General features: G+C 39.0%; 1 pseudogene; it reads left to right on the top strand.

Moving 5' to 3' along the window:
• The first annotated feature begins 10,690 nt into the window (after positions 1-10,690).
• On the top strand, positions 10,691-97,391 carry LOC149248147 (pentatricopeptide repeat-containing protein OTP51, chloroplastic pseudogene; annotated as a pseudogene).
• Positions 97,392-144,179: the final 46,788 nt, after the last annotated feature.

The raw sequence follows: 144,179 nt of genomic DNA on the forward strand, positions 1-144,179 counted from the left end.
TTTAGTTTAGGGTTTTTTACCCTAGAAGGAAACCCCTCTCTTTGTATGAGGGCATTGTATTTGAGGCTGCATAATAGATGTGTGTTTTGTGAGCGAGAAACAGAGAGGTGAGACTGTGAGAGAAAACAGAGGATATTACAGCAGATTTGCTGTAGGTTGTGTCTCTTCATTTTGCTGGATAATAGAAAGGAAGGACTGGCTGTTCGGGGTGGACGTGCCCAAACTGGGTGAACCACATATATCTGTGTCTCTCTTGTTTTATACGTTTTTTCTGTGTTTATATTTCTGCAATATTTATGTGTTCCATTGCTCCGTAATATATACTTTTATAACAACTGGTATCAGAGCCGAAGGTCTATTTGGCTGATAAACTCGCAGGAAAGAAGGGTTCCTCGTTCGAGTGGGAGAAATGACAGAAGATGGTAAGTTTAGGGTCGAGAAATTTAACGGCCAAAACTTCTCGCTATGGAAGATGCAGATGGAAGATTATTTGTATCAGAAAGATCTGTACCTACCATTGAGCGGAAAAACAAAGAAGTCGATGGCTATGACAGATGAAGAATGGAAACCTCTCGATAGAAAGGCACTCGGAACAATACAGTTGTGCCTCGCTGCGTCAGTCACCTTCAACATTTCGAAGGAAACAACAACAGAGGGTTTGATTCAGGCGTTGTCGAAACTATATGAAAAACCTCGGCCTCAAACAAGGTATTTCTTATGAAACGGTTGTTTAATATGAAGATTTTGGAAGGTGGATTTGTTGTAGATCATTTAAATGATTTTAATACAGTTACAAGTCAGTTAAGTTCTATAGGGGTAAACTTTGAAGATGAAGTTAGAGCTTTGTTATTCTTGTGCTCATTACCAGAAAATTGGAATGGTTTAGTAATGGCCATTAGTAACTCTGTCTCTGGATCTAGTACTTTAAAGTTTGATGATGTTGTCGATGCTATCCTTAGCGAGGAAATGTGATGGAAAAGCTCTGGTGAGACATCAGGTAATTCTTTGAGTGGAGAGTCTAGGGGAAGAAAAATGGAAAGAGAAAAGAGCTCAGGATATCGCAGTAAATCAAGGAAAGGCCGATCCAAGTCCAGATCGGGGATAGTGTGTTGGAAATGCAGAAAGAAAGGACACCTAAAGAAAGACTGTAGATCTCAGAAGGGAAAAGAAGGAGATGCATAGCAAGAAAAAAATCATGAAGCAAATGTGACAGGCGAGGTGTTACAAGATGCTTTGATTCTTTCTTTCGAAAATATTACTGATTCCTGGGTGGTAGATTCAGGGGCCTCATTCCATGCCACACCTGATAAGAAATACTTTCATGACTATGTTCAAGGAGATTTTGGACAAGTTCGTTTGGGTGATGATAAACCCTGTAAAATTGTTGGAATGGGTAAGGTTCTTGTAAAATAGCAGAATGGAAACTAATGGCTACTAAAGGAGGTAAGGCATGTTCCAGATCTAAAGAAAAATCTGATTTCAACAGGGCAGTTAGGCGGTGAAGGTTGTATGACAACTTTCACAGATAAAGCTTGGAAGGTCACCAAAGGAGCCCTCGTAATAGCAAAAGGCGAAAAGGTTGGCACATTGTATTTATGCAATGGTATTTCTAACTCTGTTAATGCTTTAACTTACAAAGGAGCAGACGCAGCATTATGGCATCATAGGCTTGGACACATGAGTGAAAATGGGATGAAGATTCTTCACTCAAGGAATTTGTTTCCAGGTTTGAAGAATGTTGATTTGGTCTTCTGTGAGAATTGCATTTATGGAAAACAGAAGAGAGTCAGATTTCTCAGAGTTGGGAAAGAAAAGAAGAGCAAAAAATTAGAGCTTGTGCATACAAATGTATGGGGACCTGCTCAGGTATCATCTCTCGGTGGCTCTCGTTATTATGTTACCTTTATTGATGATGCAACTAGAAAAACTTGGATTTATTGTATTAAGAATAAATCTGATGTATTTGATACTTTCAAGAAATGGAAAGCTTTGGTTGAGATTGAGACAGGAAATAAATTGAAGTGTCTTAGATCAGACAATGGAGGTGAATATTGCAGCAAAGAGTTTGATAGGTATTTTTCAGAGCATGGAATTCGAAGAGAGAAGACAGTTCCAAGAACACCACAAGAAAATGGTGTGTCAGAAAGGATGAACAGAACAATCATGGAGCGTGCAAGGTGCATGAGATTGCATGCATGATTGCCTTTACAATTTTGGGCAGATGCTGTAGATACTGTTGTTTATCTAATAAACAGAGGGCCTTCAAGTTCCTTGGATGGTGGTGTTCTAGAGGAAGCATGGACAGGTAAAAAGGTAAACTACTCCATTTTAAAGCCTTTTGGTTGTGAGGCCTTTGTCCATATTGATAAAGAAAATAGAACAAAGCTTGAGGCAAAGTCAAACAAATGTACCTTTATTAGATATGGTGTTAATGATTTTGGTTATCATTTATATGATTACGAAAATCACAAAATCATTAGGAGTAGAGATGTAATATTCAATGAAAAGGTTTTGTATAAGAATCAGTTGTAGGAAAAGAAGAAAGAAAAAGAAAACAAGGAATATGCAGTTCTTGACAAAATCACTGAAAAAGTAAAGGTGCCTGAAAATAATAATAATAAACAACCACAATAACCGCAACCACCACAACAGCAATAGGCACCCCAAACACCTAAAAATGGTGTTAGAAGATCTACTAGGATAAGTAGACCCCCTGAACGATACTCTCCTTCATTATATTATTTATTGTTGACTGATTCTGGTGAACCCGAATGTTATGAAGAAGCAATGCAGGTTGAAAGCAGGAAGAAGTGGGAGGTAGACATGGAAGAAGAGATGGACTCCTTAATGCATAACCAGACTTGGGACTTAGTCAGGTTGCCTGCAGGAAAACTACATTGAAGAATAAATGGGTTTACAGGCTGAAGGAAGAAGATGGAGGAAAACAGAGGTACAAAGCTAGACTTGTGGTGAAGGGGTTTGCACAGAAGAAAGGTATTGATTTTGATGAAATATTTTCTCTTGTTGTTAAAATGACTTCAATCATAACTATTTTAAGTCTAGTAGCAGCTGAAGATTTGCATCTTGATCAGTTAGATGTAAAGACAACCTTTCTCCATGGGGATTTGGAGGAAGAGATATATATGCAGCAGCCACAAGGATATGAGGTAAAATGGAAGGAGAAACTAGTGTGCAGGTTGAAGAAGAGCTTGTATGGCTTGAAATAGGCTCCAAGGCAGTGGTATCTAAAATTTGACAAGTTTATGTCTGAACAAGGTTATACTAGATGCCACTCTAATCATTGTGTTTATCTGAAAAAGCAAAATGATGGCAGCTATATTATATTGTTATTGTATGTAGATGACATGATTGTTGCAGGGTCTAACATGTAGGAAATAAATGTGCTCAAAAGAAAACTGGCAAATTCATTTGCAATGAAGGATTTGGGAGCTGCAAAACAAATCCTTGGTATGAGAATCACTAGAGACAGAAAAATCACAAATTAACATTGTCTCAGAATGAGTACATACAAAAGGTGTTGAAAAGATTTAATATGCACAACGCAAAACCAGTTAGTACACCTTTTTCTAGCCATTTCAAACTTAGTAAGGAAATGTGCCTAGAGACCCAAGAAGGCATTGATTATATGTCTAAAGTTCCATATGCATCAGCAGTTGGAAGCTTAATGTATGCAATGGTCTGCACAAGGCCTGATATTGCACATGCAGTGGGAGTTGTAAGCAGGTACATGAACAATCCAGGAAAGGAACATTGGATGGCAGTGAAATGGATTCTCATATATTTGAAAGGTACCACAAATCAAGCATTAAGCTTTGGTGGTGCAAACATTTCTCTACAGGGATATGTTGATGCAGATATGGTAGGTGACAAAGATAACAAGAGGAGCACTATAGGATATGTATTTACTGTTGGTGGAACAGATGTCAGTTGGGTTTCAAAAATCCAAAGTGTTGTTTCGCTTTCAACAATAGAAGCAGAGTATGCTGCTACTACAGAGGCTAGTAAAGAAATGATTTGGTTACAAAGGTTTATGGGTGAATTGGGTAAGGAGCATGATATGGGCACGTTATACAGTGATAGCCAAAGTGCCATTCATCTTGCAAAGAACTCATCATTTCATTCTAGGACTAAACACATACAGCTCAAGTACCATTTCATACGATCAGTGTTGGAAGATGGAGAGTTGAAGCTGGAAAAGATACACACTAGCCATAATCCTGCAGATATGCTAATAAAAGTTGTAACCAGGGAGAAACTAAGAATATTCTTGGTTTCAATTGATCTTCAAAGATGACGATGAAGATCAGAAACAGCCAGGTCCAAAGAGGAGTCATTGTCTAGCAAATGAAGCAGCGGTGGAGTTGCTACAATCATTCTCCAAGTGGGAGATTGTTGTGTGTGGAGCATGATTGTTTAGAGGTCTTTGTTTCAGCTGGATGTATACCCTAGGAAGTTTGTACACCCCTCCACGTGGGGGGGTGCGGGGGGGACTTGTCCCCCCCGCGAGGGTCCGGGGGGGCTGATCCCCCCCGACTGGGGGGTCCGGGGGCTAGCGGTCCCCCGGTGGGGGCTCAAGGGCAGCGTCCCCGAAGCTAAAAATAGATGTAAAATTGCCTTGTAAAAGTATAGTACTTTCTAGTCAATCTGGGCCATTCATTTTGCGGATGATCTAATGGTAGAACTTATGTTTAGTTTATCGTTTTTTGCCCTAGAAGGCAACCCCTCTCTTTGTATGAGGGCATTGTATTTGAGGCTGTGTAATAGATGTGTGTTCTGTGAGCGAGAAATAGAGAGGTGAGACTGTGAGAGAAAACAGAGGATATTACAACGGATCTGCTGTAGGTTGTGTCTCTTCATTTTGCTGGATAATAGAAAGGAAGGATTGGCTATTCGGGGTGGACGTAGCCCAAACTGGGTGAACCATGTATATCTGTGTCTCTCTTGTTTTATACGTTTTTTATTTGTTTATATTTTTGCAATATTTTATGTGTTTCATTGCTCCATAATATATAATTTTATAATAGGAGAAGCAAGGATTATTGACTGTTCTAGGACTTGTTGGGATTTTTTGTGACCTTATGGTAGAAGGTGCAAAGGCCCATGACAAGGGAGGAACATGATGAACATTGCAAATGAACGGGTCATGCTTTAGCCACATGGAGAACTGGCTAAGTGCCCGGCATGACTCATGGATAGATTGGAGGAGGGCACACACTTGAGTTACTTGGGTGGACTTCTCATGGCCGAGACCAAGAGATAGTCTTGGTGGAACCTTTAGTGGGGGGGCTATGATGGAGAGACTCATGTGATGATGATATGGTTGGGTGACCGAGTTCACTAGACCAAAGATTGCAGGCTTGGATGGGGATGACCGATTGTTGTGATGGGTCTACTTGGTTGGACAACATGGGAAACTTAGTCATGGACATCAGGCTGGAGACATGGAGCATGGCAGTCTTATGCAGGGACATTGTGCAAGAGCACTTGTAGAGGTGTCACTTATGGGCATCCAATGAGGAGTGCCAAGGTAGGGATGTTGTGTAGGTGGATTTGCTGGTGTGACATGGAGATGTTTTACTTATGAGCCGATGGAGAGGTTGTGCACTTATGTACAACAAGGCCATGGACTTGGATGGAGTTGTGAGCAGACTATGGAGCATTCCTACTGCATGGAGAGCTGAGGCATATTATAGAGACCTTTGGGCCGAGACTTGTATGCTTGATAGAGTGTTGGTTGGGGATGGCTTATGGAACTCATGATGACATGAGGTTCTGACTTTTGGAGACTTCATATATGGTGGACTTGGAGGATCCAATGCATTGAGGAGCTAAGGTCAGAGACTTTGATGCAGGATGGGGTGCATACTTTCGAGTACATGTATGGATGTGGCACATCGAGAGTCAGACTTTGATGAGAGGATCTCTTCACCTTGAGGAGATGGATGTTTTTCAGATGAATGATGATGTTGGGATAGATGCAGCTGATTTCATGTAGCACATTGACACCAAACATCATGGAAAGCATGTTGCAGATGAGATGGAGACTACTTCATGGACCTGGGCATGGTTTACACTTGTATGGAGATGGATTCTTGATCGAGTTGAGGATGTGACAGGGTGTTCTAAGAAACGATTGATGATGGCATGAGGATGTGCATTCTCATGGGTTGAGCGTGATAGTTGGATTAGCTACCCAACTAGTTCGAGCCATGAGGGAGCTCAGTGTGAAGAGATGTGTTAGCATTTGTTAAAGTATCATGGTAGCAGTTCACACGATGACAATACATGATGAGGTCGACACGATATGTTGTAGGAAGCATGTAGCTTGAGATGGAGGGGCCAGCCTTCCACGATGGGGAGCAACATGTGGAGATTGTGACAAGGTGGTTGATGATCATGGATTGAGATGATTTTCTGATGTATGACATACCGATGGGGTGTATGCCTTGGTATGGATATCTTGGTGACAGGTGGTTGCTGGGATGAGATATTATCGATGACAACAATGACTTCAGGTGGGGGAGGATGTAAGGACCTGTGGTTCGGGTCACCTTCAATGTGCGAAGGACGGGCGAGGAGCTCGTACAAAATGAGAAGTAAAACAAACCTTGGACAAGTTTATATGTGATGGGCGAGTGTTGAGGGGGTGGTCCCACGAGTTGGGCAGGCCGACCCACCTCTTGGGCGAGACATCACATGTAAACGAGTTGGCTGGGTGGATGAAATGAAGGTCAGCTAGGTGGCACAACCTGCCAGCCAAACGTATATATAGGTGGGTAGATGGTTGGACGAAGGCATCATTCGATCAACACAAGTTCGATCAAGGAGTTCTGCAGTTGCAGATGAGCCCACACAACGGGTAGAACTCGGGTGAAAAAACTCGTGCAGGAAAGTCAAGTGAAAAAATCGGGTGAGAAACTCGGGCGAAAAACTCGTGCAGGAAAATTGTGCAGGAAACTCGGGCAAAAAACTCGTGTAGGAAACTCGTGCAGAAAACTCAGGTGAGGTCGTCGGGAAGAACTTGGGCGAGGTCATTCGGGCAAAACTCGGGCGAAGTCGTTCAGGCAGAACTCGGGTGAGGTCGTCGGGTAGGAAACTTGGGCGAGGTCGTTCGGGCGGACCAGGTGAGGTCATTCGAGCGAGCCGGGTGAGGTCGTCGGGCGACCCGGGTGAAGTCGTTCGGGCGAGCCGAGTGAAGTCGTGCGGTGACCCGGGTGAGGTTGTTCAGGCGAACCAGGCAAAGTCGTGTGGCGACCCGGGTGAAGTCATGTGGCGACTTGGGTGAAGTTGTTCGGGTGAAGGCGTTCGGGCGAACTCAGGTGAGTCGTGCGAAGGTGACTCAGGTGAGTCATACGAAGGTGCAGGTGAACGTGCGAATGGGTGGCCGGGTGATAGCACGCCATGCATGCCGAAACGAAAGTTGGAACCAAAGGTCATGAATGAGAGTTGGGCAGGCGGGACTGAGTGTGGTCCACCGAACGGAGGTCAAGCAGGATAGCACGATTTGGGCACTTGTTGGATAAACGAAGAGCAAGTCTGGTGAAGACATGCAACGAGGTAAACGAAGGGTTGGTGAGTCGTGCGGCGATCCTGTGGAGGTGCCGACGAGTTGGGCAACCAAGTTTGCCGAAGTTGGAAATTTGGCTAAGTGTAAATTTAGAGTTTCCCAAGATTTAGCTTATGTTGTAAAAATTGAAGATTATATATATATATTGATATTGGGCATACTCATATTGCAGGGAGTTGCCCCTCCCTTTATACTGTTGTGCAATTATATATGTGTTAATTGTTGTTGATGATGAATATATATGGGTTTTCATCTGTATAAAGGACAAAGATAATACTTGGTAACCAAAAATAAACTGAGTATGGAATGTTAGGTGTAGTCCATGAACATAAGTATTAGTGAAAAGAAAGTGTTCGGTGGTGCCACACCTTGCTATAGTGCGGTTGGAAGATTACCGCCAGTGTAGGGGTGTGACACCAAGGGGTGGGCGGGCCACAAGGGTAGCGCGGGGTGGGCTGCGATGCCGACCCCGCGCCACCTCTGTGGCCTGCTTGGCCCCTAGGGGTGGCTAGTTGATTCTCGGAATCGCCCAGCCACCCACTGGGGGTAGGCGGGCCGCTGGGGTGGCGCGGGGTGGTGCTGCGGCGCCCACCCTGCGCCACCCCAGCAGCCTGCCCACCCCCGGAGGGTACTTGGTTGATTCCGAGAATTAACCAACCACCCCCGGGGGCCAGGCCAGCTGTCGGGGTGGCGCGGGGTGGTGTTGTGGAGCCCACCCCACGCCACCCTGGTGGCCCACCCACCCCCCAGGGGTGGCTGGTTGATTCCGAGAATCAACTAGCCACCCCTTGGGGGCAAGCGGACTACAGGGGTGGCGCGGGGTGGTGCTGCGACGCCCACCCTGCGCCACCTCGGTGGCTCTCTTTCCCCCCGGGGGTGGCTAGTTGATTCTCAGAATCAACCAGCCACACCCGGGAGTTGGGCGGGCCGCTGGGGTGGCGCGGGGTGGGCGCCGCAGCACCACCCCGCATCACCCCGACGGCCCACCCGCCCCCCAGGGGTGGCTGGTTGATTCCAAGAATCAACTAGCTAGACCTAGGGGGTGGGCAGGCCGATGGGGTGGCCCGGGGTGGGCGCTTGCCAGCCACCCCCAGGGACCAGACGGGCCGCCAGGGTAGCGCAGGGTGGGCACCGCAGTACCGTCCCGTGCCACCCCGGCAACCCGGCCACCCCCGGTGGTGAGCGGGCCACCGAGGTGGCGCGGGGTGGTGCTGCGGTGCCCACCCGCCCCCCGGGGGTGGCTGGACGATTTTGAGAATCAACCAGCCACCCTCGGGGGGCGGGCGGGCCACCGGGGTGGAGCGGGGTGTGTTTCGTAGCACCACCCCGTGCCACTCCAGTGGCCCACCTGCCCCCCAAGGGTGGCTGGGCTATTCCGGGAATCGCCCAGCCACCCCCGGGGGGTGGGCGGGCCACCGAGGTGGCGCAGTGTAAGGAACTGCGGTCCATGCGACGAGCAGGACACACATCCCATGCGAAGTTGGCGAGATGTGGTCATAACAACGAGCATGCGAAGGTAAAATGCGCATGAGGAGATGTTTGGCTGTGAGTTTATATGGTGGGGACGAGCTGGGCGAGTCACCCATAAGCCGACCGAACGATGGAGAAGTGTTGGGCGAGATGAGGAGGCGGTCCCATGAGATGGGCGGGCCGACCCACCTCACGGGCGAGCTAAACACATAGTTCTGAGGTCAGCTGCATGATGGAAGGAAGGTCAGCCGGTTAGTACGACTGCACCAGTCAACTGTATACATAGGTGGATGAGAGGTGGAGCAAAGGCATCAACGAAGCATTCGATCATCAATGAGCTCAAGCATCCACGAAGAGGTGCGAAGGAGGTGCAGGTCGAAGTGTGGAGGAGCAGGCATAGGAGGCGTAGAAACCGCAGGTTTGGATACGCGTGCCCGCCAGGCAAACCTACATGGAGGTCGCACGAAGTTTGGTGAACGGGTGAGTCGAGTGGTGGTCCCGACAGTCGAAATGAGTTTGCTAGGCAGGCCTAATGAAAGCTCGCCCACTGGGTTAATGAGTTGGAGCCGGGTCGCACGAAGATGCCCGCGGTTGGTATCACGGGTGGAGGGCCGCACAAAGGCGTGCTCGCCCACAGTTAGTGATACGAGTGGAGGGCCGCATGAAGGCGCGCCCACCCGTCGGTTGAACGGGTGAATCAGGTGGAGGGTGCACAAAGGCGCCCGCCTGACGGTGAAACGGACTCTGGTGGAAGGTTCACGAAGGCGCCTGCCCACGGTGAAACGAACTTAGGTCGAGGGTGAAACGAAGGCACCCGCCCGCGATTGAACAAGTTCGAGTGAGGCAGCACGAAGGCACCCACCCATGGTGAATGAGTTCGACTGGCTACACGAAGGTGTTGCTTGACAGTTGGACGAGTTGAAATTTGGCTAAGTGTGGATTGTGAGAGTGACCACCGTGCAAGGTGTGCACAAGGTGGGCAGCTTGTGGGCAAGACATGAATTCTGAAATTTGTCTAAGTATAAAACTTGGGGTTGCCAAGGTATACTTGTAAATTTATGAAAGTTGAAAATATATTGACATCAGGCAGACTCATATTCAAGGAGTTTCCCCTCCCTTTATACTATTGCAATTATGTTGTTTATGTATAATTGTTGTGGATAATGATTGTGTATGGGTGTTCACCAGTATAAAGGCTAATTAAAATACTTGGTGAAGAAAAATAAACTAAGTATCGAATATTAAGGTGTAGTCCATGAACATAAGTATTGGTGAAAAGAAAGTGTTTAGTGGTGCCGCACCTCGCTATAAGCAGTTGAAAGACTACCACAGGTGTAGGGGTGTGATAGTTGGTATCAGAGCAAGGTTGCTCATGTTGAAATATTGAAGTTGATTTAGGGTTGAAGAAGCATGGAAAAGTGATAGTGGAAACAGGTGAAGGAAGCTGGTTTCACATACAAGTGAGACAAGAGCTGGTTCGGTTTTGTAGGGAACTTGGTGAAGCTGTTGGATGGTCTATACTAGATTACAAAGAAGGAAGCTGTTGGCAGAAATGGCAGGTGAATCTCATGTGGTATCAGGTGAATCTAGCCATATGCAACTGAGGCTTTCATTGAAAGGATATTGGAAAGAATGGAGGAATTGGAGTCTTACTGGACTGCGAAGATGGCCGTGGTCATGAAAGATCAAGAAGCCAATGCAAAGATGAGGGAAGAACTCGATGAACTCTGGACTCAGCATGAGTACACTAATCTTAAGTGTACACAACTTGAAGATGAAGTCAAGGAGATTGGAGAAGCAAGGGACCGAGGTTTGGCAGAAATCTTGAACTTGCAAAAATCTCTTGATGAGGCAAATGATGAGATTGTGGTGTTGAAGAAGGTCATGAGACATAACTCAGGTGGAGGAGTGTCTCATGTGAAGATCAAGGAACCAGAATCTTATGATGGTACAAGAAGTGCGAAAACTCTTGGTAACTTTCTCTGGGATATGGAGCAATACTTGGAATGCTTGGGTCTATCCGATGATGAGACAAAGGTGAAAGTGGCTGCTCAATTCTTGACGAAAGATGCTAAGATGTGGTGGCGAAGGAGAATGGATCAGATTGCCAATGGTAGTGCTGATGACATAGCTTTGTGGGATGACATGAAGAAGGCTTTGCAGACCCACTTCAGTCCTCAGGATGAAACATGGGAAGCAAGGATGAAGATTAAGTTTATTAAGTAGACAAGGAACCTACAGACATATCAGTGGGAGTTTGCAAGTGCAGTTCTAGAACTTCCTGACATGGCGGAGAGGGACAAGGTGTTCAACTTCATTATTGGATTGAAGCCTTGGGCACGTAATGAAGTGAAGAGGCAGAAGATAAAGGCACATGTGGAAACTTTTGCTGCTGTGGATCGACTGGTGGAGCATTATGACGAAACTTCCGATGAGAAAAAGAAGAAGTTTGATAAGCCGAAATAGAAGAAGAAGGATGATGCTTCGGAATCGGATGAGAAGACGAAGACGAAGAAAGCCTTGAAGTTTTGGATATGTGCTGAACCACATACGGTGAAGAATTTTCCTTCAAGACCGAAAGTGGCCACTATTGCACATTCTAGTACGAAGAAAGAAGAAGCTTTTGTGGGGATGATGGAGATTCTTGGAGTTGCTACTACTACGGAAGTGGTCTCTTGGAGAGATCCTGAGAGGAACAGTTTGGAGTATGTTCAAATGAACATTGGGGGTGCTGATGTACTCACTATGGTGGATAGTGGGGCTACTCACAACTTCATGAGTGAGGATGTTGCTAGAAGGATTGGGCTGAAATTTGTACCAGTGAAGGCACAAACGAAGACAGTGACTTCTCCTCCTGATTCTGTACTTGGTGTAGCTAAAAGGGTGGACACAACATTAGGTGAGTGGACCAGGAAAGTCGACTTCACTATAGTGCAGATTGATTACTATGAAGCTGTTCCGAGGATGGAATTCTTGAAACAATATGATGTTATGATTGTTCCACATTTGAAGAAGCTGTACATTTATGATGGAAGGGAAGATGTACCCATTGGTGTTCCAACCATTGGTGTGACAAGACCTGATTGTAAACTAGTAGTGATGCAGATGGAGGATGAGAAGCACATGGATGATATGTGTAAGCGATTGTCTACTATTGAGGCAAAGCTTACCGAGTAGTCATTGGTTATCAGGACACTATCTGATAGTATCTTGGATTTGTTAAGAAGGCTAGAGGAGGTTGAGGATGATGATGACGAGGATGTTTATATGAGACCGAATGTCCATGAGGAGGATCGTGTTGCATATCTGCAAAGGATGGAGATAGAGGATCCTAATAGATGGATTAAGCTTATTAGTGAGGGTGATCCTTCAGGCTCTACTCCCTCTACATCTTCTTAGATGACATAGAATATGGGGCTCATTGTTAGCTGCTCATGGTAGTGAGTCCTTAAAATAGGTTGAGCAAGTATGACAGATGGTGCAGGAATGGTTTGGCATTAGCATCATGACATGTTGCAGATGGGATGGACTTTCCATGGACCTGAACATGGAAGATATTCTTGGTGAGTCCAGGATGTGGCAGAGTCTGAGAAAAAAACTGGTCTAGGCATAAGGATGTGCATTCTTATGGTTTGAGCATGACAATTGGACTGATCACCCGACTAGTTCGAATAATGGGGTTCCGGAAGTGTGCAGAGAGATGTTGGCATTATGTTGGAGTATCTTGACAACAATTCACATGATGGGATGACACATGATGGAGAAAGTTGTTTTACATATGTTACAGGGATGTTTGCAGTGTATGGACTGGTTGATATCATGGACCAGGGATGAGACAGTTATTTTGATGAGATGATGGTCTTGGTAGCAATATGGTTATTGGGATGGCATATTATCAAGGACGACAATGACTTCAGGTGGAGGAGGATGTAAGGACCTGCGGTCCGTGCGACGGGCAGGACACACATCCCGTGCGAAGTTGGCGAACTGCGGTCATAACGACGAGCGTGCGAAGGTAAAATGCACATGAGGAGATGTTTCGCTGTGAGTTTATACGGTGGGGACGAGCTGGGTGAGTCACCCACAAGCCGATCGAATGATGGAGGAGTGTTGGGTGAGATGAGGGGGCGGTCCCACGAGATGGGCAGGCTGACCCACCTCATGGGCGAGCTAAACACATAGTTCGGAGGTCAGCTGCATGATGGAAGGAAGGTCGGCCTATTGGGATGACCACACCTCACAATTGTATACATAGGTGGATGAGAGGTGGAGCAAAGGCATCAACAAAGCATTCGATCATCAACGAGCTCAAGCATCCATGAAGAGATGCGAAGGAGGTGCAGGTCGAAGTGTGGAGGAGCAGGCGTAGGAGGCACAGAAACCACGGGTTTGGATGTTCCCACTCGCCGGGCAGACCTACACGGAGGTTGCACGGAGTTTGGTGAACAGATGAGTCGGGTGGTGGGTCGCATGAAGGTGCCCGCCTGACGATTGAAACAAGATCGGTAGGCAGGCTGCATGAAGGTGCGCCCGTCAGGTGAACGAGTTGCAGCCAGGTCACACGAAGGAACCCGTGGTTAGTATCACGGGTGGAGGGCCACATGAAGGCATGCCCGCCCATCGGTTGAACAGGTGACTCAGGTGGAGGGTGCGCGAAGGCACCCACCCAACGATGAAACGAACTCGGGTGGAGGGTGCATGAAGGCACCCATCCGCGGTGAAACAAACTCAGGTGGAGGGTGAAACAAAGGCACCCGCCTGCGGTTGAACGAGTTTGGGTGAGGCTGCACGAAGGCGCCCACCCGTGGTGAACGAGTTTCGGTGGCTACACAAAGGTGTTGCCCAACGGTTGGATGAGTTGAAATTTGGCTAAGTGTGGATTGTGAGAGTAACCACTGTGCAAGGTGTGCACAAGGTGGGCAGCTCGTGGGCAAGACACGAAGTCTGAAATTTGTCTAAGTATAAAACTTGGGGCTACCAAGGTATACTTGTAAATTTATAATAGTTGAAAATATATTGACATAAGGCAAACTCATATTCAGGGAGTTGCCCCTCCCTTTATACTGTTGCAATTGTGTTGTTTATGTATAATTGCTATGGATAATGAATGTGTATGGGTGTTCATTAGTATAAAGGCTAATTAAAATACTTGGTGAAGAAAAATAAACTAAGTATCAAATGTTAAGGTGTAGTCCATGAACATAAGTGTTGTTGAAAAGAAAGTGTCCAATGGTGCCCCACCTCGCTATAGGTAGTTGAAAGACTACCGCAGGTGTAGGGTGTCACACCCCCAATTATTTCTTCATTAATTACCGGGGTGTAGCACCACCTAAGTAGCTAACATGTTCCATTGTTAAGTTACTTTACGAACTATGCCTTAACATTCATCTTTATTCATGAATAACATAACATTAATGTGCAGAATCCATTAACATTATAAACATCATTAAACATCCATGAAGCGGCAAAGGAACACATTCATATGCAAATAAGAATCTTTTATTATATTTGAGAAGAGTTTTACAAATGACCGGGAGCTAGGCTCCACCAGCGTTTTACCCAAGTCGGGCGCCCACCTCGTGCACACCCGCACGGTGGTCTCACCCTCCTACCATTCAACACACACGAGCTTATTGCCAAGTCAGGTGCCCACCTCGTGCACACCCACACGGTGGTCTCACCCTCCTACCATTCAGCACACACGAGCTTATTGCCAAGTCGGGCGGGCGCACCCATGCACGACTCACCACCCAACTACAACCGAACTCGTTCAACGTTTGGCAGGCAGGCGCCCACTCATGCCCTCCACCCACACCTTCAACCGAACACCAAACCATGCCAAGACTTCATGTAACCTTGCCCGGCGGGCGGGTGCATAGACCTGCGCCTCACTGCGGTTATGTTACCCCTTGCTCACACCTCTAGCTCAAATGATTGAAGTCTGAATGCGATGATCCTTTGCCAAGTCTTCACCGCGTATATATATCTTTTGGAACGGGGGTCATGCCACCCGGCTGACCCACTGTTCATGCTCCAACCGCCGCGCCTTTACAATCAAACTCCACCTTCGTGTAGGTCGGCCTGCCCATGGTGTGGGACCGCCCATCAACACTTCGTTTGTTTGTTGTTTTGCTTTGGTCGGCTTCATGGTGCAAGTTATTCAACTCGCCCATATAAACATGAAACGACCGACTTGTCCACATAATATAACGCCTCGCCCTTGGTTGCCTCATGCCTTCGCATGTTTTTGCTACTTCGCACGGTGGGTGGGCGTGCCCGGGCGACTCGCCAGCTGCAGGGCATTACATCCTCCCCCACTCAAAATCATTGTCACCCTCGACAATCCTGACCTCCTCAGTAGCTTCCTATCATACTTTTCAATCTTCTTTTTCCATCTCCAAAGTGATTCCTCTGTCTCCCAACTTTCCTCCTTCAGTGCATTCTTCCATCTGACAAGAAATTCCCATTTCATGTGGCAACCAATTCCTGTAGTTCTGAAGCTTAGAATCTTCTCCAACTCTAAATCTGGCTTGTCCACAATTCCGGCTGGTCCTCTTGGCGGTTCAACTCTCTTTGGATGTTCAGCATCAAGTCTGCATCTCTTTAGCTGACTCATGTGAAAAACTGGATGCTTCATGTGCATATGGTGTGGAAGCTCCAACTCATAAGCAACTTCGCCCACTCTCTTCTTCACTCGGAATGGTCCCTCATACTTCCATGTCAGTTTACTTGTAGTCCCCTTAGGTGGCTGAAACTACTCCCCGGTAATCCTGAGAAACACCATATCTCCCACACTGAAGTGTACATCCCATCTTCCTCTATCTGCCCATTTCTTTATTCTCCTTGCAGCTTCGTGCAACCGCAATCGTGCCAGCTCCAAGGCCTCATCCCAATCCTTCATGAACTTCTTCGCATGTGGACTCCTCAATAAACCTCCTATGACTACGGTATGCAGTGTGACTGGCATCTGTCGATTCACCAACTCAAATGGACTGTACCCCATCGCAGAACTCTTTTGAATATTGTAGCTGAACTGAGCAATATCCAAGAGTTCAAGCCAATTCTTCTGATCAGCCGTCACATAATGTCTCAAGTAATCCTCTAGCAATGTGTTGATCCTCTCAGTGTATCCATTTGTCTGCGGATGGTCACTCGAACTCATCAACAATTCTGTCCCGACTAACTTGAACAATGTGGTCCAAAATCTGCCTATAAATCGCAGATCTTGATCTGACACGATGCTTAATGGCATCCCCCAATACTTCACTATGTTCTTGAAGAACAACTCCGCAGTCCAATCAGCTCCACACGACATCTTTGTTGGAACAAAGACAACATACTTGGAAAAACGATCAACCACGACCATTATCCCATTATACCCCTAAACCTATGGCAACTCAGTGATGAAGTCCATCGAGACACTCATCCATGGTCTCTCAGGAATTGGTAAAGGCTGAAACAGACCTCCTTGCCTTTGAGTATCTGATTTTTCCTGCAGACAAATGATGCACGTATGTACATACTCCTCTATAACCTCCTGCATCTTTTCCCAAAAGAATCCTCTCTCCAACAATGCCAAAGAACGACGTTGCCTTGGGTGGCCAGCCCACGATGAGTCATGGCACTCCTTCAAAAGGTGCCTCCTGAGCCCAGATGATTTTGGAACATAGAGTCGGTTTCCAAAGAACAAGAATCCATCTTGGAGAAAGAACTTTCGTGTCTTCCCCTCCTTTATCTGCTTCACTATATTCTGTGCCTGAGTATCGATCTCAACACTTTCCTTGAGGTTATTCTACATCTCTTCTGACACCTGAACTCGACTCCTGCTCCTTTCCGCCCGGTCTTCTCCTTCCAATGTTGCAAGTTGTCCCTTCCTTCTAAGGGCATCTGCTGCCGCATTGTGTCTTCCCAGTCTATACTCGATAGTCATGTTGAATTCTGCTAAGAAGTCTTGCCAACAAGCTTGCTTTGCAAAAAGCTTCGGTTGTGATGCAAAATAACTTACTGCAACGTTGTCAGTCTTGACAACAAACGGCTTCCCAATCAAGTAATGCCTCCACACATGAAGACAGTGAATGATCGCAGTCATCTCCTTCTCATGGACCGGATACCTCCGTTCCCTATCCTACAACTTCCGACTCTCGTACGCTACTGGATGCCCATCCTGCATAAGAACCCCTCCTATGAAAAAATCTAAAGCATCTATGTGTACCTCAAATGGTCTCTCGAAATTGGGAAACTGCAATATCAGTGCTGTAACCATCCTCTTCTTCAAGTCATCAAATGCCTCTTGACATTTGTCTGTCCAACTCCATCTCTTGTCTTTCTTCAACAGGTCTATCAGTTATGATGTTACCTTGGAGTACCCCTCTACAAACTTTCGTTGGTAGTTGGTCATGCCCAAAAACACCCCCATCTCATGGACATTCTTCGGTTCAACCCAGTCCTCGATCGCCTTCACTCTGCTCGGCTCCATCCTTATATACCCTTGACCAACTATGTGTCCAAGGAACAGAATCTCGGTTTGAGTGAACACACACTTAGACTTCTTCAAGTAAAATTTATTTTCCTTCAGTGCCTCGAACACCATTGCTAAGTGCTTCTTATGATCCTCCATGTTGTCACTGTACACCACTATATCGTCCAAGTACGCTACTACAAAAAAATCCAAGTATGGTCGTAGGACATCATTCATCAAAGTGCAAAATGTAGTAGGAGCATTACACAACCCGAATGGCATAACAAGGGATTCAAAACTCCCATACCTTGTTACTATCGCGGTCTTCTTCTCGTCTCCTTCAGCTATTCGCACCTGATAATACCCATGCCTCAAGTCCAGCTTGGAAAACACTCGGGCTTTCGCAAGCTTTTCAAAGCAATCAGCAGCGAATGGCAAAGGATACTTGTTCCTTACTGTCTACTTGTTTAGTGCATGGTAATCACAGCACATCCGTAGCTCATTCGAATCCTTCTTCCGCTGGAACAATACCGGAGCTCCATAGGGGGACCTTGAAGGTCTGATGAAACCTGCATCAATTAACTCCTTTAACTGTTGTTTCAATTCCTCCAACTCAGGTCCTAACAACCGATAAGGTGCTTTAGCTGAAGGTTGCTTCCTTGGCTCAAGCTCTATGCTAGGGTCCACTGTACGCCTTGGTGGAAGCTTCTTTGGTAGCTCATCAGGCATCAAATCTGCATATTTCACCAATACCTCAGAAATCTCAGCTGGAACAGGCGTCCCCACTCCATCACCTTCGACTCCCTTGAAAATCACCGCATATGTCTCCATATTTGACTCCTTCATAGCTTTCTCCAAACTTAGTGCAGAAACGTGTTGCACCTTGACTTCCCTTCTATGCCTATGAGTGGGAAAATTCCAAGTTTGTGACTGTCTAACCAGCAACACCTCATCACAGAAGGGGGCAGAAACTGCCTTGTTGCCCTTCAAGAAATCCTTCCCCAATATCATATCAAAGTCGTTCATCTCCATTACTGTGAAGTCCAACTGACCCTTCCAATCTTTTATCTGCAAAGACACTTCGTGTGCCAAACCCGCCACTTTATCTCTAGAGTTCATCGCCTTGACTTCCACATTCAATGGGAAGATCATCACTCCAACCTCTTTTTCTAACCTTGTCGTCATGAAGTTATGAGTGGCCCCCATGTCCACCAGAGCTTGAATGGTCTTGCCATGAACCATCAAGTCTATGAAACCTAGACTGTTAATCCACGATTTCTCCATAACGTTTCCCTGCATATATATCTGTTCTCTGCTTCTGTCAAGATTCTTCAACCCTGAATCAGCTCTGATACCACCTGTCATGCCCCCAATTCTTTTTTCATTAATTGGCCGACGTGCGGCACCGCCTAAGTAGCTAACATGTTCCATTGTTAAGTTACTTTACGAACTACGCCTTAATATTCATCTTTATTCATGAATAACATAACATTAACGTGCGGAATCCATTAACATTATAAACATCATTAAACATCCATGAAGCAATAGAGGAACACATTCATATGAAAATAAGAACATTTTATTATATTTGAGAAGAGTTTTACAAATGACCGAGAGCTAGGCTCCAACGGCGTTTTACACAAATCGGGTACCCACCTCTTGCATACCCGCACAGTCGTCTCCCCCTCCTACCGTTCAGCACACACGAGCCTATTGCCAAGTCGGGCGGGCGCACCCGTGCACGAATCACCACTCGACTACAACTAAACGTGTTCAACGTTTGGCGGGCGGGCGCCCACACACGCCCTCCACCCATGCCTTCAACCAAACACCAAACCGTGCTAAGACTTCGTGTAACCTTGCTCGACGGGTGGGCGCATAGACCTATGCCTCACTGCGGTTATGTTACCCCTTGCTTGCACCTATAGGTCAAATGATTGAAGTCTGAATACGATGATCCTTTACCAAGTCTTCACCGTGTATATATATCATTTGGAACGGGGGTCGTGCCACCCGGCCGACCCACTGTTCATGCTCCAACCGCCACACCTTTACAATCAAACTACACCTTCGTGTAGGTCGCCCACCCATGGCACGAGACAACCTACCAACACTTCATTTGTTTGTTGCTTTGCTTTGGTCGGCTTCACGGTGCAAGTTATTCAACTCGCCCATATAAACATGAAACGACCAACACACTCGCATAATATAATGCCTCGCCCTTGGTCACCTCACGCCTTCGCATGTTTACACTACTTCACACGGTGGGTGGGCGCGCCCGGGCGACTCGCCAGACACAGGGCGTTACACGCGGGGTGGGGATGCTGCGCCCACCCCGCGCCACCCTAGAGGCCTGCCCGCCCCCTAGGGTGGCTGGTTGATTCTCAGAATCAACCAGCCACCCCCAGGGGTCGAGCGGTCCGCTGGTGTGGCACTGGGTGGGCACCGCAGCCCCACCTCACGGCACCCCGGCAGCCCGCCCTCCCTCAGGGGGTGGCTAGTTGATTCCGAGAATCGACCAGCCACCCCCAGGGGGCGGGCAAGCCACCGAGGTGGTGAGGGGTGAGCGTCGCAACACCCACCCTTCACCACCTCGACGACCTACCCGCCCCCTGGGGGTGGCTGGGCGATTCCAAGAATCAAACAGCCACCACCGAGGGGCAGGCAGGCCTCTAGGGTGGCGTGGGGTGGTTGCTGCAGCACCACCCCATGCCACCCTAGCGGCCCGCCTGCCTCCCGGGGGTGGCTAGTTGATTCCGAGAATCAACTAGCCACCCATGAGGGGCGCGCTGGCCGCCAAGGTGGTGAGGGGTGGGCGTCGCAACACCACCCCCCGGCGGCCCACCCGCCCCCCGAGGGTGGCTGGGTGATTCTGAGAATCAACCAGCCACCCCCGAGGGTGGGCAGGTCTCCGGGATGGCATGGGTGGTTGCTGCAGCGCCACCACCCGCCACCCTGGCAGTCCTCCCGCCCCCACGGGGTCGCTGGTTGATTCTGAGAATCAGCCAGCCACCCCCGGGGGGCGGGCGAGCCGCAGAGGTGGCGCGGGGTGGGCATCGCATCACCACCACGTGCCACCCCGGTGGCTCGCTCGGCCCCCGGGGTTGTCTAGGCGATTCCGGGAATTTCCCAGCCACCCCCGTGGGGTGGGTGAGCCTACGGGGTGGCGAGGGGTGGGCGCCGCAGCACCACCTTGCGCCACCCCTGCGGTCTGCCCGCCCCCCGGGGGTGGCTGGGCAATTCTGAGAATCAACCAACCACCCTCAGAGGGTGGGCGTGTCACCGGGGTGACGCGGGGTGGGCGTCGCAGCACCACCTCATGCCACCCCGGCGGCTCGCCCGCCCCCTGGTGGGTCTACAAGGTGGCGCAGGATGAGCGCCGCAGCACCACCAAGCGCCACCTCGACGGCCTGCCCACCCCCCGGGGTGGCTGGTTGATTCTGTTAATTCTCGAAATCAACCAGCCACCCCCGGGGGGTGGGCGGGCCACCTGTGTGGCGCAGGGTGGGCAGCACCACCTCGCACCAGCCCGTCGGCCCGTTCACCCCCGGGGGTCGCTGGTTGATTCTCGGAATCAACTAGCGACCCCTAGGGGGTGGGCGGACCACCCCGAGAATCAACCAGCGACCCCTGGGGGGCGGGCGGGCCACCGGGGTGGTGAGGGGTGCGCGCCGCAGCACCAGCCCGCGCCACCTCGGTGACCTACCTACCCCCCGGTGGTGACTAGGCGATTTTGAGAATCAACCAGCCACCCCCGGGGGATGGGCAGGCCTCAGGGGTGGCACTGGGTGGGCGCTGCACCACCACCCCCAGTGGGCGGGCGTGCTACCAGGGTGTCAAGGGGTGGGCGCCGCAGCACCACCCCGCGCCACCCCAGCGGCCTACCCCCCCGGGGGGTGGCTGGGTGATTCCTATAATTAACTAGCCACCCCCGGGGGGCGGGTGTGTCGCTGCGGTGGCACAGGGTGGGTGCTGCAGCACCACCCCACGCCACCCCAGCAGCCCACCCGCACCCTGGGGGTGGTTGGTTGATTCCAAGAATCAACCAGCCACCCCGAGGGGCCAGCAGGCCTTCGTGGTGGCACGGGGTAGGCACCGCAGCACCACCATGCACCACGCCAGCGGCCCGCCCACCCCCTGGGGTGGCTGGTTGATTCCGAGAATCAACAAGCCACCCCGGGGGGCGGGCAAGCCACAGGGGTGGCACGAGGTGGTGCTGCAACACCACCCCACGCCACCCCGATGGCCCGCCCGCCCTGCGGGTCTGGCTGGGCGATTCCGGGAATCACCCAACCACCCCAAGGGGGTGGGCGGGCTGCCTGGGTGGCATGGGGTCGGCACCGCAGCACCACCCTGCAACACTGCGGCGGCCCGCCCGCCCCTCAGGGGTGGCTGGGTGATTCCAAGAATTAACCATCCACCCCCGCGGGGCGGGCGGGCTACGAGGGTGGCACGGGGTGGGCGTTGCAATTGGACAGCCACCCCCGGGGGGCGGGCGAGCCGTTAGGGTGGCGCGGGTTGGTGCTACGGTGCCCAACCCGTGGCACCACGACGGCTCGCCCACCCCCCAGGGGTGGCTGGTGGATTCTGAGAATCAACCAGCCACTCCCGGGGGGCGAGTGGGCCACCGTTGTCATGCCTCTACACCTACGGTAGTCTTTCAATTGCTTATAGCGAGGTGCGGCACCACCGAACACTTTCTTTTCACCAATACTTATGTTCATGGACTACGCCTTAACATTCGATACTTAGTTTATTTTTCTTCACCAAGTATTTTAATTAGCCTTTATACTAATGAACACCCATACATATTCATTATCCACAATAATTATACATAAACAACAAAATTGCAATAGTATAAAGGGAGGGGACACTCCCTGAATATGAGTTTGCCCGATGTCAATATATTTTCAACTTTTATAAATTCACAAGTATACCTTGGCAACCCCAAGTTTTATACTTAGACAAATTTCAGACTTCGTGTCTTGCCCACGAGCTGGCCACCTCGTGCACACCTTGCACTGTGGTCACTCTCACAATCCATACTTAGCCAAATTTCCACTTGTCCAACCTTCGGGAAACATCTTCGTGTAGCCACCCAAACTTGTTCACCGTGGGTGGGTGCCTTCGTGCAGCCTCACCCAAACTCGTTCAACAGCGGGCAGGCACCTTCGTTTCACCCTCCACCCGAGTTCATTTCACCGCGAGCGGGTTCCTTCATGCACCCTCCACCCGAGTCTGTTTCACAGTTGGGTGGGCGACTTCGTGCACCCTCCACCCGAGTCACCCATTCAACTGATGGGTGGGCGTGCCTTCGTGCGGCCCTCCACCCGTATCACCAACGGCAGGTGCCTTCGTGCAACCCGGCTCCAACTCATTCACCTGATGGGCACGCCTTCGTGCGGCCTGCCGACCGAACTCGTTTCGACCGTCGGGCGGGTGGCTTCGTGCGACCCACCACCCGACTCACCCTTTCACCAAACTTCGTGCGACCTCTGTGTAGGTCTGCCCACTGGGCAGGCACATCTAAACCTACGATTTCTGCGCCCCTATGCCTGCTCCTCCACACTTCGACCTGCACCTCCTTCGCACCTCTTCGTGGATGCTCGAGCTCGTTGATGATCGAATGATTCATGGATGCCTTTTCTCAACCTCTCATCCACCTATGTATATGGTTGTGAGGTGTGGTCGTGCCAATCGGCCGACCTTCCTTCCATCGTGCATCCGACCTCCGAACTATGTGTTTAGTTATCCCATGAGGTGGGTCGGCCTACCCATCTCATGGGACTGCCCCCTCATCACGCCCAATACTTCTACATTGTTTGATCGGCTTGTGGGTGACTCACCCAGCTCATCCCCACCGTATAAACTCGCAGCCAAACATCTCCTCATGGGCATTTTACCTTCGCACACTCGTTGTTATGACCGCAACTTGCCAACTTTGCATGGGATATGCGTCTTGCCCGTCACACGGACCATAGGTCCTTACATCCTACTCCACCTGAAGTCATTGTCGTCCTCGACAATATGCCATCCCGGTAACCATCCTGCTACCAAGACCATCATCTCATCAAAATAACTATCTCATCCCTGGTCCATGATATCAACCAGTCCATACACTGCAAACATACCTGCAACATATGTAAAACAATTGTCTCCATCATGTGTCGTCCCATCCTATGAACTGTCATTAGATACTCCAACATAATACCAACATCTCTCTACACACTTCTGGAACCCCATGATTCAAACTAGTCGGGTGATCAGTCCAACTGTCATGCTCAAACCATAAGAATGCACATCCTTATGCCTACACCAGTCTTTTCTCAGACTCTGCCACATCCTGGACTCACCAAGAATCTCTTCCATGCTTAGGTCCATGGAAACTCCATCCCATCTACAACATGTCATGATGCTAATGCCAAACCATTCCTGCACCATCTGTCATACCTGCTCAACTTGTTTTAAGGACTCATTGCCATGAGCAGCTAACAATGAGCCCCATCTTCTATGTCATCTAAGAAGATGTAGAGGGAGTAGAGCCTGAAGGCTCACCCTCACTAATAAGCTCAATCCATCTATCAGGATCCTATATCTCCATCCTCCGTAGATATGCAATCTGATCCTCCTCATGTACATTCGGTCTCATATAAACATCCTTGTCATCATGATCCTCAACCTCCTCTAGCCTTCTTAACAAATCCAAGATACTATCAGATAGTGTCCTAATAACCAATGACTGCTCGGTAAGCTTTGCCTCAATAGTAGACAATCGCTTACACATATTATCCATTTGCTTCTCATCCTCCATCTGCATCACTGCTAGTTTACAATCAGGTCTTGTTACTCCAATGGTTGGAACACCAATGGGTACATCTTCCCTTCCATTGTAAATGTACAGCTTCTTCAAATGTGGAACAATCATAGCATCATATTTTTTCAAGAATTCCATCCCCAGCACAGCTTCATAGTCATCAATCCACACTATAGTGAAGTCGACTTTCCCGGTCCACTCACCTAGTGTTGTGTCCACCCTTTCAACTACACCAAGTATAGAATCAAGAGGAGAATTCACTATCTTCATTTGTGCCTTCACAGGTACAAATTTCAGCCCAATCCTTCTTGCAACATCCTCACTCATGAAATTGTGAGTAGCCCCACTATCCACCATAGTGAGTACATCAGCACCCACAATCTTCATCCGAACATACTCCAAACTGTTCCTCTCAGGATCTCTCCGAGAGATCACTTACGTAGCAACAGCAGCTCCAAGAATCTGCATCATCCCATAGAAGATTCTTCTTTCTTCGTATTAGACTGTGCAATAGCGTCCACTTTCGGTCTTGAAGGAAAATTCTTCACCGTATGTGGTTCAGCACATATGTTATGAAACCAGCTCAAGAAAAGATAGATCAACGCCTTAGAATTCAGCCTCTTTGAGGGGGCAACCTCCTTTACATTACATAGATGAACAATTCTTGGATGATACAAATGAAAAGACCTCCTTTCTATATATAGGAGTCTAAGGGGTCATAACATAATCAGAGCCGACATAACAATAATAATATAAGGGCATAATAATAACAATAGTGGGCTTCTATGGGGCACAATAGTAACAATATGGGCACTACATGGGTACATCGATATAATAAGTAGGTTGTACTAATAACAATAAGGGGTTACACTAGTAGTATAGGAGCATAACATGCCCCTCTCCTTCAAAAAGCGTTGTCCTCAACGCTTGAGTAGTTCTTGATGCTTTTGTATAAAATTCTTGTCCTCCCATGTGGAATCTTCAACGGGTAAGTTCTTCCACTTGATGAGATACTCTGAAATTGATCAATTTCGTAGTTGTCCAGTTCTTGTTTCTGTGACTGCTCTAGGTTCCAATATGATTTTTCCTTCCTCTTCAATTTCTGGCAATATTGTTTGAATTGGGATCTTTTGCAACTTTTGAATAAGTGGCCATACTTCTTCGTCCTTCTTCCATTCATCCCTTGCTTTGTTTATCCAATTTGGTTGGATAATAGAAATAGCACAAAATAATGCTTCCACATCCTCATCCTTGAACAGTCTTCCCATTCGGTAAAGTCGCCATTTTTTAAGTGCATGTAGTATTGCCAACATTTCCTTCTCATAAATAGCTTGCTTGAGATGTAGTAGTAAAAATACCCAATCACCTACATCAAAACATTTTTCACTACGGAGTTGATCTACCTATTGTTTTGTTTGATTTCGCATCGAAGTGGCGTTATCCTTTAAAAGTTGGAGAACTTGTTGTTGATGCTCGATGTGATATTTCACTTATTGAACCTTTTTCTTCTTGATATGTCCTTCTATCTCTAGAGTTTGAGGAGTGGTAATTTCTTCCAATCCTTTACAAGATATAGTCAGATTCATTTCTTGATGCTCGATGTGATCTTTCACTTCTTGAACATTTTTCTTCTTGATATGTCCTTCTATCTTGATAGTTTGAGGAGTGGTAATTTCGACCAATGAATTACAAGATATGGTTGGATTCATTTCTTCTTTCTCGATGTGATCTTTCACTTCTTGCATCTTTTTCTTCTTGATATGTCCTTCTATCTTGAGAGTTTGAGGAGTGGTAATTCTTGCCAATGCTTTACAAGATATGGTCTGACTCATTTCTTCTTTCTCTGGGGTGGGGTCCTAGTATATATCTTCTTCTTTTGATGTTTCTTGATCCTTTTCTTCCTCCTCTTCATATTCAATGTAAAATAATTTCTTCTTAGCACACTTATGACCTTTAGTGCATTTGCTATCACAATTGTAACAAAGCCCTTTTTCTCTTTTTTCTTCCAATTGTTGTGGTGTAACCCTTGTAGGTTGTGGAAGGCTAGGAGAAACAACACTTCCATCTTTATAGTTGTGAGGGTCTGGTTTCCATAATTTTTCTTTCCACTATGTCACAAAGCCCTTTTACTCTTTCCAATTGTTGTGGTGTTGATCTAAAGAAGGTGTTACTCTTTGTATCCTCATAATGTGCTATCATTTCCTCAGTGAAAATTGACCACGTAACAAGTTGTTTACGAGAACAAAGCCCTTCATACCATAAAAATTGATCCAGTTCTAAATATGAAGATGCAATACATACCTTTTTTAACAGTGGTACACCATGTAGATCAAAATATTGCTCCATCTGAAGTATCCAATTTACCGGATCCTTGCCATCAAACTTCCTCATCTTGCTTTTTCTTGATTTTAGGAGCTCGATCTTGAAACGATTGTAACTCTGTACTTTTGGATCTTTAAGTTTTGAAATTGCGACCTGTAGTAGCCCTCTGTGTCCTCTTTCCAATGCCACTAGTCTGATCCAAATTGGATTCTCCAAGAAAGAGTTATGCACAATCTCCCAAGATGACCTGATTATAGACCTTTCCAGAAGAGTGGACTTGTATGAAGTGCTACGTGTCACTGTTTCAACCTTTGGCACTGAAAAATATATGCAAGAAATTATAGGCCGTCATCTTTCTGTACCTTCTTACAAAATTTCAATCCGATGCTCAGAGAGAAAGTTATGACAATTTTCCCCAAGTCACTTGTTTGGAATTTAATTCAGGAGTCTTCAAAAACACCAACTTCCTCAAATCATATCTCTGCAAATATAGAAAAGGCTATGAGATTTTGACCCGAGCTTCAACACGATTTCTTCTTAAATGGGTTTTTTTTTAGCTTCCGAAACATTGCAGGAAAAAAGTTATAGTGAAAATGCCACGATGACCTGTTTGGAGCAGTGAAACCCTAGAATCCCAAAGCTCTGATACCAAATGTTATGAAACCAGCTCAAGAAAAGATATAAAAGATAGATCAACGCCTTAGAATTCAGCCTCTTCATGGGGGCAACCTCCTTTACATTACATAGATGAACAATTCTTGGATGATACAAATGAAAAGACCTCCTTTCTATATATGGGAGTCTAAGGGGTCATAACATAATCAGAGCCGACATAACAATAATAATGTAAGGGCACAATAATAACAATAGTGGGCTTCTATGGGGCACAATAGTGACAATATGGGCACTACATGGGTACATCAATATAATAAGTGGGTTGTACTAATAACAATAAGGGGTTACACTAGTAGTATAGGAGCCTAACAACATATCCAACACTTCAAGGCTTTCTTCATCTTCTTCTTCTCATTTGATTTCGAAGCATCATCTTTCTTCTTCTCTTTCGGCTTATCGAACTTCTTCTTTTTCTCATCGGAAGTTTCGTCATAATTCTCCACCAGTCGATCCACGGCAGCAAAATCTTCCTCAAGTGTCTTTATCTTCTACCTCTTCACTTCATTGCGTGCCCAAGGCAAGGTTTGTTGCCCATGGTTTCTCACAGGTAGAGGGGATCGACTACGATGAGACTTTTGCTCCTATAGCAAGGTACTCATCTATCAGATCGATGTTGGCACTATCAGCTCAGATGGGTTGGAAGATCCATTAGATGGATGTGAAGATTGTGTTCCTCAATGGGAAGATTGAGGAAGAGGTGTACATTGAGCAGCCGGAAGGTTTTGAGACCTTCAATCGTGAGTCGCATGTGTGCCGACTCAAGAGGGCTTTGTACAGGCTGAAGCAAGCACCTCGTGCTTGGTACACCAGGATCAATAGCTATTTCACCGGGTTGGGCTTCACCAAGAGTGAAGCAGATGCGAACCTTTACCACATCATGGTAGAAGGTAAGCCATTGATCATTGTTATTTATGTTGATGATTTGATATTGACAGGTGATGATCAGTTGATCAAGTCTTGCAAGGAGGACCTTGCAAGAAAGTTCGAGATGAAAGACATGGGTCTTATGCACTACTTTCTAGGCATGGAAGTGTGGCAGAAGGATGGGGAAGTGTTTGTGTCTCAAGGCAAGTATGCCAATGAGATACTCAGGAAGTTCCACATGGAGAAGTGCAAGCCCATGCAGACTCCTCTAGCTGGTAACTGGAGGAAGGAGGATGCTATTTCAGGTGAGGTAGTAGCTGCTACTATTTATTGGTAGCTTGTGGGTTCATTGATGTATCTAGTGAACACACGACCATATTTGTGCTTTGCAGTGAACTAGCTGAGTCAAGCTATGGTTCAACCTACCAAGTTGTTTTGCAAGGCAGTGAAGGATGTGCTGAGATACCTCAGAGGCACATCTCTGTATGGATTGTGGTACAGATAGACAAAGGGAGTGAAGCTTCAGGGTTTCACAGATGCTGATTGGGCAGGGAGTCCATCAAACCGGAAGAGCAATTCTAGAGGAATCTTCAACCTTGGTTCAGCTGCAGTTCTTGGTACAGTAGGAAACAGAGGCTAGTTTCACTTAGCTCAGCAAAGACTGAATACATGGCTTCCAGTCAGGCAGCATGCGAGGCCATTTGGATGCGGAAGATTCTAGTGGGATTGTTTGGTTAGATGATGGATTTGACAGTGATCTATTGCGATAATCAGAGTTGTATCAAACTCTCTGAGAATCTAGTATTTCATGACAGGTCCAAGCACATTAATATTCGGTACCATCATCTTTGAGACTGTGTGGTCAAGAGGATCATGTTGTTGTTGTATGTTTCAACCAAGGAGCAGGATGCAGATATTTTGACTAAGGCATTGTCAAAATGTAAGTTCGAGTTCCACAGAGATAGGATTGGGATGACTGATAATCCCTTTCTTGTTGAGAGGGAGTGTTGAAAATAGCAACAAGAAATGCTAAATATAGAAGTGCTAAAAATAGCATTGCTATAAATACCATTTCAAGATACATTACAATTTTACTTAGTCCCTGAACTAAAATTAAGAATGAAAATTTGAATTTGATCTTAGCAGTTGTTTGAAAAATAATTAATTAATTCATCTTGAGTTAATTAGTTGGAGAAAATCAAACATGAAGTCTATGTGAGGACATGCAATAGTTATCCCTTCGATTGAGGAATTTATCCCTTAGTTAAAGAGATAAGGATGAGTTGTAATTTGAGTTGTAATTAGTTAGCTCAGTTAACTGAGTTAAGTCTAGTTAGATTAGTTCCAACAGTTGGAGGAACTGATTGTGAGTTTAGTTAGTTAATGCATGCATGCATGTAACTGCTGCACTTCAGATAACTAAATATTCTCTCATAAATAACTCATGCATGTCAGTTCAGTCAGAGACCCAGTTGAGATCAGATGATGGGACAGTGTACTATCAGTTGCAGGAATATTCCATTAAGGATATCTCTTGCATGCAGAAGGAATTCATTCCTTGAGGATTGCGCAGTTACTTCTGAGTTTGATGAGTGTGTGATGAGGCCAATCCGCACAGGTGGTAGCATTGGACCCCAGGAGAAACTACGCAAGGAAATAGGAGGCTTGGAGGACTGAAGGAAGGCATATGTGTTGTCTATTCTGTCTATGAGCAGTGTTCAGGGATTGTACTGAGAGTTGGATAGCTTGTGAGCTAAAGCTTTGTGTAATCCAGAGATATTTCCACTTGTATGATAATACAGATAGCGGGGTTTTTAGTTGAGGCTTTTCCTAGAGTATTCATCTGTGTTCATGTGTGATTGATTTCTCATTCTCTCTTATATTTGTTCCGATTGATCTTGCTCAAATTGATTAAGCTTCCACAAGGTTTAATTGTAGAAGTAGATCTAGTATTTTGCTTTAGTATATTGCATTATCAAGTGATCTAGAGTGAGAATTTCTACACACTCCTACTAAGGTTTTAAAGAATATCACTCTAGAAGAAGCATGGAGCTCAATTAAACCAGATGTCAGTCACTTTCGAATTTTTGGAAGTGAAGCATGGGCCCATATTCCAGATGAGAAACATAAAGCTTTAGCTGCTAAGAGTGAAAAATGTATTTTTGTTGGATATTCTAAAGATGTCAAAGGACATAGACTTATTCCACTTAAATCCAAAAATGTTATCATTAGAATAGATGTAAAGTTTGCTGAAAATATATCGGCCTACGAGCCTAGTTCGGTGGATGTGCCACCTCTCTCTATCCCTTCTACTTCCGAAAATATTTCTTCTTCAGATGATGACAGCAAGGCTGACAATCCTCCCCCACCTTCTCAGGATCCTCCTTCAGCTCTTCAGCTTCCAAAATGGGTCCATGCTACTCGGGATGCAGCAGGTGTTCTTGCCGATGATCCTACAGATTAGTGACGTACACGTTCTCAGTTCGATAGAGCCTCTTCTTACTGGCTCAAGCTTCAGCGAATTATGATCCTGACACATTTGCAGAAGCTTCAGGCCATCCAGATTGGGACGTAGCTTTGAATGAAGAATTTCATTCATTATTAGCAAATGATACATGGGATCTTTTTACTCTTCCAAAGGGACAAAAACTTGTTAGATGCAAATGGGTTTACAAAACCAAGTATGGACCAGATGGAAAAGTTGATAAACATAAAGCTTGTCTTGTTGCTAAGGGTTTTTCACAAGTTGAAGGCATTTACTATACTGAAACCATCTCCTCTGTTGCCAAAATGAACTCTATCCACCTTTTTCTTTCCCTTACTGCCTCTTTCAAATGGGAAGTCCATCAGATGGGTGTTAAAGTTGCCTTCTTTCATGGGGACTTACATGAATAAATCTATATGGAACAACCTATTGGATTTATACAAACAGAATTTGGCCTTGTATGTCGGCTTAAGAAATCCATTTATGGTCTCAAGCAATCCCCTCGGGCTTGGTATGCCAAAATGGATAACTTTATTTTAGAAACTGGCTTTTCTAGGTGTCATTCTTACAATACTGTCTACACCAAGAAAGTGGGCAAGTCTCTTATCATTCTTGTTCTTTATGTTGATGATCTTATCCTTACTGGTAGTGATCCCAACCTTATAAAACATGTGAAGTCCAGCCTCCAAAAGAAGTTTGAAATGACAGACTTAGGACACTTGCATTATTTTCTTGGTCTTCAAGTCTTGCAATCCAAGGGAGGTATTTCCCTTTCCCAGCCAAATATTCCTGTGATCTTCTACACCATTTTCACATGGAAGACTGTAATCCAACCCCTTCTCCCTTTCAGTCTGGAGCCAAAATTTCAGTCACTTGTCCTTTCCCTGAAGTTGATGCTACCTTATACTGTCAACTTGTAGGAAAACTTTTGTATCTGACCCATACTCGTCTTGACCTTTCCTTTTTTGTTGGCCTTATTTCTCGGTTTATGCAAAACCCACATGAAAGTCATTGGAAAGTAGCTAAAAGAATACTTAATTATGTTCAAGGTACAGTTTAGTTTGGGATTCATTATAGTGCAGAAGCATCTCCTCTATTGGTTGGTTTCACTGATTCCGATTGGGCTGGTGACCCTGATGATCAGAAGTCTATTGCAGGTTATGTGTTCAATCTTGGTTCAGGACCTATTACATGGGCTTGCAAGAAACAAAGTTCCATTTCTCTTTCTTCATCAGAAGCAGAGTATCGTGGTACCATAGAAGCTAGTAAGCAAGCCCTGTGGCTTCATCGGATCCTGTCAGAGTTTGGCTTTCAGCAGCAGAATCCAACTACACTTTGGTGTGATAATCAAAGTTACATTCAACTATGCAAAGATCTAGTCCAACATTAGCACAGCAAACACATTGAACTACACATGCACTTCATCAGAAAGCTCATTCATGACCATGTTCTTGAAGTGCAATATTATTCAACAGATGATCAAGTTGCAGACATCTTTACAAAGGCTCTCACAGAGGCGAAGTTTACTAAACTTCGATTTATGGTTGGAGTTCAAGAAGTTGTCACCAAGCGGGGATAGGCTCTAATGGCTCCTTCCTTCTCCTATTTTGTCATATTTTTACATCCTTCAATCCTATCTTAAGTTGTTCTTAAGGGGGGATGTTAGGATATTCCAACACATAGGAAATAGTTAAGTATAACTTGGTCTAGTGTAGAGTTAGGTAAAGTGTGTTTCTTTACTATGTACTTTTGTAACTTCTAATCTGATGGTCATGATATGTTCTAGACATGAAGTGATCCGACGGTTCATTCTCTCCTCGGTATTACCAACACTTGATCCGTGTCTTAACACCCGATTGGTCCATGATCTCTATATAAAGAGCATGGAGGGTCATTTGTAGGGTAATCGTTCATGAGAGAAGCTTATCGAAATTTTCATTCTTTTATTAATAAATTGCCTGAAGTGGCCACATTGACTCAGGCCATGGACTGTTTCCCTCTTTGAGGGTTTTAACCACGTCAAGAATACTGGTGTATTTATCTATGATCTATTTGTGAGAGGTGTCCTTTGGTGTTCTGTCTGAGGAACTTACCTCGTAAATTCCTATAGTTAATGTTGAAATTTAAAGTTGTATGAGCCTTATTTGATTAAATATCAAGGAGAGAATGTTAAAATTCCTTCCATTGAGTATTTTTCTCCTGAATACCATGAAGAACTACAATAAGACATCATTCTTGATAGAAGAACAAGGACTTAAAATCGAGGGAATGTGGAGTACCTTCGTGTGGGGTTCAAAGGAACAAATCCAAGTAAAGCCAAATGGATCGAGATTGGAAAGGTGAGGTAATTGTACCCTCATCTATTTAACAACTGAAAGTGATATTTTGGGGTCCAAAAGCTTCCAACAGGGAGGAGTGATCTGGTACTCAAAAATACGCTCAAAAATGAAAGTTTTCGGATTGAAGAGAAACCTGAACTACCGCGTAGATATTGTCTTCCTAAATCCAATGCAACTTGTTTCACAGAAAACGAACGGCGTATGCTCCCGAAAATGAGTTTTGATCGATTTCCCAAATAGGTAAATTTTGGCAAAAAAATGTACAGCCTGCTTAGTCAGCAGTTCGTACAGCTGACTGGGCATGCTGACTATGCAAGGTTTACTATGATTCATTGGACCAATCACAACTTGCCACATGTCATAATGTTATGGTGTTGCATTAGAAAATTTTCATTCGATATGGTGTGTGCTGACGTGGACCAACTGGAGGCCGCCACGTGAGGCTGCCATGTGGCGCCTCAATGGCCACTTAAATTTTTTGGGGCAAATCCAAATTAACTCCACGGGAATTGAATTTATAACCTCCACCATACAAACTGCAGCCGTTACCAACAAACCACATATGCCGCTTGTTTAACGTTGGCAAAGTTATTATATTTAATGGGTAGTGGGTTTGAGTTGGGGGTGGGGACCGTGGTTAACCCCAGACCCCGGTCCATGGACCATGCATAGGGGCTAACCACAGCCCAAATTAAACGTTAACATAACCTCCACTTGTGACCACCATCATCGTGGAAGTAACCCCCATACCAAAACCACCGAACTTCAAACCTAATCACCAGACTTTAATACTCCACCCTATGTGAACGTTATTCCAAACCGTCTACCAAACCATCAGCTAACCACTCGCCTCTGAAACCGTCGATCCCTAAGCGCCCATGTGAGCATGCCCAGAAGTCATGGACTTAACTGCCAGTGGTGGGGGGCCATCCCCTGACCTTATGAAGGCTCACGTGACCAAGAGCGTGCAGATTTTGGGGGCTTATTGGCCAAACTAATGGTCCTACAATCTCACCCACCGAGTGGAAATTGAGCTAGGTTTGGAGGACTAGTTCTATGTTCGGGGCACCGCGCTGGGTTTGGGTTGAATTGTAGGGAAATTAACTACAAAATTGGGTAAAAGAGAGAAAAGCTCATAACTTTCTCAGTTTTTGGTCTTTTTGGGAACATAAAGAGGCTAAACAGGCATTTTTGACAGTTCTGAAACTAATGGAACAATTTTTAAGCCATTGGAACATTTTAAACTTATGTAACCACCATTTTTTAGCATAATGATATAGGGCAAAGCCATTGGAAGCTAGACCAGGAGACGTAGCCTAGGAGGGGTGAACTCCTTCATCACTTGTTGTGTTGTGGTTATTTTATGGTGTATTTGTCTATTGTTTTCTGTTATTTCAGAGTTTAAATTCATGATTTATGTGTATAATAATTTAACATAAAAACTCATAAAACTCAATTTTAACACTTGCAATTTATACAACCTCAAGCACATTTACATTAATATCTCATATAAATCAGTTCATCTGCTACATGCTTCACCTTGAAGATCCATCTCGAACCCACAACTAATTTGTCTGCTGGTCTTCGAACCACCTCCCAAACATTGTTCTTCACAATAGATTCGTACTACTCCACTATTGCATCAACCCATATTGGTTTCTCTATTGCTTCCTCGAAAGAGGATGGATCAGTCTCTACTAGATCAGTCATAAGAGCCATGTAGCCAATGTACCAATCTGGTGACCTTCTCTGCCTATGTTGATTTGAAGGAGCACCCACATTCTCCCTCACATCCTACACAAGTATCTCAACTTCTTTGGTTCTATTCCTACCTTCTTTGGATGGTTATACTTGAGTGGTTGTCTCCACTCTCTACTCCTCAACTTGTATTTTCTCGACAACATCCTGAGGATCCTTCTTTGAAGCTAAAATATCCTCCTCTAGTGGGATATGAAGCTCCCTCTCAAGAGAGCACTGCATGCATTTGATTTCATCAAATTTGACACCTTTTCCATATGAGTCCTATCATTCTGAGTGATAGAAAATACACATGGTAATTGTGGGGAGTTTCTGTGTAACCCACAAAAACCCCCAACTCTGTTGCCAGTTGTAACTTCTTCCTTGACTCTTTGGAGATATGGAAATAGATAGAGGCTCCAAAGATCCTCAAGTGTGACACATCCGACTTACTTCCCGAGAAAGCCTCCTTTGGTGTGGTCATGATAAGAATCTGATGCAGACTCTTGTTTTGTAAATAGACCAATGTGTTGCATGTTTCAACCCACAAGTACAGAAGTAGGGTTTGGTCGTGCAACATCGCCTGTGATGCTCCCGTAATGATTTGGTTCTTCCTCTCAGTGATCAGGTGCTCAAAATTATGCTCAAAAATCAAAGTGTTAGAATCTTGATAATCTTAACTTCAGATCGAAGAGCTCAACATTCTAAATCCAACGATGTGAACGACACGCAAATCTGAGGTCATATGTAGAAGTTAGAGCAAGTCAAAGTTCAGGCTTGACTTGGACACATGGCAGGATTGTATGACATGGAAAAAGTCCCAGCGAATGGGGAAGCGCCAAGTGGCAGGTTTCCACTTGGTCCCACATATCGCATTTCAGGGAAAAACAGAGGACGTAGGTTAAGAATAGACCCCTGGCTGCACCGATTTGCAATTGTGATATCACATATCGTAAATCGGAGGTGGACAAGTATTACAGAATCAGTCCCGACGAAGACAGGTTGCGATGCGATTTATCGCATATCGTAAATGCAGAAAATCACTGGTGTTTGCGATACGGTTCTCATAGCAATCATTGATTGTGATTTCCGATAAACTACCCAAACATGATATTTTTATATGATGCAGTTTATATCCCCGTCAGGTCCTTCGATGCCGCAGTGTGTGGGTTTTGGTCCTTGCCGATTGCGATTTCTGAACCCACTAGGAAGTATGGCTCCGGTGGCCAAATGTGGCAAATTTGGTGGATTTTAGGCCGAATTTGATGGTTAGTAGCCGGAAAAGGGGACTTTGTTGAGCAAATTGTGGGAGAACTGGGAGAGGTCATAACTTCTTCAATTCTTCTCCAAATTAGGTGCAAAAAGAGTCAATTCTAGCAATTTTCTCTATTCTGAACTCATTGAAAGATGTTTTAGAGGAATTTGAGCATTATAAACAAATTTTTGTTTTAATTTTGAGCATAATAGACAGGCCCAAGCATTGGAAGCTAGACCAAGGAGACATAGCCCAGGAGGGGTGAACTCCTCATCAAATCTTTGTGTTATGTGTTGTACTTTGATGTTCTTTGTTGTTATTTTGTTGTTGTTCAGCATATGTTTTATGTTAAATTGTTTATAACATTTACATAAGAAACTCGCATGGGAATTAGTTAATTAAGAAAAAATGTTGAATCCTTAAGCACTTGATAAGCAGAAGATAAGCATCTTGGGTTTTATTCTAAATGGGGAATTAGCACAACATTACTAATCTACTCCATTTCAGATCAAGTTGGTATTAGAGCATTGGTTTTTGCTTACTAGATTTGCTTTATGAAAGAAGGATTTAATTGTTTACAAGTTTATGTCATGCTTACAAGGTTAAAACTCACAATAGGTGAAGGAAAGCTGGTTGGAAGCTCTAAATTTGGGTCAAGGGGAAGAAGAGCAAGGTTGCCAAAATATCCAACACCAGTTTAGCCTCAAGTTGTAGTTGAGACTCCAGAGATCATGTCTCAAGAAGGAGAACCTACAAGCATGAAAGAAGATGAGAAGATCTTCATAAAGGCTTTCTTTGATATGGCAGAGATGGTGAAGGTCCTCTATGAAGAGAGGAATAGCATATTGCAAGGAGAAAGTTCCAAACCTCCCAAAGGAGAAGGCTCTTCAGGAGGAGGTAATGGAAAAGGAGGTAATGGGAATGGAGACAAACCTCCACCTTCTCCACCATATTCTTCATCTTCTTCTTCACACTCTTCTACTAATACAACCCTTACTCATACTCATCATCATTCTTCAAAAGGAAATTGTAAATCACCTTTTCTAAAACTTGATGTTAAATTTGAGTTTCCCATGTATAATGGTGAAGTGAATGCAGAGAAGCTTGATAATTGGATTCGTCAGTTGGAGGTGTATTGTAGAATTTAGAACCTTCAAGAGGATGATATCAAAATTTAGTTGGCTTCATTGAGAATGGAGGGTGCATTACTCATTTGGTGGGAAGCAAGGACTCAAGAGGAGATCAAAAAACATGGTAAGATCTCTATTACTTGGTTTGATTTCATTGCTGCTATAAAAATACAATTCTATCCTCTAGCTCATATGTAGAAAGCTATCATGAATTGGAAAATTTTCACACAGTTAAAAGGTCAAAATGTGCAAGAGTATACTCAGGAGTTTAGGAGAAGAGCTCTTATGCTAAGAGTAGACTTGCAGTCACAAGATACTTTGTTGAAATACATAGGAGGTTTGCATAACTATCTTCGACACACCATTCTTACGTTTAATCCCACGAATCTTGATGAGGTTTGTGTTCAAGCTACACACCTCGAAGCAAGAGGGAAAAATGTACAAGAATAATGTAAGAAGAAGCCATTCTAGAGTGGTGAAAATGGAAAGAAATCTAAAGGAAAGTAGAAGAAAAATGCTTTTGTTAAGAAAGAAGGGGAGAAACCTGTGTGCAAGAATTATTCCAAAGAGGGCCATGATGAAGCGCATTGCTGGAAGCTTCATCCCGAGTTAAGACCAAAGAAATTTAACAATAAAGGGAAACAAAAGACAAACGTTGTCATACAACAAGACTTGGGTTCTGACTCAGGTGATGAAACAAATATTGCAGCCACAATCACTAAAGGAAAAGCCGTGGAAAAAACAAGCAAAGAGGAAGTCGTGGCAAGCACCAACGTAGAAAATAACTCCAACAATGATTCAAATGAAGAAACCCAAATTGAGTTGTTCCATATCAGAGTTATTTCCAAACACACTAAGATTGATACGCTATTTGACAGTGGATCCTAGGAAAATTTAATATCTACAAACTTGGTCAAGAAGTTGAATCTAGAAATTGTCCCTCATCATAAACTGTATCCCTTGGGTTGGACAAACAAGGATGAAAATATTTAGGTCACAAGGAAATGTGTTTTCAGATTTGCTATTACTACCAATTTCGTTGATGAAGTTGAATTGGATGTAGTGCTGCTGGATATTTCTGGAATTGTGTTGGGAAGTCCATATCCGTATGAAAAGAAAGTCGTTTTCCATAGATTTGAGAACAAATATCATTTGTTCAAATATGGAGTGGAGTATATTGTGATATCCCATCGTAGAAAGCTTAATCTTTCTATAGAAAGTGCAGGGCAAATGAAGTGACTGGTCAATTCCAGCAAGAATCTCATGCTCCTTATGATCAAGCAGAAGAATGACTCGGAACATGAATCCTTTGCAAGTTGTGGCATGAAGCTGAAAGTTGAATTGGTTGATATGGTCAATCAATATGGAGATGTGTTTCAAGAACCAAAGATATTACCACCAAAAGGGGAATTTAGCACGAAATTAAGCTACATCAAGACTATCCATTCCTAGATATTGATATGTATCGAATGTCAATTCTGGAAAGTGTAGAAATTAAGAAACAAGTCTAGGAATTGTTAGATAAAGGTGTAATTCATCCCTCTACTTCGCCTTGTGGTTCACCAATTGTTTTGGCACCCAAGAAAGATGGAACCTGGTGCATGTGTGTAGGTTATCGAGCTTTGAATAAAATTACCATAAAGAATCGATACCCACTGCCTAGAATAGATGATTTGCTAGATCAGTTGAAGAACGCAACATATTTCACTAAATTAGACTTGAGAAGTGGATATCATCAAGTTAGAATAGATGAGGAGGATATTTGGAAGACTGCTTTTAAGACCAAATAAGGATTGTTTGAGTGGTTGGTTATGCCTTTTGTTCTTTACAACGCTCCAGCTACATTCATGAGAGTTATGAATGATGTTTTAAGATCCTTTCTTGATGAGTTTGGAATTGTCTATTTAGATGATATTTTGATATTCAGCAAATCACAAGAAGAGCATGTCAAGCATGTGAGAAAAGTGTTAGATGTCTTGAAAAAAGAACAACTATTTCTGAAGATGTCTAAATGTGAATTCGGGAAAACTTCCTTAGTGTATTTGGACCACATAGCTGTAGGAGCTACACTGAAGATTAACCCCTCTAAATTTTCAGTTATTGTAAATTGGCAAATACCCAAATCAGTCATAGAAGTAAGAGTTTTCTACGAGTAGCGTAGTACTGGAGGAAGTTCATTTCCAATTTCTCTTCCATAGCAACTCCACTACATGCTTTCACCAACATGAAGGTTGTCTTCTAGTGGGGAGGAAACAACAAAAATAATTCGATGCTTTAAAACAAAAGATCAGTTCAACCCCAATTTTAGCATTGCACAATTTGAAACAACTATTTGAAATACAAATAGATGCAAGTGACTACACCATGGGAGCAGTTCTTTTACAACATGGTATGCCCATTTCATTTTATTCTGAAATTGTTAACGGTGTTGTTATTAACTATTCTACATATGATAAAGAGCTTTACGCATTGGTGCAAAGTGTGAAGAAATGGAAACATTACTTAATGGGAAAAGAAACCATTATTCACACCGATCATCAACATTTGCAATATCTGTAATCTCAAATAAAATTGTAGCAATCAAGGCACTTTCGTTGGATGGGATTCTTACAGCAATTCCACTTGGTAATCAGGTACAAGAAAGGTATTTATAACAAAGTTGTTGAGATGCTTTCTAGACCGGTTGTTAATGTAGCAATTTTACTCAAGAATAATTCTTTTTTGCCTAAAATTTATGTTGAACAATACGCACATGATGCTGACTTTCGAGAGGCATATTCAAATTTGAGTCAAGGCCACCAAGTTGAGGAATTATACTACCATGTACATGATAATTTGTTGTATCATTTGGGAAAACTTTGTGTTCCATAGGGAGATAGGGTAAATGTCACAAGGGAAGCACATATTTCTCTTATTACTAGACATTTCGGTGTAAGTGAAATAGTGGAAAATCTTCAGAGGTATTTTGACTAGCCTCATATGCTTGAAAGTGTGCCACGTTTTATCAGAGGTTGCTCATTGTGTGCAGTCAGTAAGCCTAGTAGTAGGAAAATAGGATTATACACACCACTTCCAGTGCCTTCATGTCCATGGGAGAGTGTTTCTATGGATTTTGTAGGAGGTCTTCCTTTATCAAGAAAAGGTCATGATTATTTGTATGTAGTTGTGAATAGGTTCAACAAGATGTGCATATTAATGCCTTGTAAAAAACAAATTACCGTTGAAAAAACAACTCAACTTTTCTTTCAAAATGTATGGGTTCATTTTGGATTACCTACTTCTATCATAAGTGATTGTGATTCCATATTTGTTGGGAATTTTTGGTCAAATTTATGGAACTTGATGGAAACCAAGTTGAAGAAAAGTACATCCTTCCATCTACAAACACATGGTCAAACTGAAGTGGTTAACAGGAAAATTAATCATTTTCTAAGAGGATATTCCAACAAACATCCTAAGTTGTGGGATGAAAAATTGCATTATATTCAACATGCTTACAACCGAGCAAAACACTCTTCTACTCTAACTTCACCATTTGAGGCATCTCTTAGTTATTTGCCTAAATCTCCTTTAGATTTCATCTTTGAGAAAGATGTAGCTGTAGATGGACATAGAGACATAGACGGAGCAAAGAAATTCATTGAGCAAATTTAGTTGATTCACCAAACAGTTCAAGAACAACTAGAAAAGAGTCAAGGCAAGTATAAGGCAAGGCGTGATAAGCATCACGTGAATCATCAGTTTCAAGTAGGTGATGAAGTTTGGCTTTACATTAGTAAGGAAAGGCTTCAAGGTGAAGGTGAAAAGCTGAAACCAATCTATTATGGTCCATTTAAAATTATGGAAAAGATTGGTAATAATGTTTTCAAGCTTGATTTGTCTTCATATATGAAAATTTATTCCATTGTTAATGTTGAAAATTTGAGATTGTATGAGCCTCCTTTGATTGAAGATCAAGGAGAAAGTGTACAGATTCCATCAATTGAAGATTTTTATCCAAAATTTATTGATGAGCTTCAGCAAGACACCATACTTAACAGAAGAACGAGGTCATCGAAGAGGGGAAATGTTGATTATCTTCGAGTGGGTCTCAAAGGTACAAAATCCATCAAAGGCTAAATGGATTGAAGAGGGGAAGGTGAGGGAACAGTACCCTCATTTGTTCAATAAATGAATATAATCTTTTGGGGTCCAAAAGACTTCCAGTGGGGAGGAGTGATTAGGTGCTCAAAACTATGCTAAAAAATAAAAGTGTTAGAATCTTGATAAGCTTATCCTTAGATTGAAGAGCTCGCCATTCTGAATCCAACGATGTGAACAACACTCAAACCCGAGCTCATATGCAGAAGTTAGAGCAAGTCAAAGTTCAGGTTTGACTTGGATACGCGCCAGGATTGGATGACATGGAAAAAGTCTCAGTGAATGGGGAAATTCCAAGTGGCAGGTTGCCACTAGGTCCCACATATCGCATATCGGGGAAAAACATAGGATGCAAGTTAATAATCGGCCCCCAGCAGCACCAATTTGCGATTGCAATATCACATATCGCAAATCAAAGATGGTTGAGTATTACAAAATCGACCTCGGCGAAGACAGGTTGCGATGTGATTTATCGCATATCACAATTTCAGAAAATGGTTGATGTTTGCGATACGGTTGTGGCAGTAATTGTTGATTGCGATTTTTGATAGACTTCCCGAACGCAATATTTTATACGTTGCAGTTTATATCCCCGTCAGGGCTGTCGATGCCACAGTGTATGGGTTTTGGTCCTTTCTGATTGCGATTTCTGAACCGGTAGGGAAGTATGGCTCCAGTGGCCGAAATGTGGCAAATTTGGTGTATTTTAGGCCGACTTTGATGGTTAATGGCCAGAAAAGGGGACTTTGTTGAGCAAATTGTGGGAGAACTGGGAGAGGTCATAACTTATTTAGTTCTTATCCAAATTAGGTGCAAAAAGAGTTAATTCTAGCAGTTTTGGCTATTCTAAATTCATTGAGATAGGTTCTAGAGGCATTTGAGCATTGTAAACACACTTTTGTTGTAATTATGAGCATAATAGAGAGGCACAAGCATTGGAAGCTAGACCAAGGAGACGTAGCCTAGGAGGGGTGAACTACTCATCAAATATTTGTGTTGTGTGTTGTATTTTGATGTTCTTTTCTATTATTTTTCTATTATTCAGCATATGTTTTATGTTAAATTGTTTATAGCATTTAAATAAGAAACTCTCATGAGAATCATTTAATTAAGAAAAAATGTTGAATCCTTAAGCACTTGATAAGCAGAAGATAAGCATATTGGGTTTTATTCTAAATGGGGAATTAGCACAACATTACTTATCTACTCCATTTCAGATCACTCAGCCACTCAATTCTTCCATTGATTGTGGGGTGTTGTAAACTCTCGTTGAATGCCTTCTTTTGCACAAAAAAAAGTTAAACTCATTCGACAAGAACTCACCTCCATTATCGCTCCTCAGAGCCTTCACCTTCTTGTCTATTTCTTTCTCCACTAGTGCCTTGAACTTTAAGAACTTGGAGAAAGTCTCATCCTTCTTCCGCATGAATAAGGTCCGTCACTTCTGCGAGTAGTCATCAATAAAGATGACAAAATACTTGTGCTTGGTAGTGGAGGCTATCTACAAAGTTCCACAAACATCAGAGTGGATCCTTTCAAGGACTGTATATTCTATATTGTCCCGATCATGGAAAGTGGCTTTTGTGTACTTCCCCAAGGTACACCCTTTGCATGTGTCATGCTGCTTTAGTGCTCCTTTCAGGAGGCATGTGGCAATCTGCTACATGATCTTCAAAGTGCCATGATGCAAATGGCCAAATCTTTGATGCCAAAGTTCACCAACATTGTGGCTTTACACCTTCTCCGCCTTTGTGCTCAATGCAACACAATCCTCCACATATAGCTTGTAGAGGTTATTTACACAAACCTTGATATTCTTTGCATCTCTTGTGCCTATGTGTCTCAGGAATTTCTTTCTTTTGCTGAAGATCATACCATAGCTACAATCTTCAAAAAACATAATGAAGACAAAATTCATCTTTAGACCTAGAACAAAAATCACATCCCTGAGCCTGAGAGGGGAGCTCGACTCGCTCTGAAAGGTGATTGTACCAATCCTAGTCACATTGTACCTTCCATCGTCTCCCATCTCGATGTGCATATGGATATCCTTCTCCTCCAAATCGCTGAAAAATCGTTATTCCCCGTCATGTGGAATGAGGCACCATTGTTGAGATACCACACACTTCCCATAGATATGTTGGCCATGCATGCAATGAGAGTAAAATAAAGCTCGAACTGTGAAGCCAAAGATCCACCCACTACTCCTCTTGCGGTCTTCTTGTTTGCCTTCTTGTGTGGACACTTCGTTGCATAGTGCCTGAATTCATGACAGTGAAAACACTTGATTCTGGACAAGTCTTTCTTCTTGCCCCCTTGACTAGATTCTACTTTGGATTGGGATTTCTTGCCTTTCCCTTTCTTTTCCTTTCCATCCAAGGCACAATTATCCTCATCCTTGTCATTGGATGAAGTCTTGTCTCTGGCATTCCGCCTTATTTCTTCCTGTACCAAATCAGAACACAAGCATTCCAAATTTGGTAGTTTCTCCCTCTCGTTCACCAAATCTTGGTAGTTGTGCCAACTCTTGGGAAGACCTAGAAGGGATAGGCTTGTCAAATCATCCTTTTCTATAGTAATACCAACTTGACCAAGTTCATCACAACATTGTGTGAACCTGCTCAGGTACTGTGGAATGGTCTTGTTCCTCTACAGCTTGATATTTCGAATTTTTCCCTTGAGTGGAAACTTCCTATAGTCACTACTATTCTGGAACAAATTTGTCAACGCTTTCCACATTGCATATAGAGTCTCTTTCCCATGGACATTTGAGACAATATGGTCTCATATTCCCTCCAATATGATCCTTCTCACCTTGGAAACTCATTTCTTCCATTCAGCCAGATCCTTAGCATCATATGTTGTTGGTTTTAGAATATCATTATCAATGAAATTCCTTCAATCCATTATCCTCTAGTACTATCTCCATGCAGTCCTTCCATGCAACATAATTTGAGCTTCCCTCAAGGGCATACTCGAGCCTTAGTCCATTTAAATCCATCTTCTCAGACCTGAATAAAACCTACAACGCTGATATTCAACTTCGAATCTCCTATAATAACAAGTTTGAAATCTCTGCTCTATAATGATTCCAACTCTGATACCATGTAGAAATTAATGTGTAGATTTAAAATTGCTCATGAAATTTACTAATTCACAAGACTTAAAGCTACTCTACTAATCTGTGGATATTAATTCACCATAAAAATCAAGAATCATAAACATGCAAAAGGAAACATCACACATGCACAAAGATTTATCTAGGAGAAAGAAACTGCTCAAAACATCTTCCTATCTATATTGCATTAATCAGAGAATAGAGAAGAAATACACATGCTTGCTCAAGCCTAAGCACACTCTGCAAGTGTATAGTCTATCCCTCTGCCTGGCTCACTGACTCTGACCAACACTTAGCCAATTTTCATGCCCTCCAAGCTCCTATTTCCTTGCGTTATTCCCTTGGGAAATTGCCCCTATTTTTTTACGAATTTCACACTCTGGAATTATGCAATTCCCTTAGGTCATTATCTGACTGCATGCACCACCTGCACACATCGAATTATGCTAAAACTTATAGTACACTACCTTGGAATATACATATCAAATGGGTAACTCAAATTCTATGCATGAAACAATTATTTTGTGTTGATTTATCACTTAATTAGTTGATCACTGAGTGTGGTTGAAGTTCCACTTCCACAACTTGACTTCCACTAGTTCTTCTGACAGTTAGAACTAGTTAAACTAACAATAACTCAAATTAACTGAAATAGATTGCTACAAATTAGAAATCAATCATGCAGAACTAAACTCTAACTCCTCCAACTCGAATTTACTGACTAAATTAGGTGAGACAAGCCATGACACACAAGTTAACATCATCCAAGTTGTCTGTTGATGTGGAAATTCAAATTTTAATCTAGTTTGACCAAGGTAAAGTCAAAACTAGATTTTCTTGTTGTATTTTCAACAGTAGCCTCATGGATTAGCTCGATGAGTCAATTAGCCCATCCAAGTCATTTAATTGTGATTATTATTTTAATTATGAAAAACAATTAATCAATATGATTGCGATTATGATTAATATCATTATTTTGATGTGGAGGTTTTCACAGTTTGTCAACATATTGTGTAAATTTTTGAAGTTAAAGTGTACATTTTTTTCGAAACATGTGACGTTTTGAGTGGATACTCCACCTGTCATTAGAGATACATAAAGCTTTCAATGAAGGTAAAATTGTGCTAGATCAAGAATTTGTAAACACATTTGGACCAAATGGGTTGAGATTAAATCAGATTTGTTGGAGGACATACTATTGTAATTGATTCTAATTTCATAGGTGATTGACCCAAAATAGAATAAAATATTGGTTTTACCCTTAGATTAAGGAGTTGTCTTTAGTGCGACTTTTTGGACTTTTCGGTGCTGAAATCCGACGGAAAATTTTGAGGTGAAATATTAATTTGTGTTATTTAAACTAGTTTTTTGACTGTATATATGGATTTAGCACCCTGAGAAACCCCTAGGGCACTTTGATTGTGCAGGGATTACCCATGAAGCTTGTGATTTCTTTAAATTCCTACCGGATTTTAAATAAATTCAACCAAAAAACCCACTGTAAAAGCTTCCAAAAATTCGCACTAAAGACAACTCTTTAAATTAAAAGTCATCAAGTCAAAAACAAGTTAAATGATGTAAAATTAACAAAATTAAGGAGATTAAATTACTAAGACCAAAACAAAATTAAGATTAAAATATATGAAAGATTTGTATTGGAAAAGAATTAAGAATAAAGAGAAATATAGATATTAATTATAGATTTTGAAAAATTATATTAAATTTTTGAATTAAAGATTCGAGTATTATTTGAAAATAATTAAGAGAAAATTTGATATTAGTATAATATTAAAATTAAAGCTTAACGAATATAAGAGGATTACAACAAAATGCTTGAATGGAATCAAGAAATGAAAATACAGATCAAGGAAAATGAAACAAATAAGAGCGGCCATAATGATGGAAATGAATATTAGAAGGTTGGCTTAGAAACAATGAAAAGGAGATTTAACAATATTAAAAGGTAGGAGAAGGAAGGTGGTGGATGTGGGGTAACCATCTTAAGGCATTAGGAGTGAAGGGGCTTGGGGCTTTTATTAGTGATGTGGTGAATAATAGGTTTGTAGGATTTACTAAGTTTATATCTATTTTTGAGAATAAGATTATGGAGTTTCTTTTCAATTTTGAGTGTTTTTATAATGACTTCATAAGAGTAAAATTGAATAGAGGCCAAAATAGTGGCTTTATCAAAATAAATGAGACATGTAGAATCATAAGAGTGTTCAACAATGGACGATTTAATGATTTGATTATGAAAATTGACAGTAATATGTTCTTTAATATGTGTTGGAAATGATCTTCTAATTTGGCCTACATATGATTTTCTATAGGATCAAGGTATTTAATAAACTCTTAAGCCCAACATAGGATACATTTTTTCTTTAGGTGATTTGAATAATTATTTAAGGGTTTTAAGTGGTTTAAATAGAGTTGAAGATAAGATCAATAATTAATGATCACTTGGATATAGGGAAGAGAGACACAACTAGAGAGGAAGAAGAAGATATACTATTTTTGGATTTGAGATGAAAGTTCGTTTGAAAGGATCTATGGATTTGAGAGATATAGTACTATTGTCTACAAGAGCCTTGATTAGGTGAGGATTTTCACTTTGATTGTAAGCTTTATGTGTCCTCTATGATAGGTAGAGTGTCCACCAGAAACATTGGGCATTTCGAAAAATATACATAGATTAACTCCATAATTTTTACAACATGATAGTATGATTTAAATGTTGTGAACTTAGTTACAATAGGCTTTGTTACAATACCATGGACCAATATCATGGTTTATTAATATCAAATGTCATAACTCCATAATTCATTTCATATGTGACATTGGTTTATATGACATTTTTTAAAAATTAATGAGTTTAAGTAAAAAATGTAGAAAGAACATAGTTACTTTTAAAAGAAATCCCAATCTTTGATTTGTATCTATTATATATTAAAGAATATTTAGTAGAGGTTAAATCCGTACCATTTATCTAATAATTATTGATAATTAAATTAAAATTTTGTGCTTCAAAATAAACCTATATGTAGATATAATTTAAAAAAAATATAAAATTTTTATTTTAAAAATAAAAAACAATTATAAATATAATTAATGTTGACAAAAAAAAATTAAATCAAACTTTGAAATTTTTTATCCAAAAAAATTCCTATTTAATATTTTATAGATTATCTAAAAGAAATCTAAATTAATATATTCATAAACCAAACATTACTCACCTGGGTATTACAATTCAGTAACAATATATCCAGAATCAATCACATCCACAATAACACATGACCCAATAAATCCAAGCAACCCATATAAATATAGTTTAAAAAAAATCTGAAAATTTTATTTTGAAAATAAAAAACAATTATAAATATAATTAAGTCGACAAAAAATAAATCAAACTTTCAAATTTTTTATTAAAAAAATATTCACATAAAAAAATCTTATTTAATATTTTATAAATTATCTAAAATAAATCTAAACTAATACATTCCTAAACCAAACACATTCCTCACACACTTATTATAATTGGTCAACAATATATCCTCAATCAATCACATCCACAATAACACATGACCCAATGAATCCAAACACCTTATCTCTCCATACGGACTTGCTTTAAATGAGAGTTATCTGAAATGATACCTAATGACTTGTCTTAAATAGAAGTGGTCAGAAATGATCCCCAATGTTCATAGTTCAACGAAAGGTACGTCATTCCCTCTCATAAACCTTGACATAATGTCCCTTAAATCATGAACAATGGGGATGGTATCTGACAGCTAGTATTTAACAATGGGGATGGTATCTGACAGCTAGTATTTAATGCCAATAATAGAAAAGCCAGTGTAATGATTATGTTTTTTTTGGAAAAGTTATGAGTTATATTTTGAAAAAATCAGCAAAGATTTTGTAAATCTAAATAAAAGATGTTAAACTTCATAATTTTGGTGTAGTCTTTAGTGCGATTTTTTGGAGGTTTTTCTGGTGGGTTTTTCCGGTCAAATTTCTCTAAATTCCGGCAGCAATTTATTGAAATCGCAAGTTTGATAGGTAATTTCTGCACAATCAAAGCTTCCTAGGGATTTTTCAGGGTGCTGAATCCAGATATGCAGTTAAAAAACCATTTCAACCAATACAAATCAAGATTTAACCTCAATTTTTTCCATCAGATTCCGTCACCGGAATCTCCAAAAAGTCGCACTAAAGACAACTTACATAATTTTAGGTGCCCTACAAGTTTTTGATGGTGCTGAATCCATTTCCACCATCAAAAATATGATTCAAACACTGGTTCTACATAATTTTTTGAAATCTTTTTATCGGATTCCAATAACTTTTGGCCGTCCATAATTCTTCCCATAAACAACTCCAATAAAAAATAATATCTGACAACTTCCATTTAAAGAAAATCTGTATAGAGATATAATATCTGACAACTTCCATTTAAAGGAAATCTGTATAGAGATAAACGTTACGGCCACTGTACTGCATACTGCACTTTCTTGTAGTCTGTGATAATGGTCATACTCATGGAGCCTAGACGTAACTTCAGTGAAATCGTGAAAAAGGGGATGATATCTTACCGCTAGCATTTAAGGGAGTCTGTATACTGTAATACTTTCTCCCAGGCTCTGATTCACTGATATCTATTCTGACACCTGCCCAATCTCCTTGTCCAATGTCAATCCACAGAACCAACGTCAAAACCAATGTGCCGCATACTGTTGTCTCGCACGGACATGTATTCTGACACCTGGCCAATTTTCTCGCCGAAAGCTATTCTCGCCGAAAGCTATTCACCAGAACGTCAACGCAACGTGGTGAACAGCTTTAACTACAACTTGATATTTTTAAACGGCGGAGGAGTTGTCTGGAAAGTTACGGAAATTCCGGTTATATTTAGAGAAAATTTGGCAAAGATTTTTGTAAATCCAAGTTAGAATTATTAAACTTAAAAATTTTAGGTGTCCTGGATGTTTTTGCTGGTGCTGAATGCATTTCCACCATCAAAAACACGATTCAAATACTGACTCTACAAGATTTTTTGAAATTTTTTTGCTAAATTCCGGCCACTTTTGACAGTCCAGACCAACTCCATGTTTAAAACCCGCATATAAACGGAAACGCATGCTTCTGGATTTATGTTAAAGTTTCCACCTGCATTTCCAATGCAATAGGAAAACTAGAGTAGTTGTTGCGAAGGAGTAGGTAAGAACGTGATTTTCATATTTAGTTACTTCACCTAACGATAGTCTGACTAATTTAATATATATAAAAATATATAGATCGCTGAGAATTTTTTCGGGCATTTATGTCTAAAATGATTATTAGAAATGGCCAGATAGAGAATTGATCCTTAAAAGTTCAAAGTATTTAATAATTAAATAGTCCACTTATTTAAGCCATAATGATTTCCTTGATTAAGATATATTAAACAAGTTTTGCATACCTACTTCATAAAATAGTTTGTCGGGAAAGTGATTGCATAATGTATTTTCTTAGAATTTCAAGAATCATTTCAGTGTTTACATTTCTATTTTAAAATGGAGATTATTTAAAAATTATTAGTATATTTTAAATCATGGTTTAAAGAAAAATTTATCGTAGACACAATGATGACGGGTGGTGGTTAATTTTCTTATTCATGGTATTTTGATGAAATTTCTAAAATGGAATTGTTTTTAGTGTGATTTTTTAGATTTTTTCATGTCGGAATTTGTGGAAAAATTTGAGGTGAAATCTTGATTTGTGTTTTTTTTACTATATCTATGGATTTAATTTAGCACCTGAAAAACCCCTAGGGCATTTGGATCGTGCAAGGGTTACCCATCAAACTTTTAATTTTAATAAATCCCTGTCCAATTTCAAAAAAATTAAACCAAAAAAACTTTCAAAAATTCACATTAAAAACAACTCGTTTCCAAAATTATCATTCCTTAAATCTATCACTATATATCGACTGTGCTCTATACTAAACCCTAATACTTCCTTGTTCTTCCAATAAAGGATTTGATCCACGACAACACTCCCATAGATTGCCATGACATGTCTCCCATTATTCTTACTTGAATTAATAATATGAAAGAATGGTTTATTTTTTAATGAAAAATATAGAGTTTTTGGAGATCGATTTTAAGTATTTTTAAACACGGGTAGTTAATTGAATTAATAATTAACAATATGTAAGAATTGATTGTTTATTTTTAATGAAAAATATATAGTTTTAGGACATTGATTTTAAGTATTTTTAAACACAGGGAGTTAATTGAACTAATAATTATGAAAGAATTTTTTCTTTAATGAAAAATATAAAGTTCTTGGAGATTGATTTCTCCTATTTTTAAAGGAGAGAAGCTAATATTTTAGTTTTTAAGAAATTAATTATAATTTTTTAAGATTATTATATTTAATTATTTAAATAAATTTAGCAAACAATAAAATATTAAAATTATAACTTCTTTAAATTAGAAAACTCAAATTTATAATACAAAAATCTTTACATTATTTAAAACAAAATTTATCTCAAAATATATTTAAGACACCATCAACATCAAATAATTAAAGTGCATATTTAATATATCAAGTATTATTAATTTTACTTCACTTACGTAACTCCTCTGATATACCTTTTACATTCGGACTGAATAATTTATAAAATTATATACATACACAGAATATACATACTATTATATGCCTAATTTATAAATATTGAGCGTGGTACCATTTTATTATTTTTATTTAACGTGACTCCTATATGATTTTTTTTCAGAAGAAAAAAAACATCATATATTTATATTAAGGATATATAAAGGTCTTAGATACAATGACTGTAAGAGACTGTTGCCAACCCTTAATCATATTGCTGTATGAACAATCTATGAACAATCTACTCTTATATGATAATACTATTTGACGTCCACAAACGATGCAGTGGATTTTAATAATTTATAAAACGTTGTATACAAACCAATCATGAATGCTTCGTATCGGGATTTATAAAATAGAGAATTCAGTAATAGGAAGGAAAAAACCAAAATTAATATGGATGAAAAGGCGTGAAGATTTAAATTTTAGTTTTATGTGTTAAATTAAGTAGGAGTCAAATCTTACCTATGTCTACTTAACTTTAGTTTGTTGGAATTGTAGAGATTACTTTTGGAGGAGGGGACTTGGGTTAGGGCCTATTGCGAAAGGTAGAGACATAATTTGTCTCACGGAAACTCATGAACATGATGGTTGCAAAATTCTTGTGTTTGACGATTATTTGAAGTTAGCAATTTGGAACAAGGTAGCAGAAAATGGCAAAGGGTATGGGGGAGTACTAGTTTTAGTGAAAGAAAAAGAAGGCCGTCACATTCAGTGAATTAAAGAATATGCAAATAACCAATATTTATGGTTCAAAATATCAGAGAATGAGAATCACATAAGAATTGTAGCATGCTCGTGCTGAAAAAAAAGAATTGTAGCATGCTATTTTGCCTCTCAAGTCTCAAAAATTTACAAAAATAAGGGGCTAGACAGAAGGGATCTGTATGCAGCTTTAAATAAAGATATTGTCGCGTCCTCTCAACAGGGAGAAGTTCTTTTAGTGGGAGATTTCAATGCTAGAACAATAAATCATCAAGCTAGTATTATTTGTTGCAAAGAGAATCACAATCCTATTTGGCTCATTGAAGAGGAGAATCCCTAATGGGTGAGGTGTTTAGAAGATGTATAAATTTTGAATAATATGACACATATTCACAAAGATTATCCTGATTATACACTTATAAGCGGAACATGCATAATACATAACCTCCTCTACGTTGATCATCAATTTACAGAAGCAGAAACATTCACACGCGTACATAGAAGCATCAATCACACATATCAACATAGTATTTTCTCGGGGAAAGCATCTCGGTAAAAACCCCAACTATCTGTATATTATAGTGATTGAATCATGTAACAATACATAGTACAATACTCCTCACAAGTACTCAGTACTATCTCCACATGCTACACACAATACAGCTCAGATCTGATCTCCAAATCTCCCTCGTTGCTTGCCTGCCTCCACAGCTCAATACCTGCTCAAGAATGAATGAGAATGGTTTACCAAACTCGTATTTAACCTCCAAAGAATCACTCACACTGGGAAAGATGTGAGCAGAGGCTATAATACTTGGTATTGGCCAATTCATTGGCATAGTCAATCCCTTTGATTGTGCAAATCCTCATGCACAACTGATAGCAATCTGATCCTCTAACACCTGTCCCTGCTGAACTGAACATGCACTGACATGCAACTGAGTTAACTGATGTATTCTATAGTTGCATTATGAGTTAATAATTAGTTTAACAACTCATCATTAGTCTATTTGCAGTTAGACTAATTACAACTAGTTTAACCAAGTCAAAATGAACACAACTCCATCAACTCTACAATCAACTCCACCAAACTCAACTGATTGAGTTCTAACTAAAGCAATGCATGTAACAACTCAACTGACCCACAAAGAAAGTGTACTTCCTTCTGACAGCTGCATGTGCCACATCTGTAGCTCAAACTGAAGTGCTCCAAGAGAATAAGATCAAGTTTATAGTCCAAAGATTATTATGAGACAATAATATTTGACTTTTCTATTTTTGACAGCCAGTCTAAAAATAAAATTTGATGACTCCTGCTGTGATCACTCCTGCTGTGGTCACTCCTGTTGTGATCATCCCTGCTGTGGTCACTCCTGCTGTGATCATCCCTGCTGGGATCCAAAAATAGAACTTGCGCCATAGTTTGCCTGCGGGCCCACTTAGTGAAGGCGACTCTTTTCACTAAGCTCCATCATCTTGTTGCATTCTCAACAAGCCTTTCTTGTTGCACACTTTTCAACAGAATATGACAAAGTTACAACCATTTTGGAGAGGACTTGCTTACATTGTGTGGGGTTTTCAACTTAATTATTTGCAATGATCTAGATAGATGAAAAGGTTTGGGAACTTCACTTGCAACACATACAACAGAGCAAGTGTCATTGACTATGTGATGTGTTCACAAAGATTGATACAAAAGATAGATGAAGTTAAGATTGGAGAGCATATTTGGGACTTAAAATCATACCATAACACAATTTATATAAAATTATCATGGTTAGAAGAAATGAAGAATAGGAGGAAAACCCAATGCTCTCGACAATCACTATCAAGGAGCAAAATTCTTCTAACACAAGAAAATTGTACTATCTTCAAGACAATGTTAGAGAGATTAATTCAGAAGGAGAAAATTAGTTTCAAAGGCTTCAACGGTCATGAGTTAACAAATATAATTCAAAGTGCACTTGAGAAGTGCAAAAAAGCAAAAAAATAGGAAATTAGAATCAAATTGTTTTCCATGTAAATGTTTGGTTTAATGAGGAATGCAAAATGGCAAGGAGAACCTTGAAAAAGGCAGGCAAGGAGAAGATGAATGTAAAGTTATATAATATGATACTAAAAAGGAAAAAACATGAGTTCATGCAAACAAGGTGATAAGAGTTAATATATCTAAGCAAGAATAACCCAATTTTTTTTGGCAGGAACTTCAACCAAGGAAGAAGCAAATCGAAAATAATATTACAGCCAATCAATGGTTTGAATATGCAAGGCAAATCTCTGAGAAAGAATAAGAGGTGGAGCCTCCCCCAAGGATCAACACAACTACAAAGCTCTTCACGTTACAGGAGGTGGAGATTGGAATTAAGAAGATGAAAACAGGAAAGGAAAAGGACTTGGTTGAACTTCAAGCATCTAAAATGGGGAATGAACACTCTTGCACTGCACATCATGGAAATATTCAACAACATCATTCAATAAGGATTCCCAAGAGACTAGACAACTAGCCTAGAAATACCCCTTATTAAAAGAGGAGACATTAATAATCATTCCAACTATAGAACCATTACGATCAATCATTTGTTTGCAAAGCTTTTCAGCAACATGGTAGAAAATAAAATTAGTAAGTGGGTAGAAGTAAAAGAAAAGATGGCGAGAGGACAAGTAGGTTTTAGGCCGAAGCATTCTACAATGGATCATGGTATCACATTGAGACACAATGTTGAAAAGGTTTGGGAGGACAAAGAAGAAGTATTATGCTGCTTTGTTGGCTTCAAAAAGGAATTTGACACAGTCCCTAGAGATAAGTTGTGGCGTAGAATGGAAGAACTTGAAATTCTTTTGCATTATAGAGCCGATGTCCATAGAATTTATGAAGAGATAAAAGTCAAAATTAGAACCTCAATAGGTATTTCAGAAAGCTTTAGAAGTGACATTGGAGTCAAGCAAGGTTACCCTCTATCCCCTACTCTTTTTGGTTTATATATTGATAAACTGGAAGAGTGGCTAAATCTGCAAGGTGGAGATGGTGTTCGGTTGGGGGAATTTGTAATAAAGCTTCTTTTATATGTTGATAATCTTGTATTGATTTCTAAATTGGCCCATGGAATCCAAATGCACCTATATTCCCTTGAGCATTTTTGTAGAGCAGTGGAGATGCAAGTCAACACTAGGAAGACCAAACTAATGATTTTCTCTAATAAAAAGAAGCAGAGCCAACATATGTTCTTCTTTGAAGGCAAAATTCTTGAAGAATTAAATGAGTACAAGTACATCAAGATTGATTTCAACAAAAAACTTAATTGGGAGGACTACAAAAAGAAGAAAATATTAGGAGGGTCAAAAGAATTATATGCTCTTCAAACTAGATGTAGAGAGGCAAAGTTATGGGATTGGAAAACAATTAAAGTTCTTTTTGGACTCCTAGTTTGTCTAGTGATGCTATATGGGTATGAATTGTGGGCTAGCAGCACCCCCATCTCAAAATGGAAACAAATTGAGAAAATCCAAAAACGCTTGATCACGAGCAAGTTCAAAATAAAAAGTTTGGTAACTTATGAGATAATGTTAAGTGGAACAAGAGAAACTCCCATCGAAGCGATTTCTATGGTGCGGCCCATAAGGTACCTAAAAAGAATTGGGCAAATGGAAGTAGGTAGATGGTCTAATGTTATCGTCAATGAAGGCATGAGTGAAACAAAGAAAACATGGATGAAACAAAACTACACACAGATGCAAAAAAGGAATATGTACCTCAATGCTTGTCCCACAAATAGCAAGGAGGTAAAGAATTTTGTTATGAAGAAGTTTTGTAAATGGATATGGGGAAAAGAGTTGTGTAGAAAGAATAAGTACTACATTGAGGAATTCAACCCTACATGTGATCTACAAGGAATTCATTGGAGCTAGCATTTCGTGAAGGGAAAAGGTTCTTATTGCTCGATTAAGAACCAAATTGCATCAACTTTGGTGTGAAACAGGGTTCTGGAAAATGCCTAAAGAAGCTTGGGAAGAATGGATGTGTACATTTTGCACGTCTAGGGCAGTGGAATAAAAATTCATTTTGGAATGTGGTGCATTCAAATATATCAGAGAAAGTTATGGGAATATGTTAGCATCGGTTTCTTGGCATTGTCTTTTCAGCAAGGGGATTGTTGGAAGGTTGGGCCAGCTCATCATCAATTTGAATAAGAAAAGGATTGAATTGCAAAAGGTGGAAAACAAGGAACTAATGGTCCCATAGACTATTTAGTCTCGTGGATGTTAAAATATCATTTCATTTCATTTCAATAGAGGACCTGGGTGACAATGAAATTTGAATGGGGATTGAAAAAAATTAAAACGGGATTGTCAAGTTTTCCATTGGCGCAATTTCTAATATCTGGACAAATCAATGGCCAATGCACTATATATATGTATTGTCTGAGGCCTCTACTCGTCTTTTTTTATTATTATTTCTTGTGGGTCGTATGTCGCTGAAAGCTGATGTGCATTGATTGTTTTGCGTGAGTTTTACATGGAAATGTTAAATTTTTTGTGTTTTAGATATTTTCAATAAGATTTATGATATATAAAATTGTGATTTTAATCATTTATAAAAATAATTTAATATAAACATAGATTCAATATTTTCAAAAATTTTAAGACATTTTTATTATAATATATTATATAATTCAAAATTGTAATTCTAACATTTTTTATATATCTAAACACTCTTATTGTACTATACCATACAAATTACAAATTTCTACACAATATTAAACAAAATCTTAAAAAAAAAATTATATAGCTCAAAATTGTAATTATAACCAATCTTACCAAATTTAATAACAAATCTTACCGAATCTTAGACCAAATTAATAAAAAAAATTAAACAAATTAAACTATAATCATTTTAATTACACTACAATCCAATATTATCCATGCTCTAACTCTTCCAACTCTCTGTGATTTAATTACGTTGCAATTTGACATAATCCTGATCTTGATAATAAACTTTTCAAAATTCAAGAACTTCATAGCGAGTGTCACAATACCATTGTGTAGCATTATAGTTGCAGGCTTTTGCTTTTTTTGGTATTATATTTTTCAACTTATTTTTCTTAAAGATTTTAATGTGGTGAATTCATTTATAGATTTAAAAATGTATTTTAAATAATTAAATTTTATAACATATTATATAATTAAAATTAAATTAAATAAAAAAAATTAAGAAACTAATTAGCTGTAATAAAAAGATTTAAAAATGTATTTTAAATAATTAAATTTTATAAAATATTATATAATTAAAATTAAATTAAATAAAAAAAATTAAAAAACTAATTAGCTGTAATAAAAAGACTGTAATTATATTTTTTTTAGTCTAGAATATCATATTTTTGAGCAAAGACTGTAATTATATATTTACACCTAGTCCAATGGAGAATCATTATATGTTAAGTAGGTAACACATTGAGGATTAGTTTAGTGCTATGCCCAGTAAATTTTATCCGAAATGGAATTACTTTGCAAGACACGTACATTGAATGAATGATAAGCACAGAGTGTATTATACTTAATTCAAATGGATCTGCATTACTTACTACATTCCATTGAAGTGTGTGTTATTTTTTTTGGTTTTATTCTTTTTTTTCGGTTTATTTCGGTAAGTTATTAGTGATACCAAGTTACATAAGTTATTATTTTCTATTTTTTTAAGTCCAGTATGAAATGGGAAAAGAGACCATTGACATGGTAACAGTTTGTGAAAAAACATACGAAGTAGCAAGCAAATATTTAAAATACTAAGTAGCATGCAAATCTATGTAGCCTTGAGAGGAGCCAACTAACTATATCCATTTAGAAGGTATATTAATTAGAATCTTATTAATTTAACTATATCTATTAATTAGAAGGCTATCAACCTTAATAAGCCACTTATTATAAGAACAAAAAAAAAAGATAATAATTTCAACGCAATATAGTTTTTGCTTTTATAGTTAATTAATTGATTAAGGTCATGCTTTTTTCAGTGGGGTTTGCATTTTGCTTGCATTTCTGTCTCTGCACACGTTTCTTCTTCTACACAAAAAAAATAACTTCCTCCACACACGTTTCCTTTGCATAGGTTCCTCCACACGTGCTTCCTCTGCACGTTCCTCCGCATACACTTCCTCTGTGCAGCCACCTCCGCACACGTTTTTTCTGCACACACTTAATCGACACAACTAAACATCTCCTAGGAGTTTATAACTCTCTCTTGGAAAATAAAATAACACACTATGTTTTTGAAAAATAAAATTAGTTAGAGGTCTGAATCAGAGTTGTAGTCGCACTAGAGGCTAGGAACGAAAGCGAAAGGAATTTATTTGTTTATTTTAACGCGAATTGAGATCAATCAATGTTCTTGAGGTATGATGTGCTAGAAGGTAATTCGTCGCCCCTCATGTGCATAGTGAATTTCCATATTTATCGTATGCTTATATTTGCTAAATGTGCAGAGGTTTATATAGCTAAATATTTAATTGGTTAGTGTTTGTGTCATATTTCGGTATAGCTAAATGTTTAATTGGTTAATGTGCAGAAGTTTATATAGCTAAATGTTTAATTGGTTATATGTGCGGAGGTTTATAAACCAAATACATACTTGCTAAACATGTGGAGGTTTATATAGCCAAATGTTTAATTGGTTATATGTGCGAAGTTTTATAAACCAAACACATATTTTCTAAATGTTCTTAGGTTTATATAGCTAAACCCATATAAATCAAACACAAACACATATTTTCTAAATATGCAAGAAATTGATTGTTGGACAAAGTACCATTGCTAGAAAGTGCCCATTATTTCTTGACAATTCCTAAGAATTTCAAATGGATTACTCGCTAAACTCTTACACGATAATCGATTAAATTTCAAATATGGTGAATAGTTAAAATTTCCATTGTGCGGAGGTACAGAGTAGCCTCGTGATCCAAGTGTATATTGGTGGCCACCCACCTATTCCACTTGGACCCCTAACATTGTTTTATTCAATTTTTTAGTTTCCTTAATGGTAGCACAATTCACTATTTTTCGAGTTTTTTGGGTCCTGAACATTTTGAGGCCCTAAACGACGTTTTTAGGGAAAACAGAGAGACCAAAAATGTCTCAAATTGGCTTGCCAGTTTGTTTTTCGGCCTTCTCTTCAACATCCTCAAACCGAGGTATTATGATAGCCAAATGGATATCATATGCCAAAGTTACGACTCCAGGAAGTTGATGTACCAATTTACCCAAACGGGGCCCACAGTTTTGGCGCTTCATCTCCTAGGGTTGGGTTTTTTTTATTTTTAGGATTTTCCATTGTTTCTCAATAATAAATAGGCCTTTGAGCCTCATTGTAAAATAGTTTAGAGTATGTAGCCGCCACATCTCTTCTCAGAGATAAGCTACCATCGCCCGAGCCATCTTATTTCCATTCTGTTTGTAAGCATAGTTCAATATTTTTCTATTAATGAAATGAAGTGTTTTTCTGCTGCATCTCTATATTGATGATTATATTTGTAAATTGTTGCATTCCTATTTAAGTTTGAATCAGTGGTATTAGAGCGGTCTACTCTTTCTCTGTTTTTCTTTGCATGTCCCCAACGAGGTCAGGGTATAAGGAGTTAAGGCTCGATCTAGTTGAACCGTTGCAAGATCAGCCTCACAAAACCCAATGACCTCCCATGGCGGAAGAAAAGGAATATGAGGGGGCAGGAGATCCTTTCAAAATGTTGCTCGAGGAAGCCCTCGAATGACGAAGGGACACGATGATGGATACCTTTGTCCAGATCCTTCAATGACTACCCATAGGCGAAGCATCTTCATTTAGAAAGCACTTTGGAGGCGCTGCTCCTTTTAAGTACACGTTATCTTCGATATTCCCATATTAGAAGGCCAGATAGATGTAGACATTGTAGTTAAATGGTTAAATCTTTTGGAAGGATATTTTTCAGTTCATGAATTTTCCAATCGAGAAAAGATTACTTTTGCACTTCTCAAAGTCACCCCACACGTCAAGGACTGGTGGGAAACCTACTGTGAACAAAAGGATGAGAGTGAACCCTCACTGTTTTCAGCTGCACCCACTTGGGATTCTTTTCGAGACGCCATTAAGGAACAATATTACTCTGTCGGGAGCTATGAAGATAAATACATAAAGTGGACCACGCTATAGTAGGGAAGGGACCAAGATGTGTGAGAGTTCACAAATATTTTCCATACCCTTCGCACGAAGTTGGGTATCAAGGATACTAAGCGGAATTTGGTGCTCAAGTACCACAAATGTCTACACAAGTACATCCAGGACAAGATGGAGTTCCTGGATATTTCCTCGCTTTACATGGCGTATCGGTACGCTATCGAGATTGAACAAAAGTTTAAACAGAAGAAGCAGGAATTTGGATCCATGAATCCAAAGCAAGGAAAAGGCACCCCCAAACCACAAAAAAAAGGACCAATCCAAGGCGGGGCTACCCAGGATAGCCTGCCGAAGCCGCAATCAAAGAACAACACCATGAAGACAAAGAAAGACATGGGAAAATGGTGCGAGTTCCATAAGATTTCCATTCACAATACAAGTGAGTGTTAGGCCATGCAGTCACTGGTGGCCGAGATGAAGGCTTTTGAATCAAATGCATGTTCCAACTATGAATCAGAACCCGACAAGGGAACTGACAAAGGGAAGCAGATCATTGATGTGGATCCCAGTGCCACCATGGCCACCACCAAGTTCTAGAGGATTGAGCCTGGAGATCTAGAGGAGGGGGAATGCCTCTTACATTCACAAATGTGGGTGAAGGGTTCTCCACTGCAGTTCATTATTGACATCAAGAGCTAAAAGAACCTCATTTCAGTAGAGGTCGTGAAGCGGCTAGGCCTAAAGACTACCACACATCCACAGCCGTACACCATCGGGTGGCTTCACCAAGGACGAGATCTTCACATCATTTAGCAGTGTCACCTTCCCTACAGCATCAAGACCTTCACAAATGAGGTGTTGTGTGATGTTAATCCTCTTGAAGTTTGTGATGTATTGTTAGGAAAACCATACTTGTGGAAGCGACATGTTATATATGATTCTAGACCTCGCTCTGTGATTATTACCTTGGCCAACAAGTTGTATAGGATACTGGAGGTAGGCCCACCTACTGCCATCTCTTTGATCACTGCAAAGCAATGCAGTAAGATCATTTCCCAGACTAGGAAATTTGTTTTCCTTATGATTCGTCCTCAGTGCAAGAAGAAGGTTGTGGCCACGGCTCCCAGGCAGGGCTCTTCTGCACAACAACAACATATGGACAAGGTTGTGGAGGAGTACAAGGATATTTTCACCTCACCTACAGGGGTACCTCTGCACTGTCAGGTCAAGCACTCCATCGATCTGACCCTGGGCACGCCGCTACCCAATGGGCCAATCTATTGGTGCTTTGTTATGGAGAACGATGAGATCAGGAGGCAGATTCAGAAACTATTGCAAAAAGGGCACATCAGGCCAAGCTCATCACCTAGTGGGAGCATGATTGTATTGGTACAGAAGAAGGATGGTACCTAGAGGCTCTATATTGACTACCGAGCATTGAGTAAGATCATTGTCCAAAATAGGTACCCAATTGCGCGGATTGATGACCTTCTTGACCAACTCAAGGGGGCCAAATATTTCATCAAGATTGACTTGAAGTCAGGTTATCACCAGGTGCCTATCGAACCCTCTGATGTGTGGAGGACAAATTTCAAATCCAAGGAGGGCCTTTTCGAATGGTTGGTCATGCCATTCGGATTGACAAATGCCCCTGCAACCTTCATGAGACTAGTGGACGACATATTTCGACCCTTCACCAATGCATTTGTGTTGGTGTATTTAGATGACATCTTGATCTTCAGCCAGAGTTGGGATGAGCACCTCCAGCATATTCGACAAGTCCTTCAAACCCCGCGACAACACAAGTTGTGTGTTAACTTGGAGAAATACACCTTTGGCTTGACCCAGGTTCGATATCTGGGGTACATAATTGATGAGAAGGGTGTACATGTGGACCCATCCAAGGTACAAGTCATTCAAGATTGTCCAGCCCCAACCACTCTAACAGAGCTCTGCAACTTTTTGCAACTTCTACCATAGGTTCGTGTTGGTGTTCTCTCATATCACTTGTCCTTTAAATCAATTCACCAAGGGTGGAGCAAAAACAAAGTTTTTTTGGTATGAAACCCAACAATAAGCGTTCTCTGAGTTGAAGAATCATCTCTCTTCTGCACTAGTGCTAACATTACCAGACCTACAACAACCATTTGAGATTGAGACATATGTCTCTGAATATGCTATTGGTGCAGTTCTTACTCAGCATGGGCATCCAGTGGCTTACCATAGTGAGATACTTTCAGACATAGTCCGAAAGTACCCCAATTACGACAAAGAATGTATTCCGTTGTGCAGGCTTACTGTCAATGGAAGAATTACATTATGTGGAAGGAAAATATCATCCACATAGACCACCAACCTCTACAATTCATATAGACATGAGGGAAGTTGCAAAACAATCGTCATTAGAAATGGTCCACCTACCTGAAATAGTTCCATTTGAACATTAAGTATAAGAAGGGAAACACCAATAATGTCCCCGATTGCCTCAGTCGACCACCAGTCATGGCACTGATTACTGTGCTCGACACTTTTGGGCACGAGACATTGGGGTGGCTGCATATTTACAAGAGTGATGCAGAATTCGGCAGCACATACCAAACACTCCTGGAAGGGAAGCAAGTTCCAAATTTTCACCTTCATGATGCATTGTTGTGCCACCTGGGACACATTTGTGTTCCTTCAAGCGAGCGTGCCAAGATGATTTGGGAGGCGCACTACAGTCGGGTCGCTGGACATTTTGGAGTAGAGAAAACAATGGCGGTATTGCAGAAGTATTTTTATTGGCCAAAACTTCGTCAGGATGTTGGGGAATACATTAGATCCTGCACTACATGCATCATTTTCAAATGAACCATCAAGAAGCAGGGCCTGTATACTCCTCTACCTACTCCTAGTCGGCCTTGGGAATCTATCTCCATGGATTACATGTCAGGCCTCCCTTCTACTAAGCACATAAATGATCGTGTTTTCGTGGTTGTCGGCAGATTCTCTAACATGGCCATCATGACAACCCGCAAGAAGAGTATCACAATAGAGGCCACTGCTAGGCTCTTCTTTGAGTGAGTGCCGGTACACTTTGGGATCCCATAGTCCATTGTCTCAGATCAGGATAGCAGATTCGTGATTGAATTTTGGTTAAGTCCCTGGTCAATGTTGGATACAAAACTTATTAAGTGCATGAATTTCCATCCCCAAATTGATGACCAAACAGTTGTCAACGGGATGATCGTACACATTCTACTCATGTACAACTAGATGAACCCATGCATAAGGGATGAAAGCCTCCCCTATGTCCAGCGCAGTTACAACAAAGCTCTCCATAGCTCAACATGCCACGACCCCTTTTAGGTAGGGCTGGAATTTCAACCATTATGTCCCATTGATGTGGCCATACCATTTGCAACTACTTAGGAAGATTCGTCCCATGTCCAGTCTGAAGACGTCAGGACTAACAACTTCATTGAGTGCATTCAATACATCTGGCAGCAGGTCCATTGTATATTGGACAAAGCCAATTCTAAGTACAATCAGTGCCATGATCAGCATCGGGTGCCGCATAGTTCCAGGTGGGTGACAAAGTTTGGCTACATTTGCAGAAGGAGCACCTTGCTAGACCCCACCACAAGCTTCGCCCACTCCGATATGGGCCATACACCATCACAAAGGTTGCAGGGGACAATGTCTTCGAGCTTAGAATTCCAGTGTTCCTTGGTCTACACCCAGTGTTCAATGTAAACCACCTTTGGGCATACTTTCCACCGTTGCTGGACACATCCGATGTTGCAGAACAACTCACACCAGCAGAGCTAAACCCAGACTGCATGGAATGGGCCACCACTAATCGGATCATGGACACACAGATCAAGAACACTCGCCAGCAGAAGATCCAACTATATCGAGTTGTCAAAGCTGGCCAACTCCTTCACCAAGGCAAGTGGCTCACCAGGGACCAAGTTCAACAGAAGTTTCCCCATCTCATGGAGGCACTCAACACAATGGGGACCATTTCTTCCTAAGGGGGAGGAATGATCCAAGTGGATATTGGTGGCCACCCGCCTATTCCACTTGGACCCCCAACATTGTCTCTTTCAATTTTTGGTTTCCTTAATTGTAGCACAAATTACTATTTTTGGCAGTTTTCGGGTCCCGAACTTCCAGAGTCATTTTGAGGCCCTAAACGTCATTTTTACGGAAAACAGAGAGAATGAAAACGTCCCAAACTGGAAATTAGCAGAGTTGGAAGATATTCAAATTACTAGAATCAACAATACATGTGGAGCTAAGTTTCATACTATTGATACTTGTGATATATGCAATCTTATCATAAAACATTGACAATAATTGTCTGCTCGCTTCATTTGAACTGAATGTACAAACTCCATATCTAACAAGCATCGAGAGGGATCAAATCTATTGAGATGCAAACATTTTTTAGAGTGAAAAGAGATTTGATCCCTCTCAATGCTTATTAGATCCGAAGTTAAGATGGATCTAGGTTGGTTTAGTCACTTGAAGGATGGCCAAATTCCAAGCCCTATGGCCCATTAAACATAAAGGAAATGTATTTGTAGGAGAGGAAGTAAGGAGCTCTTAATATATGGGTCTAAACAAAATAAAAAAACTACAAATAAAACATGCATCACTCAGCATGTTGGTTGTCTACATTGTAATGGCTATCATCAAAGTAAGGAAGTCTATAGCCAATAATAATAGGATTTGATTGATTTACAAACTATTTTATTTTCTCAATTCATGAAGCCAAGATAAATGAAAAATACATCAATAAATTTGGCCTATTGCAAAAGGAAAATACATTAAAATAAGTTTCCATGGGTGTAGTCAACATAGTTTCATATTTATTGTACCATTATTCATTATTCACTTATTATCTATTTTTTCACTAGTATGAGAAAAAGAGGCCCCTTATGTTTTTTAGCTTCACACATGCCTTTGATGAAAACACCTATGATGATACTAATGTTTCCATACTTAGTAGCTATTTATTATTCAAAATTGGTCAATTGCACCCACTCTTGGATGCTCTTTCGTCATACAAATCTATCATCCCACAACTCCTCCAAACATATGGGCAACTACACATATGTATGCCAAAAAAAATATGTTCACATGTTTCAAACATAAGAAAATATATTCATTGTTGTGCCATATAGCCTTTCAAATTTATTTAATACACATCTACCTGTTTAACTTCAATGAACAATTAGCTTTGGTTAGTAATGAACAAAAACATGATGCTTATTTAAGATTGCATTGAACCATTTGAAAACTAAAATGCACATGTTCCATCTATTCATAAGGGAGCTATGTTCTATCCTTAGTTGTAAATGAACCCAAACAAACTTAGTAAATAGGATACCTTATTCAAAAATTTAAAATGCATTCAGTCAGTGATATGGAAAAGACATCTAGTTATGTCTCTTAAAAACGAGTGTAATAGTTGCAATGGTTTATCCATTACTTCCAATAGTTTTAGAATGATTGCAATGCTTTATCCATTACTTTGAATAATCAATGGTGGTTGTTTGATAGGAGCCATAGCTATTATGGATTCCATGAACTCTTTGACATCATGCACAAGGCCAACTCAAGTAATGCATAGTTTAGTGTTAGTTGGAACATAGTCTTGTATACACAATGCACGTGCCATATAATAAATTTAAGAGGAATTACTTTTATTATAAGAATATTTTTAGTTATTTGTGATTTATAAGATGAAACTGAAAGCATTTTCATCCCAATAGATGCTACTGAGAGCATCTCTCATTCATTAATTGAATACATAGCAACATGTTTAAAATCCTCTAAAATTTTCATTCCTCTTCCATACATGAATTCAACTTTTCCTCACACATTTACCAAATCATATCATTTGTCACAGTTTAGTTTGAGGTTAAAAGTGTCTTTCATGGACAATTATCATGCCATATAATAACTTTCAAACCAAAGAACATCGCTAACCTCACTTTCATCATTTTTACTTTTTTAGTTATTTGTCCTTTATTAGATACTGTTTAGAGAATTTTTCGTCATTGACATTTTAGTTATTTGTCCTTTATTAGATACGACCCATAGAATTTTTCATCCATTGAGATACTACCTAAAACATCTGTCATTCGTCAATGGATACACATAGAAACATGTTTAAACTCCTTTTCTAACATTTGCATCTTGCTTACTCGCATGTATTTAACTTATCCTTCCACACATTTTCTAGATCATTTTTCGTCTACTAATTATTCACAAAGAAACATATTTAAATTCCTTTTTAATATTTTCATTACTCTTCCTCGCATGAAAATAACCTGTTTTCTCATATATACCAATAATAATAGAAGGCTCATTTAGATGTATGGACTCCTCCTATAACTTAGATGATTTCTTTCCATTCATGGGCTAGAAAATGTTAATAGAGGAACTTATTTGCAAAATGTAAAGTTGGTATTCGAGCATTCTCATTGCAACTTCTTTAGTTCCTTTTGGATGTAACAACTTGGAATTGAGCAAAAATGTGATGCCTTTGGTGAAGAATCCTCAAGTTCTAACTAGAATATAGGTGGAAGGAAAAGGAAAACAAGGTTTGAAGCTTCAACAGTTACTTCTCTTAGTGAAATGAACATTGAGGTATGTCCTATTTTTCCTTTAAAGCTCTTGTCTAGAACTTAGAATTTTTCTATTTCTTTGTTTCATTTTCTCTCCAAGAAGATCCAAGAAATTCATATTTTGATTTTTCTTTCTTGGATTCCCTTTATATTAGAATATACCCTTTGATTTTGATTTCAAGATTTCCTAACACGATTTGGGATGTTCTCCCACGCTACTTTATGACATTTTCAATCATTTTTGTTTATCAATTTATTATTCTACTCATCATAGTTCCTGTAATACGGTTATTTTTTGAACCATATTCCTCAAAATGATCCAAGAAAGTAGAGAGGAGGGTTGTGGTGGCATTGATTAAATGGTAAGCCAATTAGATAACCCATGCTAGTAGGAGGGTGTGTAGGATTGGATATTAAATCTAATTAGATTTCTTGTAATTGCATTGGTATTTGATATCATGTTCCCATCTTGAACCTAATAAGACTTCCCTATTTCTACATCTGTAACCCTAAATATTATACAACAATATTGAATGCATGGGAAGTTGGTTGAGTAATAAAGTCAATTAGCTTTCCCTTGTGAGTCTTGGTATTTGATAGCATTTTTTATTTATTTATTTATAAACCTTGAGACCAATTCCATTTTGCTTCCATAGTTCTATATTTCTAACTCTAAATATTATATCATAATGAGACTATTTTTTTTTCACTCACACACATAAGTACGTTTGAATAAAAGTGATATTTTTTGGTTAAAGTAACCCACCTTCCTTTTTAACCCATTTTTGGAGTCAAACTAAGTTATATGGACTTGTATCAAATGTAGTTTGACATATATTTTAGTTTCCTTTCATATTAGAACACTCTTAATATATTTGTTGTTTTCCTCTTGCACATTGAATCGATAAGATAATGCCCAAAAAGTGTAGAAGCTAAAAAGGAAGATGATGATTCGAAGTCTTAAGCTAAGCAAGGAATCCACATTATGAAGCATAAACTAAGTCCACAATGATTTTAACAAAATTTCAAGCCTCTAAAGCCACCCAAAGACTACATCCATCTGAGAGCAAGGAGATGCCCAACTATTGATAACCATAAATTTGTTGAGAATAATTTTATAATTTTGTTTTCAAAACATAGGTAAAATAAGTCTTCAAATTAATTAAGTTAAAAGTTGAATGGTTGTTTCAAAACTTAGCACCTAAAGTGCATTACCTTTATAGTTGGAGAGACCACAATCCTTTCAAATACCAAGCAATGATAGATTATTACAAAATGGTAAAACAATATTGTTTAATTAGTTGATGAAAAAGATAAAGCATATCATTCTTAGCTAATGAGTACACATCTATACAGTTATTAGTCATATAATATATGTTGATGAAAACCTCAAAATTAAAGAACTTATAAGTATTTCCTCTTAACGACATGATCAAAGAGAAAAGATTAGCGAATGAATGAACCTTTTGTAGGATCTTGTTCCTACATATAACAAGACGGCTGCCTGGCAGCTAGTCCCTGCCTTGAGTGAGGGAACCGAACCTGGGGTTTGCACTAGATGCCAACAATAGATATGAGCTACTAGACTAGTGAGAGCGTTACCTAAAAGTCTATAGGTAGTAGTAGATACAACAGCAGAGACAGAGTCAGTAGGCTCATAGCCACCATCAGCAACAACGCCAACAATAGCGGAGGTTGAGATTGGAGATTGAACTCTTGTTTGATCTGTCTTTAAAGAATTTGTGAATCAATAAACATGTACGGGTTTGCCATCACAACAAGTTTCGCTTGCCCATTGAATACAAGTAACATTAAGCAATAGTAATATAAATGGGATAGAAGACCCATGAACAAACAACGGGATCAAACATGATTTAAGTCTGACTGTTAATAGCAATGAACACGTATCTCTTTGATGTTTAGTGTCGAAGGAAACAAGGGATCAAACATGCTTTAAGTATGACTATTAATAGCAACGAACACATATCTCTCTTTTATTCATGGACGAAAGGCTTGTTAAGCAAAACTAAAAAAAGAGGCCACAAATATCCACTGATCATTTGGTTTTATCAATCAATCTTTTTATTCTCATGACACAAAGACGTATACAAATGAAAAACAATCTTTTTATTCTCATGACACAAAGACGTATACAAATGAAAAACAAGAGAAGGAAAAAAAAGTGAACATATCGTGTGATATCTGGACACTTCAATATATGCAGATATACATCATCTATATCTCAAAACTTATATTTGGAGGCTCAGAACTTTTTGCTAATGCATATTCTCGACGTCATGCATGTTGTACTAGACTCGAACTTTGATGTATCTTGAACAAACCTTGACACAGCCACGTATCTCTCATGCCATCAACGCGAACCTGCATGCATACCAAATGCCTTATTCCAGATCTGGGATGCATGCATACCAAATGTCAGGATCTACGAGGCTTCTCTGTTAGGTTCTATGAACGCCAACCTGCATGCATATGCAGAAGATATTCAGAAGATAGGCATCTATTAACGGTAGCTACGGCACAATCAGTGGATGGCTTCCGGGCACCGGAAACCCCGTCTGTATGTAAGATCGTGGTGATCTGTGGCCTGATGAATGGCTATGTTCGTATATTATAGTGGTGCTAATGAATTATCATAGTACTCCAGCCAGGGTTGGAATTTGGATTCCTCTTTACCCATCATACAATTTTTTTTTACGTTTAGGTCTTTATGCTGCCCTTCAAGAAACGTTATGTTTAAAATTTTGCCCTTCCAAAGGTGATGTTTTGATAATAAATTAACGCTTCACTAATAAAGGTTCCATTAAAAACACATATCTATCATAAGAAAATAAAAAACAAATGACCATAACACATAAATGACTTATTGAATCCTGAAATTTGGTTTGAAATTATATGGAACACTCACAATAAAATCTGCATAACTCTGAAATCAAATGTCCTTGACTCAGACATGCCATAACATGATATTACTAAGGAGTTCTTATGGGACGTATAAGATGACCAACAAAGTAAAACTATGAGATGGGCTATCCTCTGCATCGTCTCCATGATCATAATCACATGGAATCAATGTGAGGGTCCACCGTGGAGAGTTTGTAGTCAAATAAGTACAATGTATAAAAAGTGTTCTAGTACTTCATAAGCTTCATGAGCCATATCTTTCAAATCTTTTAAGTGATATGTTGAGACACTCGATATCTGGTGCAAATTGTAGTAGAAGCGACACTTCCACTGTTCTATAGGTGATATTGTGACATAGGATAACTTTCATAAGTGAGTGGTGAGTCGGTGACATTGTGACAGACCTCTGGCCCAAACAATTCAATAAAGGTGGGTGGCCAATACACTCAGGGAGAGTAAGTGGGAACAAGCAAGATTGTGGTCCAAAATTATTGTGACAAGGAAGAGGTTTTGTTCTTTTAGCTATGTAGGTTCGATGATGCACTAACACACTCATGGATTGATTGTTTGATTCATTCGAGTGAGAATTTTAATGATGTTTGCATAAGAGGTAGATACATATTCGTTGGATTTCAAGGAAACTATTTGGACTTAGATTCTAATCCAACTTACCCTAATCAAATGAACGAATTGTGAGTTATTGAACGACATTCCTTCTAAGGAGTACGAAATATATATGTTTTCTTCCCCTTGTACCTTCTAGGTGACACTTATGGGAATTCAATCATATTAAGATTGAGCATCTGAAGAGATCTCATCATGAACAAAACATTTCAAACCAAGCCAAATTTGTTGTGTTGTGGGCACATATATATATATATATATATATATATATATATATATATATATATATATATATATATATATATATATATATATATGATATAAAGTCTCTATTAGACTAGATGCTTATTGATCACTTAGTTTTGTAGACATATATTTAAGGAGACTAGGTAATAACCTTTGTTGAATGGTCTCAAATCCATTTTCCTGGTTGTGTGTCCTTAGGCTTTAGGTGATTTTGTGCTAGTTGTAAGTATCGTAATTCCTACTTTAATAAAAATATGTTTCACTTTCTATCTGTGTGCATATTCAAATTCACTTGAGAGCTCTCTTCAATTGGCATGGTCCACTCACATGCACCTCAAGCTCATCAACAAGAAAGCAAATCAATGAAGGTAAAAAGGGGCCTAAATGGATTTACCCATGGAAAATTGAAATCTTGCAAAATTAATGGCACAAAAGAAAGTAGGGAAAGACCGAGAATGTGAAACCTAGGAATAAAAATACGCAACATTGTTATCTATAAGTTTATAATTTCTATTTGTAATCATTCCTAAAGTATGAAAGAGCCAAACAAAGGTCATTTCTAGAAGGTTTTGTTAAAAAAAGGTTTCCAAGTTAAGATATCTACATTATCATGTTTACAATTGAGTTCTTCAACACCATTTCTACATTTATTAATTCTAATAAATAAAAAAATAGTTTTCAGTGATGTTTTAGACTCGTTTCATTCTGATGGTATTGTACAATTAATAAATTAGGTTTTGTTTTACTTGAACCCACTTAACCTATTACAAGTATGTGTTTCAATAACACACCTTGTTGGTGATGGATTTTGTAAAACATAAACCATTAAATATACACACACTTCTTACAAATTTTTAAAAGAATTGTGTTTATAAATTGGAATTGTTGACAATTTTTTTTTTAGTTCTATGGTATGCCTTAAAATTGCTTTTGTTTGGCTAAGAGTTTGATTTCATGGAAATAGGTTAATAGGCCAAGACTAAGAGATATTTGGTAAGAGTGAAAGTCAAACTCGGACTCGGAGTAGGGTAATTCCAGGGAGTGGGGTAATTCCAGGGAGTGATTTTTCTATAATAACCATGACGAGTCAACCTGCATTATGGATAGCTGCCAATGAAACCATGATGATTCAACCTGCATTATGGATAGCTCCCAGTGATGATTGTCCCCAATGTGAATTTCACCACTGAATTATAATCATTTTTCCCAATATTTGAAAAAAAAGAGAAAAAGAAACAAAAAATATTAAAATATTATAGAAAGCAATTCACTAAATTCACTTAGTATATTTCAAGTATATTTTTAACTAAAACATCATTAAAAAACACTAAACTTTTTTAAAGAATTATATTTATCAAATTTTAATTATTTAAAATTGGAAAGATTTTTAAATATACTTAATTAATTTATACATTAAAAAAATAAAAAATATTTAATCCACACAAATCTGCAATTTCTTACAATTTCTTTAAAAGATACCATACTTAATTCCAATTCAAAAAAACTATAAAAATCTAAAATACTTAATAATAACCGAACTCTGAATAGCGGGATGGTCATGTTTCAGCGAGTCGAAACCACAATCACGGAACTTATAATGCAGAGAAATTTTAATTTCAGTGGACCATTTCTGTAAACTAAAGTCGAGGAAACTGCCCTCTAAAGCACCTGGTTTTTTTCTAAAGTTCATTTGTTGATAAGATGATTATCGATTTATTATAGTGTTCCAAGTTGAAGTGGAAAAGTGTCACTCTTGGGATATGATATTAATAACGTTTTCAAAAAAACCTTAACCGTCAAAAATACGTTCTGCATCCTTCCCAACACAACCGTCAAAAATACGTTCTGCATCCTTCCCAACACGTAAGGTCAGACGGTTATTTAAAAAAATGCAACGTATTTTACGGGTAAACTGGTCTCTGACGGGAAAAATGCCCGTCAAATTCCAACCCTGACTCCAGCAAATGAAGGTGGTTATGTATACGCTTAGATCGAGTCTGTCTTGCTCCGCCTCTATGCCACTACGTAGGGGCTATCTTTATATGCATAGAAAACACAATCGGTATCTTAGATTGATGCTTTCCCGTGCGTAATGACAGAGGCCGGATGGAAGCGGGGATCTGCACAAATCGGGGCATTGCAGACCTGTTGGATAATTCTTTACCACTGCCTTTGGAAAGGAAGTTGAAGAGGAAGAGTGTGACAGCCTTTCGTTGTTAGTGAAGAAGTCGAAAAGGCAGCCGCAGAGCCGCTAGTCGAAGAAGAAACCATCAAAAGAAACACAGTCTGTTGTTTTTGTTGCATGTGTGCAGTTCGGTGAGCCATTTAACTCCTTTCCAAAGCAAAGTAGGGTCATCAATCTTGTTGTTGCCATTTATCTCCTTTTCGAAGCAAAGTAGGGTCATCAATCTTGTTGTTGCCGCAGGAGAATTTCCTGTCCTCCTACAACCAGAAGCTCTCTGGGAAGAAGATGCAAGAAGCATGAGAATTTCCTGTCCTCCACAGAGCATATGTAAGAAGCAGATGCAAGAAACGAAGTCTCGGAGTGACATGCCGACTCTATCCACTGTATCTCATCTTCGAGAGCGTTTCTTTACCACTCCTATTGCTGAGCAAGGACAACCCATATCAGAAGCACATAATAAGAATGAAGAATAGGAAAGGGCAAACAAGAGTAGAGCTGAGGAGGATAATGAAAGACAATAGGAAGCTTACCTTCGGATACATACCAACCGAACTGAGCCTTTGGGTGCATCTTTGCTTCTACAAGTCTGCGGGGTCATCATTTCGGTCAACCGCCTATGCTGCTGGTGTGATTGTAGCATACTACAGAAGCCACAGAGAAAGGTAATTATCCTTACATTTGAATTCGTTATGTTGTTGCCGAGACATTTGAATTCGGTATCCATAGCTATTGCACAGACATTTGAATTCCGTATCCATCGCTGTTGCAGAGAAAGGTAATGGCAGCAGAGAAAGGTAATGGTAGCAGTTTCAACCATAGTTACCAAATTCGAATTCGAATACGAATTCGAATTCGATTCGATACGGAAAAAATTCGATTACCTAAAATACAATACGGGAAAAATTCGGAAGTAAAGATCTTTCAAAATTAAATTATTTTTAAATTAAAAAAAAATCTATATTCTAATATATATTTAAAAAAAATCATATTATCAAGTCCTAAATTTTAATATAAACCCTTAAAAATAAAAAAAAAATAACAACATTATTAATTAATAACTAAAACAACATAATTCTCTCGTTGTAGATTTAGTGTTTCCAGTGAAACACACTTTCAAAGAATTGATTACAGTGTAGATTTTGTTAGTCCAGATATGCATTCTACACCCCAATAGAGAGGAAGGGAGAAACACACCCCAACTTTAATTCATCGTTTCCATTTTGTTACTACTGGGGAATAGGGAAAGTATAAAATTCAAATAGAAAAAATTGGAGAATATATATTTTATAAATATTTATAGATAAGAATTTATTTTTCTTTGTTATAGGAATTTATTATTTTTAATATGCATAAACTTACTATATTTTAAAAAATAATTTATTGTTTTTTACTACTATAACTTTTTTAATATGCAATTTACTATTTATTATACTTTTTTAATATAGAAATTTCTATATATATATATATATATATATTAACAAAAAATCTTTACCAAGTTAAATAATAAATGTAATTTTTTTTAATATAAAAAATTATGTTTTAAACAACATAGAAATTTCTATTTTTAAATATTAAATTTTATACTAATATTTTTTTTATTAAATTCCATCATAATTATAATATTAGTAATATACCATTTTATTAAGTTCCATTATAATTATAATATTCTTAATATACCATTTACAGTTTATCATAATTGTAATATTCTTAACATACCATTTTACTAAATTCCATTATAACTGTAATATCTCTGACATACCATTTACAGTTTATTATAATTTTTTTCAATATAGTTTTTTTTATTTACCAAATTCCATCATTGTAACAAATTAATAAGTTTAACCTACCATTTAAAGTTTATTATAAAAAAAAAAAACTTAATATAAAAATTTTATTTAAAAAGAAAACCGTACCGAATTCCAATTTCCGAATTTGCCGCCGAATCGAATCGTACTCCCGTATTTCCGAATTTTTCTGGCCAGTACGGCTGAACTTGGTAGCTATGGTTTCAACAAAGGTAATGGTAGCAGTTTCAACAAACGAAGTCTTGCACTGACATGCAACCACTAGCACCTGTTGAACATGCACCACCTGGCAACCATGCACCACCTGAAAACTTACTAGCACCACCTGAAAACTTACTTCAACTTTGAATAGCATTCAACATACACCACCTGAAAACTTACTTCAACTTTGAATAGCATTCAACATACTTCAAATTTGAATAGAATTCAATATTTTTAAACTGCCAAACTAATGCTTACATTAGTGAAACAGATTTATGAAACATACTGAAACATATTTCAGTATGCATAATATATGCTTTTTCTTTTGGCCTCTTCGCCTGGCCAAATAAGATGGTGAAATGATATACGCTTGAAAAGTTTGGTTAAGTTTGGTTTATAAGTGATCCTATTATTAATAATAAGCAGGTGAAAAGCAAGTAATCAGTATGCATAATATACGCTTGAATTGGTGAAATGAAAATGGTGAAATGATATACGCTTGAAAAGTTTGGTTTATAAGTGATCTTATTATTAATAATAAGCAGGTGAAAAGCAAGTAATCAGTATGCATAATATACGCTTGAATTGGTGAAATGATATACTCTTGAATTGGGAAATGATATACTCTTGAATTGGGAATTGGTGAAATGATATACTCTTGAATTGGGAAATGATATACTCTTGAATTGGGAAGAGGCCAAATAAAATGGGAAGAGGCCAAATAAGATGGTGAAATGATATACGCTTGAAAAGTTTGGTTAAGTGAAATGATATACGCTTGAAAAGTTTGGTTAATTTTGGTTTATAAGTGATCAAGTTTGGTTTATAAGTGATCTTATTAACAATAAGCCTGTTAATAAGCCGTGAAAAGCAAGTCTATTGTTAATAAGCCGTGAAAAGCAAGATATACGCTTGAAAAGTTTGGTTAAGTTTGGTTTATAAGTGATCTTATTAACAATAAGCCTGTTAATAAGTAATAAGCCTGTTAATAAGCCGTGAAAAGCAAGTAATAATAAGCGATGGTGAAATGATATACGCTTGAAAAGTTTGGTTAAGTTTGGTTTATAAGTGATCGTATTAACAATAAACCTGTTAATAAGCCGTGAAAAGCAAGTAATAATAAGCGATGGTGAAATGATATACGCTTGAAAAGTTTGGTTAAGTTTGGTTTATAAGTGATCTTATTAACAATAAGCCTGTTAATAAGCCGTGAAAAGCAAGTAATAATAAGCAATTAAAGCAAGTAATAGGAAGCAAGTAAATTAATTGTTTGACATGGCGAATAGATTACTATAGTCCCATATCATTGACAGTGAAAAGCAAGTAATAATAAGCAATTAAAGCAAGTATTAATAAGCAATTAAAGCAAGTAATAATAAGCAATTAAAGCAAGTAATAATAAGTAAGTAAATTAATTGTTTGACATCGCGAATCGATTACTATAGTTACTATAGTCCCATACAATTGATACCATTAACATTGATACCATTAACAGATACCATTGATACCATTGACATTGATACCATTAACAGATCGCAGGGACTACCATTGATACCATTAACATAGATACCATTAACAGATCGCAGGGACTAATAATAAGGCAGGGATTAATAATGTATTCAAGGTTGGAAAGGTTGGAACTCAAATAAGGTATTCAAGGTTGGAACTCTCTTAGCTCTTAGGTCTTTCGTTTCGCTCGACGGATTCTATTGGATTTCTTATTTGGCATTTTGAAAAAAAGAATAGACGGCTTTTTATGTAGATAACCAGTAAAGTAGTGATGTTTGATGAGATAATTAACTATGCACAACCACTTTTAGTGCTAAGTTGAGGTAAGGCCCAAAACATCCCATAAGAGATTAATTTCATAGATTATTTGTTGTATCAAAACATTCCATAAAAGATTAATTTCATAGATTATTTGTCGTAGCAAAACATTCCATAAAAGATTAATTTCATAGATTATTTGTCGTATCAAAACATTCCATAAAAGATTAATTTCATAGATTATTTGTTGTATTATGATAATAGTTCATTTGCAAATATGGAGATTGGAACATTTTGGCAGATCTCAATGTTTTTATTTTGGTTTATTTGATTTGGTAAACAAACTTTTGTTTTAACTCTCAAATTTGTTGGATTTTAGGTATGAAAAAGGGGACACCTTTTGCACTTTCTCCAATTGAAATTATATACGTATGTTAAGTGCTTTCAATTCATTGAATTTTTACAAGAATTTTTTTGAAGAATTTCATAGATTATTTGTTGTATTATGATAATAGTTCATTTGCAAATATGGAGATTGGAACATTTTGGCAGATCTCAATGTTTTTATTTTGGTTTATTTGATTTGGTAAACAAACTTTTGTTTTAACTCTCAAATTTGTTGGGTTTTAGGTATGAAAAAGGGGACAACCTTTTGCACTTCCTCCAATTGAAATTATATAAGAATGTTAAGTGCTTTCAATTCATTGAATTTTTACAAGAATTTTTTGAAGAATTTAAATCATGAATTTATAAGATGGTATTGAGTGACAACATGAGATTTTGACTATTTCTTAATGTTTAATGGTAAAAAGGGGAAGAATTTGATTGAAATTCAAACAGCAACCTACCCACCAATCGAATACAATTAATGGAATCCATCTCATAAATTGGGAATTCATTCAAATGGGTGCTTGTCTGTTGCTGGCATTGGAAAAAAAATGTCTCGAACATTCTTGAGCGAAGTATAACTTTCAATATTGGAAGCATAATAGGGAAATAATGAAATAGTTGAATAGAAACTAAATGAAATAGGACATATTGATAATGAAAATTGCCAACTCAATATATGATTATTTGTCCAACATTAATATTGGTTAGTCACGATAACCGTTTAATTATTAGAATTTAGAGAGTTTTTGGTAAGATATTTTAAATAATTTTAGAATTTAGAAAGTTTTTGGTAAGAGATTTTAAATAATTAAATAAATAAATGTTGTAATTTTGGTCCAACCAAAAATATAATTTGCTAGTGAATACAAAGTACTCTATGGTATTAAAATTTAGATGCATACATTAGAAAGAAAAACCAAATCTACCAAATTTGTAATAGGAATTCAAAAATGAAATTTGAAAATACAAAGTAATGTATAGTATTAAAATTTAGATGCATATATTAAGAAGAAAAACCAAATCTACCAAATCTGTAATAGGAATTCAATTTTATTTTCTAATGAAATTTGAAAAAAATATTTTATTTTATCTTTACATACAAGAAATTGTGTTTTCTAATATTTCAAACTTACTCTCCAATAAAATATTAAAAAATAATAGGAATTCAACTTTATTTTCTAATGAAATTTGAAAAAAATATTTTATTTTATCTTTACATACAAAAAATTGTGTTTTCTAATATTTCAAACTTACTCTCCAATATAATATTAAAAAATAATTTTTTTTATTTTGAAATTGGTAACTCAACATATAATTATTTGTCCAACATTAATAATGGTTAGTCATTATAATTGTTTAGTTATTAGAATTTACAAAGCTTCTCGTAAGGGGTCTTTTAACATTTCAAACTTACTCTCCAATAAAATGTTAAAAAATAATTATTTTTATTTATTTTTTAAATCGGCAACTCAACATATGATTATTTGTCCTAACATTAATATTGGTTAGTCAATATAATTATTTAGTTATTAGAATTTAAAAAGCTTCTCGTAAGGGGTTTCTCATGATTGAACACATAAATGTTGTAACTTTGGTCAAACATTTTCCAATTGAAATATAATTGGTTAGTGATACAAATTAATATTAAGTATTAAAATTAGGATATATACATTAAGAAGACTTAAATTTAGATTTAAATTTTATTTTTTAATAAATTTGAAAAAATGTTTTTATTTTATTTTTATATAAAAGAAATTGTGTTTTATAATCGATATATTTCTTTAACACAAAATATTAAAAAAATTAATTCATGAGTTACATTCCAGTATCCTAATTAGGTACAATATGTTTTTAGCTACAATATGTTTCTAGCGACTTGAGCTCATGTAGACTTTTTTGACATCAATCATGGTTGATATTTATGGAGACTTCAATCCATGTAAGTGGGAAAACCAATTGTTCACAAAACCACTCTAGCTAAGATATTTTGACATCAACCATGGTTAATGAATGAATGTAAGTGCCTCAAAATACCAAAACCACGTACTTCTATGGGCCAATCATGGTTGATCAGTGAAAATAAGTGAGCACTCATGAAGTGTCCATTCCTAAAATACAGTACAGGGAAGGTGCACATAAACATACCCAACTAATGAGACAAAGTATGCAATAGTCTATCTCTTTTACATTTTTGTTGCGTTTTCTTTTTATAGTTAAAATTAGGTAATAATTTTTCTCTTAATAAAATTATATATATATATATATATATAGATATATTCATCTTTTTAAAAATTTCTTATAATATTTAGATTATACAAATTTTATAATTTAAATTTGCCATTTCAATAAATCCTTACCAAATATTAAAAAAAATTAACTAAAAATTATAATGAAAAAATTAAAACATACATAAATTATTACTTATACCTCTGGTAATTAGTGGACTATGTAGTTTGTTGAGGATTCGATACATATGCTCGATCTTTTTTTTGGTAAATTCAACCAATTTTTTTTATTGATAATCAATGTAAATACATATTACAATTGAGATGCCTTGAGATAGTTTATGGGCCAGGGCCACCATAAGAGAACTTTTGAACATCCTAAAACCAAAATTGGCTACCAATTTGTCTAAAAAATATAATAAATAATTACAAACAGTGAAGCTTAGAAGGAAGAAATGGTAGCCTAGGCAACTAACCCCCTGAAAAAAGTCATTTCCAAACAGGTTTTTGAACTTACAGTGCATATGATTAAAATGGGAAATAAAGACACACCACATAGACTCATAACAAACATAAAACATCACGAAACATGAGTCCAAATAATAGAAAATGATATAAAATTCATTCCCCCAAAATAATCACCAGATGTTTTGGAGATGAATTTCCACTAGCCATGTTTATGGGGGTAGCATTAATGATCATCTCACCATTTTGTGGTGTAGGAGAATTAGTATTCGATTCTGTAGTGATGTAATGCTCAATTTTGTTCAAGCACTTTACCATCTCGTCCATATCATACCAAATGTCCCGCATAATCCTCTTCATCTACTCCTTCCCAAAAAAGAGCTTATAGTTGTTCACCTACTTGTCACGTAACACTATATGCAACATATTGGCCATCTGTTGGTGGTCAAAATATTGAGTGTAAGAAATGTAATATTTGCTTCCTCCATTTACCTGGGTGAGGAAAATAGTTGGTTTTACGTACACACATTTCTAATTCAAAGTGATACATTTTCTCTCCAAATTATTTTTCTTCCAAGGTTCGAATCTCTTGTGGAACCTCTAGAGGCACGACATCGAAAAACTAGTAAGTGATTCCCATCCAAAGAGATGACGTTGTGTAGAGGAGGAGGCCCATGTTGAACCTCCATTGCTGCTAGGTAAGCGATGTCTGGGCACCATGCATAACCAAATTTTACTAATAAACTTCACACACAAATTATAGATCCTCCCCTTGAGGGGTGATAAGTAGGCGACTGGACAGAGACAACCCCCAAAGATCCCAATATCCATGAGAAGAAAGATAGATGATTGATAATACCCAAATGTAGACAGTATATTGATGTCATCCACGAAACAACAACATGATACTTTCTAACGAGAATAAAATCAATCCCAGTTGAATTGCACCCAAAAAGACCAGACTTCCCCAAGATTACCCAAGTTATTTCGTGTTTTGGACGAGGACTGACATTGCTAAAACCAAATAGAAAATGTGCCACTGTACCAATCCTCAATGACCAAGACTGGACAATTGAAAGATATACCAGAGGGGTCAAGGGTTTGTAAGTTAGCTGAGGGTAGTGCGACAACCAGTTTGCAAGAAGGTCCCAACGAAGTATTATGTAAAAAGTCGACAAAATACTTTTTTACCCTGTTGTGTTACCTAAATCCCTTCCCAGAACCAATATGAGAATGATCCTACAAAGGAGATACAACCAACGTGAAAAAATCTATCTTGCCACAATAACCAAACTCGAAACATGACGTCGGGGTGGTGATAGCGAAGAAAGCAGAACTTCAATACCCTTGATAATGATAAGAGACCCCGCTTGATAAAATATCAGACTGTAAGACACTATACTTAAATTCATATAGGGACGAGACCACCCTGGGTAGTGCGACAACCAGTTTGCAAGAAGGTCCCAACGAATTATTATGTAAAAAGTCGACAAAATACTTTTTAACCCTGTTGTGTTACCTAAATCCCTTTCCAGAACTAATATGAGAACGATCCTACAAAGGAGATACAACCAATGTTAAAATTTTTATCTCGCCACAATAACCAAACTCAAAACATGACGCCAGGGTGGTGATCTCGAAGAAAGCAAAACTTCAATACCCTTGATAATGATAAGAGACCCCACCTGATAAAATATCAGACTGTAAGACACTATACCCAAATTCATATGGGGACGAGACCACCCTTTACCCATGAAAGATATCAACTAGACACATGACTCAAGAGGATATAAGAAGACACATGACTCAAGAGGAAATAGAAAGACACATGACTCAAAAGGATAGAGGCTGCTTAATATAAGATGACCAAATTCTAGATAAATAATTTTTGAATATAAGTGAAAAACTTCTTGAGAAACATAACTATTATGTGTAATGCGAGAATGTTGCACATGCCCCATATACCCCTATGAATTGTGGCCCCTATGAATTGTGGTTGAATTGCACCACCCAGGAACTACATTGACTGCTCGCTGCCCTCGTACCTCATGCAAGGTGATAACCATATATTGTCTGCGTCCCTTTTCATACCCAACAGAAAATTGAAACCATACACCCACCAGGCGCTAAGTGGAAAACCTCCCTCTAGATCCGCTGTTGCTACAAACCTTATGATATGACGATTATTAATGTCAGTCGATCAATTATCAGACGAAATCCTTTTTGCAGCTAATCCCCCACATGCCTGCTCTGCTCGTCCATGCTTGTGTCGAAAAAGGTAAACAGAATGTGCAGAGGTTTGAAATGGATCTCCCTTTCCCACCACAGCAACTTAAATGCACTGATCAACATACCATGTGTTTTGCTTGATGCCTAACCTAACTCATGTCCACGATAATACCAAGTGTAGGACCTAGCACGCCTCCCTATGCCCACCTTCAGCGTGACAATCCATAATTCGTTCATGACACTCATGGCTGGTGGATTACCAGTGTTCGAAACACAATCTGTCCCTCGGGAAAACCGCTTTGCCGATATATAGGTTAGATCCTCAATCTTTCCTCAAAATTAACCTTAGAAGCGTAACTACGTGTAGAAAAACACTCACTCGTCCCTCCAACTTCAATCATTTGGAGAAGCTTTCAAATTTCTTCAAGAGTATTTAAATCAAGGTTGGATTATCGTAAAGGTCCCACCTGCATTTCTTATGCAATAGGAGAAGTAGAAGAGTAGTTGCGTCAAAGGAACAAATGAGTATTGAAGAACGTGATTCTCAATTAATGTTTAGCTTATTTGCCTCAACGAGGTCTGAGATAATACAACATAAAAGGTTATATATTTATGTTACAATTTGATATAGACATTTTTGGTATTTAGTTTGAAATTATTAATTGAAATGGTCAGATGTGTAAAAAGTTATATATTTATATTACAATTTGATATAGAGATTTTTTGTATTTAGTTTGAAATTATTAATTCAAATGGTCAGATGTGGAATTGATCATTTTGACAATATTAAACCATGTCCCTTTATTTAAACTTTATTAATATTTTTTTATTCTTATTTAATATATATTAAATAAAAAGAAAAATAAAATTAAAAAATCAATCTAGATTCATTTTAATTATGGATTTATTAAGCACTCAAAGTGATCAAATCTCTTTTCATTTTAAAGGAGATTTGCATGTTATTCTAGATCCACTAAACATATAGAGGGATCAAATCTCTTTTCACTCTAAAAGAGGTTTGCATGTCAAGAGATTTGATACTTCTAAGAGCTTAGTAGATCTCGAGTTTTGATGGATCTAAGTTGATTTAATTCCCCCTTTAAATATATTATATTCCACATAAATACCATGGATCATTTCTATTTTTATTTTTATATTATTTTAATTTTATTTAACCAAATTAAAATGTTTACATTATTTTATAACATCTCTCTTATATCAAATTGGAAAACACATCTCAACACAATAATTTTCTTTATAATAAAATTTAAAATAAATCATTATAAACTATAAAATATCATAAATAATTATGACAATTTTTTTTATAATGAAATTTAAAATGAATCATTATAAACTATAAAATATCATAAATAATTAAAAAATGTGATCCGGAGCCGACCACTTTATTAACTTATATATTTAATACATAAATTTATCATTTAAATAATGTGGCAAAAAAATCGTTGAAATTTTCTATTAATATATAAATAACATGTTCCATGATTATGGTATGGGTGATACAAAGGCAACCACTTTATTAACTTAAAAGCATTTATTACATAAATTTATCATTTAAATAATATGGCAAAGAAATAGTTAAAAATCTCTATTAATATATAGAGAACACATTCCATGATTATGATATATAAATATATAGAGAACATATTCCGTGGTTATGATATATGTGGGCTCTAATTCTAATGTTAATATAATATAATAAAAATTATTTCAATTATGAAATATTTTAATCACAATTATACAAAACTCAAATTTAAACACTTCTGCAACATTTTTTTTTAATTTTCTTATTTATTTTAACTTAAAACATTCACAAGGAGATTGTTCATCGAAGTCAACAGGTAGATCGCATTGGATTTTGACTATACGTTGGGACCATCATAGTTTCCATGTCACACGTGGTAATTGAGACCATCGATCAAATATGTTATGTTACTTTGCACCATATTCAATGATTGGAATAAATAATTTTTCGTGGGAATGCTATGCAGGAATTTTTTTTCATTGACTCAAATTCGTTTGAGTTTACAATATGCGCTGGTGTGAAATTTTACCCAATGAATTCACTCAATCTATAAAATAAGTTACTCTGCATTAACATTTATTATATTCTTTTATTGGGAAATGTTGTGGATGAAAAGCATTTCATTATCTTAAATTTTATTATATATTTATTTTAGTTTTAGATTTAACAAAGATTCAGAGGGATTAATTTAATTTGAGTGTAAAATTTAAATAAAATTTTACATTTTGAAAGATAACTTTTGATAGATCTGAAGTTAAGATGAATCTATATTAATCCTTAATAATATTACTTATATTTATATAAATTTCACATTTCCATATAAATATGGAAATATTTTTATTTTTAATTTTATTAAAATTCTATTGATACATATAATTAGATGTTTTATAATTTATCCTTTTAATGTCATATGTATATATAAATAGATAGATATACACATAACTTATATATATATATATATATATATATAAAAGAGCTGGAGGGTAAAAGGAAATTAAGATAATATAAGGAGGTGATCAACCCCACCCTTGAGAACCAGAATTATCGTTCTATTTTGACAAGCTAGAAGAAAAAGATGAATATCCCTAAGATTATAACTAATCCTCATGAGCTTCAAAGTGAAATCGGGTGGTGGTCTACTCCCAAGGCTTCCTGGGATGATAGAATTTGTCCGCTTTGCAATACTAAGAGAGTGGAGGATGAAAATTACTTTCTTTTAGATTTTCCAACCCTTACATCCAGTCTCAATTCTAATGGTCTACTCCCAAGGCTCCCTGGGATGATAGAATTTGTCCGCTTTGCGATACTAAGAGAGTGGAGGATGAAAATTACTTTCTTTTAGATTGTCCAACCCTTACATCCAGTCTCAATTCTCTAACATCGGTCACACTTCCAATCTTCTTGACTTATTAAGTCAACCCAACTATAGTGATCTTGGTGCGCTTCTTTCCCTTCTTTTTGAGGAGAGAAATAAGATCCTAAATATCATAATTAGATTCTCCTTCTTAAGGTCTAATAGACCGCATCGGCCTTAGTGGACATTCATCATCATCATCATCATCATCATCATATATATATATATATCCTTATTAGTTAAATTTAAACTTGATCTAAGTGATACCATGGGGCTTTAGATTAATGGTGAACGAGTGCTATGTTAAAGCACTCCATGTAGAAAGGTCATTAGTTCAAATCCCTGATGGTTGTTCACCACCCCTGAGAAGAAAAAAAAAATAAGTGGTTCAATTAATATTTTTGACTTGCTCAATTGCTCTAGTTGTGAAGAAATTCAAGTTTTATATCTCTTTAGGTCTTGTTTCATTTGTCTAGGGATTCGATTTTTTTTCCTGTAGGCCATTGTCAGTTTTTGTTTGTTGGTTGCTTGCATTGAAATACAAATTGAAAGTTTGAGTGTGAGCTTGTTGTTTTTCTGAATGTGACAAGCCATAATTAATTCTTTTATTTTTCAAATCCTTATTTTTGAGCTTTTGAGCACTTGTTGGTGCTCTTGCTTTGGCATTCTGAGAGTGTTTATTTTTTAGTTGTTTAGTAGATCGTTTTGTTATCTAAATTTTGAGAGTATCAAAATATCATTAAGAATGTTTTTGTTTTTTTTTTTTTTCCTTTTCCGCTTGAAAAAATAAAGAAATTATTTGCCTTTCATTGTCTAGTTTTCATCAAATTGCCAACTCAATATATGATTATTTGTCTAACATAAAGAAATTATTTGCCTTTCTTCATCTAGTTTTCATCAAATTGCCAACTCAATATATGATTATTTGTCTAACATTAATATTGGTTAGTCACGATAATTTTTTAATTATTAGAATTAAAAAGGTTTTTGGTAAGAGATTTTAAATAATTAAACAAATAAATGTTTTAATTTTGGTCCAACCAAAAATATAATTTGTTAGTGAATACAAAGTAACCTATAGTATTAAAATTTTGATGCATACATTATAAAAAAACCAAATCTACCAAATCTGTAATAGGAATTCAACTTTATTTTGTAATGAAATTTGAAAATAATATTTTATTTTATTTTATTTTTATACAAAAAAATTATTTTTTAACATTTCAAACTTACTCTCCAATAAAATGTTAAAAAATAATATTTTATTTTAAAATTGGTAACTCAACATATGATTATTTTTCCAACATTAATATTAGTTAGTCATTATAATTGTTTAGTTATTAGAATTTACAAGGCTTCTCGTAAGGGGTTTTTTAACATTTCAAACTTACTACTTTCCAATAAAATGTTAAAAATAATTATTTTATTTTGAAATTGGCAACTCAACATATGAATATTTGTCCAGCATTAATATTGGTTAGTCAATATAATTATTTAGTTATTAGAATTTAGAAAGCTTCTCATAAGGGGTTTCTCATGATTGAACACATAAATGTTGTAATTTTGGTGAAACATTTTCCAGTTGAAAATATAATTTGTTAGTGATACAAACTATATTAAGTATTAAAATTAAGATGTATACATTAAAGACTCAAATTTATAAGATTTCAATTTTATTTTCTAATAAATTTGAAAAAATATTTTTATTTTATTTTTATATAAAAGAAATTGTATTTTATAATAGATATATTTTTTTAACATAAAATATTAAAAAATTAATTCATGAGTTACATTCTAGTATCCTAACTAGATACAACATGTTTCTAGAGACTTGAGCTCATGTAGTTAGGGAAACTAATTGTTGACAAAACCACTCAAACTAAAATCTTTTGACATCAATCATGGTTGATGTTTATGGAGACTTCAATCCGTGTAAGTGGGAAAACCAATTGTTCACAAAACCACTCTAGCTAAGATCTTTTGACATCAATCATGGTTAATGAATGAATGTAAATGCCTCAAAATACCAGAACCACTTACTTCTATGGGTCAATCATGGTTGATCAGTACAAGTAACTGAGCACTCATGAAGTGTCAATTCCTAAAATATAATACAAGGAAGGTGCACATAAACATACCCAACTAATCAGATAAAGTATGACATAGTCTATCTCTTTTAAATTTTGGTTGGGTTTTCTTTTATTGTTAAAATCAGGTAATAATTTTTCTCTTAATAAAATTATATATATATATATATATATATATATATATATATATATATATATATATTCATCTTTCTAGAAATTTCTCATAATATTTAGATTATACAAATTTTATAATTTAAATTTGCCATTTCAATAAATTCTTACCAAATATTAAAGAAAATTAACTAAAAAAAATAATGAAAAAATTAAAACATATATAAATTATTACTTGTACCTCTGGTAATTAGTGGACTATGTAGTTTGCCGAGGATTCAATACATAGGTCCGATCCTTTTTTTTGGTAATTCCGACCAATTTTTTTTTTATTGATAATCAATGTAATACATATTACAATTGAGATGCCTTGAGATAGTTTATGGGCCATGGCCACCATAAGAGAACTTCTGAACGTCCCAAAACCAAAATTGGCTACCAATTTGTCCAAAAAATATAATAAATATTTACAAACAATGAAGCTTAGAAGGAAGGAATGGTAGCCTAGGTAACTAACCCCCTCAAAAAAGTCATTTACAGACAGGTTTTTGAATTTATAGTGCATATGATTACAATGGGAAATAAAGACACACCACATAGACATATAAAAAACATAAAACATCATGAAACATGAGTCCAAATAACAGAAAATGATATAAAATTCATTCCCCCAAAATAATCACTGGATGTTTTGGAGATGAATTTCTACTAGCCATGTTTGTGGGGGTAGCATTGATGATTGTCTCACCATTCTGTGGTGCAGCAGAATCAGTATTCGATTTTGTAGGGATGTAATGCTCAATTTTGTTCAAGCACTTTATCATCTCGTCCATATCATACCATATGTCCCACATAATCCTCTTCATCTCCTCTTGCTCGAAAAATAGTTGTAAGAGCCCTATCTTAGGGTCTGCTAATTTGATATTAAATGCAATAAGAGGAGATAACTTACTTACACGACTTTTAAACAAATAAAATTTTATCATTTACATTATAATCAACATAAATTAAGGTGAATATTTCATTTTAATAAACTTTACAAGAGTAGTCTATGGAGGAATACCTGTACCGGTGGCTGATGGAGATACCTTTGTCCTGCTGCTCCTGCTGAACGCTCCTCTTGACGGACCCAACCAGATTTACCTCCCAGCCAACTAGGAAATAATCCCTAGCCCAGGAAACCTCCACAGGTTCCCTAGCCCTTCGAGCCCAAGTCCAACCAGATGTAGTGTGTGTGTCCAAGATGAAAGATCCAAACCAAGATAACAATACTTCCCTCCTCTCAACAACCCAAGAAACCTCCACAGGTTCCTAAGGTCTCCAAAAACACAACAAGTCCCCCAAGCAAGACCCCCCCTTCCCTTTTTATACCCTCATTCCCTTCTTCTCCTCAACCACCTCTCATTAATGTCATTAACTTCTCATCCATCCTTACAGTTGAATTCTCTTCTCCCAAGTAAAGCTGAGAGTATATTTGGAAATGTGACATGAATATAAAATTGAGAATTTAATGGGAAAGGACCATGTCTTCTCTCAAGTAAATCTGAAAAGTACATTTGGGAATGTGAGATATATATATATATATATATATATATATATATATATATATATATATATTGATGATTAAATGGAAAGGACTATGTCTTCTCCCAAGTAAATGTGAGGGTACATTGGGGAATGTGAGATGTACTTACATGGAGAGGACCATGTCTTCACCCTAGTAAATGTGAGGGTACATTGGGGGATGTGAAATGAATATATATACTAATAATGAGTTGGAGAGGACCATGTCTTCTTCCTAGTAAATGTGAGGGTACATTGAGGAAAGTGAGAGGTACTTACATGGAGAGGACCATGTCTTCTCCCTAGTAAATGTGAGGGTACCTTGGGGAATGTGAGATGTACTTACATGGAGAAGACCATGTCTTCTCCCTAGTAAATGTGAGGGTACATTGGGGAATGTGAGATGAATACATATATTATTTGAAATAATGGAAGGAGACCATATCCTACCTAAGATTCAATTTGAGAAAGTAATTTGGGAATTTGAATAATAGAAACCATGAATTTTATATTAGACCAATATTTCTCAATATTTCCAGATAATGTAAACATTAATAAAATTTGCAGGATAAGATTTAAGTGGGGCATTACATACACCCCTCCTTCAAAAAACTTTGTCCCGAAGTTAGAATGAAAAGATACAAGGAGTTCAAAAGCATAGCAAATCAGAGAGAGTTATAGCAATAAAATTTGATAAGTCAGACAATGACATTACTTCCCATTAAGAGTCTCCAACTGATCTATATCCTCTTATCCATCCTGATCTACTTCCGTCCCCACCCTATCCATCCTTTGCTGCTTTATCAATGGCAGTGGCCATACTAACCACTAATAAAACCGACATGGTGGAAGCATCGAATATATCGACCTAATTTCCCTAGCAGGTAACTGGCAATTGTCATCACTCGTTTAGGGGAGCGTGTCCACCACTGCCCTCCCATGATTCCAAGTTTCAGAGGATACACGGTGGGAAATGCCTCCACCCCTCCTTCAGAACTAGGGTCAACGCCCTAACATGGACCACACTACAAAGTTGGTTGGACTTGTCATTGAATAATCCAATCAGGTCACCTTGCCACCTGTCATTTGCAGTTTACTCGTGTAATAAGAGTGCATATCAAGTAGACACCAAATGTAATAGAACAATGTACATTGTACCTTTCCTCGTTGGTCGTCTCGACCTTCCCTAATGGAATAGTAGATCTTGGTTATCATACAGTTCTTTCCAATCTGTAGTTTAGTTCTCATCCATGCATATATATATCCACAAAATAGATATAGATACATGATCTTAAACATCATGTTTATTAAGCCCAGTGTCCACGTGTCAATTTTTGTTGTTCATACTGGAAATAAATCTTACATCAGATAAATCATAATTTCACTAAGTCATTGATTAGATAAATCATATCTATATAAGCCTATACGATGCATCAATAACTCTGACAAGTCATGCGCTAGATAAATTGTAACCAAGTAAGTCATACATCCAACATTTCCATCATTAATACCAAATCCATCAATTGATTTTCACGTGTCCAACCAAATGTATATAATGTTCATAAATAACAACATGGAACTGCAAAATAGAACCTTAACATAGGTGGCTATCTACGTTAAAATGGGCATCATAAATGCTCATGTGACATCCTTGTGGAACCCCTCAATAACAATTAGAGTTGAAACAGATTCAACTGTCTGTCATGGAAAATAGCATTTGAACCCGGATATGCTATAAGGTGGTACCAAAACCAAAATAATGGCAAGCAACGGATTAATGCACTATCAATTCCACTAGAAGGTGCTAGTATAAGTTTTATGCATATAATTTCTTTAAAACCTTAGTGAATATAAAAGTCCCACTCTTCCAATTTGATGGTTTTTCATCTTCCAAACCCATTTAGTTAATCTTGAAAATAAAAGACTCAAAACTTCAAAAATTGTTTCCAACATGATTTTCATACTTTATTTTTTTTTTGTAAATTGAGAGAATCTCCTCTAAATGTCAAAAGGTTCAAATTTTTTATATATTTAATCATTGTTTACTAGTACCAAAATAATTTCATGATATATACTGCAGCTCACAATATGACCAGACAAATGAGAAATAATTAAATGAATGGAATAATTGCCTTTGCCCTGCTGCTATTAGTATTCCCCCTCTAGATGGCACTGCATTTCTAAAGATGCCTACTCCTTTCATAAGTGGCCAGTGACCACAAAAGTTGCGAAGAAAGTTGAGGGTCCTTTTATCCAAAACTAGAGACACATTATTTTTCATGACATTTTTATTCAACACTAGAATAAGGGTAAAAGTGTATCCTAATATTTTCACTGGTCTTTTATTGACTAAATAAGCTTCCATTCTAAAATCCCAAATTCTCTATGAATTGATCTTCTCATTTAATTTAAGATCATTAAAAATAACTATCACAGTAAGCCTTACACAAGTCCATAGTATTCAATCTATGTTTTCACTAGAAAATTCTACCCCACTAGACCATCTTTGTCAGGCCTCCATCTGTTATGCACCATGCAATAATTGTTGGCATCCTCTTTTCCTCAACCTTAGGTTACATCATGTCAGCCCATTTTTCTTTGGATTGTTTGCCTACTAGTTTTATTGTTTTTCCTTGTTACCTGTACCTATTCATTATTAACTAATTTCTTGATTACTTTCTAGATTTCTTTGTCTTAATAAACAAACAACATGACAAAGCATACTTAGTTACAAGACTAGGCTTAATATGTATGGATTAGAAGAAACCATTACATTGAATCTCACCATGCTAGATTGATGCATTCTAGCAAAAATCGATTTTTGGAGAAGTTCAATTCAATTAAGAACACTTTAACCAATTAACCATGCCTTTAAAAAAACTATCAAATGGTAAGGATAGTACTAGATCACTTAGGGAAAACTCTTGGCATGTTTTGGGCTTCGTAGTAACTCAAACCACTCTATACTATATCCCTATGTTTAAAGTAGAGGGTATTTAAATGACACGTGCTAGTCAACGGAAGTCATGAGCATTACAACCATAAACTAAATTTAGGTCTTTGTTGTGACATCCTCACTATATTGCAGATCTGGTGTCTCCATTTATAGGTTCCAAGAAGCTTAACAACCTCATCTGCTTATTTCTATAATCATTCATCTACAAAAAGCATGCAATGTTAAGATTAAAATTTGTACAAAGATAAAGCTTATAATGGTCTTGGTGGGCTTAATGGTTGAGAACATGTATTTCCTTGTAAGAGGTCATAGATTCAAATCTAGAGGGGAGTAGAGAAGGTAAACCTCCACAGACTTTAGTAGTCAAATCACCGCAAGGAGGCGGATCCCTTGTCCCAGAAACAAGGGGTCTCATAAACCAATTTCATGTCTGGCTTGGCCATGACCTAAAATTAGATTATTATTATTATTCAAAGGGAGAATCTAGCTCTGTTTGTAAAATGTATTTGACGCAAGCATAACATCAACATAGAACCAACTTGTAGTAGAAGTATGTTGAAGATATGTTTTAATATAAAGCCTCTTTCTCACTTTTGAAGCCATGAAGGTACGAGGGAAACAATCTTCAAATGTAATGACGCTGGGATAATCACAAAGGACTCCTAGCTTCTTTGGAGATGAGCCTAAGCATGTTGGGTCAACAAGTCGCGCTATATATGGGAGCCTTTAAATGTAAAGAAGCTGGAAAAACTACAAAAGACTCCCTAACTTCTTTGAAGATCGGCCTTAGATGATTGGGTCAATATAACATACCATTCACAGGAGACTCCTCAGATCCGAAGATGTTTTCAAGCCTAGGTGATATCCCCTAACTGTAGTCGTTTCAGTCTAGCCAACAAAAGACCAAATTCTTTTCATGACATGAAGACACTTGAAGATGGTTGTTTGGAGAACAACTTGAAGATAAATATAATCTTGTAAGGATATTGTCACCATGCAAGAACTGTCCAATGATGAGATTAATTAACTGGAAGACAACTGCTCCCATGGTGATGGAGGTTTGAACTAGAATTTGTCAAAAACAATCAATAAAAATCAATAATATTCAAAATTGCAAGAATGCGAGCAAGCTCCTATAGATAGTAACACTTAACAGAGTTCAGTAGAAATTGAACTACTTTTAGCTCCAGTTCCCTTAGAGAAAGAAGAACCGAGAGACTCTAGAGTCTGGAAAGCACGATTGGGCCCCAAAGAAACAATTTATTTTCTGTCATGGACTATTACTAGCAACATAGACCTGACAGCAGAAACAGAATGAAGTCCCATCCGTTAACTAGGGAGGCCAAACACTATATCAGCTAATAATGTTGCCTGGAGTAAAATGCTTGGCAATGAATCTCTACATATCCATCCAATTTGTATGTAGCTTTGGTTGTACTCAGGTTCTTTATTTAGATTTTATGGTCTATCAGGTGCATGTTTCCAAGTGCTATTTTGCATATTAAGTTTCTTCCTGCTCTAGAAAACTAGAAAATTGTTTGTGTCTGAATCCCTTTCACTAACAAGGCACACTTTATAGTCGCTACTGCAATATGATTTAATCTTAAACATAAAAGGAGGTAATGAACTATCTATATGAATGATCACTGATATCCCTCATGTCAGAAAGTTGCAAAAAGGGACTATAAAGAGGAACAAATGTGGCCCCCTGAGCTTGATAACAGGCCAAGGAAAAAGGATAGAACTGTGCTCCCACTCTAAATCTCGGCAGTTCTTCAGCAAAGGATAAGCATATTGCAGAGGGCAACGTTCCACAAAGTTACAAACTCGTGATTGGACTGCACATCAAAAGGATAAGGATATCAAAAAATGGCTCAGAAACTATAACCTGATAAGGATAAGAAGATTGCAGAGGGCAACAATCTACATATCGAGTAGAATGTACATCATCATTGTCCCTGAAGCAAAGGGTGGATCTCAGTTAAAGGCTCAGAAACAATAACCTGCAAGGATAAGCAGATGAAAGAGGGAAAGGATCTACACAGACATCAGTGTAAAGTAAATCATCAGAGGCTCTGAAGCATACGACGAAGATCAGGTAAAGGGTCCAAAACCATACACCAATACAGATCAAGCAGGCTGCAGAGAACAACACCCTACAACACCATAAGTAGAACACACATTATTGACGTTCCGGAGGCAGAGGATGGACATCAACCAAAGATTAAAATACAGTAACCTGATATTTATGCAGGTAGTCATAAACAGACACAGACCACGTAGGGAAATAAAGTCCATTGAAGAATAAGCTTCTGAATTCAGTTTGTCTAAAGTGATGCTTTCTGCAAGTTTCTGGGCCAAAAAAAAAGAAGTTTTTCCATGACCACTGTATCCATTGATGATCATAACAATTAAACCAGAACTTGCTACCACACTATACATCTTCATGAGCATGTCTGACTAATGGATATGGGTCAGACAATAGTTTTTCCACCATTAGGAAACAACATCATAGTAATTGTGACTACATCTCCATCCTATTACCAACAAGCCACAAAATTGAAACCTGTTTCTAAAACAGAGATCACAACTGATGATAAATACTATGATATGAAATTTTAATTACAAATAAACCAGCAGATACTAAAAACCATTTCACCAGTTATGGAAACGAGTTAGGCCACGATTTTTGTTTTGATTTTGAGTTAGTAAAGTTTAGGGCTCAAGACTGCTCTGTCATTTTATTCTGCCAAGTGATAGTGATCTGCACTATTGCTGATATTCTGGGTTTGAAGCACTGATCTGATGCAATGCTGTTGGCAAACACTTTACCCAGAAAGCATTGAGTCTGCAAGGCTGTAACCTTGAATTTGGGCCTCAACTAGCCAATTCAAACTATGCTCAAGATGAAAGAATCTTAACAACTTTAGGTTGCGTACAGAGAGTATGCAGATTGAAGCTGGCTATCAGATTTTCTGGGGTAAAGTGCTGCCTATTAGAGCACATTGATTTTAATGGCACAGTAGAGTAGGCACAGGGTTGTGGTGTTGGAGAAACAAGTTACCTTGGCCATTTTTACAATGGATCAACACTGTTGAATTTACAATTGATCAACATTATTGCATTTAGATACTATTTTGCGAAGAAAAGTTTGGAAGAGAAGGATTGATTCATAAAGCCATCAACTCCTTGGGCTGACATTTGGTATGCATTCATACTCATGTACATTATTGCAATTGCCATCCAAAATGAAGGAGATCTGTAATCAACCTATGCCGAAATTTCAACGCTTCGTCAAATGCATTATTTGACCAACATTTAGTTTATCATGCTAACAAAGGCTTGTATGCATGAGAACATGCTAGAAATAATCACATGCACTTGGGCAGATCAGCTTCCATTTTTATGAGAATTGGTTGAGCCACTCCAAATGCATATGGCTATGCTCCTGCGTTGGTTTGGTCACCTACCACATTAAATTTGCAGGGGGCAGACAGACTGTCTAGTGAAAATTTTGAGAACAACCCAAATTCCTCAAGAATAGAGATGCCATGCTTATCAGGATGGTTCTCATGCTTATCAAGATGGTTCTCATGATTGTGGAGACATGCTATGAGTATTGTTTATTGGGTATATTGAGGATGTTGCAAGATCAGGGAAGGTTGCTTCCAAGGAGGGGAGATGAAACTTGCTATTAAAACTGATGATGGGTTTGAAACATGTCTCATGCGTACAGAGAAGACATATTTTCAGAGGGACTGGGCCATTATCTCTAGCTTTGGAAGCATGAAAACTGGGCCCCTTGCAAAAAATTCTAAGATGAAGATGGGCACCCCTGGTTATGTATTCCAAGAATATTATGAGGCCACCTTTGCCACAAATATCCTTTATATTTAGTGGGTATGCATTGCTTTTGGGTGTACTAAGATACACAAATATAACAGTGAAGGAAACAAAGGCCCTAATTGTTCTGGGAGATGTGCATTGTGTGCTTTTCACGTTGATATATTGGCTCCTATTATATTATGCAATGGAGCTTGCTCAATCATTATCCATGTATCCAACAAAGCTAGAGCGCTCACAAACGTACAAATACTAAAACTGCATGTACCATTGGTTTACCACAGTGCACTCTTTGTTATAATATATATATTTATACTTGGATCCTGCTTAAGCCTTGAACTAAACTCATAACATACATTGCATCAAGGCAGTGGTGGTGAGGTATGTATTACTGTCCACTGATCTCTTCTACACTGTAGCATCAATTTCATTCTTGACCTCTTCTACACTATAGGATCAACCTCATTATTGACCTCGACACTATAGGATCAACTTCATTCTTTGATCTCTTCTACACTATAGGATCAACTTTGTTCTTGCCATCATCATTAAATAATTTCTCACTGAAGATTGTAGGTGTGCTCACTAGCATTCATTCTTCTCATTATGGCTTACATTGAAGCACCGGTTAAAGGTTTTGTTGATGAAGCCTGTGACATATACAATCGCATGATTCAACTTGGAGGGTATCAGCCAAGTCTCAGCTTACAAAATTCTCTTTTTAAGGCCCTATTACGTGGCATAGGAGGGACTGCGAAACATCATTTAAGACCAGCAGAAGCTGTGTTTCAGAATTTGAAAACAGCAGGGCATAGGATAAAGGAGGATATTTATGAAGGTTTAATATGGCTTCACAGCTACCAAGATTGTATAGATCATGAAAGAATAGTCTGTCTAAGAAATGAGATGAAGCAAGCAGGATTTAAGGAAAGTAGAGACTTACTTGTCTCAATACTCAGGGTCTGTTCAAGACATGCAGATGTAAATGAGGCAAAAAGAACTTGGGCAAAGTTAGTTGACACTGGTGTAGGTCTTACTTCTCAGGCTTATATGTATCAAATGGAAGTTTATGCCAAGGCTGGACAACCTATGAAGTCTTTGGAGATATTCACAAAAATGCAGGAGGAAGGAGTCTCCATGAGTGTGATTGCTTATCTGAAAATTATTGAGATAATGTCAAAAGCCCAAGAAAAAGAACATGCAGAAAATTTTATGAAGCAATTTGAGGATAGTGGTCTGAAGCCATTGCAACCATCCTATGTGGACTTGATGCAAATGTATATGTGCCTGTCTATGTATGGTGAAGTAGAATCCACATTTTCTCGATGTATGGCAAAGTGTCGACCTAATCGGGCAGCTTATGAAATATATCTTGAATCCTTGATTAAATGTGGCATGCTGGAGAGGGCTGAGGGGGTTTTTGCAGAGTTGCAAAAGGATGGTGCAATTGGTATTAAATCAAGATGTGCAACATAATGCTAGAGGGATATCTCAATGCTAGTCAAGAAGAAAGGATCAAACAATTGTATGATGAAATGTGTCATAAGAAATGTGACGTTGAGCCCACATTGATGCTACAAATAAAACCGTTGCTCAATTTGGGCGATAAAAATGTTAATAAGCGTCTTAGCTTGAAACTTGTTGCAGGGCAGCGTGAGATTTTAATTGCTATATTTTTGTCTAGTGCTAAGGTAGAATCGTACGATGAGAACAAGACTTTTGAAGTTCATTTTGAGTTCAATGAAACTTGAGGTACAGGATGTATTGAAAGCACACATATACGACACATTTTATGAATGGCTGAAACTAGTTGACCGATTAAAAATTCAAGCTGAAGACCTATCGCCTCATTTTTCTACTGTGAGTCATGGTAGTTTTCGATTTTATGCTAATAAATTTAGACGAGGGGGACATATGGTAATGCCACGACTTATACATCGGTGGCTATCTCCCCGTGTTCTAGCATACTGGTATATGTATGGTGGACGTAAGAGCACCTCTGGAGATGTTATATTTTATGCACAAAACTATAAAGTTGAAGATGTTGAATGTGTTGGGAAAGCCTTGAGAATGAAGTCAATAAATTGTGTCATAAAAAGGAAGGGAAAGCAGTTTCAGATACGATGTCAAGGTAAGGATGCAATCTGGGTTTGGGAGTTGATGGAGCCTTACATATTGGATCCATTGAAAGAGTTTTTGAAACCTAAAGCTAGAGTTATTGAAAATGGAGCAGGAAATGAAGATACTGATTTTTATTCAGAGGACGAGTTTAATGAGGGGAGTTCTGAGTCCATGAGTGATTCTGACTCTCAGGAAGGGATTAAAGAGACTGAAACAGAGTCGGAAATTTTAACACAGTAAGCACAGAGAGAATGAACCTTTTTGGCTACACAATTTAGCATCCAGATTGCATTTGCTGCAAGGACATGAGAATACTCTCTACAGTGATGAGAATCGAACATTCTGACATGAAAGAGCATGTCATTTCTTCTAGTTCATGATCAGTTAAGAATGATGGAATTCAACGATGGATGTGTGACACGAGTAGACGATCTGAATTTGCTGGATATAGAAGATTGAAGGGCTCTTAATTTATTTGTATGCCTAAAATGAGAAATTGAATGTAGATTCACAAGGCACATAGCCTCGGTTAATGATATCATCAAACACATCACGACATCTTACAACTTTGAGGTCCTTGGCCAGAATGTCTGCTAGTTTACTAGCAAGTTCAGGGTCAAATTCAAACCAATCTTGCTGGATCAGCCATTTATACACTCTGTGACCGATATTGCTTCCGCGTATTCGAAGAAGATGCATGATGATATATTTGACATCCTCCTACTAAATCCATTTCTGTTGTCGGTTGAGGATTCTGATCATGGGAGCCGTGTCATGTGCAGACAATTCCTTGTAGAGCCAGGCAATCTTCCTCCTCCAATCATCCGAAAACTCCTCCAACTCCTTCTCATCATTCCCATCTGAGCTCCCACTTAAATGGGTTTCATCATTTGTCTCCACATCGGCCCAATTCTCCTCTAGGCCAGCCGTGGCAGCCCTTGCTTTGTATAGTAGACTCTGCTTATTCACAGTTGGCTCAGCAGAAAAGCTCTGGATTTCGAGAGTGGGGCGGTGGGGTTTTTTTTTTCATTAAACAGTATCAAGGAGACTAAGGTTAAGATTGTTGTTGTTTAATAAAATAGGACTTTTCATGTTTTTGCTTTTGAACATTATGACAATTATTAAGGGATCAATAAGTTGGCCCTTTATTTCATATCTTTAATATTACATGCACTAGAATTAAAATGCTCTAATGGAGTTGCCGAGCACAAAAATTAAGATGCTCTCATGGGTAAACGCTGTTAACCACAACAGCTTAACAGTTATGAGGTCGGAGTTTCAAGCCCTCTTTCTAGCGGCATTTGGGTTTTAGTGGGTTTTGGGTCCAGATTTTGAACCAAAGCTCTGATACCATGTGTAAGAGCCCTATCTTAGGGTCTGCTAATCTGATATTAAATGCGATAAGAGGAGATAACTTACTTACTTACACGACTTTAAAACAAATAAAATTTTATCATTTACATTATAATCAACATAAATTAAGGTGAATATTTCATTTTAATAAACTTTACAAGAGTAGTCTATGGAGGAATACCTGTACCGGTGGCTGATGGAGATACCTTTGTCCTGCTGCTCCTGCTGAATGTTCCTCTTGACGGACCCAACCGGATTTACCTTCCAGCCAACTAGGAAATAATCCCTAGTCCAGGAAACTTCCAAAGGTTCCCTAGCCCTCCGAGCCCAAGTCTAACCAGATGTAGTGTGTGTGTCCAAGATGAAAGATCGAGACCAAGATAACAATACTTCCGTCCTCTCAACAACCCAAGAAACCTCCACAGGTTCCTCAGGTCTCCAAAAACACAACAAGTCCAAACAATCACAACCAACACCGCCCCCCCCCCCCCCCCAAGCAAGACCCCCCCTTCCCTTTTTATACCCTCCTTCCCTTCTTCTCCTCAACCACCTCTCATTAATGTCATTAACTTCTCATCCATCCTTACAGTTGACTTCTCTTCTCCCAAGTAAAGCTGGGAGTACATTTGGAAATGTGACATGAATATAAAATTGGGAATTTAATGGGAAAGGACCATGTCTTCTCCCAAGTAAATCTGAAAAGTACATTTGGGAATGTGAGATGAATATATATATTGATGATTAAATGGAAAGGACTATGTCTTCTCCCAAGTAAATGTGAGAGTAAATTGGGGAATGTGAGATGTAATTACATGGAGAGGACCATGTTTTCACCCTAGTAAATGTGAGGGTACATTGGGGGATGTGAAATGAATATATATATTAATAATGAGTTGGAGAGGACCATGTCTTCTCCCTAGTAAATGTGAGGGTACATTGAGGAAAGTGAGATGTACTTACACGGAGAGGACCATGTCTTCTCCGTAGTAAATGTGAGGGTACATTGGGGAATGTGAGATGTACTTACATGGAGAGGACCATGTTTTCTCCCTAGTAAATGTGAGGGTACATTGGGGAATGTGAGATGAATACATATATTATTTGAAATAATGGAAGGAGACCATATTCTACCTAAGATTTAATTTGAGAGAGTAATTTGGGAATTTGAATAATAGAAACCATGAATTTTATATTAGACCAATATTTCTCAATATTTTCAGATAATGTAAACATTAATAAAATTTGCAGGATAAGATTTAAGTGGGGCATTACAAAAGCTTATAGTTGTCCACCTACTTATCACGTAACACTATAGGCAACATATTAGGCATTTGTTGGTGGTCGGAATATTGAGTGCAAGAAATGTCATATTTTCTTCTTCCATTTACCTAGGTTAGGAACGTAGTTGGTTTTACTTACACACATTTTTAAATTCAAAGTGATACATTTTCTATCCAAATTATTTTTCTTCCAAGGTTCGAATCTCTTGTGGAACCTCTAGAGGCACGACATCGAAAAATTAGTCAGTGATTCCCATCCAAAGAGACGACGTTGTGTAGAGGAGGAGGCCCCTATTGAACCTCCCATGCCGCTAGGTAAGCGATGTCAGGGCACCATGCATAACCAAATTTTACTAATAAATTTCACACACAAATTATGGATCCTCCCCTTAAGGGGTGATAAGTAGGCAACTGGACAGAGACAACCCCCAAATATCCCAGTATCCACGGGAAGAAAGATAGATGATTGACAATACCCAAATGTTGACACTATATTGATGTCATCCATGAAACAACAACATGATACTTAGTAAAGAGAATAAAATCAATACCAGTTGAATTTCACCCAAAAAGACTAGACTGCCCCCAAGATTACCCAAGTTATTCCATGTTTCAGACGAGAACTAACATTGCTAAAACCAAATAGAAAATGTGCCACTATACCAATTCTCAGTGACCAAGACTGGACAATTGAAAGATGTACTAGAGGGGTCAAGGGTTTGTAAGTCAGTCGAGGGTAGTGTAGTGCGACAACCAGTTTGCAAGAAGGTCCCGACGAAGTATTATGTAGAACGCAGACAAAATACTTTTTTAACCTGCTGTGTTACCCGAATCCCTTCGCAGAACCAATATGGGAATGATCCTACAAAGGAGATACAACCAACGTGAAAAAATCTCTCTCACCACAATAACCAGACTCGAAACTTGACGTCAGGGTGGTGGTAGCAAGAAAGTAAAATTTCAATGCCCTTGATAATGATAAGAGACTTCGCCCGATAAAATATCAGACTGTAAGACACTATACCCAAATTCATAGAGGGACGAGACCACTCTTTACCCATGAAATATATCAACGAGACACATGACTCGAGGATATAGGAAGATACATGACTCAAAAGGACACAGGCTACTGAATATAGGATGACCAAATTCCAGATAAATAATTTTTTAATATAAGTGAAAAACTTCTTGAGAGACATAACTATTATGGGAAATGCGAGAATGTTGCGCATACCCTATATGAATTGTGGTTGAAACGCACCACCAGGAACTGCATCGACTGCTCGCCGCCCTCATACCTCATGCGAGGTGATAACCAACATTATATACTGTCTGTGTCCCTTTTCATACCCAACAGAAAATTGAAACCATACACCCACCAGGCGCTAAGTGGAAAACCTCCCTTTGAGATCCGTTGTTGCTACAAACCTTATGATATGACGATTATTAATGTCAATCGATCAATTATCAGACGAAATCCTTTTTGCAACTAATCCCCCACATGCCTGCTCGCCCATGCTTGTATTGAAAAAGGTAAACAGAATGTGCAGAGGTTTGAAATGGATACTCCCTAGTTTCCCACCACAGCGCACCACAGCGACTTAAATGCACTTATCAACATACCATGTGATTGCTTGATGCCTAACCTAACTCATGTCCACGATAATACCAAGTGTAAGACCTAGCACGCCTCCCTATACCCACCTCCAAAATCCATAATTCGTTCATGACACTCATGACTTGTGGATTACCAGTGTTCGAAACACAATCTGTCCCTTGGGAAAACCGCTTTGCCGATACATAGGTTAGATCCTCAATCTTTCCTCAAAATTAAGCTTAGAAGCGTAGCTACGTGTAGAAAAACACTCACTCGTCCCTCCAACTTCAATCATTTGGAGAAGCTTTCAAATTTCTTAAGACTATTTAAATCAAGGTTGGATTATCGTAAAGGTCCCACCTGCATTTCTTATGCAATAGGAGAAGTAGAAGGGTAGTTGCGTTAGAGGAACAAATGAGTATTGAAGAACGTGAATCTCAATTAATGTTTACCTTATTTGCCTCAACGAGATCTGAGATAATATAACATAAAAAGTTATATATTTATATTACAATTTGATATAGACATTTTTGGTATTTAGTTTGAAATTATAATTTGAAATGGTCAGATGTGTAAAAAGTTATATATTTATATACTATTTGATATAGACATTTTTGGTATTTAGTTTGAAATTATTAATTGAAGTGGTAAGATGGGGAATTGATCATTTTCAAAATATTAAATCATGTCTCCCCACTTAAACTGGGCTAATTTTATTTAACATATATTAAATAAAAAGAAAAACAAAATTAAAAAATCAATTTAGATTTATTTTAACTATAGGTTTATTCAGCATTAAGAGAGATCAAATTTCTTCTCATTTTAAAAGAGATTTGCATGTCATTCTAGATCCAATAAGCATAGAGAGTGATCAAATCTCCCGGGTGGTTGAGACGGTGCACTAATGCCCTCCCCACCTGGGTTCGATTCACGTCGGACATGATGGGTTGCCTGCACGCAACATTTGTTTGACTCATGTGGGTTGTTGTCATGCAACAGATTGTACGGTTCCCGTTGTACAGATATGTATATAATGTAATATGTGGCTTCTTCAGCGAGGATCCTTCCCCCTTTGGAAAAAAAAAATAGAGAGTCATCAAATCTCTTTTCACTCTAAAAGAGGTTTGTATGTCAAGAGATTTGATACCTCTCGAAACTTAGTAGATCTAGAATTTAGATGGATCTAAGTTGATTTAATTTCCCCTTTTAAATATATTATATTCCACATAAATACCATGAATCATTTTTATTTTTATATTATCTTAATTTTAATTGACCAAATTAAAATATTTACATTACTTTATAATATCTCTATTATATTAAAAACACCTCTCAACAAATTTTTTTTATAATAAGATTTAAAATAAATCATTATAAACGATAAATTATCATAAATAATTAAAAAAGGTGATACAGAGCCAACGACTTTATTAACTTATATATTTAATACATAAATTTATCATTTAAATAATGTGGCAAAGAAATCGTTGAAATTTTCTATTAATATATGAATAACATATTCCATGATTATGGTATGGGTGATACGAAATCAACCACTTTATTAACTTAAAAAGTCTTTAGGACATAAATTTATCATTTAAATAATATGGCAAACAAATAGTTAAAATTCTCTATTAATATATAGAGCACACATTCCATGATTATGATATATAAATATATAGAGAACATGTTCCATGATTATGATATATGTGGGGTTTAATTCTATTGTTAATATAATAAAATAAAAAGTATTTCAATTATAAAATATTTTCATTCCAATTATACAAAACTCAAATTTAAACACTTCTGCAACATTTTTTTGTTTTATATAATTTTCTTATTTATTTTAAACTTAAAACATTCACAAGGAGATTGCTCCTCGAAGTCAACAGGTAGATCGCGTTGGATTTTGACTATTCGTTGGGACCATCATAGTTTCCAGAAGGTCACACATGTTAGTTGAGACCATCGATCTAATATGTTATTTTACTTTGCACCATATTCAATGATTAGATTAAATATTTGCACCATATTCAATGATTTGATTAAATATTTTTTCGTGGGATGCTATGCAGGAATTTTTTTTCATTGTCTCAAATTCATTTGAGTTTACAATATGCGCTGGTGTGAATTTAGCCAATGAATTCACTCAATCTATAAAATATGTTACTCTGCATTAACATTTATTATATTATTTTTTGGGAAATGTTGTGGATGAAAAAAAAATCTATTACCTTAAATTTCATTATATATTTATTTTAGTTTTAGATTTAAGGAAGATTAAGAGGGATTAATTTAATTTGAGTCTAAAATTTAGATAAAAATTTACACTTTAAAAGATAATTTTTAATAAATTTGAAGTTAAAATGAATCTATATTAATCTTTAATAATATTATTTATATTTATATAAATTTCATATATATATATATTTATTTATTTATTTTTATTAAAATTTTATTGGTACATATAGTTAGATGTTTTATAATTTTTATAATTTATCTTTTTAATATCATATCTATATATAAATAGATAGATACACATATATATATAAGAGTTGGAGGGTAAAAGGAAAATAAGATATTATAAGGAGGTGATCAATCCCACCCTTGAGAACTAGAATTATCTTTCTGTTTTGACAAGCTAGAAGAAAAAGATCAACATCGCTAAGATTAGAACTAATTCTCATGAGCTTCAAAATGAAACGGGCGGTGGTCTACTCCCAAGACTCCGTGGGATGATAGAATTTGTCCGCTTTGCGATACTAATAGAGTGGAGGATGAAAATCACTTTCTTTGAGATTGTTCAACCCTTACATCTGCTCTCCATTCTCTAACATTTGTCACACTTCCAATCTTCTTGACTTATTAAGTTAGCCCAACTATAGTGATCTTGGTGCGCTTCTTTCCCTTCCTTTTGAGCAGAGAAATAAGATCCTAAAATATTACAACTAGATTCTCCTTCTTAAAGTCTGATAGATCGCATCGGCCTTAGTGGATGTTAATCATCATCATCATTATATATATATATATATATATATATATATATATATATATATATATATATATATATATATATATATATATATATATAATTTTTATGTGCTTATTAATTAGATTTACACTTGATCTAAGGGATACCATGGTTAGTATTTTTGACCTGCTCAATTGCTCTAGTTGTGAAGAAATACAAGTTGTATAGCTCTTTAGGTCTTGTTTCATTTGTATAGGGTTTGGATTGTTTTTCCTGTAGGCCATTGTAGGTTTTTGTTTGTTGGTTTCTTGCATTGAGGTACAAATTGAAAGTTTGAGTCTAAGCTTGTTGTTTTTCTGAATGTGACAAGCCATAATTAATTCTTTTATTTTTCAGAGTCTTATTTTTGATCTTTTGAGCACTTGTTGGTGCTCTTGCTTTGGCATTTTGAGAGTGTTTATTTTTTAGTTGTTTAGTAGATCGGTTTGTTATGTTAATTTTGAGAGTATGAAAATATCATTAAGAGTGTTTGTGAGGTTTTTGTTTGTCGCTTGAAAAAAAAATAAAATTATTTGCCTTTCCTTATCTAGTTTTCAACAAATTGGAAATGAAGTTACACTTCTCATTTAGTTTGCATTTTGGATTGGTATTGAGTCTCTTTACACACCATCTTAGTTCCAATTTATACCCTTGAGTAATCAGCAATCTAAAAAATAAAGCATTAATTAAATCAATTAGAATTTTTGGTTATATTACACCAACATCAACCTAAGGGTGTAGAGCCTTGAAGTAGGTTGGAGATAACACTCTTCAAGGTTAGAAAACTGAAACTAGCCTCACTAATGAGTGTAAATCCATTTTCACGTTAAATGCTTGTTGGAAAGCTCCTCTCACATAGGAGTTAAGCATGTGGTTGCATTGGGAAGCCATGGAGTGGCATCCCCACTCTGAAGTTATTGGTGTTTGTTGAATTGTGTGTGTTACAAGGGATCTTTTTTAGAGTTGTACGACTCATTTTGAGTAATCGTTCAGGAAGTTTTAGACTTAGTTACATTGCCTACATGTATGGTTCTAGTCACATGTGTTCTGTTGATCGTTTGGTTTTGAAGTGGTGAACATAGTGGCTTATCGTTTAGAGCTCTTATATAGGTGATTGTGAGTGGGAAGTGACCAGAATACTTGATGCAAAAGTCAATCACCGTATATGTGCTCTTGGAGGGTGAAACTCAACTCCATTGAGGTCACTTACATAAGTAAAGGTTAGTACAACAAGGTTGGGTAATTACTCAAGTCCTTCGTTAGTCCAAGGTTCTTAGGGGATTGATCACCTCAAGCATCTTGGATTTTAGGAGGTACCTTAGTTGGTTTTCTTGTTAGATCTGTTAGGGATTTTATAATGTGTTCTGTTTGTTCTAAGTCTAGTTGGCCATAAAAGCATATTAAAATTCATTAATTAAACAATCATATATTGATCTAGATTTAAACGCGAACACAATAAATTACAGATATAACCATAAATGCAGAGATGTAGTAGAAATAACACTTCATTTAATTATTAAAAAAAAAATGAAGTATGGTTACAAACATAATGGAAATAAGGCTAGCTCGGGCGATGGTAGCTTATCTCTGAGAAGAGATGTGGTGGCTACATGCCTTTGAACTGAGTTACAATGAGGCTCAAGGGCATTTTTATTATTGAACAATAAGAGAAAACCCTAAACAACCAAAACCCTAACTCGAGGAGATGTAACACCGAGAGTTTATGGGCCTCGTTGGGGTTAGTTGGGTAGCCAACTTCCCGGGGTCGTAACTTGGTCATATTATATTCGTTTGACGCGTGTGATACCTCGTTGGAAATATCTCTCCGAGGAATACAACTAAAAATGTGGTTGCCATTATAATTTCCAAACAATTTTGCCAAAAAGACATTGTTTAGGGCCTAAAAACAGCTCTTGAAGTTTAGGACCCGAAAAACTGCTAAAAATAGTGAATTGTGCTACAATCAAGGAAATTGAAAAAATAAAAGAGGCAGTGGTGGGGGTCTAAATGGAAAAGGAGGGTGGCCACCAACATCCACCTGGATCATTCCCCCCCCCTTAGGAAGAAAAGGTCCCCATTGCATTGAGTTCCTCCATGAGATGGGGAAACTTCAGTTGAACTTGGTCCTCATGAGTTGTTCTGCAATGTCTGACGTGTCAAGTAATGGTGGGAAGCATGGGCGAAGGCGGTCCACATTAAACCCTGGGTGCAAGCCAAGGAATGGGGGAATGCTATGCTCCAAAGATTTGTTTCCCACAGCCTTGGTAATGGTGTAAGGAATATATTAGAGTGGTTTGAGCTTCTGATGGGCTCTTGTAAGACGTTATTTCTAAAAATGCAACCAGACTTTGTTGCCCATTGGAAACTTGTGTGGCACCCGATGTTGATCATGTCGCTGCTTGTACTTGGGATTTTTCACAATGGAACAGTGATATATTGTCCCGTTGGGTAGAGGTGCTCCGGGAGTCAGATTGAACGAATGCTTGACCTGAGAGTGCAACTGTACCCCTGTGGGCGAGGATAAGATGTCCCTGTATTCTTTCATGACCGTATCCACCTACTTCTGTTGCGTGGAGGAACCCTTCTTGGGGGTCATGGATATGGCTACGATCTTCCCCTTACTGTGAGATCGAACCAGAAAGAAAATAAATTTCCTAGTCTGGGAGATGATCTTACTGCATTTTTTGGCAGAGATCAAAGAGGTGGTGGTGGTGGGGCTACCTCTGGTATCCTGTATAACATATTACCCAAAGAAATAATCATAGAGCGAGGTCTAGACTCATATACATCATGTAACTTACACAAGTATGGTTGTCCTAATAATAAATCACAAACATCGAGAGGAGCAACATCACACAATACCTCATCTATGAAGGGCTTGATGCTTTAGGGAAGGCGACATTGTTGGCAGACTTGGAGATCACGTGCTTAGTGAAGCCACCTGATGTTGTACGGCTGCGGGTGTGGTATGGTTAGTAGGCCTAGCCGCTTCATGAACTCTGCTGAAATGAGGTTATTTTGGCTGCCATTGTCAACAATGACTTACAATGGCGAACCCTTCACCCACATTTGTGAGTGGAAAAGATGCTCCCCCTCCTCTGGATCTTTGGGCTCATTCTTCGGGATCTTGGTGGTGGCAACAGTGGCGCTAGGCTCCGCATCAATAATCTTCTTCCCTTTGTCATTCCTCTTGTTAGGTTTTGACTTAGGGTGAGAACATGCATCTGATTCTGAAACCTTCAACTCGGCCACCAACGACTACTTGGTTCGATACTCACCTGTGTTGTGAGTGGGGTTCTTATGGAACTCACACCACTTTCATGTGTCCTTCTTTGACTTTGTGGTGGTGTTCTTTTCTTGCAACTTCGACATGTTGTCTTGGGTCAGCTTGCCTTGGCTTTTTGCTTTGTTCTTTGGATTCGCAGATTGCAAGTCTCGCTTCTTTTGTTTAAATTTCTACTCGATCTTGACAGCGTATTGGTATGTCATGCTAAGCAAGGAGAAGTCCAGGAACTCCATCTTGTCCTGGATGTACCTATGTAAGCAGCCATGGTATTTGAGTACCAAATGCCTCTCAGAATCCTTGATACCCTACTTTGTGCGAACAGTATGAAAAATATTTGTAAACTTCGGCACATCTTGGTCCCTTCCCTGCCGCAGCATGGTCAACTTTATGTATTTATCCTCATAGCTTTTGACTGGGTAGTACTTCTCCTTAATGGCATTAGGGAATGAATTCCAAGTGGGTGAAACTGAAAACAATTAGGTCGTACTTTCATCCTTCTGCTCACAATGGGTTTTCCACTAGTCCTTGACGTGGGGGTTGATGAGCCCCAATTTTTGGTACAATTTGGGCTCATTTGGCCTACTTGCTCTGCTCAAACCATTCATTTTTTATTGCTTATGCATTCATTTCTTGGTTTATTCGTGTTGTTTGTAGGAAGAAGGGTAGGCATTCTATCTACGTGACTAATACATGATGATTTCAGGTTTTGGCATTAAAAGGGAGAAAAGACCACGAAAAAGGGGACAAGGAGACAATGAGGTGGCACTGCTGGTTTTTAGGAGAGGATGTCCACGGTCTTGGGGACCTTCCTCGTAATTCCCACCATAGCTCCGAGCTCCAATCCATCTCCCCACCGAGCTTAGAGGCAGCCAACTGTTCTACAGGAACAGCAGTTATAACTGTTCTACAGGAACAGCAGTTATAACTGTCCTACAGGATCAGCAGTTTAACCTTCAGTTGGACAGCCGAGCTCCACAAATCAAGGACACCTGTTGGATGATCATTTTGCATAAATACTGAGGTCGTAGCCTTGGATAGGGGTTTTTTGAACTTTTTTATTGCTCTTGTAATTTGGAAGTACGAGCTACAGCTCGGTGTTTGTTCTTTTTGTAAGCCAGTTTTGGCATGACATCAGACTTTCGTTTATGAATAAAGGCAGGTAGATTTTGATCTCATTCTGAGTTTCTAAGGGAGCTATAGCTCTCAGGTTAGGGCCCAACCTGAGAGCAATAGATCTCCTCCGCGTTGTAATGTTAATTGCATTTCGTTCCAGCACTTTGAGTTTTTACTTTAACATGCAATTCGAATTTACAGTCTGTTAATTTAGTCTTTTTCATGAGCTTAGATAGGATTAGTTTATGGTGAATTTGCTTTCAGTTGCTTAGATTCGATAGGAGGATAGTTATAATTTATTGGAGCTCCAGAAAAAGGTTGTTAAAGCTCACTGCCATCTCTGTTAGGGATTGGGGTGCAGTCCATAACCAACCACCAAAAAGAAACGCAGTTCTTCTCACTTCCATGCAAGCTGCAACATAGACATTTTCGTTGAAGATCCATCCATGCACTTTTGATATTGAACCATACTTCTACATTTCACTTCCATGCACGAGTTTCATTTCTTGGTTTTCCATTGCTGCTCATAGGTTTCATGGTACAGTTATCATAGGTTAATGAATTCTCGCTTTTGGTACATAAGTCATTTGTTTCATTTACGCTGCTCCATATCATTCCACTTCCTTCTTCTTCTTCTTGATCTCTCCTCAAGTCACCCACTCGGCCTCTGTCCAGCTCATTTACCCTTCAACTCATCCATTAATCACTTAGCTCCATCTATTTAAACTTTTGTTGATCCCATACTTCCAGCCATCAACCCACTGCATGCACTCTTCCTCCATCTGATTTCTCTGCTCCTGAGCCATCACCAGCTCCATCTCCATCTCACCTATCCTCCCACACCACTCCAACACTTCACCATCTCTCAAAACTTCCACGGTCAAACATCCTGTAGAATTGCACAGACTTCCTGTAGAAATCCCTGAGTTTCCTGTAGGATCCCCTGCAGACTTCCTGTAGAAGCCTGCAAACTCGGTTGCTGAGCATCCGAACGTGGTAGACTTCTGTGGACTGATGCTAGAGACCCTCTGGGACCTCCCCTAGCCATCCTGACCTTGCCCATGCTTTCCTTCCATTCCAACCGCTCCTGCACAACCAAACCCTAATCAAAAGCATCATCACAATAAATCCAACCACTTAATGAAAAAATACAAAAACATGTCTTTTCAGATGCAAGTAGCTTAGATGCATGTATTTCAGCTCACTACAAGTAATGGCATTAGTGGTAGTAGTTTCATTCATAGTTTTGCATTGTAAGGGTCTAGCTAGTCAAATTAGGGTTTACTAGGGTTTTCATGCTTTATTGGCTTTCAGTTTCTTTCTGCAATTAGACTAGTCTCCTTTGAGTTAGCTTTCGTCCATCATTCATAAAGCTTCTTCTGTGAGCATATAGAAGTTGGCTTGAGCCCTAGCGGACTTGTGCCAGCTGACCAAGTGACAGCTGCGACAAGAGCTAGTACTTGTGCATACAACACCGTCGCTTCCAAGTTTGTACGAACTACCGGGTTGATAAAATTAGAGATAGGAAGCTCCAGGAGTTGTAGCATTATTGCTACAATACTGGAGCCCACCATCTTTTTGGCGCCGTTGCCGGGGAAGCGTCAGAGTATTAGTAATTGTTGCTTTTCTTCTACCTCCTTACTCTTGCCTTCTGCTAAGTAGTTTACTTCATTTCCATTCTGCAAAAGTAGCATAGACATTTCCTGCTTTCATAGATTAGCATTTCCTTTCTACAAGCGTAAACTAGCATTTCCATTCTTGCAATTTCATTTGAGCAAAGTAGATTAGTTCTTTCCTGCTTTCAGTTTAATTCTGCATCTTTCATTGTTAGTTGTAGATCAATCTGTCTCAGTTTTGCAGGTACCAAAAGAAAAGCAAAGCAAAAAATCAATCAAAAGAAAAAGAAAGTCTTTTCCATTTCATGCCTCGTAGGAACCGAGATAGATCAGGCAAATTCCTACCAAACACCCCCACCACATCACTGAGTCACCCTTCTCTCTTCTTTGGTGACAGTGACCCAGAAGAACCTATAGCTGAACATCCTGAGATATACAAAGATCCTATAGTAGAAGAAGAGTTAGAGACCACTCCATCTGAAGCTATGGCTGACAATAGAAGAGAAGATGAGAGAATAGAAGGTGCCTTCCCCATCCGAGAGACCAATGGAGAGATGAAAATGAAGAACATTAGCCCCTCCGCCTTACCTCACTTCCATGGGCTGACTACTGAAGATCCGGATACCTTCCTGTTTGAGTTTGCTGTCCTTTGTAGAACCTATGACTATACTGAAGATGAGAAAAAGTTGAAACTTTTCCCTTCCACTCTTAAGGATGCAGCACTACGCTGGTTCATGGGCTTACCTGGGAATAGTATCACCACTTGGGCTCAGATGCAGCAAGCTTTCAACACCAAGTACCGGGATTACTGTAGGTCCAAGGAAACAAAGGGGGAAATCTTTCGGATGTCCATGGGAAATGATGAGTCCTTAGAGGATTATGAGGAGAGGTTCCAACTAAGCTATAAGCGGGCCAGGTGCACACTTGACCCTGAATCCCTCAAGTTGGTCCTACTCCGAGGAGTCCCTGAAGACCTCTTAGATACCCTTCACATGTTAGCTGGGGGGGACATTTACCAACTGCCTTATGAGGACATCAAGACTGTGTTTAGAAACCACTCCAGGGCAGCTCGGAAACGAGGTAGAGGAAACCACCTCTCATCTAGTGTCCCTTTCTCCAAACATGAGCTTGCAAATCAATTAGAAGATCTTAAGAGTGAGGTGAGACAGACCATTGCCATGCAACTTGACACCTTCAGGATTCAGCAAAAGAAAGAAGAAGTTGAGAGAGCCTTGGCTATTTTCTGCCCTAGGTGCACAAGGAGACACCCTAAGAACGAATGTCCATTGCATTCGGTTGAAGTGTGTTTCGTTTGTGAGGAGGACCATCCCACAAATCAGTGTCCAACCTTACCTGGGTTTAAAGCCATGTACCAAGGGACAGAAGCTCCCACTGAACCTCTCTATTACCTCAACCAAAGGAGGCCACAGGGATCTAGACCTTATCAGCAGGGGATGCAAGGGGCATCTCAAGCTTATTACAGCCCCAACCAATCGACTCCTATGCCTTCCTGGGGCCCCCCTGCTCATCCTTCATGGTCCATGCCTCCTCCATGGTCTTATCCACCTCAGTACCCCACTCAACCTACTTCTCATTCATATCACTCACATGCCCAGCCACAGCCTCAATGGAATGCACCTCAGTCAGGGTGGAGGCCCCAATACAACACTCCTCCTGCCATCTTGCCTCCACCACCAGTTCAACCTCAGCCATTACCTCCTGCTCCTCCAAGGCAACCTCAAATGCCTGCTCAACCGAACCCGAACCCCAACAATAGACAGGCCCAACAGGTATACACTGGGGAAACCTCATGCCCTACCTATGCTGTGGAGATCCAGGAGATCAATCTTCGATCTGGAAAGACTCTACCAGATCGCCAACCTCCTCCCCCAGAGGATGAGGAAGATAAACAGGAAAGTGAACCGAAGGTTATTCCACCCTTTCCTGAGAGACTAACAGCCACCACACAACCCAACCCAGAGGAGGATGAGCTTCTGGGTGAGCTCAAGCAGTTGTGTGTAAAAATACCACTTCTCCAAGCCATCAAGGATGTGCCAATATACAACAAACTGGTTAAGGAGAAGTGTTTCAAACACCCAGGCAGACGGAAGAAAGATGCCTCAACTATCAATGTCATAGGACAACTGTCTGACCTTATGTTAGGACAAGTCATCTGCCCAAAGTACCTAGATCCTGGAAGTCCTGTAGTAGATGTTCACATCAATGGCACCATTATACCTCACACCTTGATTGATCTGGGGGCTACCATTAATGTGATGACCAGGGATACCATGCTTAAGCTTAATCTTCAGGGTTCCTTGAGAAAGACCTCGACAGTACTGCAATTAGCAGATCGCTCCACCGTGACTCCCGAAGGGATTGTGGAGGATGTCTTGGTCTCTATTGACTCTTGGGAATACCCTACAGACTTCCTGGTTCTGCAACCAAAGGCCAAGCTTACTGGATATCCTCTCATTTTGGGAAGGCCTTGGTTAGCTACTGTAGATGCTTACATCAGTTGTCGTGCAGGAAACATGACCATCAAAAATGGTCCCATGTCCAAGCAGCTAGTCCTATACCCTCCTGCCCAACCCTCCTTAGAGCATGACTTACCACTCTGGTTGGAAGAAGGAGAGGAAGACGAGGTGTACTCAGCGCCTCTGTGCACCTTAGATACCACTAGAAGAGACCCCCCAACCGAGGATGACTTGATCGAGACCTTGATCCAGAATCCACCTTCCAGTGCACTACCCTTAGAGAAATTGGTGGAGGATGCCCAAGCTCGCACCTTAGTGGATCTTTGTACAACCAACCCTGTTACTCCCAGAGTCAAGAATGTGGAGTTCGGCCCTGAGAAAGCATTGAAGATCAGCTCCTCCCTATCTCCTTCCCAGGAAAAGGAGCTGGGTAGTCTGTTGGCCAATCACTTAGATGCTTTTGCTTGGAGCTATAAGGAAATGAAAGGAGTCCATCCTTCGGTCTGTACCCATCATATATACATCAAAGAGGATTGTAAACTGGTTAGGCAACCTCAGAGGAGAATGAATCCAGCCCTTAAGGACATTGTCAAGGAAGAATTGCAAAAACTGTTGGATGCCGGATTCATCTACCCCATCTCAGATAGTGAATGGGTGTCCCCTCTAGTGTTGGTTCCCAAGAAAAATGGGAAATGGAGAATCTGTGTGGACTACCGAGAGTTGAACAAGGCTACCAAGAAGGACCATTTCCCTCTACCTTTCATAGATCAAGTGTTGGATGGACTGGCAGGAAAGAAGTTCTTCTCTTTCCTGGATGGGTTTAGCGGGTACAACCAAATCCAAATCAGCCCGGAAGACCAAGATAAGACCACCTTCACTTGTCCTTGGGGTACCTTTGCCTATCGAGTCCTTCCCTTTGGGCTATGCAATGCTCCTGCTACCTTTCAGAGAGCTGTCTTGAGCATCTTCTCGGAGCTGGTCCATGATGCAGTAGAAATCTATATGGATGACTTTACTCCTTATGGGGCCAACTTCCAGGAAGCATTGTCCAACCTGGGAAAAGTCCTAACCAAATGCACCGAGATGAACTTGTCCCTTAGTCCTGAAAAATGTGAATTCCTAATGACTGAAGGGACCGTGCTAGGCCATACCATTTCTTGCCAAGGGTTGCAGGTGGATCCTAACAAAATTGCTCTCATCAAGAGGGTTCCACCTCCTCAAAAGGTAAGGGATGTCGGAGTTTCTTGGGATTAGCAGGATACTACCGGAGATTCATTAAAGATTTCAGCAAGCTAGCCTCGCCATTGTTTGGCCTGTTGGCAAAAGATGTGGAGTTTAATTGGACTGACGATTGTCAGAGGGCTTTAAATGAATTAAAGGACAAGTTGGTGTCAGCCCCAATCCTGAGAGGTCCAAACTGGGCCCTACCTTTCCACATCCACACTGATGCCTCGAACAAAGCCATAGGTGCAGCTTTAGGACAAGTTGAGCAAAAACTTCCATATGCCATTTACTTTGTTAGCAAAAACTTGTCCAAAGCTGAGCTGAATTACACTGTAACCGAGAAAGAATTCTTGGCTGTGGTCCATGCATTGAACAAGTTCCGACATTATATTACTGGTTACCAGACCTTTGTACATACTGACCATGCTGCTATTAGATATTTAATGAATAAACCAGATGTGAATGCTCGTATTATTAGATGGTTACTTTTATTGCAGCAGTTTGATTTGACCATTGTTGACAAACCAGGTAGAGAAAATGTTGTTGCTGACTTTTTATCTAGATTGGATTTGTCTGCAGATGAGGATGGAACAGTGGATGACCAGATGCCCGATGAACATCTGTTTGCTATTTCAGTACTCTCTCCATGGTTTGCTGATATAGCAAACTATCTTGTTTCAGCACAGTTCCCTCCACACCTATCTTCCAGAGAGAAGAGCAGAATCATCAGAAAAAGTGCCTCATTTACTTGGATCGGGGGCAATCTGTTCAAGCTTGGCCCCTATCAGATCTTAAGGCGTTGTGTAAGGGAGGAGGAAGTCTTTGATATCCTCCTCACTTGTCATGATGGGCCTTGTGGAGGACATTTTGCAGCAAAGAGAACTGCCTTCAAAATCCTGCAGGCAGGCTACTATTGGCCCACACTTCATCAAGATGTCAGAAGATATGTCAGTCAGTGTGACCAATGCCAAAGAATGGGGAAACCGACCCAAAGGGATGAGATGCCTCTCCAACCTCAAGTGACTCTTGAGCCATTTGAGAAGTGGGGCATGGACTTTGTGGGCCCAATCAACCCCTCCTCGAGGCAAAGGACTTACATCATTGTGTGTACTGACTATTTGACAAAGTGGGCAGAGACCAAAGCAATCAAAGCAGCAACAGAAGAAAAGGTGGCCGAGTTCCTAAGAGAGAACATCTTCTATAAGTTTGGCTATCCAAGAGAGCTGGTCACCGATCAAGGGAGCCAGTTCACCTCCAACCTGGTTGAAGATCTCCTAGCTCATCACAAGATCAAGCATAGGACTTCCACCCCTTATCACCCTCAAGCAAATGGGCAGGTGGAAGTCACCAATAGAGCATTAGAAGGGATCTTGACTAAGGTGGTGAGCAGCAGCAGAAAGGACTGGGCAGATCGCCTGGTTGAAGCCACATGGGCTTACAACACCACTTGGAAGACCACCACCGGCTTCACACCGTATGAGCTGGTCTATGGGAAGAAAGCTTTGCTGTCCATTGAGTTTGAGTACAACACTTTGAGGATGGCAGCTCAGCTGGACCTAGATCTCAGCCATGCACAACAAGAAAGGCTTCTGCAGCTGAATGGCCTGGATGAGCACCGAATGCAGGCCCTCCTTCACTCAGAAGTGGTTCAACTTCAGAGAAAGGTGTGGCATGACCAACATCTCCATGACAAGCAATTTCAGCCGGGAGATTGGGCTTTGTTGTATGACTCCAGATACAAAGACTTCAAGGGGAAGCTGAGAACCAGATGGCTAGGACCATATGCAGTGGAGAAATGCCATGACAATGGATCTGTCCTCATTCGAACCATTGATGAGGAAGCCATTCCCATGCTTGTCAATGGGCATCGATTGAAGATCTACAGGAGACCTCTCTCAAGACAAGAGTTCATCAAAACTATGGAGAAATCTGTATTGGTCATAGAGAAGGGTTCTGCCTCTGCTTTTGGCATACCCTGAGGGATATGAAAAAAAAAAAAAAAAAAAAAAAATAATAATAATAAAGATCCTTGGGTGAAAACCTCTCTGAGGCGCCCAAGGCAGGTGGTAGGGGTGAAAACCTCATTGAGGCGCCCCTATTGTCTTTCAAAAAAAAAAAGAGAAAAGGTTTGAAAAAGATCCTTGAGTGAAAACCTCTCTGAGGCGCTCAGGGCAGATGGCACGGGTGAAAACCTCTTTGAGGCGCCCCTGTTATCTTTCAAAAAAAAAAAAAAAAGAAAAAAGAAGAAAAAAAAAGAAAAAAAACAATAAGCAAAATATGGTAAAATTGCATGCAGGTTGCAGATGTTCTATGGAGGAGAGGAAGCCCTTCAACTCAAAGCCAAGGGTCCTTATCATGCTGTCAAGGAACCTCACCAGCACCTCCTCCAAGGGTACCCATGTTTTTTCAAGGTATGTGCAATTTTATCATGGTTTGAATCTTCTACAGGAAGATGCAGTCTTTCTACAGGAAGGCGCGGATTTTCTACAGGAAGATGCAGTCTTTCTACAGGAAGGCGCGGATTTTCTACAGGAAAGTACAGACTTTCTACAGGAAGGCCGAACTTTCTACAGGAAGCTCTGTGTTCTACAGGAAACTTCCTGTAGAAGTTTGGGACGGCCCAGAATTCATCTTAAAAGGAGATTTAGCGACTATGGATTGGTTTGGATGCATGCAAGCCTCTGTTGGCACCCTTGCACATTGCTGTCACCTTGCTCCACCATCCTTGTCGACATGCGACCAAGTTCCCTGCACCAACAAAGCAGATCGATGAGTTCTCGCGGGAAAGCCATTTTCAAAGTTAAACAAATGCTGGGATCTCATACCACAGGCATCAAGAGCTCCGGGAACGTGATTGAACGGCCAGGTTCTCCGTCGTGCAGCATGCACCCAAGGAGAAAGAACTGTTACGAGACACCTCGCGGGAATCCTGTAACAGTTCAACCTGCTCGAGTGGATACCATTCACAGCTCCGCCATCTGCAATGAAACGCGGGCGCATGCAACCAAAACATCCACTCCATCGTTGGCAGCCTGTAACCACGAGCCTCCGGGTCTGTGTAAGTCGCATGCAGCAGGTAGATCCACTCACCATCGTCCAAGAACTGGAAAAATCGTGTGCAGCCACGCAGGTAAGTGTCTCAACCCTTCCTTCCATCAAATCGCATGAATTTTACTTTGAAATTGTTTGCACAACGTAAAATTGAATGGTTGAGCGGCCGTATGGCCAGTCGACTGGCCACGTCGGCCAGTTAAAGTGTAATTGGATGTTTGGGTGGCGGCCACGACAAAGAGAATGAATGGCACGCACGTGAGAACACTCCTGTCAGAAGCATGAGTTTAACAGGAAAAGGCGGCGACAAATCTATGGGAATGGATGCGGCAGCAAGTGAATACGCAGGCGAATGATGGATGACGTCGCCCAACGGTCCGGCGGGGACAGCTCATCCCCCGCGCCACGGATTGCGCCGATTCAAAATCTAATCGGCTAGATCATGCGCATGCATTTATCAACCACCACTTCAAACTCGGGTGGCTATTCTGATCTCCTCTGCACTTTGATACGCCGAGCTGTTGGCTACCAGAACGCCGGTGAAGCACACCTTGAACGCGGGCCAACTACAGTCCTCCCCGAGAATTGCGCACTGCTCCTACAGGAACACAGTTTCTACAGGAACGCAGTTCTACAGGAACGCAGTCTACAGGAACGCAGTCTTCTACAAGGAAGCGGGTGCCTCACGAAAAAAGGTGGCCAATTAAAGAGGTAACCCTGAACTCTTCATGCAACTAGTTAGTAAGAGTGGCAAGACCATCATCCACAGTCTGGTCATAAAGATATTGGTGGAATTGTTGTTTGCTGTGCCTATGCTGTCGTTCTATAGGATGTCAGTATAAGTAGACTGTGTTGAATTTTGTGGATTATGTGCATGCTCTGTCTTAATAGACCAAATCTCTTTTGCATTTGCCACCTTTAATTAAAACAACCGTGTTCATCATGCCGGGTGGGTTTATAAGACGGGAACCCACTGATTCAACCAAATTAAGGGAAAACCCGGCAGTGGTAGAGCTCTTCACCAGAGCACAATGGATGCCTTTTTGTGATAAGCTGCAGGGCTACGATGATGAAGTGGCTGAAGAATTCTTGCAGGCTCTGAAGCCTAAATCCCAGACACTGGCCACAGTGAACTTCAGAGGTCTAAGCCTCAAGCTCACCCCGGAACATATCAGTCGGATCACAGAACTTCCTATGGGTTTGCCGTGGGATAAGGAAGAAAGGAAGCTGAGCCAGCAGGCAAAGAAAGAATTCTTTCCACCTGAGGAAGAATTCTCGGAGGACAAAAATGGGGTGCGAAGAACGAGCCTGTTGCCACCATGGAATGAAGTCAGTTTGCAAATCATGAAATATATCACTTGTGAAGGCCGTTTCAGCATCGTGTATGCATATCACTTTAGGCTGCTCACTGAATTAAGGCACCAAATTGATCTTCCTGTAGAACAAAAACTGAGCATTCCTTATTACCTACTGTAGTCTCTAATGGAGTGTGCCACAAAGCTAAAAGAGGGCATACCAGATCAAATAGCCCACCATGGGTTGATCAAACTTCTTGTGGAAGATGCATTGCACTCATATAAGGTCCCCCTCTCATGGGAATCCTTCCGGAATTTAACAAAAGATGGGGACATTAAGATGTTGATCGAAGAAACGGGTTCCTCCAGCAGTGAGGAACAAGAAGCAGTGGCCGAGGGACAGAGAGAAGAAGGCCAAGAGACCCCGACAACAGTACAGAAGAAAGAACAAAGGAAGAAGCATGAGGAAAAGGAGGACAAAGAAAAAGGTGGCACACCTATCCTGTCAGCAAGAGAAAAGAGGATGAAGAGCATAATGGACAAAGCTGAGGTGGTCCACGTCAGCCCAAGTACCTCAACAGCACCTGCAACCAAAGCAAAAAGCAAAACTCAGGCAGGCAAGCAAGTAGAGGTGGAGACACCTGTGTCTACAGGAAAGCAGAAACAGGCTTCTACAGGAAGCCCGAAAACAAAAACAAAGGCTTCTACAGGAAGCCCGAAAATCATTGAGAAAAAGGCTTCTACAAGAAGCCCAAAAACAAAGACAAAGGCTTCTACAGGAAGCCCAAAAATCATTGAGAAACATGCTTCTACAGGAAGCCCGAAATCGCAGAGACAGGCTTCTACAGGAAGCCCCGAAAAGGTGAAACCCAAGGAGAAAAAGGTGGATATTCTGGCACGGGAGGTAGCAGCTGTATTAGCTGGCCTCAGCACGCCACCTAAGCCAAAAGGAAAGAGGAAGAGGGAGACCCCTCTATACTTTAAGGCTCGAAGAAGTGTTAGGATAAAGACGGGCAAGCCACAGGCCCAATCTAGCAGCCCGATCGTCATCGAAGATACACCTGCTTCTCCCAAAGAAAAGTCACCCTCCAGGATCACAGTCACCTACGAGAAGGGGAGTCCAAAGAAAAATACGTGGCAAGAAAGGTTAGACCTGTTGACTGAAAAAACCCGGCTACAGGAAGCTGAAAATGTTCTACATGATACTCTGGCCCGGCTACAGGAAACAGAAAAGAAGGAAGGAGAAGGAATCTCATCACCACCAAGGGAGGGTGAGGTAGAACCACCTGAAGAGATAGAAAGAGAACATACACCAGAACCTAGCCCTTCACCTAATCTGAATTCATACTACACCTTTTTAGAGGCGGGCAAAATCATACCGCAGAAATTTACTGTGCCTCTATTTTTTGAACTAGAGAAAGAAAGAGTCCGTTCCCACACATGGATGCAGATCGCCAAATCAAAGGGTGTGGCGGACATAGGCCCTTTACAAGAGCAACTCAAGGAGGTCAGGAGTGAATTCACCATGGCTAAACATGTGGCTAATTGCCAACGTGTGCTTCTACAGGAAGAAAATCAGAAGCTAAGATTGCAGCTACAGGAACTAAGGGCAGGAGCAGGAACATCCTCCAAGGACATCACAAATGAACAACAAAGCAAAAAGGAGCTGACCACCAGTCTTGAAGAGCCAATGACACTTCTACAGGAAGCAGAGCAGCAAACAAAAATTGAAGTGCAAGCCCTACAAGAACAACTGCAACAAAAGGAAGCACAATTGGCCTGCATGGCCAGTTGGGCCATGGAGGCAATTCAGTGCAGACCACCTGCAAAATCCTATGGATTATTCTTAAAAGATCAATGGCTGCAGTTCCAAATAAACACCTTGGCACAAAGAGGTATTTCACATATCCAAAACCCACAACAATTTTCGGAATTGTGCAGTACTAGTTCGTCTGAGGACAAAGCCAAATTAGCAGAGTTTTACCTCCACAATTTGGCTTTGCCTAATGAAGTCTCCTGGGATCCCAATGTTGCCTTGGGTGATATGCAATTGATGGCGTTCGCCTCATGGTTAAACCATGAGGATCAGAGAGCAGCTGAAGCAAAATCGGTCATGAACCGAGAAGTGAGCGAGCCACTGTTCATTCGACCAGAACTAGAGGATCCGGTGGCACTCATCTCAGCCCACCAACAGTTGGCTACGGATCCCACAGCTTCCTTGAGATTTATGGACAAACAGGCCCAAGCCATAGCCCACTTTGAAGACATGGAAAGGTTGTTGGAAGAAAGTGCTGCCCAAGCATGTGCACGAAGATGGAATACCCTGGCACACAGCTTGAAAATCAGAGAGTACCATACCCCCATTCGGATGAGGGAAGCTTTGGCAAGAGTTGAACTTTACAAGAAATCCATGCAAAGCCTCCAGGCCAGCTGGATAGGCCTTAACTCAGCCCACCACTACTGCTAGGACTGACTGAAGGCAATACAGAGGAAGATGACAGTCAACAATGGGAAGAGGTGAACAGGAAAGCAGGGTTTCATATCCACAGAGAAGACACCACCACAGAGCCTTGGGATGCAAGGGAAGCAGTGAAAGCAATGAAGGATGAAGATTTGGACTAAGTTGCTCAAGGATGAGCAAATAGTTTAGCTGGGGGGTGATGATGAGCCCCAATTTTTGGTACAATTTGGGCTCATTTGGCCTACTTGCTCTGCTCAAACCATTCATTTTTTATTGCTTATGCATTCATTTCTTGGTTTATTTGTGTTGTTTGTAGGAAGAAGGGTAGGCATTCTATCTACGTGACTAATACATGATGATTTCAGGTTTTGGCATTAAAAGGGAGCAAAGACCACGAAAAAGGGGACAAGGAGACAATGAGGTGGCACTGCTAGTTTTTAGGAGAGGATGTCCACGGTCTTGGGGACCTTCCTCTTAATTCCCACCATAGATCCGAGCTCCAATCCATCTCCCCACCGAGCTTAGAGGCAGCCAACTGTTCTACAGGAACAACAGTTATAACTGTTCTACAAGAACAACAGTTATAACTGTCCTACAGGATCAGCAGTTTAACCTTCAGTTGGACAGCCGAGCTCCACAAATCAAGGACACCTGTTGGATGATCATATTGCATAAATACTGAGGCCGTAGCCTTGGATAGGGGCTTTTTGAACTTTTGTATTGCTCTTGTAATTTGGAAGTACGAGCTACAGCTCGTTGTTTGTTCTTTTTGTAAGCCAGTTTTGGCATGACATCAGACTTTCGTTTATGAATAAAGGCAGGCAGATTTTGATCTCATTCTGAGTTTCTAAGGGAGCTATAGCTCTCAGGTTAGGGCCCAACCTGAGAGCAATAGATCTCCTCGGCGTTGTAATGTTAATTGCATTTCGTTCCAGCACTTTGAGTTTTTACTTTAACATGCAATTCGAATTTACAGTCTGTTAATTTAGTCTTTTTCATGAGCTTATATAAGATTAGTTTATGGTGAATTTGCTTTCAGTTTCTTAGATTCGATAGGAGGATAGTTATAATTTATTGGAGCTCCAGAAAAAGGTTGTTAAAGCTCACTGCCATCTCTGTTAGGGATTGGGGTGCAGTCCATAACCAACCACCAAAAAGAAACGCAGTTCTTCTCACTTCCATGCAAGCTGCAACATAGACATTTTCGTTGAAGATCCATCCATGCACTTTTGATATTGAACCATACTTCTACATTTCACTTCCATGCACGAGTTTCATTTCTTGGTTTTCCATTGCTGCTCATAGGTTTCATGGCACAATTATCATAGGTTAATGAATTCTCGCTTTTGGTACATAAGTCATTTGTTTCATTTACGCTGCTCCATATCATTCCACTTCCTTCTTCTTCTTCTTGATCTCTCCTCAAGTCACCCACTCGGCCTCTATCCAGCTCATTTACCCTTCAACTCATCCATTAATCACTTAGCTCCATCTATTTAAACTTTTGTTGATCCCATACTTCCAGCCATCAACCCACTGCATGCACTTTTCCTCCATCTGATTTCTCTGCTCCTGAGCCATCACTAGCTCCATCTCCATCTCACCTATCCTCCCACACCACTCCAACACTTCACCATCTCCCAAAACTTCCACGGTCAAACATCCTGTAGAATTGCACAGACTTCCTGTAGAAATCCCTGAGTTTCCTGTAGGATCCCCTGCAGACTTCCTGTAGAAGCCTGAAAACTCGGTTGCTGAGCATCCGAACGTTGTAGACTTCTGTGGATTGATGCTAGAGACCCTCTGGGACCTCCCCTAGCCATCCTGACCTTGCCCATGCTTTCCTTCCATTCCAACCGCTCCTGCACAACCAAACCCTAATCAAAAGCATCATCACAATAAATCCAACCACTTAATGAAAAAATACAAAAACATGTCTTTTCAGATGCAAGTAGCTTAGATGCATGTATTTCAGCTCACTACAAGTAATGGCATTAGTGGTAGTAGTTTCATTCATAGTTTTTCATTGTAAGGGTCTAGCTAGTCAAATTAGGGTTTACTAGGGTTTTCATGCTTTATTGGCTTTCAGTTTCTTTCTGCAATTAGACTAGTCTCCTTTGAGTTAGCTTTCGTCCATCATTCATAAAGCTTCTTCTGTGAGCATATAGAAGTTGGCTTGAGCCCTAGCGGACTTGTGCCAGCTGACCAAGTGACAGCTGCGACAAGAGCTAGTACTTGTGCATACAGCACCATCGCTTCCAAGTTTGTACGAACTACCGGGTTGATAAAATTAGAGATAGGAAGCTCCAGGAGTTGTAGCATTATTGCTACAATACTAGAGCCCACCAGGGGTCGACTTTAAGAAGTGAAAAAGTGATCTTTTCCCGGCTGGAAAAATCATAAACAAAAAAATATCCTTCTAGCAGATTTAACCATTTATCTACGACATCCGCATCTATATGATGCTCAAGTATGGGAACATCAAAATTAACTTGTACCTTAAAGGGTGTGGCGCTTCCAGAGTAGCTGCTGGAAGTAGATGCATCGCCCCTGGGTAGCCGTTAAAGGATTTGGGAAAAGTTTTCCATCATCGTGTTCCTTTTTCACTCAAGGGATTCTTCGAGCAAGATTTTGATAGGATCCCCTGCCCCCTTGTCTTTCTTTTCATCCACCATGGGAGCCCATCGGAATTTGAGAGGCTGATCTTGCAAAGGTTCAACCAGATCAAGCCATAACTCCTTATATCTTGACTTCATTGGGGACATGTAAAGAAAAACAGAGAAAGTGCAGACCATTGTGATACCACTGATCCAAATTTAAACAGGAATGCAAAAAATTATAGATATAACCATAACAAAAATAACACTTCATTTCATTAATAGAAAAATACTGAAGTATGCTTACAAACAGAATGGAAATAAGACTAGCTCAGGCGATGGTAGCTTATCTTTGAGAATAGATGTGGTGTATACATGCCTATGAACTGGGTTACAATGAGGCTCAAGGGCCCTTTTATTATTGAACAATAAGAGAAAACCCTAAATAACCAAAACCCTAACCCAAGGAGATGTAACACCAAGAGTAAGGGCCCTGTTGGGCTTAGTTGGGCAACCAACTTCCTGGGGTCGTAACTTGGTCATATTATCTCCATTTGACGCATATGATACCTCGTTGGAAAGATATCTACGAGGAATATAGCGAAAACGCAATTGATATAAAAATTATTGATTAATTTTTCCAGAAAAACGTCATTTAGGGCCTCAAAATGGCTCCGGAAGTTCAGGACCCAAAAACCTGCTAAAAATAGTAAATTGTGCTACAATTAAGGAAACTGAAACACTGAAAGAGGCAGTGGTGGGGGTCCAAGTGGAATAGGTGGATGGCCACCAACATCCACCTGGATCATATATTCATCATGATTGACCAAACTATTCATTGATCTCAAAGATTGTAACACCCTTCTCCTGAAGAGGAAGGTACACCACCACAAAGGCATAAGATAACTTTGTTATTGAAGGGCTTAAATAAAACCAAATTTGGGAGGGTTACTTTTTCTTTATAGGGGGAATATTGGGTTATTGTTGAAGTTGTGGACAAATGTATGCCACCACATGTTAAACCACCTTTGACCAATCCTCTTGACCTTGTACTTGTATAATTGAGTGTCTATTTTATAGATCTTTTTCCTTATTCTCTCATCAAATTTCTGGTGATAATGATGCTTCTATCATGGGGAAAATGTGTCCCTCTACACCATTTACATAGGGAGTTTCTTAAATGGTGTCTTTGTTTCCACCATTTAGTGTGATAGGGTCCACTCCTCCAAATTTGACAACACCTTTCTGCTTGCTTTAGGGCATCCCACAAGTTTCTACAACCATGACAAGTTTTTTGAGTCTATCCATATCCCTCTGTCTATCAAGATTCGTATTTGGAATGGGGTAAAACTAGAGTCAATCTGTGAGATTTGGGTGGTTCCCACCTAGTTCATTAGTCTCTATGGTCACATTCTCTAGTATGGATCAATCATCTTCAGAAACCTTGCTAGGGGTGTCTACATTTGTCCTTAGTTAGTCCGAGGTAGTTGTGTGTTAGGAGGAATTCCATTCTCTGGAGGTTTTCATTCCTTCAAAGGGGCTAACTTACCTAGGGGAAATATGCCCATTAGTGCCACTATGACCATGAATTTTCACACTAATGGTTTTGATTTTACACTAAGAGGTTTTCCTTATGGTGCCAGGTATAATCCCATCAATAGGCATGCCTTTGGGAGTTCCTTTGTCCTTGGGGAAAATACCCCTAGGGGCACTAATTATCTCATTGTGACAGTTATTCCAAGGCCCCAATACTCTAGTTCCAATCAAACTTTTGGTTAACCATCATCCTTTGGAAGCATGTTATTGGGGGGCCTTAAGGTCTGTTTTGGGGACCTTCTTTACCTTTAGATATGTTCAATCAATACCAACTTCCATATCTTGCATCCTTTGACTAGTCATATTTGGATAAGTTAACAAATGATCCCATATGCCATGATCCTTGGTCACCTCCAATCCCTATGAAATTGATGTTTGATATTCCCAAATTCAAAGGAAATCTAGGAGAGAACCTGACCATGCATATCCCCACCTAGCATTTATGGTGTTCCTCAAATTCCTTAGTGGGTGATTCTGTTATGTTACCACCTTTTTAGAGAACCTTGATACGATATGTAGTTAAATGGTTTATCAAATTGGATAAGGCATCATATAATTATTATTCTTCATTGGTGCAGATTTTCTTAAACCACTTTTAGTTACCTTGGTGACAAGATATTGGGAATAATCTCTTTTCTACCTTCAAGCAGGACACCTCTATCCATATCTTTGATCATATACACAAGTGGAGGCATAGAAAGAGATTAATTAGGACTAAGATTCATGACCAATGGCTTAAATATTTGTTTACTCGATCCTTATTCCTATCTATGGCCATGGATGTCACCATGGGTAGGGTGGCTACAAAGGATCAAGCCATTCTACACACCCAACATCTTGACCTAATTTACTCTTAGTTAGACATTTTGTATGATGTTATTTCCAATGTTCCTTGTACTCCAACTCATCCACAATGAGCCAATCTAGGACTACATTTCGATGGTGTAATTGGTTCTGTCCCTTCTGATGTCATGCACCAGTTAGCTTCTCAATTAGGGAAATTATTGTTACTTTGCAAGGTCCTGCAACTATTCCTAACTCTCAAAAATCCACATCTTCTGAGGAAACTGGTGAAATTCATATTATGAAGTCCACACAACCAAAGAATTGTTAGCAACTTGGTGGGTGGAAGAAGAAGAATAAGTAGAAAAAAAACTTTTAAACCTACTTAAGGGACTCAACAACCCTAACCCAATCAGGAAGGGGTCATGAATGAGCATCATGAAAAAGTAAAATTCCCTTATATGATCTATCTAGGGAATCATTTAACTCACGAGTGCTTGAGGATGGATGGGATTCATCATTTTCTTACATAGCCAACTGGTACTCAGTAGTTGGATGTTTTAACACATCCATTCCCTGCTAAACCTCAACAACAAATGGTTGCACAAGATCCTCCACCTCTGGTAGGGGGAATGGGAAATCTATCCTCAACACCTATGTGTGTGTACAATGAGCAAGTCAACTTGTTTACGAGAGATAAATCTTATGAGACTCTACATTCTAGTTTTACTTCTAAGGATCCAATCATCCCCACTATACCCAATGGCTCTCTCACACTAGATAATCCTTTGAATCTAGTGTTTACCCCACCTAAGGGTGTTCTCCAAAAGTTGACACATAATGCAAATGTGAGGGATACCCAACACTATAATAGCCCAAGAACCCTTTTCCATGTCTACTTTGGATATTTTGCAGAGTTATCCTACATAAGAGAGAACCTTGTTGACTGCTTCCAGAGAGGTTGATGTCTCAGATTCAAATTTGATCGTGTTTGATGCTGATTCCAATTGATTTATATTATCCCATTAGGTTAGTTTTTAGATATTGATATGCATTCATAATAGAGACTTGTGTTTCACTCTTGTACATAAGGGATCTTGTACCTATATCATGGACTCATCATGCTGGAAATATCTTGGTTCCCTAGTAATCGTTAATTCAATTACTAAGATTCAAGCCTTTGATGGTAATACTTTTATGCTTCAGGGTGTTCTTTCAACATTTTCCATAGAGTTAGGGGGGGAATTATTACCATTTATGTGGAAGTTGTTGATGGCCCATTGGACTATAATCAACTCCTAGGCTTTAGCTTGTTCCATATTGTTACTATTGTCATGTAATTGATGTTCCATATTCTTCACATTCCCTACAAAGACAAGATCATCACTATTGATTAAATTAATTACTATAGGTTGATGGCCAAATTTATCAATATGGGCACTATCATGCCATTTATTAGAGATAACCCTCTGGCTTATGATAATTTTAGTGTGAGATTGTCTAAAAGCCCATTTATTATAGGTTTTTTTCCCTATACCCCCACATTATATTCCTTCAAAATATATTTCTCCCATGCACTTGATCTCTTTTGTGACCAGTGGATCCCATTGGTGCCTTGATCCTTAGGTGGTGCCATCTCCTTTAGATGTCAATTTTCATGGTGAGCACAACCCACTCATAGTAGAAGATATCACCTCCTCAGTGGCTCCATTAGTACCTCTTGACGCTAATCAGAAGCACCATCCCAATATGGAATATGATCAATATTCTTTTCCCACATGGGTCGCCACTCCATCTATTGCACATGGTTGTCTCAATGTCTAGTTCCCTTCACAACAGCCTATCTTGGAGGTCATGGATTCAAATGATAATGAAATGGACCATATACATTATGATTCCTTTGTTCTAATTGATTCAAAATAGTGGATTTTTCCAAACAAAATCTTGCATTAAGTTAGGGAGAATTTCCTAGGTGTTCCAATGAAGTGCCACCCTGGGATTGAACTAAGTCTTAGATTTATACTATTGAGCTTAACAATAAATTGTCTAATCCAAACCTCCCAATTAATGAGTTTCTTGTACCTACATTGTTTCTTCATATCTGTTATGAAGGAGTTTCACTAGCTCATGAGGCCACTCACTTTTTATGTCCTTGGGTCATTCCTGATAATGATATGGTTCTAGTCTTCTTTTGTAATCATCAAAATTTAGGAATGTGGAAATTCAAATATATGTGGCATGTCCCCAACCTAGTGTGCCGTATGATGTCAACAACATCCCATGAGTTCATACACATCTATAGGAATCCTTGGCTTGTGCCTGACAATGGACACTACATGGCGTAATCTATCAGGCTATGTTCCACCTTGCACGTATGTATTTTAATTTTAGTTTGGTATGTATTGTGAGCATATTTTGTTTTTGAGTGTGGGTTGTTTCAGTTCGATGCTTATCATATTTGGAGATTGATTTTCATTTGTCAGTCACATACTATTTTCTTGTCATAGGTACACCCATGGTGAGACAAATAGATTACATATATTAGTCCTCAAGTTATGATGAAATTTGTCACATTAATTGAGAATTTATATAAGCATGCATGTCCACAAAACATGGATTTTGAAACACATCATCTGAATTCATCAACAAGAGTTGAACTCAAAATAGATTATATATATGTTCCAAAAACACCTCATAATATAAAACTCTAAATACAAAAATTTATAGTCCTTTTTACGTGTTCCATGTTTTCTTTGTTTCATTATGTTATTTAATCATGGGTCTAGTCTTTATGAATGGTTTATAGGATAGTGTGGCATTTCTATTATGGAATCCACTATAGTCTAGGAGCATTTTTATCAACCCTGGCATATAGGGGTAGGTATCTCCCTATAATTTCTTATGCATTATTAATTGTCTTTTCCATCTTCAATGTGCCTTAGGTCTGATCATATCTAGTAGACACATTAGGCACTCTATATTTGAATGATGTAACCTATACAATAGAGCCTTCCTTCATATGGATGCCATATTTTAGCACTTATTTTTTGTGTTGATGTGCTTATTATTTTAGCAACTCTTTGCCCTATATCAAGCATACTACTATCTATTCTTCAAGCTCCATAAACCACAAAGAAGACACCTTATCGAGCATCCTTCTATCTCTTTTTCAGTCTCACTAAAATTGAACAAATAAGTCATTATTGAGCTTACTTATATTATATTTCATTCTCTTTAAACTATTAAGGAGATACCAACCAATAAAAAGAGAAGGGATGGAAATTTCTTTGCATATTCTATTAGTCAACCTGGAAATGTCAGTCACTTCTCCCTTAAACATGGCACCTATTTGCGTCAGTACCTTACATATGGGTTTTAGCTTTCCTAGGAGACATACCATACTCATGAGTATTTTTACGCCTCCAACTAGTTACTCTTCTAGTCATTATGGGGCATGATTTTATGCTTCATGTTTTGTTGTGTGATATAATGTGGTGCTCATTAGTCAATGTTGAAAAGTCACTTTTTGTCATGTAATTACATGTTCAGGGGATGTATAAACCTTAGTTAGATGTATGCATTCCTTTTTGACCTTTTATGTTAGTTGTACTTGGTGGCTTCATTTGTTTACATAATCTTTCAGTCTATTTCATGTCAATTGATGGGGGATACCTCAAATCCCTCCTTCGATGGATCTTCTCCTTTTGACTTCACCTCATTATCTAAGTGTTTGATCTAGGAACCAATAGTACCTTTGATATTATAATACTTAGTGGAAGGCTTCCTCACAATCGATAGTGGATTTACTTTAGTGTCTCTTGATCGGTTGAATCCATAAATGTTGAATTTCAACACATTTATTCACACTCTATGGGTCGTGTTAGGCACCTTGGGGCTAATTTTCATTATTGGTGGATCCCCTTAAGTTTGATAAGGTATACCTCAATGACTGGTTTCTACCATGCTTGACATCAACTCATCTTGGGGTTGAGTAGAAGACCTTGGATTTGTGGACATCTTTCTTTTACATGGCACCCTACCCAGGATGTGTCATATTTTGTACCATCTTATGTACTTTGAGGGCTAATTTGGGGCACTTCTTTTCTATGTTTCCATAGTCATGTTGATGTATGTTGTGACATAAATCCACATTGTATTTGATGGTGGATATGATCTCTTGTTCTCTTGCATGGATCCACTCTATATTTCTCATGGCCATGTTCTAGAATTTCATGTCATGGATCCATAGTGTATGGGTGGTGGCTATGTTCAATTTTTTTTGTTTTTTTGTTTTTAAACAAGCATAGGTATTCCTACATTTAGGAATATCTTATTAGGATTGAGAAAGGGTTTTTAATGTGCCTTTGATCCTATTTCTTGTTTTTTACTCCTTCCTCAATTTTTATATATTTTTTCATAACGCATTTAGCCATCAATTTCTCTTCCAACCTCATGCATTATGGGACATAGTTTATAGCCTTTTTTTCCACCTTATATCAGCAAGAGGAACCTAGTGTAAACCCTATAAAATTTCTAGTTTGGATGTGTTTCTCTTTTCCTTTGTTTGTAATTTTCTAGTATCCCATCACTCCCACAAGCCTGCCATCCTATAACCAATCACTCCATTGAATTCATACATCATGGCACTTGAGTACATAAATTTCCTTCATATTGGGTGTGATGGAGGTCAATATTCTAAAACAAGTCATTCCCAAGGAGATAAACTCAATCCGCCTTATACTAAGTTGGTTGGGGGTCAATTATCAGAGACACTTCCTAACTTCTCATGACACTAGGTGTCTAAATACATCCTCTTGGATATAGAAAATGCCTATTTAGTGAGTCCCTATCAAGAGGAGAGGAGGAAAATTAAGTATTAGTTCAATAATGTTGGTGAAATATCACCATAATAATCTTCTCTTACACATGAGATGAGCCCAGTATACCTATAAGCCAAGGCAAGAGGAGATCCAAGGATTGGAGGAGAGCTCACTAATTAACTAAGGTATACATGTTTATGTACCATCTTTCACTATGAATGGAAAATTATTATGTTTTCCCTATTTAATGTTCACAAATACTTGAATATGATTTTTTCATTGTTTTAGCAGTTGGTGCATGCTATCTTTCCTTCTATGGAGGCACACATTTTTTATTTTTATTTTGTAGTGTATGTGTGTAGGATATTGGATGAAATAGCTTGGAGTAGGATCTCTGAATTGGAGCGTGGTTTCTTGCTACTCAAAGGGGTCTACAACTTACACTAGCTAGCGTGGATGCACAAGTAGATCTAGTAATTATCCTCTATTAGTTGATTGGTAAATGCACTCGAGCTATGGAATTTGCCTAGATCATTCACACATTGTCTAGAAGATCTTGAGGTTGTATTTTTGGAGCAATAACTCCTTAGCCTCTGCTTAATTTGTAGGCTAAAAGGCCTAAATTACTATTTAAATTCCTTGTGAATATGATTTATAATTATAGACTTCATTCTTATCTAAAACCTTGAAGTATATTGAAAAGATCACTTATGAATCTTCTTTGTAATTAAAATTGAAGTTCTTTTCTCTCATGAAATTTTAAACTAAAAGGAATTAGTTGCACCATTATCATCCATTTTATCAAAGTGTGTTTGTGGATTATTTCTCTTTTAGAATTAACTCAAATAAAATATTTAGAGTGTGAAATATACATATGCTACTCAATTTTCATAAATTTTGCCTTTATATAAGAACTCACTCAAATTCAATTAACCCAAGAGTTATCTCATAAAATTCAATTAAAAAACATACCACCCTAATACTATAAGAAAAGGACAAAAGTTGATCTTGATTAAGGTTTCTCTTCTTTCACATGGATCCATTGATTAGATTGTATAAAAGTTCAAAATCTAATATAGACAAATTTTATAAGACTAGAATAGATCCATCATAGCACTAAGAGGTCTATATTGATTTCAATGTTAAGGGATTGACCAATAGTCAACCATTTAAGAAATAGGTTAAGCAGGTGTATTAATATTTACCCAACTTTATGGTTGTCACTATATTTAGTTTCAACACTCAATTTGCAATCTATAATTAGAAGTATTAGGAATGTTACAAACTAGTAAGGCATGTAATCTTTGGTCGAGGGGAAACTTGTGGTTCACAACCACTTCTTATATAAACTAAGCATGAAAAGGAATAGATGTTATCCCATTCACCTTTTCTTGTTAAGAATCCACACACACACGTGTGTATGGGGGGAGGTGGGTTTACCAAGGGTTGTTTAGTAGGGGGTTATTAACAATAAAAGTGAAATGGGATCAAAACTTTCCTTTGTATGCATATTAGAACTGAAGATATATAGTCATGGCTCAAAAACAAGGATAATGTGACTACTTAGGAATATTGTTTTATCATGTTCACCCAATCCCTCATTTTTTATTCAAATGAGGAATAAACATTCATTGAAGAAATTATTTTATAAGAAACCACATCCTATAAAAATGTGAAGTTTTAGATAGAGGCTTCTCTCTATCTTATTTGATAAATCTTGTTTTTAGATCCATGCTAGTTTTAGCTTTCTATATAAATGAATTTTGAATTGCCTAGACAAAAATATTATTTTCAAAATATTCATGATTCTCTAAAATACTTTTTGTTTTGATGTAACATTATTTAGATACATATGGCCAAAGCCACATACAAGAGATGTGATAATTAGTGTTTGTTCAAGGATCCTCATACTATTGATGTTTTGAATCAAGAGAGGCTAACATTCCTATTTCTAAATGCCTCAAGAATTTATAAAATGTGAAGGTTTAAACATGAAAATGTGACAATCTGTTGACTCTCTCTCTCTCTCTATATAGAGAGATAGAAAGAAAATTCATGACCTAATCAAAAAATTATGTGTGTATGTGTCTATATGTATGTAGTTGCAAAAGTATATTATTCAAAATATTAAATATAATAATCTCAACATGGCCATAAAATCCATAGGCACATGATCATAAGGATATTACAAAGGTTATTAAAAGTAATGCGCCTCGCCAATGCTCGTAAAACATATACAAAGTCGTTGATCATGTGATATATAGTATTGTGAGAGAATCCAAAACGTACATGTAGATTAAGCAACAATAAGGAAAATATATTAGGCACATGTGAAAGTTTGGTTGTAATGTTTCTCCTTTAGACTATTAAACATGGCCATGCGAGCCCTGTCAACAATGTTGTCAATAGTGTAAACTATTCTATGGTGAAAGCATACACAGTGCATATATCACTAAGACACAATATTCCTTGCCATCTTGGTGTGATATGTATGCAAAGTTTGGAATGGCGTCGACATAGGCATTTACACATGAATATTGATTGGGTTTTGTAAAATTCCACACTATAAGTATCAAACAAGTTTTACAAAGCTACGAGTTGGAAACATATGGCACATATGCCATCGTTAGTGTAATGATATGTGAGACATATAACATGAAGTATTGATAGTTGGTTAATTTATGAGACAAGATGTGAGTTCATTTCATTGTGTCCCTAGAAACACATTGAGATTTACAACTGAGTAAAGGTAGGTGGCAGAGAGACTACCAACTTACCCTTGTGTGCTTTTGTTGTTCTAGAGAAGTTGAGCTTTGGAACTCACTAGAACCCTGGCTTAGCATTCACAACCACTAAAGAGAACCACTGGAAACCAACTTTGGGACAAATAAAAGTGTGGTGGCCATAACTACGAGAATAATTTAGTATTATCTCTCACAATTTAATGGTTCTTTTTGCAAATTATGGATTTGTTTAGTTTGTTAAACATGGTGCGCGAGTTAATCATATTCATGGATTTCCCTTTCATTTCTTCCTCTATTGTTTTATTGTCATGTAGATATGTGATTCAATGTTTGTTTCCCAAAGTCTTTAGTATTTAAACCACCCAAGAAAGCTTCCTTGCTATAGTCTCCAAGTCATCCATAGCTCGAAACCTTCTATCACATCCCGTGTCTAGTTTCTATTGTCCCAAAAAAATTAATTCATGTATGCAGTGGAGCTAGCCACACCACAACCCATGACCCCAAATTTGTTGATAGAGTCCTAGGTTGTGTGACGAACTATATAAAATCATGAGTGTAACCAACTATTCAGAAGAAATTCTTCCATGTTATATGTAATATGGCATAGTTTTGTAATGGTGTCTCTGTTCTATCTTCTTGGAAGCCTTTTGGGTAAGTTAAAAAAGGTTTTGTCCTCTTATGGGTCTTTACTTTTTTCTTTCATATAACATGTATAACCCTAGAAATAACAAAAAAATGGGGAAAAGCCCAACAGTCACCCCCTGACCTGTATTTTGAATCATTATATTCTACCAGGTCTTATGGTATCTTAACCCGTAACTATATAGCCTTAACCCATGCGATCAGGTTGTGCTATGCATCTTAAACATACATATCCAAACTGTGTCAACCCATACCCTAATCCCATCACTACAAAGTCAAAAAGGGTTTTCATTTCCCTACATCTGGTCCACTCATGCATAATATGTATGGTTCCTATCTGTATGAATAATAGTATAAGTATCGTGGGAATAACATGACCTTTCCATTTTATATATGACATGACTTGGTATATCAGTCAACTAATGATGTGCTCATTGTTGTCTTCTAGGCATCTTAATGCCACTAGTTCACACCAAGTTGTCTTGGTAGCCCATCATGTAATCATAAACAATTTTTTTTCAAGATTTTGTCATTCTAAGTTTTATATGGTTCATGTATAATTTTTTGAGTCTGTCTTACCTCCATCCTCATCTGGATTTGCATGTGTTAAATTAACTTCAAAAAATCATTGCCCAAAAAGTAAAAAAAATCAACATTTATGCATAGTAGGCATACTCACACCGCATACTTACCATTTGTCACCTCCCAGAGTGAGACAACATCCCCTACCTTGAATCATTTTCATCATCACACTCAAAATTAAGTAGTGGGAAGTTTATGAAGTTTATTTATAGCTTGCAAATCAATTTTGGAAAAAAAATGTAAAGCTTGGCCCTCATTTCTCCCACAGGTGACCGAATCTACCTAATTAAGGTATTATTCTAGAATAGGTTGCTAATTTCAACCATAAATTTATTCATTATACTTGCCCAATATCGTATATAAGTGATCTTCCATGCTAATATACATGGCCACCATTATGAAGCTAAAATAAAAAACTCAAAGTATTGTTTTACCCTTTACTGAAACACAAATATTTCATGTATTTCCACTACAGTTTCTAAGACATATATGTTTCATATTATGTTATATATATATACCATCCATGCTTAAAATTGTGACGTAAACAATGGGAGACATCTCAAATTTACTTGTCTTTATTAGCAAACTGCAACACCATACATATTACTATTTGCACATAGTTTTATAATGTTTTGGTAAGAAAGATACTTGGGCACAAAAATATCTCATTTCCCTTGTCATATGAATTGTATCAACATGTTCTATTGTAGCAGCTACAACACCCTCCAAAATTTTTCCTTTGTTGCGTTTTGGATCTAACCTCCTTGAAATATTAAAAACCATCTTGCACTGGTCAGGTACTTGTGCTTCATTCGATTTTATCCTTCACTTAACAACTTGTCTTCACTTACTTATTCTGTTGACTAACCATAAGTTGACCCGGCACTTGGTTCACAACTGGTCTTGTGCTATCTGAGAAAACTATGCCATCCTAGAAGGTAGCTGCCTTGCACTAAGGAATTGCGTAGGGTAGGCCAACAACTGCCCTGCACTTAGAAATTTCACAAAGCGGGCCAACCAACCTTACTCTAGAAATTGTGAAGCGCAGTCTATCAGCACTGCACTCTAGAAATGTGCAAAGCTGACCAACCAACCTTTCTCTGGAAATTGCACAGAGTTGGTGAAACAGTCGGGGCCACTCAACCCAGAAATAACGCAGAAGCTTTCCCTTAGTAGTTGTTTGTTGCATGTGCTGGTAGGTTGCTTGGTTCCCTCCAGAAAAATGCAAGTTTTCCTCACATGCATGGTGGCTTTTACTGAAAAAGCAAAAATAAAAAACGAAAAAGAATCCCTAGAGTTTAGGGATCTATTTTAGCAGTTGGGAGTTACATGCAAAGTCGTTTTAGAAACTTCCTGCCAAGTGTTGCATTTTCCTAGATTTGTGGCATGCACGTCATAAACCCTAAATCTAACAAATATATATAATCGAAGCCTTGTAGCTCATTCTTCACATTTGATCTTGGAGCTCTAGCATTCTCGAGGTATCTAGGAACCTTCGGCATAATCGACACAACTTTTCTGGGTAAGTTTTTCTTTTCATGTCTTTTGTCACTTTTTCTGTCACTTTTGATTTCTTGGCTTGTGTGAGTGTTGTTTTCCTTATTTTAGTGAATGAATGATGATGTTTCAATGTATTTTAACTTTTAGAAGTGTTGTTTCAAGTTTTTCATTGCATTTCCTTAGTGTCGCATGCATAACCCTATTTCTGCACTAACAGTCGTTGTTGCGGCGACTCCCTTCATGAGCTTCTTTGTTTTCCCGTTTGATTGATTTTTTCACTTGCTTAGATTGCATACATGTCTATTCATTAAAAACTATACCATCTTTGCACATTTTTTCAATCCCTCTTGTTTTCAGGTTTCCCTTGGGCAGATCTGGACTGCCTTGGCCAAGATCTTGCTTCTCTGGACATGCATTGTGCATTCCTAGAAGTCAAGGTTTTGCCTTGCCTCCAGGAATTGTGCAGAGGCTTCCCACAATGGCTCCAAGTTGTGCTCTATGCGATCCTAGGAGGCAGTGTCCTAGTCGTGCCCACTGGAATTGTGCAATGCGCACTTCCAACCAGCAACCCAGCTATACTGAACTATGCATTATGCAGTTCTAGTCCACAGTCAGCCTCTCTTGACTACGCACTACGCAGTTCCAGTTAGTAGCAAGCCTCATTGGCATCTGGGAGTGCGTAATGCATAGTTCTAGATGATAGTCTCATAGCGTCTTAGAGTCAATGTTACGCACATGATTCTCGAGTTGCTTTATGTTTTGTCAGAGTCGGTCTTGTCAGTCCTTCGTCAGAGATCAAAACTCTTTCTGCATTTCATTTTTAGGTGTCTTGCTCCATTCACTCAGCTGCATTCCACTAGGGGCATGCCATTGTCTGATGGAAGGGCCTTATCATTCATTCCCCTCATGTCTTGTACCTGCTGGCTTAGGTCTTTTCATCAATGTGTGTTAAAGTCCATGACAGTCAATGTTGATCTTTTAATGGATGAGAGTCATTTCGGTCATTAAGTCTAAGGATTAGTCATTTGGTCTTCAAACAATGTCCAATAAAGCCAGCAAGGCCAGAGGGAGGCTCTTATAAAGTTGTTATTCAAAGATTTTCATCGTCATATCGATAGATTACGATTGTTCTTCAAAACTCCGTTTTGAAGAAAAGTCAACAGTTTGTCATTTGTAATAATTTTCAAAAGTTTCTCAGTGGATTTCTCCAATCCCAGCCCTGGTCTCCTTAGCCAAATTCCATGTCGGCTACCCCTGCAAAAAATTACAAAAAATTTCATCATTTTAGTCAAAGAAATCAAAAGGAAGTGTGAAAAGCAGAGTTGTATTAATTGTGAAAAAGTGCCAAAGTGAAAACATTACAAAATGGGTTTTGGAGAAAGAAAAAATCAAATCCAACTCTTGCAAGATATTTCTCCAAGTATATAAATCATTTTTACCAAGTTATATTCATGAAATCTTATAGCAAAGTCGAATTTGGAGGTTGAAGAAAAAACCGCAGTTTGAAAGGCCGTGACTGTGTTAAAGGTTGGAGCGCGGTGCACAAGTGGAGGAGCGCGACGCACATAGAGCGCGCGGCGCACTGGGAATTTCTGCCCAATGTTAATTTGAATGGGCGTGACACAAATAGAGAGCACGACGCAATGGGTTCTTGGCGCGACGCACACAGTTCAGAGCCCGAAATTGTGTCAAATCTTTTCAAATTGCTCATCCCTTGCGTGGAGTTGTCAGGTAGGGCCTTCTATTTTGACATTGCCTCAGATTTTATGATAAGAGATGGTGGTGTAAGGGTGAATAAAGGTTGAAACAAAAATTCATACCCAACACAAACAAATTTGTTGCCAGGGTTTCGGAGCTCACAGTTTTGTCACCAAGGACTCCCCTCCTTCACCATCCTCCCTTGTTGCCTCATTTCCTACCCCCCCACCAAGTTGATCAATCCTACATTACATTCAACATCCCAAAACCCTAGCCCTTATTAAAATCTCCTCAACCCTATATAACTAATCCCAAACCCTAAACCTTATTCCCATATATAGAATCCCCCTCCTCTCCCTAATTAAAATTATCCCAATAATTCTCATTCCTCAATATTGTTTCCCCTTCCTAACAATCCCTAATAGTCACTGTTGCATTTGTTTTTTCCCTTGGTGGCAGAAATTGAAATACAACACCAAAAAGAGTAGTTCAAGCACAATTCATACACAGCAGTCATCTTGTCTTCAAGGTATTTTGTATAGCAGTCATGGCTTCTGAGCATTCATCGGACAATGAGGTGGAAACCCAAAGTGACTCTCCCTTGGAAGAACAGGCACCCCGGAGGCCTCATAAAAGTGGTAGACATGTTAGAGAAGAACCAACCACCCTTACAGAATTGCAAGCCTGCCCTCTTGCTATGTCCTGTTTTCAGCATCAGTCATGCTATGAGTTTTGTCAAAAGGTGGCTAGTGTCCAATTTCATCATGAGTTGGCTCGTCTTTTTGTGCTACACTTGCACGAAGATCAAGCTATCCTGGTTGGCGTCACCTTCACACTTACACCAGAATCTGTCTCATTAGCAACCGGTATACCGAACATTGGTGAACCATGGCACAAGAAATAGAAGATTGACCGGCAACATTATGAGCCATACATCAAAACCAGTTTCTTAAGGCAGCTCAAGAGAGTGTTTCCATTCCGGTATCTGAAAGATGAATATGCTCCACTAATGAGATTGATTATGAAATATTTCAGCTGTGAGGGGCGATTCTCTCGTCTTTATGCTTATCACATCAAGTTGCTCATGCATTTCACCAGGGTACGGATGATGAACACTCCGTATTTCATTTGCCGGAACATAGAGAGGATGACCACCTTTATATAGCGCAAAACACCTCAGCCGCAACTTAACAGTGTTTGTCATTTTGCTCTTATTAAGATTTTCGTGGTTCATCAGCTTGGATTGCAGGGCATCACTTGGGATGATTTCATCTCGCGTGATTTCTTCAGAGCTTCACAAGGAGTATCAGAGGTTAAGCATGAGGGTGAACCTTCTCATCGGTATGAGCGCCATGAGACTGCTAGTGTGCCGGTTTTCATCACATATCAGAAAGGCACCAGACGTTTGTTTGCAGCAGCAAAGCGAGTGTTATCTCCACCCAGGGTGGAAGGGGCCTCGCTTCCTCCATCAGCATCACAGGAATAGGACAAAGGCAAGAAGCCAATGCAGGATGAGGGGCCTTCAGGTGAATGAGAGACCGACTTCATTCTCCCTCATGATGATGATACAAATACGGGTCCACAAAGCACCAAACTTAGAGAGATCATCCAGGAGCAGCAATCAGAGATCGAAGCCTTATCCCTTGACTTGGAGAGGGCTAAGTGGAACATGAAATATCTAGAGCAGAGGAACAAACAACTTGAGGATCAGCAAGCGATCATGGAGCTACAAAACATTCGCGAGAATCGCCAAGCTGCGCAAAGGAGAAGAGTTGAGCTCATGTCATTGGAGTAGGAGATTAATGAGGATCGGGAGGCCAATCTTGAGAGAGTTAACATGCACTTATAGAGGCTGCTAGACAAGGCTGAAAAGGACCATGCATTGCTGAGACGCATGGCTTTCCATTACATGGCGCGAAACAAAGTGTGCAAGGCCCGAATCAGGAATTTGAAGGCGAAATTGAGGAAGGCAATCAAGAAGCAAAAGAGGCAAAGGGAGCTCGATCGACTTCAGATATTGGCCAAAGCCTCTTTAGCCCAGCATAACACTTGATAAGGAAGCTCCAGCCCAAATTTCAAGAAATTTGGGGCATTTTTGGTATTTTTGGAAATTTTTGTGCAAAAAACAGGGTTTTTCTCCCTGTGTGTCGCGCCACGTGGCACGCGCTTACAATAGGAAGCTGCAAATGAAAAAAGGTTTACATTTTTGGATTTTCCATGGAAAATCATGACTTTTGGTGCATGGCCAAGAATTTTGGGCAAATTTTGAGTCCTTAGGAGGTCAAAAACACCCAAAAAATGACCTCTCTGCCCCTATTTTGACACACAGGAAGCAGTCTTGGGAGATTATAGTTTTGGAGGGGAAAATGGGCACCAAATTCAGAAATTTCACTTGGGTTGGAGATTAGATAGGCAAGGCTTTCCAACAAGCACACTTGTGCTCAATTTGGACTTCAGAAGGTGCCTCAAAACCAGCTCCAATGTAGCGCGATGCATACAATTTTTGGTGCGGTGCACAGAGACCCAAAGGCCAAAATCACTCCCGCTTCGCGAAATTTCGATTCACAATTTTCTCCAAGTGGGCCCACTCATTTACAATAAATTTTTCCCGGCATCAAAGGAAAGTTTAAAAAACATTTTTGGTTTCTATTCAATTGGCCAAATGAAGGCAAACAACCACCCAAAATAATCTATGCTCATATTTTCTTTTTTCTAATTGGTTTTCATAGAAAATTAAATGTAACTGCTGATGGTTGGCTCTTCATTTCTTGGGTTGATCGAATTTCTCATGGCAAAGCTTATTTATTGTATTGAGAGTCATTTTGTAAAGGGTTGGCATTTCTGGGAAACTGTGGGAGAGAAACCCAGTCACTCACTGTACATTTTGACAGAGAATTAATGAAAGATTGCAACTCTGGTTCATGAGATTCCTGTGGCGTGAGTTTAGCAAATGTATCTTCTTTATGTTTCATATGTATTTCGTTATGTTTCATATTTTCATTCATATTCATTTCCAGTGAAAGCTTTCTAAGTGAAAAAGGTAGAATTCACTGTACTGCTCTGCCTTGGGATAGTTTTCATGTTCTATGTTTTCTTCTGTTGAAAAGGATTCATGTATTTATGTACTTTTCACACTCTCAAACAATCTCTCCACTTCATATTATTTCAAATCTAATTGCTATACTTTCCGCCTGTCTTGCCTCACGAAATAACCTGCGTCTTTGAGTTAAATTCTTTGCTCATGCTGTTCCTTGGCCCCACACATCCCAGAAAACTCAGTCATTTATCAAAATACCTCCATCATATTTATTTACCTAGCCTAAAATCAGTATTCATTTTTGAGTCATCTCAGACCCTATTGTTTATTTTCCTGAGTGTGACCCAGAGAGAGCCCTCTCCTGTTCTGGTAGGGCTAGCTACCAGACTAAGCGTGGTTTGTGGTTACCCTGAATTTTGCCTTCCTTCAGCCTAAGGCAGATTTAGGCGCTAACATGTTTTTTTCGCTGACATTGGCTTGCTGTGAGTGTCTTATCTGTCTCTAGGTACAACAGGTGTTGAGTAGCTTCTCAGCAGTACATGTAACATGGCCTCCAAGAGAGCTGGATCAAAGGACACAGTTGAAAGTAGTATTGGAGATGTGGTTGAACAAGTGTCTATGTGCTTTCCCGTTTGTGTAGACACACATATGTTCATTGAGAAAGACATCAAGATCATATGGAAAGACATAAATGTTATATTCACACGCAATTTTTAGGAGAATATGGAGGACCGTCATGTCTATGTCAACATTCATAAGTGAGGAATGTACAAGGTTGAATGTAGGTATCCCACCTTCTTGTGTGCATACATGATCCACTAGATTGTCTCACACATTGATCTTGAGATAATGATACTAAGCAGTGTCAGTGGAGTAGATATTTCTACCTTCAGGACAAAATATTATCAGCGAATGTATCCTTTTTCACAGTTGGAAAAGAGAATGTTTTCACCGTTCTACGCTCCCAACAATAGCGCGAATGCAAAGGACATCTTGAAGCATTGGGTAAGGGAGCCATCAAAGTTTGGGATGACACCCAACTAGATATACAAGAAAAAAACAATTAGGAAGGCTTACCAACTCTTGGTTGTCTTTGCATGTCTCTTATATAGCCCAAATAGTACAAAAACCTTCTCGCAGAGTTGGGTTGTTATGTTAGACCAGCTGGAAAGTGAAGGAAAACCTTTCAACTAGTCCGACATGTTGGCTCTCCAACTGAAAGTGCATGTGTCGAATGCTCGGAGTCCACCCAAGGATCATCAAGAAACGTTCTTCATGTCCGCCTACCTGCTCGATGCAATCTATGCTCATCAACAGTTTCCTACCGTGGGTTGGGCATGGACACCTTCAAAGAATTTTATGAACGTATATTTCAAGTTTCTCTCAGAGTGAAGCTTTCAAGGAGTCATGGCTAGACTATCTGACCACTTCATTGCCCCTCTGTATACAATGATATTTGAACAATATTCGCCTTGAATGTCCCAACAGAAATGGAGGTGTTGCTGAACATTACAGGTTGGTATGCCTCACTCGATGACACCTTCATCAAGATGTACAGTGCAAAGAAGGCTCCACATTTGTTGCCAAAGTTTGCCACAAACAATTTGGTCATGCAGGAGGTTGCATACAATATCTCGACATGGTTATCAGTTGGAATGCATAGGAAGAAGAGGGAACCATGGCCTATGCTTCCTTTGTATAAAAAAGAAGATGTCGAGGTCAAGGACTTCAAGAAGTTTAAGTTCGACACCAAGAGTTTCAAACTGTACGATCCACATGGCTTATGCAGGGACCACTATTTGAGAGTACTATCCTTGGATCCACGGGGCGTGTCATTGGCTAGAGGAAGACTGTTGGAGATATTTTTTTAACTCCTCTAGGTTAAATGAACCAGTCGACATGTTAGTAGAGTGGCTAGCAACACTCAAGGAAATAACACCACAAAGGAGGAACAACAACAATAGTAGCAAGCAGCAAACCTGCGCAAGACAAAGGTAAGAGGAAGCTTTCCGAAAGTGCAGAGGCAGAGCAAAGCTACAAGTTTAAGGAACATCCACTTGTTAAAAGAGTATCTTTGTAGATTGAGGCAAAGAGGTGACACCACGATAGGAGAGGAGCGCAAAAAAGGAGAGATAAGCAAAGAATGGAAGAGATAGAGAGAAAGTTGCAGGAAGTAGAGCAGAAGATCAAAGAAGAACAAGGGTTGCTAAAAGAGAGAAGGAAGTGCAATAAGAACAAGAGCAGGAATGGGAACAGGAGGAAGTGCAAGGCCCATAGGTAGAGAAAACTCTGCCAATATAGGTTGAAGAATCAGATCCACCAGCAGTAGAGGATGAATAGGGTGAGTAGCCACAGGAACAGGAACTTTCTCAAAAGGATGAACCGATGGTTGAACAGATGGACATGGAGATGGAACAACCGAAACAGGATCAGGAGACTGAAATCATGCCAAAAGCAACCGAGGTCACCCCACAGGCTTCACCAACTCCAACAACAAAGCAAGTAACAATTGAACAAGGAGATACTGTTCTCCTTGAGGATGACTCAGGAATAGATGTGTACAACATAGCCTTTGATGAGTCACAACATAGAGTTGTACAGGCACGTAGTGCGCACATCTCGAATGACCATGCATCACCTGCGCACCTTGAAGAATGGGTGATTGTGTTAGATGTGTGAAGACATCCAATTGCCTTGGCTGATGCTACAGAGGCTTATCCCGAAGCCACAAGCTCAAGTGTGAAGTTCTTGATAGAAGAAAATGAGTGCATGGCTAAGGAATTGCAAGCAGCTAGGCAGAGAGAGGAATAATCGACAGGATCCGCTAGAGTAGAGTTGAAGAAAGCGATACTTGCTAAAGTATTGACTCTTGAGACAGTCATGTAGATACCATATGATAGGTTCGTCACTGTGCACAAGGTAGTTATTCATCTACATCATCATCAACAGCGCTGCATCAAGATAGCACGCACACTCATAGACATACATGTCATTGTTGATCATGTATAGACATGGACAATGAGGTACAAGGGAGCCCCGCTTCACTTGCACAAGATGATGAAGGAACATGTAGAGTTGGACAAAGCACACATCCAGAGTTTGATCCGAAACTATGAGGAACTCCCACCGCTCATCACCAATGTTGAGGCTTCATACGCATGGTTGTTCAGGAGTTTGGATGTTGTGGTGAGAAAGTATGGCACCCCATCAATTGGAACACTCACCGAAGCCAAAGAGAAGAACCAAGTCTGATTGGAGCTCGACAC

This window comes from Pinus tabuliformis, chromosome 7 (genome assembly GCF_031772625.1).
Source record: "Pinus tabuliformis cultivar Carrire ecotype Pingquan chromosome 7, CPIR1, whole genome shotgun sequence".
NCBI lineage: Eukaryota > Viridiplantae > Streptophyta > Pinopsida > Pinales > Pinaceae > Pinus > Pinus tabuliformis.